This window comes from Cuculus canorus, chromosome 3, assembly GCF_017976375.1.
Source record: "Cuculus canorus isolate bCucCan1 chromosome 3, bCucCan1.pri, whole genome shotgun sequence".
NCBI classification, from domain to species: Eukaryota; Metazoa; Chordata; class Aves; order Cuculiformes; family Cuculidae; genus Cuculus; species Cuculus canorus.
In genome coordinates this window covers 37,127,850-37,272,028 of record NC_071403.1, presented here as the reverse complement: position 1 = coordinate 37,272,028, position 144,179 = coordinate 37,127,850, and the positions used below count along the sequence as shown (strand labels likewise).

The following is a 144,179-nucleotide window of genomic DNA, read 5'->3' as shown; positions in this document are numbered from 1 at the left end:
ATGGAACAAAATTAGTTCTTAATTTGTTGCTAGAATATTATCAAATTGTTTGCATGGACACATCCTAAAGCTCTTGCTCAGGTTTTTCCTTGGGAGGATTCAACTAAGTTCTGTGCTTCCACCATGAAACTCCCACCAATTTGATGTGCATTGAACCAGAGCTCTTCTGGGAGCTGGGTAAAAAGTTCTTCAAGGTGAGTTGACTGTGCAGCTTTGAAATATGTTTTTGTATTAGGAACCTGACAAGTATCACATTTCTACTTTGTGCATTCATTCTTTGAAATATAACTACAGTCAGCTTCTAATATGCCAAATACCTATGCCTCTTTTCCCTGTCATCTATGAAGAAGTATTTTCTTAATATGGAAATTTTTTGGGGGGAGGGAGGGGCTTCCCTGGAAAACAAAAACTATGGGTTCTAATTTGAATGATAACATCACTTCAAAATGATGAATTGTCACTTTAATTGGAAAAATACAAAATTCCTAAGAATAACAGACTTCAATAGAGATGTCACTTGGAGGAAAAACTATGACAGCAGTATTTTTCTTTGCTAGAGAGCACATTAAATAAGACACTGCTAAGGCTAAATTGATCCTCCCATAAGAAATCATAAGCTCTTGTATTTTATTTGAAACATAAATAAAAGGAATTGCTTGTCTTCATTTGTTTATGGCTCTGATCTCACACCACAATTCTTTTCCACACGAAGTGCCTTAAAGTTAGGGGGGATGAGTGTATTGGTGAAATGCAAATAGACTGAACTAACGTTATACTTAAATGACAGCTACAGTTTCATATGCAGGATGTAGAAGCCTAAACAGGAATTAAGCAGATGTCAAGGATGAAATTTAGTTGCATCAATTGCAGATAGTGAAACTGCCTATATTTACAGGTGAGCAGTGTCATTTTATTGGACTTAGGATAGCCAAGACATATCCATAGTACTGGGGGAAAATCATAGAAATGCATGTGATGCTCAGGTCGCTGGAAAGACGTGCTTTTAAGTTCACCTTAAGATAGGTCATCTTAAAGCCACCTGCAATTTAAGCTCACCTGAAAGAAACACAAAAGGCTTGACTCAGTGGAGTAAAATAGGCATCTAGTGCCATTTGAGATGTCCTAGGGCATGAGACATACGTATGTGTCTAGCAGATGTGACACAGGACAAACAGGATGCTTACACTGTTTTGGAGCAGCTAGATACCAAACACTGTGCCTGAGGACATCTCATATGACACCAAATGGCATTTTTAAACAATTGAATTTGCCACTTACTGCCCGACAAAACTTTCAAACCCATTAGCCACAATAATGTATTGCAATATAGCAAAACAAGGCCACACTTAACGGAAGAATTTTGATGTTAATTGCTCCAGAATAAAAACTGGATTTTGTTAACAGATGGATTATTTCCAGTTGTTAACTTAATGATGTTCCAAAGCATGTTCAGTACATCTGCAGGGTACTTCAATGCTTTCATTGCCAGTGACAACTTACAAATACCAAGCAAGATGGTTTTGCATTGCCCAGTTCTGCACAGCAGTGCATTTCATATAGCCAACAGATTAACACTTGCTCATACTCTGTCACTAAGAACCCAGGTAGGACTGGAAACAATTTTCTGAGATTCCTTTGAGTTCTTCAAACAGAATATTTTCATTAATTGTTAATTGCACTTTCATTCTCAGTCCTGATGATGTGGAAATAATGACCCACACGTAGACAGAGCTGAAGCAAAGGCTTGTGGTTGCTATAAAAGCCTTCGAGCATGCACTTGCACACTTCTGTCACAGACAATCTGTCAGGAAAAAGCGCTAAGCACTTACATACCAAAAGAAGTCTAGCAGAAAAGCTATTTAACATGAAGTCTAAGAATCCATATCTTAACATGGGTCACACCCTAGGTAATTCAAATTTTGTCCAAAGAAAAAAAAAAAAACCTGTCTTTTGTTTTGGCTCTTAGTTATGTGAATCATACTTCTGGAGATTTTGAAAGTTTATTTCAGTTGGAGTCTCCCAACAGTTAAAATACTATAAATGAAGGATGACTGCTAAGGAACTAATTTACCAGTGTAAAATAAACAAAAACAAGGAAAGAAAGAAATTAAATTTTGATTGCTTACATGCCTTCTACCCATTTAGCAGTATGCAACTAATCCCTTCTGAATATATTCTGTTTATTCTTGTTGTTGGCAGCTTCTCAATTAGGAAGTGTAATTTTGCCTTGTTTGTTATTCCGAGACCCACAGAATAATCTAAAGGAACTGACGTCGGTATTTTATAAACTAGCTGGTTTGTATTCCACTTCCAGTTAGCAGTTTTCATTAATAAATTTAATAAATTAAAATACTCTAAACAAATTAAAGGTTCTGCCTTTATCAGGTTTGAGATTTACAGTTCTAAATGCCTTCAGATTTACCCAGCAGGATACTTAACAGTAATACAAGAGGGATGCATTCAGCAAGTTTACAGAGTTAAAACAGATAATTTAAAGAACCTTGAAGGCTGAGAAGGTCATAGCAAAATATTAAACTAAAAAGCTCAACATTGGCAGTGTGACACTTTTGAAGAGAGGTGCTAAGTGTATGCAAACATTTAAAGGGTAAAATATTCACTGTGGAGAAAGCTGTTTTATAGCAGTGCCAAGCTGAAAAGCACAGGACAAAGCCTGTGAGAGTATGGGAACAAAGCATTCCTCACAGAAGTGATCCAGCTATGGTAAAAGAAAAAAAAATCAGAACAGATTTTTAATCTGAAGAAACAATCTGACTTTCTTTAGGAAACAGCAAAACCTTAAACAGAAAAGACTCTGCTCCATCTAAGACCCACCCTGCTTTGTATTGGGAAACATTAATTCTCCCTGTCCCCTAAGCTGAATTACAGGAATCTGAAAAAAAAAATAAAAAAATCAGTAGACCAAATTTTTATAATCTCAAAAGTAAAAAATCACACAGCCCAAGCAAAGACCTACATGGAAAAAGAAACATGCCAAAGAAGAGAAACTGCCAGAGACGCCCAGAATTCCTTTAGGAACTTCTTTGTTATTCTTTAGCATGAAAGATGATCAGATACTACGTTCATGAAGTACAAAACTATATTGGCAGTTTTTTTCAAGATAAGGAAAGTGAGACTGGCTAAACAAAATGTAATTATTACCTGGACTCTATCAAAGGAGGTTGTTTCTGCCACATCTAAAAGAAAACAAAATAAGACAAGTATGACTTGTAGGGGAAAAATCCTTGACAGGCACAAGGACAGAGGACATGACCTTAAGGGCAAACTTTTTGAAAGACTTTTTTTGAAAAGGCTTTCAGCTTTGGCTGTAAATTGAGTATGCTGGCTGCTGGCACAAACAGGATCTACGCTTACAGATAAGATCTTGCAATGCTCTCAGATCACTGCTGGGTCAGTCACTGAAGTGTGTGCACTATATCTGCAAGAGACTATTAAGGACTCTTGTAAAGCTGGCATGACAGGTCATTTCCTTCTGTAATTCAAGTGTTTCTGTGACAGCATACACTAATCTATGAAGTTTATGGCATGAATATATTCTGGAATGTTCCACACTCTACATCCAGCAAGACACAACTTCCATCAGCAAGTCCAGATGGTATGAAACAATGAATTTCCTCCATCAGCAGGCTCAGAACTTCGCATCACCAGGAAAATGGTGTCGTTAATAGTTATGCCATTATTGTGCATTATTTATATATAATGCCAACTTTAATTTCATTGTGGCCCTGTATTCAGCTTACCTCTTTATTTGTAGGTCCCTCAAACCTTTTCCTCTTTTTCTCCTCATCTTTCATGCTGGTCTTTCTCTCTCTCTGTTCTGCTACTCCAGTCAAAGGCATCTGTTGTGAGTCTGCAAGAGGCTGCAGGTTTTACTGTGCTTTCTGGCATCCCTAAACTGTGGCTTTACCTTAAAAAATAGTTAAACTGGAAGAATGCAAATTCTTTATACAGCTTCCTTAAAAGGAATTCTCAACTTTCAATTTCCTGCTGTTATGGACAAGCACCACAGGATATACTGGCACACTCACAGAACAGATGCCACTAATTGGAGAGGAAGGGTGTACAAACAGAAGTTGGAGTGATATATTCACAAAACATGCTTTTTCTTGTGATGCTGAAAAGGCTCTTTCAAAATTAGTTAGTTTTGGGAGACTTCTCTCATCACCCAGAGTTGATCCCAGTACACAGTGACAAACAGGACTGCAAATAGGTAGCCTGAGATTTCAGCAGTGGTTGGCAGTGATGTATGCAAGGGAGACACTCGGGGAGCTGCAGGGCATGGATACACAGTGCATCTTAAAAAGTAGGCCCCACTGAATTGTCTCAAAAAATGCACCTCAAAAATCGAACAACGTCTTGGAAAACTCTAGCTTTAGCATTTTATTGTCCTCATGCTGTGAGACTTTGAAGAATCACTTGGATGGAACTCTGAAGGAATGTTCCCCTTCTCCTACTAGTGGAACCTTCTCCCATACATGGCTTCAATGAAGTTAGTTGTCACTTACACTGTTATAAAAATGAACAGGAGAACCACAGTGTGGCTTGCTGCATTGAAGAAGCCACTGCTATGGCTTTACCTAACCAGTATCAGGTGGTGTTTTATTTCAAGCCTTTGGTTTCCTCCAGCAACTACTGCAAAATCCATGTGACAGAAAGGACCTCATCATTCGAGCACAAGCACAGCCTTCCTGACTTTTCTCTGTCCTCTGTGCAACCACCACCGTCCTGTTCTTCAGGCCATAAATTATGCTTTCTTCATATCCAGTCTTGCCATTAAAATGTATTGAGAAATCACTGTGTAGCCATAGCACAGTTTTTGTTCTTTTTGCCCTCCAAAGACATTGTCAGGGAGCAGTGAGGGCTGGCTGTTCCCTAAGGGTTACGATTGCACTGAACAATGCTGAAAACTCAGAGTGAAGAGGAAACCTTAGCTAGAAGCAACAGGTAAAAATAAAGTAAGAGAAGACCATCAAGAAGCGGTGTTGGAGAAGACCAACCTGTAAGTAAAGTATCTGCATAGCTTTTTTTAATTAGCAAGGAAAAAAGTACTTTCTCAAATTTCATTTTATTATACATATCTGTAACACACTAGTGGTTTTTAAAAGTGAACACAAGCCTCATCAATTTTTCATGTTTGTCATTTGTTTATATCATTACAATAGAAGTTGTACTACAGGGCAGAAAAGCAGTCTCAGAAGACAGAGATGAGGATACTATTACTTTTTACTAAGTCCACGACACAGACACAACACATATAGCAAGGTCTGCAGCCAGTGTTTAATACACGGCACTGTCCTGCTTGATGGGAAAAGCGGGAGCTTTAGGGCCAGCTTTCCTGCTCAGTCTCTCTTATCTGGCAGAGGTTCATGTAGCTCACTGCATCTTGCGCGGCTGCCTGCTTATTTTCTTCAATGAACCATCTTTTTCTATTCTTCATATCAGTCAGGAGCAAGCTGAATGTCTCATAGCAGGGAAGGTTATGCTATTATACATTAGCGGAGAAAGCATTATCTCTGATACATATAATGGAAAATGAAAATGTTTGCAGTATACTTACACAGTGTGTGCCTAAAAATATGGGACAGTATAGTGCCATGCTGAAGGAAAAGCCTAAAGCAATAGAAACACCTATTTCTCCCTAAGTATTTCTTCCACCATCACATCTTTATACCACTAGATACATCAGCTGCTGTTGCTCTCACTGGCAATCTCCTACTCAAGTACATGCACAGTTAGCGTGGGTCTCATGGCTAGTTTGTGCCCAGACCAGTGGCCACAGGCACTGGCATCAGTATTGATGACTGCATGACGTTGGCTGCACTGTTCATGTTTTTAGGCAGAGCTCATCATTACCAAAGGAGAAGCCCTCCTGCCCTGCTGGGTAGGCAGGGATCCTGCCCTGGTTTCCTGGGATCAATTTTCCATTGCAGGTACTTTGCATCTAGAGAACACGGTTTAGATTGTAAATGGCTTAATTTCTGTGAATAACCTTCCTTATCTTTTGCATAAATAATAAAGTTTAGCAGTTTAAGATAAACTCACATTGCTGGCTTTTTAGATTTTGACAAAATATCAAGGAAGGGAAGCAGCTGCACTCAGAGCTGTCAACTGCACTGAAATGCAGCTGGGCTACCACTGCAGCACCAGCTCCCCGGGCCCATTAGACTTGCTAAGTGCTATCTGCAGGTCTGCTCAGGAGCACCGAGTGGAAGCTTTTATTACCGTCTGGTCTCACTGAAAATAACTGAAAAATCTTTTGCAGCCTAGAAAGAATTGTAGGAATAGGAATGAAATTAACTCCTTCCTACCTAGTAATCATTTAGTAATTTTTTTAAGAATAGAATTCCTCTCGGGATTCTCTTCCAGTGTCACCCCAAAAATCTTAATCAAATATTCATTAACTAAGTAACTGGTTTAGATTTACTGTTTTGTCCTAAAGGTCTAGACAAATTTAGGCTTTGTTGGTTTTCATTTCTGCCCCCCCCCCGCTATTTTGTATACCCTCATTCAGTTCATATGGGGACAATAATACTGCCGACCCTATCTTCAAAATGTATTAAATAACATGTTAATTCACCACACAGTATGTTACATTTTTATATAAAATTAGTTTCCTTTTCCTTATTGTTGAAAAAGCCACTTAAAGCATCCTTCAGTAACATAGTAAAAACAGATCTATAGAATGATGCCTCCTGTAACCCAAGTTATCTACTCTCACACATGCATAGAAGAAAAAACGATGCAATGAAGCAAAATGCCTGTTCAGGAGGAGTACAGCTATGATTCACCAAGCAGGGTATCACTTTTATAAAACATGCCCATGCAGCATTCTTTAAACGACTGTAAAGAATTAATAAATGTTTTATTTCAATGCAGTTTCAGCTTTTTAAGAAAGAGTTACAGTCAGTGGGGCACCTTGCCACTACACTGCAATCCTCTTGCTGTTCAGTGCCTGCAGACACATCTGTCTGGCTGATTTCATGCTTCTGTTTTCTCCTTCACTTCAGCAGACCACCAGACCACAACCGCAGGCACAGTGGGGAAATGTTCCTGTGATGTGGTTTCTGAAATTTGGCTCAATTTTTCTTTGCTTGGCAAAGGCTTATTCATTTCCACGCTCTGTGCCAATCCTGTTCCCAGTCACTGATAGCTGTATGAATGCATTGGAGTGCTGAACTTGAATTTTTGTGTTCAGCTGGTTTCACAATGACTTTTTCTGACTCAGCGCTCATTCTGGCAAATAAATTCCATTTTTACTAGGTAGATTTGCCAATTAGCAGGGTTTTTTTTTAATCTGTAAATAGATCTATCCTTCACTTTAATTTTGCCATCTTTCTTTCTTAAACTAGAAGTCCACACTAAATTAAATTTTTCATATGTAAGTAGTTCAGCCTTAATAGATCTCAGTGATGCCTTGCACATCCTGTAAGTAGTTTAAAAGTTATTTACATGATAAGAACAAGCTCTGAAAAGCAAGAACCTAGTATCGTTTCTTAATATATCCTTTCCAGAATGCAGACATTGCCAGTTGTACAAAAGCTCTACCATAAAAATGCTCGGGAAGTCCCAGGTCCAGGACTGATCTGGTGATGTGAACGGGTCCTAAGGCAGATCCCTGTAATACTCCACTGTCACCAGACTACAGATAAGCACGGTCCATTAATCGCTGAACTATTAATTGCCTTCCTTTCAGCCAAACCACCGAAGTGCTTTTTAAACAAGCACTTGTCCACCCATCCACACTGTAATGTCCCAACTTAGCTACAAGAATATTATAAGACACAGCTCCACAGTTTTCAGGGATCAAAGTGTCCCAGAGACTACTCTGTTGGTAAGAAATTGTTCCAACTGCCATGCATTGCATTTCCTTCTATGTTACTAGATGAATTTAAAAATCTTCAGTGGATACATTTGGTTCATCACTCATTTTCATTTTAAGTTGATGTCTTCAGGAATCCCATTCATTAAATTCCACTTCTCTCTTGAGATCTTTTGTCCACTGCTTAACAGCAGAATGTAAGGCTTGGCCTATAAAAGCTGCTGAAATGAGTAAATAAAGCTGGGGGAAGCTTTTTTTCCCTAGAAGTCAAGCAGTGACCGTAATTCATTCATTTGAATTCATCAGCAAAACAACGCCTTTAGTTTTATTGTTAGAATAGTACATATACATTTATTTGCATATTTTTAACTGTGTTAAACCAACCTGAGCTATGGTTTGAAGTGTTACATGTGAAAAAGTTTTGCTGGAAAAGTTCACTCGGTGTTTCCAAACTTCAACTCAGAAAATACATATTTTTTTTAAGCATATGACTTCTTGCTTGCTCCTGTTATTTTTATGTCGTGATTGTAAACTGTGACAGGGACTGTCTTTCTGTTCTGTGTTTAGACAGCACCTGGGGCAATGCAGCCCTGGTGAATGACTGGGACTCCTAGCAATAGTGAAGGGGGAAGATAGGTAACAGATAAGCATAGCTGCTGAGTTTTGAGACATTTCTAGGTTATGTGTCACTGCCCAAACTGAGTTTTGCCATAACTTTATTTTCTTCATTATCTTCTGCATATCCATATAGCTTCATACAATGAAATGGGGACTGTAATTACCTAGTCTGCTCACACATAGGCCTGGCAGAGAGGTAAGAACTTGGATTTTCTGTCCTCCCCCCTCTCAATGTCATAGTACAGGGAAAACCATGCATTTTGTGTGTGGGGGTGGTGCTGCAGCAGCTTTGGAGACAGATCCTACTCCACTGTTTTAACAATATATATTTTTGTATCACATATGGGTTGCATTAGAAAGAAAACCGTTTTCTGCTTTGACTTCTGAATCAGCCCAGCCACAGAGCTTCATGGTTTGTGACTATTTCAGCTTGCTGTAATAATTTTCTCTTGAGGTGCATGGGTGAAAGAAGGGAAATGCCAATATCAAGCATTTACATCTCAGCAGAATTTTGCCAAAAATTAACAGAACAAAGAAATATTTCATTAACTGTAAGTGCTCCTTCTTCTCCTCAAAATCCTTCTGCAAATAATATGAAAAATGTCTTACAGAAAAAGTTGCAAGAACATTAATAATAGAATGTGTTAAAAGCCAAGTTATATCATCCCCATTTCCATGAGTCTCCTTCTAGTGATAAGGGCAGGCAGCAATATCTTCTCTTCTTATTCTATGATCCAAACTACATTAAGGTTTTTACCAACATGTGGATGTTTATTTTTGATTATGTTTACAGTCTTCTTGTTAACACACAGCATCCTCCACAGAGCATCACATTAGCAGTTTCTCCTCAAGAGAATGAGAAATTTAATTCCTCCCCAAGCTTAGACGGAAATGGTGGGCCAAGTATTCTTTTGTATTAGGCTCCATAGCGTGTCACTCTTTTACCCCAGTGTTAAGGCAAAAATGGCAAAGGATGTTTGATGTAATTACTCAACTCAGTAACATGAAAAGACTGACACTGAGAAGCAGATGGGGCAGTTCACCATTTGCTTGCCTGAATGAGATAACATAAGAGATCTCTCCAAAATGTTTGATTATCTCCTTTGTCTCATCCTCCTTACAATTCTCTTGGAATGTAAATCAGGTATGATAAATTGAGGATTTGGTTTTGACATGAATGATTGTGTCTTCTGTCCACGCTGAACAAACTGTTTATCTGCTGCACATCACTATTTTTTGACTTTGTGACTTCTGGCTGTCTAAAATAGCAAAATTTTTATTATTGTACATCTTTTCTCCTTGACAAAGGATCATGGGTTTTTTTTTCCTCAACTAAATTATTTTGAACATATAAGTCGGCAAAGATACAGAAGTCAAAAAAATCCACAGTTGATAAATCGTAATGAGAGGAGAGTATTATAAATATCAACCAACAAAACATAATTTTTGTGGGTCAACTTGCATAGATTTTTTGCTATCTCCAGTTGACATAACTTTAAAGCACAGATTCAGCACGACACAAGTATTTAAAACCATACAGTTACTAGAAAAACCACAGTTACCAGGAAAATATAAGACATTCCGTACTGATTTAGTCTTAAAGACTGTGAAAATTGCAAAATTACATCTTGAGGTCAGAAGTAACTGGCAAAAAACATTTACAGGGGAAAGATATTGTTGTGGAAGTTAAGCGCAGAACTCGTGAATACCCAGGTGTGCATAGTTAGGCGATATATGCCAATAAGAAGATTAGCGGCTCCAAGCTTTGCAAAGAAATTTCTTCAATAGTTCATTAAAAATGTTAATGTAAGCTGATCACCTTGTTGCACCAATTTAGCAGTCAAGCATTGAAATTTGAATAGAAGAACTTGGCTAATAGGCTGATATTTTAAGTTTAATTTCAATAAGCAGAATAAAACCACTAAATGAAGAAAAGGTTCAGTGAAGAGTAAAAGAAATGGTTAGAAGCCTGGGACTAATTATAAGCTACAATTCATAGCGCTAAATACATCAAACTTAAAAAAGTGTTGACCGAGCGGTAATGTAACCATAGTCACAGATGTTTTTTAGAAAATGTTAACCTCAATATGATATGATTAAAGTAACAATGGAAAAAATTGGTTAACTATCAGTAAAAAGTAAGAATGAGTTTTTTCTAGTTTTCTTCATGAAAAATAATGGAAATTGCATTGCCTAGGAATATTTGGTACACGAGGCATCATTGTAAAAGTGCAGATGGATTGTATGAATGGGTTTGCCACTGCCTTTATGAAAAAAAAAAAAAAAAACCAAAAAGCAAACTAAAAAAAGGGTGGGTTTTTTTTTGTGAAAAAGGAGAAAAATTCTTAATATTACCATCACTGAAAAGGTAATTACATTTTATGTAGCTCTAGACACATGTCAGGAAAGAGCTCCTTATGTTGCTGTAGTTATGACTAACTGCAACAGCAAGCAAATGCTCTGGCAAATTAGGCTGAGCCAGGGGCGTTCTTCTGGCTTGATGGATAGGATTGCTACAGGAAGAAATTCTGACAATGCAACCCACTTGTGGTCTCACGACCATTATTCAAACATCTCTGAAATCACTGTGAGTCTTTCCACCGACTTAAAGACTCTGACATTCTCACAGAGGTGGAGATACGAGCCGGTAAATGGTTCTGCCACTGAAAAATCATGCATGACATACCATAGGCCCTCAAACGTATCCTACTACTGAAGTCACACAGCAACCACAAGCTACAAGCATTTCCAGTTACTTTAGTAAAATTTATTCTTCCTCTTTGTTGGGATACAGAGGTTTAAGGCAAAACTCATTTCCACACATATATCTATCTACCTATTATACTAGATGAGAGATAAAGCTAAGCAGAGGGATAGTTTCCATTCCTAAACCAATCAAATAAAGTAAATGGAAAGTGAAAAGCAAAAACTAACCCGAGTTATTAATGAAGGCCAATTTTGTTTATTTGATGAAATCCGGCAATATTGTTATAGTTATGAATAGCTATTTTACACAGCCAAGGGTATACCTGTATATATTGATAAGTTAACACCGAAGAGTAAGTGTTTGCTCAGATAAAACTTTCTTGTTAAAGTGAAGAATCCATAATCAGAAAAGATGATTAAATATGGGTGTGAAAGAAATGGCCCTATTTTACCTGCATGGATGGAACAGAATGGTTAGCCTTAGAAAGGGATTACGAGAAGAGATGGGAAGAAACAAAACGTCGACATCAAAAGACTGGTGACATCCATAATAAAAATAAGCTTGCATTAACAATGTTTTAACCAAGGAATGCACAGAGAGAGCCTTAAATATGTCCTCCTGGAAGGTGGTGAGCCTTTGCAGTCACAGATCAAACTCTGTAAACTACTGCTGAGGCAATATTCCCTCACCCAGGCACGTGCATTGTTCCATGTGGCAGCTGCTGCTCAGGGCTTTCACCAGCAGTGACTTCAGTAGAACTGTTTTGCCTCCCTCCCCCTGCCAGCCAGTCCAAACACAAACATTTATTCAAACAGTATAAACAGCACTAACAATTTCTGGAAGAAACATAAATTCAGTTTATTAGGACTGTGGAAACACAGTGCCAGACATTTAAAAGTATAATCAAGCCACTCAAGTCCAGCCATAACATTTAGATTCTATTTAATCTTAATGTATTTTTGTAACTGATTTTTGATGAATCAGTCTTTTAAAAATCTTTACATAAACAGTTCTTTGGATTTACATGCAAATACTACCCTTTGTAACTTAGATGTTGGTATATATATTTCTACCACAGTTTACAAGCAGCCTGACTATTTACCTTTCAGATTATTCCTAGATCTTTTGAATAGTAAGTAGCATCCAAAGAAAGAAGAGTGCTACCCCTTGATGCATCACTAAAATAAACAGGCTTGGGGACCACAAAAGTCCCTCTGCTAACATGTTGGCAAGAAGGCTAATTTGAAGAAGATGGGTTAGCTCAATTTTGTTCAGATTATTTGCTTAGCATATGCAGTAAGAATAGTTTGGGACCTTATCTGCATTACAAATGAGCTACTTCAAAGACTGCTAGAGTACGTCAAAAGTCATTTCACATTTTGGTACTCCTAGTCAACCAAAATGGTATTCAAACAGAAGTGAGATACCTGAATAGCACTAAATTCAAAACAAGCAACAAACCATCTTGTCAAGACCAATTATGCTTCCCTACCAGGTCAAGTACATTCAGGAAGAGGCAAGACTGGGAAGGGGATTATTAAAGAAGGATTTCCTATTGCCTTCTGTTCTATGAAAAGGGAAAGAACCTTTCATATTCCTATTTGCCACATATTGCTTCTACAATAACGGATGCTTCTTAAACTCTGGTCATATTAGAGACTTGCTTCTACCTACTCTCATGGAAGTTTCCACACTTACATAACTTCTCTTGCAGTACAGGTATCTTCCTCCCTGTCCAGCAGCCTAAAGTCATCAAAAAATTCAGTAAGACTACAGAATACAAGTCATGGTCTGTGTTAACCGAGGGAGCAATGAGATAAAGGTTAGGCATAGCTATATCCTTACACACTGTGAAGGGCCCAGAGATGGCTAGTTAGAGCAAAAAGTTCCTAACCTCACCTTTTAAGAGGAACAGAGACTAGAACTTCATCTTGTGTAATCTCAGATTTCTAAGAGATTTTCCCACACCCTATATTGCAGGTGATAGTCAAAGCTATCACTTCACTTCACTGAAATGTCTGTAACATTCATACTATGTTTCGGTTCAGTCTATAATTAAGAGCTCCTATGGAGGCTCTTAGGCCTGCTCAACTTCATTTAAGTATTTCTCATTGTAAAGATTCACAGAACATTCTCTTCAAGTAGAGGCTTCTGTTTAACATATAGAAACATATAAGAGCCCTCCAACAATACACTGCTACACAATACACTGCACTGTAGCCATAACATCAACTCACACCATTTTCAGTTAGTACATCCTCTATAAACACTCCCAAAAAATGCATTTGAAATGCAAACATACAGCATAAGAAATAATGAAATAATATACATTTATCTAAATAGTATACTATAACACAAAGACAAAGCAGTATTTTTCTCATCAACAATTTGTCTTGTTTAAATAGGCACTGAAAATATTTAGCACGTAAGGAGTCAGACATTTTAAAGAGTTAAGATGAAGCTCTACACGATACTAAAAAAAAGCTAGCAAATGTAACAAGGTTTACCTGGGGAGACTTCTAGCCCATTCCCACATACGTTTTTTAAATCTACTTTGTCCCTTGGTGGTGCAGAAGCAAATTAGCAACACAGGAAAACTACTAGGGAAAACAGAAGGTGTACATTAATTTCACACCTAATTATTAATTAATTTGCTCAGGCTCTGCTGGAATAATGAGCATTTGAACAGCTTCATCTGTTCTCAATGAGCTGCTGCAGTGCTTCTGTTTAAAATTCCAGGGGGGTCACAGTTGCAGCAGGCTGAATAGTAATGATTGTAGGGAGCCATGTCCGTGTCCGTGTCCGTGTCCGTGTCCGTGTCCGTGTCCGTGTCCGTGTCCGTGTCCCGGTCCCATGGAACTGAAGCCACATACTTTTATAGTACCAAGCATGACTGGGTCACTAATACTAGGGTACACAGAGGTGATTTTTTTTCTGATAGTAGAGTTATACTAGCATAAAATTGAAGAGAATGAGGATTCAGGTGAGATAGCTCCACTGTTATGTTACTGTAAAATCGCAAGAGTGTTAAGACAAAGCCAGTGTTACCGGCTTTGGAAAAATTATCCAGGATAAATTAATTTGCATAATGTATTATGAACTAAGACTTTGGTGCTCTGATACAAAGCAACATGTAGTGCTGGGAAATAACAGGTTCTGCTATTTTAATAACACACAAATCTGACAGACAGATGACATGAAATACTAGCTGAAATTTTCCTACGTGCTGCCTCTTTCAGATAAAACTTCTAAAATACAGTATATATAAACAGTTTCTTGTACATTTGACCCTTATTGCCTTTTACTTCTTTCTGTACCCCAAGCAGGTTGTAATTTGTTATAACATCTGTCTGACAAACGGCCTTTCATTTTATATAAAATAAGTGACAATGTGGAAAAGAGAATTATGATAAAGATATGACACATTTTCTGTATACTATCCTTATTATGTTACCCTAAGTATCACTGACCTACAAAGAACTGAGTAGAGGAAGAAACACGTGTGAAAAATTGACCAGGTTCCATTTAGGAATTAATTCCATCCATTTAGGATCACAGTCCAAAGGAACTCTGGTATAGTACACAGGAGTTGACAAACTTTATACTCCAAACTGAAGAACAGGATGTAGCCTCTTTTTTGGCTCTGAAGATCCCAAATGCTTCCATACCTTTTTCCACTTCAGTCTCACAGTGCTCACTGACACTATCTAGCTCAGGCCTAGAAACTGGGAATTCAACACAAACCCACTCCTAGGAGAGTTTTATAGTTGGTAAGGAGTAGGCTAAGCTGAGCAAGACTTTCCATTCTCCAGCTGAAGAGCTGCAAAGGTCAGGATCTGCCAAAGAGGGAGGGAAAGTCATTGAGGGTGATCTTGGCTCTGCAGAGCCGCTAGGACACTTGGGTAGGTCTGAGATGATGGGACTGTCTCTACTGTCAGGACTGATCATGCATTTTTATACTAAACAGTTACTGGACTTCGGAGTGATAAAAGAAAAAGTACTAACACTCCTACATCGGTACTTAACCACAATGCTGCAGTCAGGCTCCATCCCTATGTGCTTTTCAGCTACAGGAACTAGCATTGCTTTGGGAAACTTCCTTATGTTCCCCTATGGTACTCACATTACGGACTGCTCATAGGGGCTTTGCTAACCGAGGAGGGTTTGGGGTCCCTCAGTTTGGAGGATGCCTAATATGCAGCTCTACTGCTGCTAATCTGCCTTCAGATGGAGCTAGGGCACAGTCTGAAAAGACACCAGGACCTTTGTCCACATAATTCAAGCAGTACTGATGGGAAGTCACCCTCAGGAGAGATTATGGACTCTTGACAGCAAAAGTAGAGAGGTACATACCTGCAGCCCTAAGGTATGTAGGTATGTATAAGGCACCTAAGCTCCAAAATAGGATTTGAGGGATAGTGCCTAATTTTGTATTTTCTACCTGATTTTCCTTCTCCAGTATGTTGGAGGAAGGCAAAAAAAAGTGAGTAAGAATGAGCTGAGGGCCTTGGGCCACTGAACCTTCCCACACACTGCCTAAAAAATGCTATTTCAATGGTCCCTTTTGGATATCAGGTCCCATTCTGGAATCGAGTCCACAAAATAGGAGCCAGGCAGTATATTTCTTTAAGTAAGTACAGTCATCTGCAGAGGACAGCTCATCTCACTAAGCTTAGCTAAGTATTTCAGTCTCTGATGGATAGGAATTGGAGGGTCCTGGTTAAAATACACAAATTTCTACGTAAGGGTAATAAGAGAAAGAATAAATGGTTCAGTTCTGCAAAGTGAGATTCTTGGCATCCTTTGCCTTCAAAACCAACTAAGAATATGCGATAACTGTCAGGATTGATCATCAAGTAACCTCCAGGGCAAAGTATTACAAACATAAGGTAATTTTAAAAATCGAGTGTAAAACCCATAAAATTCCAGCAGAGCTTATTTACTGGTTTATACCAAGAGCTATGTTTGCAAAAAATGTCTTGAAAATAGCACCTAATTTACCATGGATTATTTATTGAATAAAAAGTAAGAAGAAAGGGAATAATAATTTCCCTGTATATTTATATTATTTTCATCACAGTAGGTAACCTACCTGTAATAAAAAAAAATTAAGCAACTTTATTTTGTAATGCTATGTTTATTGTATTGAGTTATATGCAATATAATATGCATCAGTACCATATGGTGTGTAAGCAGTAAAATAAAGAGTAAGAAACACAATGGTATTACAACGATTTAGTGCTATAAACACGATAAAGCATCAGAGTAGCTAGCAAAATTATCCTGAAAACTAAGCAGGAATGTATTTTTAAAGTTTTTTGAGAACTTTGTAATAACTACTCAGCTATAGTACTCCTTAAAAATGGATTTGAAACCTCTACTGATGTAATTTAACATAGATCTATAAGAATACATCAAGTTAATCAACATACAGCAGCTTAGAGTCTACATCCACATGGATTCTTCCCTTCAGCTATCACATTATTCTCCAGTGCAAGCCCAGGAACCCAAGTTAAACACAAAGAGTGTGTTGAAAGGCAAACAAGACGTTAAAATAGTACTAATAATAGTGCTCGAAGGATTCCAAGCAGAATAATCAGTCTTCAGTCAAGTCATTACAAGTTCACAAAACCCATTTTACAGATGAGATATTCTTTATGTGCAAGGACTAAAGATTACACTTGGCTTCATCAAAACAGGATACGCTCGCATTTTCTTTGAAAAAGCCAGCTTATGAAGCTCTGACCCCCATCATTAGCCAACTTCTGTTCCAGAATCACAACTCTTTTCCCCCTCAGCAGCACTGAGTTGTACACTGCAGGTCTGGTGCAGTAAACAAGAACATTCACAAGTCTGGAAAAAAAGGTACCTACTGAATCAAAAGACTGAATCCCACCTTGTTTGTTCTCTTTTTTTTTTTTTCTTTTTTTTTTTTTTTGCAGGTTGTCTGATTTTTTGTCTGAGTTTATAGATAAGAGATCAAAAAATCATGACACATCATGCCAAACAGGCTGTTACATTCAAAGTCTTGAGCAGCGGGAAGCAAGACTTGTTCAAGTGAATGTAGATTTGCTCTTTTGCATCCTAAAGTATTCACAGAGAGACCTACTAACTTCTTTTATGCCTGGCCTGTGGATAGATCTCTTCATTTCACTGCAAGCCATATGGCTTTCATGGAAATTACGTTTTTTTCTCAGAATACTAAAATAAAGTAATATTTGGCTAATATTTTATTTAGTTGCCAGTATCACTTGGGGTGAATGATTTAGTATGGGTTAAAATATGCATTACAAATTTTGTAACAGTTACTGCGGAGGTGAATTAAGATATAGAAATATTTGTCTTATTACTCACTGAAATGAGTTGATAAAATTATGTCTCCATTGGAATTTTACTCACGCCATGAGAGCACTAAAATAAATGTCACTGAAAATATTAAGTATTCTGTTTGTTACTATAGAGATTATTATTCATGTCAGAGAAATGTATTTGCAGACTTACTGAATCAAATTAATCCTTAACACTAAAATTCACTGGAATTATACCAGGAGTGAGCGTGGCATACTGACTTCAGTAATACAAAACTATAACACATATTTTTTTTTTCCTTCTCCAAAGAAATGAGACTCATGATCTTAAGGAATGTCTGTGTGTTACCACTGAGATTCCACTGGACAACAGATTCTGTTACACAACAATCTTAAATTCAGTTTACATTAAATGACTAGGGGGTTTTGGTATTTTCCTTCATCCGTATTTCTTTATTCCAGTCCTGGTACTCGTTCAGAGAAGCTAAAAAAACTTTTCACAGATGTAAAATTATGTTAGGATCCCAGACATTATCTAATTGAAATAAAAGAAATAGTTAAAAAAATGCTTTCTGGAATTTAAATAAACAGTTTTGGTACCACTCAATGCTTTTACTATTTCTCTAAAATATCACTTTGAAGAAGTCACCGTTCACTAGGACACAAAATGTTTGAAAAACAAAGCACGCATCCCATGTTGCTGACTGTACAATGAGGAATAAAGCATGGTCAAAGTCTCTCCTCATAGGCAAGTCCTACAAAAGAGTATAGCTTCAATTGAGCTGCAAAGAGCACAATTTTCTTACTCTTCAAGCATTTTACAACATTCCAAAAATGAAGAGAACAAAGTTTTCTGTGCATCATACCTGGCTAAATTAATCTGTACTTAAGAAACCCCTTAAAAACAAGACTGTAACTTATAATAAAAAAAGAACATAAACCAACAGCTTGCATAGCAAATGTCTGAAGTATTTGACTCCCTGCAAATATTAAGTTTACAGAAAGCACTTGGTGTGATGGTGCAGGGAGGAAATTGTATTTTATTTGACAGTGGGATTCAGGACTACAACAGGATAAGACATTGAGTAAGGAGAGCTGTAGTTTATTTGGACAAATACAATTTTCAGAAGACAGATGGAAAATAGAGGATAGAGAAGGTAGAAAACCACTTATACATGCTTTATAGTACAGATAGTATAATAAAGGAAATGACAGAAATGAGATCTCAGGGAAACCCGAGACAAAAAGGAATAGCAGTTGATGTCTGTAACAGAATACTGTACCAGCAACTCAGAAGAGTTGAAATGTCAGTGTGATGGCTGCAGGAATTAATGTTAATCTTGGGAGGAAATATGAAGGACGTTACTTCAGTAATACTGTACAAAAGATGAGCATAATATAAAGCAGTTATAAAGGTATTCAACTTCTGTATAACAAAATACTGGTTTGCAAGGTAGCACCAACAGGAATTGGGGAAGACAAGAACAAAGAGACAATTCTAAGGCACAGCAGTCCTCATCTACAACTACAAAAAAGGCCACCAAGTTTGCTGAGCAGACTCTTTAGCATGTAAAATGTAATAAACTCTGTTAGCATAATTAAAAGTTGTAGCTTTTGTGTTCCACGCACATTTAGGTAGGAAGATTACATCTAAAACAAATGCACATTCAGCTCTGAAAATATAAAAGGATTTCAGAAGTCTGTTTCAACTTGTGAAGCCACACAGGGAAGCTTCTGCTTCCATTCTGCACCTTCTTTGGCAGCACAACCACTGGCAGCTATGCAATTCCTTTCCTCAAAAGGGGCTTTTCTGGGACAGCAGCGACAGAATGTGTGTGCCTGTCCTGAACGTGTTCTGAAAGAAGACCTTGAGCTGAGAGAAGACATGCAGGCATAAGAGTTGCCGAACATTATGCAGTCCTGGTGTGAAAGATGAAGAGGAGGAGAGCCCTACTGCAGAGACGCCTTTGCTGGCTTCTGTGATTCTCTACTCAGACAGACTGTAGCTGGGATCTGCAAGTCCCTAACCAGACAACTGATAGCAAAGTGAAAAACACGAATTCTCCAAGTTGGTCCCCATTCCTAATGTTGATGTAACTGCCTAGCCTCCACAGCAAAATAATTTCATAATTAATGCAAAGTGTCTAAGACAAAAGGAAAAGTGGGGAAGTAGTGTTTACAATTGGCTTGAATGATTCTAGCAGTGATTATAAATGATGAAGACCAAATGGAGGAATAGAACTGAAAAGAACCCTACAGACAGGCTGCAATCCTTCAGTGATCACAGACAATATTTGTAGTGTTTGAAGTGCTAATGTAGCACTCACAAATTAGCTAGTAGTTTACTTCAGAAAACCTATACGATCCAGACTTCACTTTAGAATTCACAAAAGAATAAGCAATAGCATCACCATATGTCAAAATATTTTCTTCATATTCTGTGGTGATACTGTATATCATATGTCCACAACTACAATATCTATGACACCAAAGTTTGATCTTAGCATACTATAAATAGCCATAAATACAAATACATTTACATTGAAATAAATACTGTATTCCAGGTCAATAGGTTCAAAAGCCAGATATCCACACAACTCTTGAATACTGCTGCCACCTTCAGGAAACGTGATAAAAAAACCCCCAAAATATTAATTAGAAAAAAAAATGGCAAATAAATCAGAGATTTATTATGCACTTGGTTATTCTATTGTGCTTCTGTGGCATTAATTTTCATACTAGCATATGAAAATAATTTTACTGTCCTTAATTTCCAATACAGAAGTAAGTTCAGTGTTAAGAGCCAGTGACACATATGTCCTTAGCTCCTTGAGTTTCACCAAGAAAGATTTGTGGATCAGAAAATAATTTTATTGCCATTGGGATTTTTATATTGTCATTGAAGCTTATTTTGCCTTGGATTCATTGAGGCAGTTACTTAGCAATGCAGTGCAGATTTCATTACCTGTCCTGAACTTGTTCCAGTAGTTAGTTTTACAACCACACACAGAGTACCTATTGAAAACTGCGTCATAAAATACAGACAGAAAAACCAGTCTATTTATTCACTGAGTTTTATTATTAATCAATAACATTCTGGATTGTTATCAGGCAGGATGGTTCTGAGTTAGTGCTTTAAAATGTTAGATGAGAGTCCTATTGACCTCCCAACAGATTCTCACTTCTTTTTCTCAGATGAAATAAATCATCAGCAGCAGCGTAAAAGCTTCAATCTTTATGAAATATCATAAGATTAATTACCAAATAAGTAAATGGACCTAATTCTATTTTTTTTTTTTTTTGAAGGTGCATACATGTGGTTTGTATTAGCTTAGCTCTCAGTAGCAAAGTAGAACTCATGCGATGTAGCTTTGGACTAAAGTCATGACAGTTTCTTTCTTTATTTGTAATGAAACCAATGTAACTTCTATATAGATATGTTTTAACACAGGCCTTCCAAGCAGAGCTGATAGTATGAGGTGGTCCAGCCTGTGACCCTCATGTCCATTTACCCACTGATTTTCTTAACTTTGTTAACAATGGATGGAAACATCTAGTAATGGGTTAGTATTTCCCCAGAGTGCACAGGGAGGAAAGGACAGATCGTCTCAAAAATAGAAAATTTCCTTTGGAGATTATTTAAAAAGACTTTCCCATCAGTAACATTTTAAGTAGTTTCCTTTTTGATGTTTATGATTAGAATATGATCTAGCAGATCCTCAAAACATGCTCACTGCTCCTCTAAATCTGGGAAACTCCCATGATTATGCTGTGAAAGGGCAACAAAAGCCACAAGGGTCATAAAAGGGTTGAAGAAGTGTCTTCATCTTTTTTTTTGTGAACTCAAGAACTGCTTAAGGCATGCCTAGAGTAGTCAGAAAGGTACAGTAGGCTTCTTATGTTATCATCAGAGCCAGATTTCACACTTCTTTCTCCTTTCCTGACATGCATCTTAATCCTAGTTTGGAAAACCATAATGTGCACTTACAAGATGTGGAGAGTGCACAGCCAAACTCACAGGACTGTGGTGAGTCTACTCAAGATCCATTGCAAGCAGCAAGCAACAGACAATTATTCCAGTTTTTGGTTTGTGGGTACCTGAAAGCACTGGCCACTTTGAAGCATTGAAGGGAACAGTGTGAAAGGTACCACATTGCTACAGATTGAAGTCTTGCTTCTGAGGAACTAGCAGTAAAACAAGTTTGTTTTGATCCCTGAATCATCTGTTTTCAATAGAAATTCTGCATTTTACATGCTTGGCCTCAACATATTAGTAGTTCTACTGTGAGAGAATGAATCCTCGCTTTTAGGTAGAGCTCTGTTAACTGAAAGGGCTTGTGCTTATTATAGCTCATTTCTGGCTTATTATAGGTAAGCTAATAGAAAAATGATTTCAAATCAAAATGCTTTCACTTTTTGCTGTTAAGCATTTATTTGTCCAATAGAAAAAAATCCTTTCTGTAGTATTTCCTCCATCCCAGCAGGGGATGGAAGGTTAAAGAACACCGGAAAATACCTTGCTAATACTATTTTTATTTATTGAGCTAATCTGTCATTGAAGAGTGAGGTGAGGATGCAGTTTCACATATTTGTCTATATTTGATTATTTTCAGTAATGTTGTTATTATTATTATTATTATATTAAAACTGCTTTAGTTTAAGTTTCCAACCTGCAAGTCTTTTCCTCTCATTTCCCTTTCTCTGATCCAACTGCTTAGCTATAGCTGCCAAAATTGACTGGGCTGGGGCTAAATCGTTAAGAGTGGAAGTAACAGTATGAGCCTATTCTTTTGGTTTCAATGGAAAACCTATGGAGCGCAGAATGCTGTGGGTCTCCTGAGGCCTGACACAGCAGCCTGAGGAGAGGCAGAGCTGAACTAGCTGCGGCTGAATGATCAGAGCGCCTCCCATATGAGGACAGGCTGAGAGAGTTGGGGTTGTTCGGCCTGGAGAAGACTCCAAAGAGATCTTCTAGTGACCTTCCAGTACCTGAAGAGGCTACAGGAAAGCTGGGAAGGGACTGTTTACAAGAGCATGGAGCGGTAGGACTAGGGGCAATGGGTATAAACTGGACAAGGGCAGATTTAGGCTAGACATAAGGAGGAATTTCTTCAGGATGGGTGGTGAAGCACTGGCACAGGTTGCCGAGGGAAGTTGTGGCTGCCCCATCCCTGGAGGTTTTCGAGGCCGCGTTGGATGAAGCTTTCAGCACTCTGATCTGCTGGGGCGTGTCCCTGCCCACGGCAGAGGGGCTGGAACTAGATGACCTTTAAGGTCTCTTCCAACCCAAACCACTATATGATTCTAGGAATGTTTCACCAGTTTTCCTGGGGTGGGCAACTCTTATTGGTAAACGCATCCCGCATTCCCAGCCCAAGGCTTTTTCCCTTGCCCGAGCGCAGGGTACTTCCACCAAAGAGCTGAAAGAGAGGGGAAAGCGCAGATCAGCCCTTTCCCAGGCCGGTGCCGTTTCTCAGCACCTTCCTTCGACAGAGTCAACGCACACGCCGCCACGAGGCGCAGCAGCCCCCGAGCCGCCCCTTCGCGCCTGGGGGCTTCCGAGGCGGGGACAGGGACAGCGCCTTCGGGAGAAGGGTGAATGACGGCGACAGTGGCTGCAGGGGGGGCCTAAGAACAGCGGCTTCGGGGCGGGGCACCGACAACAGCTGCGGGGGGGCTGGAACAGCGATAACAGCAGCCCCGGTGCGGGCAGGTCTGGGGCAGGAACACCGCCCTGCGGTCTGGCGGGACCGCGGCGGCCCCGGGTTGGGCAGCAGGCGGCGAGCCCCGCCTCCCCCCCCTCTCGCGATGCCGCTCGGTCCCAGCGAGACTCGGGCGGGGCGGGCACTGCCGGTCGCTGCGCGGCCGCCGCCGCCTCAAGGTGATTCGCGCTGTGCTGAGAGGGCGCGGCTCGGGTGGGGCGGGCGGGGCCGGGGGAACCGGGGCGGGGCCGGGGTGGCCTGGCCGGGAGCTGGGGGAGCTGGTCAGTTTCACCCTCCTCTGCTGCCGCTTTGGAAAAAGCGAAGGGCTTTCGTGTCTGTCGTCACTGATGAAACTGATCCGCGGTTGTTTACGGTGAGGCCCTGGCGCAGGTTGCCAGGGAAGCTGTGGGTGCCCCATCCCTGGAGGTGTGCGAGGCGAGGTGCGATGGGGCTCGGAGCAACCTGACCCAGTGGGAGGTGTCCCAGCCCGTGGCAGGGGGGTTGGGAACTGGATGGGTGATTTTTAGGGTCCCTTCCAAACCCAATCACTAAAATCTACGATTCTATGAAACGACTGACAATAGAAAGAGAAGGGTTGGGCATTCTTGCACTGCTTTCATTTCTAGTAACTGCTGTCATTGGTGTGTTGCCAAAACTACCATTTTATTACTAAATAGAATCACCAGGTAGAAAAAGATCTCTTGGATCATCGAGTCCAACCATTCCTATCTGCCATTAAACCATGTGCCTGAGCACCTCATCTACCCGTCTTTTAAATACCTCCAGGGATGGGGACTCCACCCCCTCCCTGGGCAGCTCTGCCGGTGCCCGGTGACCCCTTCTGTGAAAAATCTTTTCCTGATGTCCAGTCTGAACCTCCCCTGGCGGAGCTTGAGGCCATTCCCCCTTGTCCTGTCCCCAGCACCCGCCTCTCTACAACCTCCTTTCAGGTAGTTGTAGAGAGCAATAAGGTCTCCTCTCAGCCTCCTCTTCTCAAGGCTGAACAACCCCAGTTCCCTCAGCTGCTCCTTGTAAGATGTGTTCTCCAGCTCCCTCACCAGCTTCAAAACCCTGCTCAAGCAAATGCTGGTTGCGACAGGCTCCTTCCTGAATCATGTGGTGTGTCTGGGGCAGGACTTGCAGTTGCAGGACAGTGCTGGGAAAATGAATTTGAAATTGGAAAGACTGCATAAACTGGGCTTGGGATAAGGCTTCTTAGGGGGAAAGTGATTGAATTTTGCATGGAAACTGAGTGGGGAGTGTACTGGGTAGGCTGTGTGCCCTCCCATTTCTTCCCTGCCCCCCTCCCCGCCCAATACACCAAAAAACCGCAACAAACCGCAAACCTTTAAAAATTACTTTTAGCACAGATATATCTGTCAGTGACTGAATAGATCAAATAAGACTTTTCAAAGCAGGCTGGTGGTGAAACTGCAATATTCTCATAATTTGTCTTTTGTGAATTGTCTGAGTGGGGCTTTGCACTGATTGCTAGTCGGTATCCAGATACTTACACTATAAAAAAATGCCTAGTTGTACCAAAATACTAAGTGAAGCTTTTTGCACAACAGTAGGATATTACCATGTTAAGGTCAAAGTACAAGACTTACGAGAGCAGTTTATATAGATCTAAAAATGCGTTGACTTAGATTAAATGTCTTGAGACTATAGTTTATAAGAAGGAGGGCTGCAAACCAGGGAGTTAAAATTATTACAAGGGCTTTATTTTTAATTTATTGTATTTCTCATAGGATCATTGAGTTAGTGTCGAATTGTGTTTGATCAAAATAAAGTGTTCAGCACCTATGCTACTTGGAGAATTGCTGGCTCAAGGAACCAGCTAGTGTTATGCGGCTTTGGTATTTTTGTTAGTTGATACTGTTTAACTGTAAATAAGTGACTTATTATATTGTCTCTTCTGAGTGTAAATATTGTTTATTCATAGGTGCTTAGCGAGTCTTTGATGGACTTTAAAGAAAAAAGAAAAATCAGAGATCTCTAAATCATTCTTCCTAAAATAGACTAGAGGTGCATAAGCTACAACAGCCGTTGATGGTTGGAAGTATTCCTTGGCATATGAGAAAGTTTAAGCCATGAATTTAGGTTAATTAATTAGTCAAGGTTGAAATGAAGCTTATTGTGGGTTTTTTGCAGCCTTTGAAAATGAAACTGATAAGATACTTGTTTTCTGGACTTGACAGAAATTTACACTTTCTCACTGCTGCTGCTCCCAGTTTTTCCCAGTAGCTGTAGTGTTAAATTGGCAGGACTCTGTCAGGTCACTACAGTCGATTACCCCAGGAAAATGAAACAGTTCTGGCAATTGCACCTGGCCTCTGTTCCCTGCGAAAACTGCCAGGACTTTCGATCATGTGTGAGGGATCAAAAAATCAGAACTGGGAAGCTGAATCTTGTAGAGGTTTGTCATCAGGATACAGTTGTTCTATCTTTAATACCCCCACCCCCCCGCCTTTTTAAATCATGGTGTAGTCTTGTGACTTTGGCAGGCAAATTCTCAAGCAACAACAAACAGGAATATTCAGGATTTTCTTATGCAAAATGTCATTTAAGAGTACTGTACTGAGATAACAGGAGGTTTGTTGAAACATTTCATAATTTTGTTTCCAGTTTATCTGAAGATAAGTCTTATCAAATGTTTCCTGTCTGTGGTCATGTCTTTTGATAGCATAATCTCCTGTTGTTGATAAGAGGAAAAAGAGGCAACTTAAGGAGTTCATGCTTTTCTTAGCATCTGAAGGGAAAGAAAAAAACGCAAAACTAAGAAAGCATGTTACTTTTATATTTGCTTTATACAGATGTCTCACTTCACAAGCGAAGATGAAGCTCTGTTACAGTCTATGCTTAGACAATTGCTGCAGAGTGTGAGGGAAAAAATCACTGGAGCCCCATCAGTAGAATGTGCAGAAGAAATTCTGTTGCATTTGGAGGAAACAGATGAAAATTTTCACAAGTAAATGTATTTTTATTATTTTTAGTATTTTGAAGAAAGTGAAATGTGTTGAATTGTAGTATTCCTGTGAAATATTTACAATTTTTGTTACTGTGTGAATGCGTATGCATTTTTATATATATAATTATTACTATTACTAATGCTAATTTAGAGAATAAAATTATTTTTGTCTTTCTTATATTTTGGTTTTATTTTTGCCTTATTTTTAGTAATACATTATTTTTACTCTAATAGTAATTGATTAGCTGTTTGTGAGAGAATTTACAAAACTACCTAATTTAGCCAACTCTGATAAATGCATACGTGTAAAGTATTACATGCACATGTGAACAGAAGCTAGAAGAAATCCTCACTGAAGGCTGTCAGGCAGTCTTTTTGACACCTGCTAGGCAATGTAATTTTGTTTCTCAAAATAAGATGATTTTTCAGAAGGCTAATTGGCTTCTATGTTTGACTATTCTGTCTAGCTTATGTTACTGAGCCTTTGTGTATATTTTCAGGTGGTAGTTATTTTAATTTATATTTTGAATAAAGCAGAAGTGTATGCCTGTCACACTTCTGTTAAATGAGACTTGACAGTGTGACCACACTTACTATGATCTAGGTTTCTGTAGCCCACAGTCCTTTTTCCTTCCCGTGTTATTCTAACTTGTTTATTTTTTTGTTTCCTGTGTGGGAGATTTTTAATATGCATTTATGACAAGTCAAGAGAATATCAAGCTGAGATGACCTTGAGGACGTTTTAATGAGGATGAGAGTTCTGTGACCTGACTTCTTCTGAGAAGGCTTGTTCCCTGCCATTTTTTTTCAGAAGTGGTGCTAGCAGCATTCTCTAAGTTTGCTTAGTTTTTAGCATTGCTTCATCAGTGGTAGAAGCTAGGTAAAAGAGCAAAATACTAGGGTTTATCTAAAATTTCACTATAATTGAAAAAATTTTATGCTTTTCTGTCTTCTGAAGATGCTAAACGTTTCAAAATGTATTTTAGCTTGATTTTAGTTTGTATTACCTGTTGCATATGATAAAATTTCTGCTATCAGCCTTGTGAATTTCGAGCATCATGTTACCAGGTGACAAGCATGAGACAAAATGAGCTAGTTATATCAAAAATTAAAATTACATGTAATTTTGAAAGAAAAAAAAACATTTTTGTTGAAAGAATACATGTACAGAAAACAAACTCTCAAAAAAGCAAAACCCTATGAATTTCTTTCTGTCAATATTCCTTCTAAGGACTTAACTGGGAGAATACTCATGATGAGGGAGTAAAGTCTACAATGATGGAAACAATGCATACGTAGCTTCCCCCTTAAAAACCACTGAAACCATGACATCCATTAATCTTTCTGGTTTGTTAAAAAAATGGTGATCCTAAAGACACTTCCTTTTCATGAGAAAAGTTTTAACCTACATTTGACGGAAAATCAACTGTTGCTTTTAATGCAGAATATAAGCAGTACTCTCCAGCACTAGAATATTTCTGGAGGTATTCTAGTCTTGTACATGACCCGCAGGAGTACAGACTGGTTTTCATGGGAGGTCAGAGAGGTCATATGGTGATTTATTCATGAGACCATTAAGAAACTTCCTCCTGGAGCCTTACGCCATCCATCCAGACTGCAAGCTACTTTATTAGTAGTGTGTGCTTTTGGATTGTCCAATACACTAGTTCAGCTCAGCATTTTGATCAGCAGCCCTTCTGTCTCTTGGACATTTTGCCTCAGTAATTTTTTTAGATTTTGAGGCCTTACTTTATCCTTTGTTCCCACTTTGATGTAGAAAGGATAAAAACACAGGACACTCAGAAAATTAATAAAACCCAAAACTGATTCAAATTCAAAATTTATGTATGGTAGTATAAATCAAGATTTCATGTTTTCTGTTGTATTTTTTCCTTAAATTAAAGTCCTAGACTTTTTTAACGCTTTTTTTCCTTGATGCTTCCTTTTTAAGCCCATCAAGATCAGCCTGACTTGAGTCTGCATGTGAAGTAGTAGTTCTATCATTGCTGAAACACTTACTTGTTACAAAACATTTTTAAGGTTGAAGCTTGATGCAGAAGATCAAGACTAGGACATCAAGCAGACATAGTCATAATGGCATGAATAATGATGTGCTTGCTGTTTATTTCAGAGGAAAGCCACTGCAGGAATATAGACCCTGGAGAGCTTACTGTCATAAAGCAAATAGCAGAAAGTTTTATGAAAGCTTTCATTCAGTGGAGAGTTGTGTGCAATTTCATTATTGCAGAAAAGCCAGCCTTGAAGACAAATGAAAATGCAAATAAACATGCCTGTTTCTTTGTTGAGATTTATTTCTGTTGCTTTCAAGGAAAACAAAAAGTGATGTAGGAATGGCAAAAAGTGGGAAATGAAAAAAAAATCCTTTTAAACCTGCTGGAACTTAAGGGAGGCAATCAAGTGAATAAGTATGTCTCATGATACAAGATCCAATTTCGTGTGCTTTTTTTTTTTTATGTATCTTTAATGTAGTCTGATTTTTGGTGGATTTTTTTTAATATTCAGGAAGGGAAAAAGCTGCTACCTGTTGTAACGGTTGCTTTTATTTACATTTTATAGCTTTGAACTCTATTACATGATTGACTTTTTAATTTGATTTTTTCTCACTCTATTTATTCAAATTAAACCCAAATAGTTTTGCATCTGCATTTGATAGAATGAAAATATAATAATGCATCTGCTCTTTATGTATGGTTACTTTTTTTTTTTACATTTCTAGTTGCCTTGTCCTTTATACATATCAGAAGACTAACCAAAAAAAGTCTTTTTATATTTTGAGCACTACTTTTTAGCAATTTCTATAGCTACAGACTCCGAGGACCCATCAAGAGTCTTCCATTTGAAATCCCCCTATGATTATTCTTTTGTTTGAGCAAGTTTCTCTGAATATTTTAAGAGAATAAAGCGCCAATTTCCTTATGTTTAACAAATACATATAATCACAGAAAGCTAGTTTATCAGATTGACTGAGTGAGATCTGTATAATGTCATGTCACCCAGACATTCATAAGCCATGCTCATATGCTAGAATTTATAAATCGTGTTTTCTGTGCCTCTTCTCATTTTTTATGAATTACTGCATAAATAAATGGTAATGCCATATGGATATTGCATAAGATGGTGTTCAGGATGCTCCAAGAAATATTTCCATTGGAATTTTAAGTTTGAACTTGATATTCAGTGGTTTTTTGTCTGCAAAGCCTTACACTTTTGTCTGAGTGTTTTTTACATTTAGAAGAAGCATGAAAACAAATTGGAAACTATTTGGTATTGTTTCTTCCTGGAATATGCTGATAGTGACCACATTGAAGAAAATCAAAGTTTATCGTGTTTTTACATCATTGAAGTTTATTTCTCTGGAAGTCATGAACTCTTACTTTAAAGTAACAGGTCTGCTGGGAGAGAAGGTATTATGGTAATATAATGTTGAAAATATTTGAGAGCAAGCTCAAGGAAACCTGTTGCATTTTAATTTTGTATATTTGTTGCAGCTATGAGTTTGTGAAATACCTTAGACAATATATAAATAATTCCGTGGGATCTGTGATTGAAGAAGAAACAGAAAAATGTACTTCTGCCCAAAATCAGGGCGAAGTATCTGGCTATGACACACTTGTCCAACATGTTACTAAGCAGACCCATGAATCTAAAGAGTGAGTATATACATGCAATTCACACTTTTTTGTTTCTTCTTGGTCTTTGTTTGCATTTCTCCTTTCCAGAATTTGTTTTAAATTTAAAAAATAAATTCTGAATGAATGGGTAACAAAAGTGATTCTTTGCTTTCAAAAAATCAGTGCTCAGCAGTTCAGATATTCCCTCCCCCCAACCCCCATTGCAATTTGTTCTGCTTTGTCTCACTCTGTAATTAAGCTTGTGAACTACTGCATAAAGATCTGTAGCAAATCTATGACGTTTTTGAAGTATCAAGGACTGGAGTTGGACAACGGTAAGATCTGAGAGAAGAATCACTGCTTCATACTGTTTCACTAGTTGCCAATTAAATGCAGTTGTGATAGTGAAGTTAGCCTAAAGGAAAAATTGGTTTTATCAGGTACTAAAGTTTGATAATTTCCTTAGCTATAAATTGAGAGTCTGCATGATAATGTTATTTTCTTTAAAAAAAAAATACAGAGTTGAGGTGTATTTTTTAATTATTCCTTGGGATCTAGCTAGGTATTCTATGAGAGTAGTATGTTTAGTCAGATCTGCTTTCATTGACTAGCTTAAAAGTTGGAGTTTGAGGTATTTTGCATTGTATTTTACTGTACATGTAAAGATACTTCTTCAGTCCTGTCAATGTAGTATAGAATTGATATGTGGACTGTGTGTAATTACCCTAGATTTTTATTACTAAGACTCTGAGATTGACAGAAATCAGTAGGTGTGCAGAAGCATACATCAGCATATTACAGGGTCTATGGTCCAGATTTGAACACTGTCTTTGAACACTGTGTTTAGTAAAGAATCCTTAAATAGAAAAACCTCTCTAAGTACCCGTTAAATTCTCTTAGTCATGTCTTCCCTACTACCTTCTTCACCTTCCAGTGGATATTAAAGTTGCTTTTCCTTGGGATATAGAGGCTGGTAGCTCTCTTAAAGCAGTGTTGTAATTTATAGCTTTGGTGACTGTAAAATGAGTAATAGTAGCCTTAAAGTAAAAAAAAATATTGAAATAAAATATCAACATTTTACAATATATTTTTTTCTGAAGCAGCTTTTAGTTTGAATTACTTCCTTGTGGGTATTATTCAATTTATGTATCTAAGAAGAATCTGGTTTTGTTGCAAGAAAATTTTTCTGTGTGCATGATCTGTACTCAAGATCTTGAATCAAGATGATATATTCTATTCTATTGGTTCTGCTTGAGGCTTATTGCAGAAGTAATATAGGATGTTGAAGAGACATAAACAGTAATGAGGATGAGAACTGGCCTGTTTCCTCAGGGACAGATTCTCCCTCTTGATGGGTTCACATTGTTCTTTCTTAAGAACCGCCCAGAAAAGGATTATGTTAGTAGTAGTTCATTGAATGGTTTTAGCAGAGCAAAAATTAATTTTATTATAATTTTAAAATGTATACATGTTTTGTTACTAATTTTGGATTTGCATTTGGCTTTGATTCATTTCTGTAAATTAAGAATAAGTACCATGATGCTATATTCAGTTATTAATGATTTAGTGATCTTAATTTTTAATTGGTGATTTTCTATGTGCTTTAATATTTAAATCATCTTTACTTTGAAGATACAGGGAAATGATGCATGCCTTGAAGAATGTCATGATGGTTGTTGTAGAATCTTTGATTAACAAGTTTGAAGAAGATCGTATGTGTAATAAGGAGCTGGATAGTAAAACAAAGAAAGAATGTCAGAGTGGCTATTACACGGACAACTGTTCTGACAGTGACTCCTCCTTGAACCAAGTACAATGTGTTTTCTCTCTGTGTTATGAAATAAGCGCGGTACTGCAAAATTGTTACGTTTTTGTCAGTTGAGGTTGTGAAGCAGCCCTAGAAAAAGATTCATCCTTCCTATCTTTGAAGTATCCCCCAAAAAATTAATTACCTTTTGTTCACTCTGAAGTACTGAAGTTTATACGGTCTATCCCTTAGACAGCACATGCTAGATGAAATGAATATGATTCCCATATGCTCTAAAGTACCTATGCAAGTACTACATAGAAAAAGATAAAATAATGGTAAAAGCAATACATTATCTAACTTTTTGTGATTTTGCTTTAGAAGTTAGGTAATTTGCAGTTCATTTCCAGAATACTGCACTGTGCTATATTGCTTACTGAATGAATTATTGTAAGGGATTTTATGAAGATACAGAAAACATTTAAGTAAAGCAAAGCAAACTATGTAATGAGAATTTTGTTGCTATAAATTTAACTTTGGACAAACAGCAGAAAATGTTCAGAGTGTTGACTCTAATCTTAATATAAATATTGAGGTTCTAATTATTAAAAGTAATTAAAAGAAAGACTTATGATTTTAATCTTCTGCTGTTCAGTTTAATAAAATAGTCTAATGATCATTTGATAATGTGTATTACAGAGTTACACCTTCATGAGTCAAGAACAGTTGCAGCTGCTGGTAGAAAGGCTTGACCCTGTTCAGCCTAAGGAAGTAAGTAGCAAAGAAGGAATAACATGCTAGTACAAATAATGTTTATCTGATGTTGGAAAATGGACCATATGCGTGTAAGAGATCATATGTACCTAAGTGGCGTCTTCTATCTATCTTGGCTTCGGTGCATCAACTGCTCTGCAGAGCAGTGTTTTTTTGTTTGTAAACATTTGGTTCAAAAGCTGGTGTTGCAGCAAGTATTAGTGTTGCAGTAGTAAAGGTTTTTTTTTTTTTTCTGTTTTTTAGAAGTTTATATTGTATGGATGGGCATTAGTTTGGAAAAAGTGGTTCTGTGAGAAAAGTAGATGTTGAATCTTGTTTTCATGTGTACGTGCCCTTTGTCCTTCATGGTAACTTCTGTGTTGTTCTTCATGTTATCCCTATATGAGGAGAGATATGCCAGCTGATTTGCCATCAAGCTGCTGCCAAATGGAATATATAAAGTCCAAGTTTGGTTTACCTTCCTGTCAGTGGCAGTACTAATTTGGCTCTTTAACCACCAATCAGCACCAGCTGCTGATGTTTTTGAAGCATGGAGAAACATAATTTTGAGTAGGATTTATTTGGGATAGTTTGGCAGTTGAAAAAGGCGTGGTAGATGGGAACTGGTATAAACATCGTGATCAAGTTTTCTTAAAAAAAACAGGTGAAAAGTCTAATGCTATTAAATATTGTTAAAATTTCCTACAGTTTGTTTCAGTAAGATGAAATAAGTTACTAGAGATTACAGTTGTCCAGAAAAAGAAGAAAATAAAAGGGGTTTGAAATTACTTAGATTATAGCGCTGATGAAAATTGAGCAGTAAAACATAGTGCCTGGTAACTGTTTCCACTTTCCATTACTGAATTTTTGGAGAGCTCCTTGGCAAATCTGTAGTATTTGGTGATAGTTTTCTGTATTGCCTGCTAAACAAATTTTTGATTACAAGCAGAAAATAGAACATAATCCCCACATCCAGAATTGAAAACCTGTATTAAATGGTTTTCTTGCTTCTTCAAATATGTTTTGTTTTGTTTTGGTTTTTTCTTATTGATCTAGTATTTTGTCTAAATGCACTGTAAAAATGCAGCAGAAGATAAGTATTCTGGAATTCCTTATCAGTTCTACAGCCAGGTCTGGTTCCTTCCTTCCTCGAAAGTATATTGTAAATTACATATTTGAAGGGTTGCTGAGGACAGATTTGTGGTGTTTATCTTTTTGACCACTTCAGGTTCGCCAAGAAGCATTGCAGGCGCTGTGCTTTGCCCCTCCCTCTGATATACTGAACTCTGAGTGTTGGCCAAGTCTGCGTAAGCATCTAACATTGTCTCTGTCAGATCCTGATGCAACATTCAGTGTAAGCTAATATTCTGTCTTTGTTTATCAGATGTGTAGTCTTAGTAGAGTACCGGAGAGGAATAAGAATATTATGACTGGTCCCAAGACGTTTTATTATTTCTGCATGTATCAGATTAACTTATGAAGTAAAAGAACTATGATTCCAGTAGGACTTGATTTAAAAGTTTACAATAGGATTTCAATAAGATTTTTAGAGAGAGGGGTACTCATATATGTATCTTTTAACGGGATTGAATAGGTTTTAATGTCTTTTAGCAAAAAGACTTAAAAAATTGACAAAACTCTTCTGTAAAACACATCATGTTAATATTTCCTGTTTATGTCAGGAATCTCTGTGATGATGAGAAAATGATACATAATAATATTACGCAGGCACTGATGAGGAAAGAAGATGGCAGCTACATAAACTGCTTGTAGATTATTTATTATGTCAATTACGCTTGTTTTTCTTTTAATTTTAAAGTGATTATTGAATAAATATGAAAGTTGCCCCAGTGGTTATTCAGCTTAGAAGGTTTACAATTTTCTTTTAAACAGTTCTAGTTAGAAGTCATTGTTACATTTAAAAACATAAAAAAGATTAATGTTAAGGGAAGGTACAGTAATACTGCCTGATCTGCTTCTTTGTATCTCAGTGAGGATTTGCATTGGTGCTGTCAGCTGAAGTATTTGCTTAAAATTTCTTTCATGTTATGGTTTCCGTGGTTCCCAAACTGTGTATTTTTGTAAAATATGTAATATTAAGAATAGTGGCCGTATGTATTGATTAGTGTGCAATAATAGTACACAGTACGTGACTATTTCTTGCTTTCTCTCCTTTAGGAGAAAATTCTTAGGTTCTATGCAAAAAGCTTTTCTTCTTCTCCATTTAATATGACAAGAGAAGTCTATACAAGTTTAGGTATGTGCATTTAATTACATTTAAGACTTCATGAGATGTGCTTCCTGACAATCAGGAATCAATTTGATAATGAAGCTGTATAATACACTGTGTTTTGCCACTGTTGTCATGGATATGAGGGTTTTTTTTTTCCTTTTTTTCTAGCAAGACACTTGGAGTTGTACTTTCTTTCTGGAGAATATTCTCTTCGTATTTCTGCTGGTCTGGATGTTTCTAACAAAGATGTAAATAATTTACTTAAAAAGGTATAGATGAACTTTCCATGCCTTATTTGTCACTACTGAAACGTTACGCATTAATTTTTAAAAAATGTTAATAATTATGTTTTCAGATTCGACTTTTAAATGAGTACCAAAAGGAAGCTCCCTCTTCCTGGATTCGTTATCCAGAAAAGTATGTCACATTCTAAAACCCATCACTGTCTCTTAATTTAATAATTTTTCATGTGTAATTAGATGCATATAATTTTAGCAAAATGCTGATTACAGGATGCACAGAAGACCGGTCAGTGATAAGGGGTGGTTATAAATAGAGAGAGGGGAAAAATGGAATACAGAAGTTGTGTAGGAGTAGTCATGGGTCATATTAAGCTGTTAGCTTTTGAGGTGCTGTAAGTGCTTTTTAAAAAGGATAATTCAGGTGTTTTACAAAATAAGAAATATAATGAAATATAGAATCATGTAGGACAATACACATGTATGTTGATATTAGTTTCATTCGTGGTCATACAAAGAATTAATATCCTTACAAGATCAAGTTAAAGATAACTTTGTTCATATTTATGATTTATCTGAATGATGAAGTTTTAAAAAGAATTTGTTCCTGAATATTACTGGTGGAAAGATTTAGGTGATTTTAGTTTTCTGTTCATTTGTTCCTATTTGTGTCACAAGGTACATGGAAGAAGTAGTGGAGAGTACTTTGTCACTTTTGTCAATAAAACAGGAGCCTAATCATCCAGATTTTTTGAGTCCAGTCTACTTCTTGGCTCTGCTAGATATCAAAGCAGTATGGTTTAAAAAGTGGACGGTAAGCAAAAAAAACCCAAACCCAACCAAACAGCTCATAACTTGTTCATGTCTGACATATATTTTGGAAAGTGATTTATGACTATTATTATCACAGACCCATTGTGACCTGGTTACAACCTATAATGATCACTGTAACTAAGACAGTACTGGATTTTTTTTTTAGATATTTATGTCCTTTGCCCTTTAACGCTGCCCTCTCCCCTGCATTTCTATTCAGTTACTCTTTTTCTTTACATTTCTGGGAACTTGCTGCAGTTCAGGACTTCAGTGATTGATTGACAGCCATCAAAAGATGCAAGTATTTTTCTGGAAGAAGTGTTGAGCATGAAAGTACAGTTATATATGTGATTTGCTGCACACAACTTGCTAAACTCCACTGGACATTAGACCTTTTTGCAGCTTTCCATGTGTAAAATTATGATTTAGAATATACATGGCAATGTGAAAACATGTCGTCTTAACATTTCAGTGTAGTTATTGCTTTTCTGTTTATTGAATGTTCTTCTACATATTCTTCTGATGACATAATTTTTTTTTGTCATCTTAAATGTACTGCAAACAGAAGTCTCAGTTCAGTATAATACTAGTTTACACAAGCTGGAGTGCAATGCGTTGTATATGTACTGTGCACTGGATCCCTAATGGAACAGAAGCAGAAATAATTTCTACTTTTTAATTAAAAAAACCCACAACCCTTGCATGTTTGAAGCTGACATTATGTCTTTGTCATTTTAGCATGCACATTACAGCAGAACGGTGGTATTTAGGCTTTTGAAAAAGAAATATAAATCTTTGGTAAGTATTTCCGAGGGCTAATAAGCTTGCAACTTGTTCTTGCTTTGCATGTTGTAGATTTAGCATGTTTTTTCCTTTCTTCCCTTTTGTCAGAGCTGTTCCATGTTATTTAGCTAGGTGAGCATTTTTTATTTTTTTTTTTTTTAAATTCTCTGTACTTAAATGACTCTTTGTTAATTGCAAAGAAGGGTACGTGGCCAGCTCTGGGAAAATTTGGATGTTTTATAGCAGGTGTTTAATCAGAATTTTTATTTATTAATTTCTTATTTGTATTTGTATTTAGAACTATTTCTGGCAATGTATAAAAATAGCAAATGGTACGTGAAAAAATACTGTTTATGCTGAATTTGTTTTCTTATTGGAAAGAGACTAAAAAACCACCGTAGCATTCTTTTCAGATGTGATATGAAACCTTAAGGATGCAAAGTGTTAGCAAAATAAATCAAACTGGGAAAACATCTTTAGTAATGGGCGTTTTAATCCTATCACATCTTTTCTGTGGGAAGATCTCTTCGTTGGGGTGGAATTTCATTATTTGTGGTAAGACCAGTACAGATATGAGATCTATTCATATAGACGGGTCTTTGTAAAATCTTGTAATATAAATGAAGTGTAATGTAAAATTATGTGACTGATAAAACCTTACAATGGGAGACAAAGATACAGGCAACTATAAAAGTCGTTTGTCTAGTTTATCTGTATGCATAGAACAGAGCATAGAATAAAGCATGTTCCATACAACAGAAAGATGGTAATAGGAAGTCCTTGCAGGGTAGTGTAATCTAATTTATAAGCATAAACATCTGATTAAGTATTTTTTATTACGTATATTTGTATATTTTATTTTCATTTTTGAATAAAACTTAGCAGCTCCAAACTGTAATAAATTTAAATGTGCTTCTTTGTTCATGTGCTGTATTTGTGATTCATTTCTAAATCCATGCTGATAATCTTAAAACTTTTATATACGTTGATTAGATGATAATGCTATGATAATGGTACAACATTTCTGCAAATAACAGTAATAGCACTGATGGCATCCAACAAACTTACAGTTTAGTAAGTGTAATCAAGACAAAGTTTTTCACACGTGGAAGATGGAAATATTCCATATTAATGACAACATGGCAATCACAGATTGCCACTAACTTCATAAAATACTTCCATGTTCTCTGTACTCTCTTTCGTAGAGTGTCCTAATGCTTATAAAGCTGTTAATATAAGAATATAATAATGGCAGTGTGTTTTAATAGCACTTTAAAATTTTGCTTCCTTTTGTTTAACCCATTCAAAGCATTGAAACATAAGGTAATTGCAATGAAGTGGATATTTAGTTCTTTTATTAGAGGACAGTATCTAGATACTAGAGAGAATGACTTAATTGTAGAATATCAGGGGTTGTATTATTTTGTACTTTTTTACCGCAGATTAATGCAGCGGTCCAGCAGTGCCTTGATTATTTTGAATTTTGCAAGACAACAGTTAACACAAATTCCAGAGTCAATGACTACTCCCAGCAGCATTGTAGTGAGTATCCTTGCATGTTTTGTATTATATGCACATACATTCACATTCTCTAGGTCTTTGCGCATGCTACTTCAAGAGGAAGGCATTCCATCTATTCTTTTTCTTCTCAAACTATTGTATGTCTGTCTTTCAGGAGAGCAGTAATAGCAGTGGTTAGTTGCTTAACCTGTCTGTGATAGTATACAAAATGATCTACCTACATTGCAGGTAGTAGCTAGATACTATAGAGTAAACTAAAAGATTCAAGTTCTAATTTTTTGGTTTTATTGTTCAAGGTGATAAGCAGAGCTTTTCTTACACTGGACCAGAATTGCAGTACGCCTATTTTGTTCATTCACTGTGCCTTTTAGGAAGATTGCTGATCTATAAGCAAGGCCAAAATCTCTTTCCAGTACAGCTGAAAACCAAGAAAGGTAAGGAGAGGGCTGAGGAAAATGGAACTTGCTGTATGTTTACAGTGCAGTGCTGTGGACATCACAGGTCAATTCCCTGCTCAGCAATTAGGTGTCTGGAAACATTCTTTTTCCTTGGGAGGAACATCTACTCATTGAGTGCTTTTGTCATTTATGGATTATCTGTATAACACTATTCAAACAGTGATCCATTGGTGTTGGTTGCTTTTTTTCTTTCCCCTACGTGAGTAACAACTTCACCATCTGTCTTCTTAATAGTGTCCTTCTCAGCTTCATAAAGAGCAACCCTTTTCTCACAAATTGGCGGATTTGTTAACATAATTACATTAAGCTTGGAGCAATAGTTTCAACCTGTGTTTAGCTACGTGCTTGTTTTTGTTTCAGACCTAAGAAAAAGTTGTCTGACAGCTTGTCTCTTTTCCAGTTGTTTCACTTAATCTCATAGTGTGTCCAGAGAAGAGCAACGAAGCTGGTGAGGGGGCTGGAGAACAAGTCTTATGAGAAGTGACTGAGAGAGCTGGGGTTGTTTAGCCTGGAGAAGAGGAGGCTGAAGGGAGACCTTATTACTCTCTACAACTACCTGAAGGGAGGTTGTGAAGAGAGAGGAGGGAGCTGGCCTCTTCTCCCAAGTGACTGAGGACAGGACAAGAGGGAATGGCCTGAAGCTCCGCCAGGGGAGGTTCAGGCTGGACATCAGAAAAAAAATTCTTCACAGAAAGAGTCATTGGGCACTGGAACAGGCTGCCCAGGGAGGTGGTTGAGTCACCTTCCCTGGAGGTGTTTAAGGAACCGGTGGATAAAGTGCTTAGGGACATGGTTTAAGGGAGTGTTAGGAATGGTTAGACTCGATGATCAAGTGGGTCCTTTCCAACCTGGTGATTCTCTGATGATTCTATGATTCTATAGCCACGTAATGCTTTTCGCTACAGCTGTCTATATTCAGCATTCTCAAACTTTGGCTGCCATTGGTTTCAATGGAAAACATGATAAAATCGCAATTGGCTAAATTGGGAGCCAGATCAAGCCTTATAAGTTGATCATGAAATACACTGTTAGAGTCTCAGGCACATGCATGTCGTTTGCTTTTTCAGTTGTATGTGGATTGGTTTTCTCAATAAGTCAAATACATATTTAAAAAGTATTTCCCTTTTCTTTTTTTTTTTTAATAGATAGTGTATCCATAACTGATCTGTTGGTATTATTTATTCAGCTTACTTATTACTCTCCCAGTTACCCAAAGACAGCTTTGGCAGTGCATACAGGTAAATGTTTGTTTTTAGTATATGGTAATATATATATAATTATAACAAGGCATATGGTAACTTCTTTTGCAGTTTTTAATTTGGGTCTGTTATTTGTGCAGATTTTTCTCTTCCCTTCCTCCCTTGCCTTTCCTTCTTCCCTCACTAGCTGTTAAGTGTGTGCTTAAAAAGGTTTTAGTTCGGAAGCTTCTGCATAAGCCATATAAATATGTTTAAGTTAAAATATAAACTATATAAATATATAAACTATAAATATAAAATGTACTACTTTTTGTGTTCACCAGACAATTATTCTCCAGCAAGCCTTGTTATGGAGATTCTTCAAGTATTTTGTGATCAAACAGGATGTGCTGCTGAATGCTTATATAAGGATGCAGTGATAGATGCACTACTTGATCCTGTTCAAAGTTTACTGAATGGCACAGAGGTTTGTAGTAATTTTCCAAATAATTTTTAAATCTATAGGATATTATATTTTTTCTTTTTTTTCTATGTAGATTAATTTAGTCACTAGGTGACTTCTGTGTTATTTTCTGCATTAGCTCTTATACTATGCCTTAATAGCATAGGCTGACATGATTGGTCTGACAAGCTTCGTTTTCTTGAAATCTTGGTGGCAAAAATCGTTCTGTAGTGAGACTGTTTCTGTAGGAAAATAACATTGCTTAATTTTTTTTCTTACAAAGTTTTTGTGTGTCTTTTGGATATTTCTTGGATACTTACTTGCTCTACCTGCTATTTGAAAGGCAACCTACTTTTATTCCTTTTTAAATTCGGATGGCAACTTGAAGTTAAGTGTTCTCTATAATTAGTACAGGTAAAATATGTAATTCTTTATGGAAATTATTATTTTCCAGATTGAATTGGTAAAAGGAAAATTTTGGGTTTTTTGTCTTTTTCTTAAGCATACAAAATTTCTAAAAATCTTGGGAGACATTATCTACCATTAGACACTTGAAAGTCAAGTTACAGTTTAAGGCTGTCGTATTGTTTTTCTTTTGACTGAGATGATTTAATTGATATAGGTGACTATAAGTGTCAAAACAGAGAAGCTAAGGGTCTGAAATGCCCATGGAAGAGCCTGACCTGTCTTAGATAAAGAGTCTTTGGGAGAAATCAATGGCTGAGATGAAAAGTTTTGAATTTACTTCCCAAGACTCATGCCTGCAAAGACGGTGTGGGTGTGTAACTTAAATACCTCATCTAGGTTCTTAAAGTTGATTTGTTTTCAATGTGCTTCTGATTTTTTTTTTCAGTGCAATTTCTTTATTTTTCTAAAAGGTTCTTCATATTAATCCCTGCAAATGTGTTTACCTATTCAAAAACATTCCAGTGGTATTTGAAAAGATTAAACAATCAGTTTCCAAGTAAATATTTAAGGTATGGCTTTCTGTAGAGCTTAAAATCAGAGTTCTGCAAAAACTTGATCAATAATTTAGCTCTTCTCTGGGTATTTGTACTAAGTAAAGTAGCATTACTTATACATTTTATTGTTGGACCATCTGTGGATGCTTTTGCAAGATTAACACATGAAGTTGTCTTGGTTTGGCTACACTGCAAAAATTTAGTGCAAATTTTTTGAAGTGCAAAAATGACTGAGCTTGCATGTGCTTCGAACACTGATAGTCAAATTTAAAATCAATACTAAGGCAGTACATCATTGATTTGCTGTGATGCCTATGTAATCCCGCAGTTAATATGTAGAGTCTCTTGCTATTCTAAAGCATATACAGCAATCTCCTTTATTATACATTAATAGATAAAAAATAAATTATCTCAATGTTTAACAGTTCTTCCCTTTAATTCTGCCATGCTAATCTGTCTTTCATAGGTAGCTGAACTGTTAAATTGTAGGCCCTCTTGTGACCTTGTAACTGCTCTTTTTAAAAAAATAAAAGTCATGCTCAGGAATATTTAATGCGTAGTAGCTGTAGTAGATAGATTATGTGTTGTTAATCTGGAATATGTTATATTTGTTCTAATGAAAAAGCAAATTGTTTTGTATTGCATCTGGCAAACCGAAAGCTAGAAAAGGTAGACCAAGTCAGAGTGACCCTTGTCCTCTATTACAAGAATAGGAACTGGTTTTGTTTCCCAACCAAACCATTGGCACTTGTTAGACCCCCAGGAATCCTAATGCTAGACTTTAATACTGGGCCATCCCTGTCTCAAAAAGAAGGCTATGAGCATGCACACATCTTTCTTCAGTTGAGTTTGGGGAGTGGGGTAGCTCTCTCCTTGGTTGTATGGTGGGCCTAATGAGCATAACGAATGCTGTTATTTTACATTTAAACTCTGAATTCCTCAGATAAGTGCAAGTCTTACTTGCCTTTTAGGCTGTGTATCTGTAGTGGAGAGGGGAGGCGAAACTCAGTGCCTTTAAGCAGGGGTTGTCAGAAGGATCAGTTTACAGGCAGCAGTAATGGCCTTTTGAGCTCTGCAGCCTATGAATTGCTGCTGAAGCATAGCTGCTGCAGAACATTGCATTCACATGTTAAATAGACAAAGTACCACGTTTTTGAGTTTTTCTTGGTGTTGCACAGTGAATAATGTTCTTGAAGAAACAGTGACAGCACAGTATGTTCCTTTCTTAGAATCCTGAACAATGATACCCAGTAACATAAAATTAAAAACTGAGGCAGATTTTTAACCTTGTGTATCACTGAAAACTTTAATTAAAAAAAGAAAGTCAAAATGGTGTTTTTTTCACATGGGTTTTTGACCACTGTCTTTAGTAGTAAATGCCTTAAATTTTGAAGTGGAGTTCCTCAAGGCTCAGTACTGGGTCCAGCTCTGTTCAATGTCTTTATCAATGACCTGGATGAAGGCATCGAGTGCACCCTTAGCAAGTTTGCAGATGACACTAAGCTGGGAGGAAGTGTCGACCTGCTGGAGGGTAGGGAGGCTCTGCAAAGGGACCTGAACAGGCTGGACTGCTGGGCCGAGACCAATGGGATGAGGTTTAACAAGGCCAAATGCCGGGTCCTGCACTTGGGACACAACAACCCTATGCAGCGCTACAGACTGGGGGAAGAATGGCTGGAGAGCTGCACGGAAGAGAAGGACCTGGGGGTGCTGGTTGGCAGCCGACTGAACATGAGCCAGCAGTGTGCCCAGGTGGCCAAGAAGGCCAACGGCATCTTGGCTTGTATCAGAAATGGGGTCACCAGCAGGTCCAGGGAGGTTATTCTCCCTCTGTACTCAGCACTGGTGAGACCGCACCTCGAGTACTGTGTTCAGTTCTGGGCCCCTCACCACAAGAAGGACGTTGAGGCTCTGGAGCGTGTCCAGAGAAGAGCAACAAAGCTGGTGAGGGGGCTGGAGAACAAGTCTTATGAGGAGCGGCTGAGAGAGCTGGGGTTGTTTAACCTGGAGAAGAGGAGGCTGAGGGGAGACCTTATTACTCTCTACAACTACCTGAAAGGAGGTTGTGGAGAGGAGGGAGCTGGCCTCTTCTCCCAAGTGACAGGGGAAAGGACTAGAGGGAATGGCCTGAAGCTCCGTCAGGGGAGGTTTAGGTTGGATATCAGAAAAAAATTCTTCACAGTAAGAGTCATTGGGTACTGGAACAGGCTGCCCAGGGAGGTGGTCGAGTCGCCTTCCCTGGAGGTGTTTAAGGAACGGGTGGATGAAGTGCTTAGGGACATGGTTTAGGGAGTGTTAGGAATGGTTGGACTCGATGATCCAATGGGTCCTTTCCAACCTTGTGATTCTGTGATTCTGTGATTTATTTTTCCTCTGAACAGTATATAAAATATAGACCTACCTGCAAGGGAAGAAACCAGAGCTGAAGCATTTTAAAAATAATTTTATCTTCTGAGTTCAGCTGTCCTTGATGAATAACACAAGAGTAGAAAAGACTTAGGCAGTGGACTTCAACTTCAGGAGACTGGGGCTTTATTCCGCATTCTGACCTACTATATATTTAACAAGGGTTACTGAGAACAGTAATCCCCCTCTAGCACATCTCACTGTTGACTCCACTGTGTTTTCCCGGTGTGGGGTAGGGAGAAGCTTCCAAAGAGGACTGCTCACTTTGAAAACTGTCCTTTTTCTTTGTAAGTACATTTGTGTGCTGTGTGAGAATTACACTCTGATTATATCATGACCCAATTATTGAGGCATATGGACTGTAACAGAGTTTTGGTGAACAGCTTTAGGATACTGCCTAAGTCCTGCAGATTTACAGCTGCTGTCTAATGTCAGGCCCTCTGCACGTCCCCCCATTACTTCCCCTCCCCTGGGCTTGGCAACCTGGGCTCAGGGCCAGCATAGGTAGTAGTATGGGTGTTCAGCCTTGAAGAGAGATGTTTGTGAAAGCTCTGCTGGGAAGCTTCAGTAGAGATCCCTGGAGTGATGACTTACTAACAAGCCTCACTGTGAACTCACTCTGCCTTCCACTCAGGAGCGTTTTTTAAGCTGAGATTCTTGTCCTTATTCCTTCCCAAGTACTGTGTGGAGCAGCATGGAAGCCTAGTGTTCCGTTGATCTGAACCCTGACCCACAGACATGACTTCTTCACTTCCTTTGCCTCAGACCTGCTTTGTCACTATAGATCCAGTTGATCTATAGTGACATTGTGATCATCGTGCTGTGTTTTAGCCTGGTTACTGTGCCTGGAGCTTACATTGACTCACTGACTCGGCTTCTTGGCTTAACCTTGGACCTACCTCATCGCTGTGGAGGAGATGTGGACTGTAGGGTGAACCTAATTACTGTAATTGGATCTCATTTGCTTACCTTGCTTGGGAATGGTGGGACTGCCCACCTATCTGATAGCAAGCAATGTCCCTACCTGCCTTGTTATCACACTTAATTCTCAGCTTCTCATCCCTTGCAGAGCATCCTGCCACTGCTGCTCCCTGACAGGTTCTTCATGGAGTACCCATATTCTGCTTGTCTACTCTTGGAGTATTGACTTCACTTATTAATAAGCAGTTATCAGTTTAGCATTAATTCGGGTAATATGCTCATTAGTAATGGTACCAGACTGTTTGATAGCTGTCTGAATTCCAGTGTTCATTGTTCAAGTCTGCTTGATTATAGCCTAGTTGTGTCTATATAGTACTCTGATGTAAAGAAGAAATTGGCAGATTGCTTTGCTTCACCTTCATGATTCCAAAGCTGTTTGGGCTTACTGCAGCCTAGAAGTGAGGTGAACGTAGAAAAATCTTGGGAACTAGAACTCCATTTCTAGCCAAAGAGTTGCTAATACATATACAGCAATGAGGGAGTTAGCATGTTTCTCACCTTGATTCAGGTATTGCTCATATACCCCTAGATGGCATATCAAGAGCTTTTCCAGTTCGTGATGGGAAAGGACAAAAAGTAGTTTAGAGATGCCTGTTCTCTATATCTGGGCAGTCACTGAACTTCTGCCAAAGAAGTGAAAATTATTGCCATTTGTAATGGAGGTTTCTATGTGATGGCTTTTGAACATAAGCTGTTTACTTATTTTGTTTAAGCCCGTAAGCAATCATCAGAAAGGTGACCTTCAGGTTCTGCATAGATAAGCCAGATTTGAATAAACAGCTTTCACAAAAGCTTTGAATCAAAACCATTTTTTTTTTTGTTCTTCCAATTAGGTGCATGTAAATTGTCTTGAAACAACTTTAAGTGATGTAGCTGATATTTTGGCAAGAATTGCTGCTGTAGAAGATGGTCTTTCTCTTCTTCTTTATGGAGAAAATGAAAAATCTGCCAAAGAAGGCAGGTAAGACTGCATGAATGCATAGCATTAGTGAGTACTTTCAAGAATTACGTTAGCTTTATGAAACTAATTTTCTCTTTTCTTTTATCTATAGTGTGATGTGTTTTGTTTATGTTTGGAGTAAAATATCTGATTTTCAAGTAAAGTAGGAAGTAATGTATTAGGGAGACATGTATAACCATATGAAATGACAAGTAAATAAATACTTTTATTAGATTTCCATTATTTACTTGCTTTTCTTATTCATATGACTGCTTTCTTTGTCTGAATGTAGTTCCGTTATAGTCATAGTGCTGCTGTTCAGGCCAAAGGCCTCTTTTCTCTATTTTTTGTTTGGTTTTTTTTCGAGTAAATATTAAAAATCAATCTAAATTATTGAAAGAATAGATTTAATGTACCAGCCACTTTTCAATACATCTAGTAGGGATAGATCTTGTATCAGAAGCTGACATTTGTAATACCGTACCTCACTTATTATCTGTGTGATCCTGTGGGAAGTATGTTGTTAACTGATGCTAAAACTTAAAACAGGGCAGTAAAATTGAGACTAGCCTTTAAATATATCTAAGCTGTAGGTTATGGAAATGTATGGTATGTGGAGGAATCCCAGAAGTTGCATATTTTTTAAGGGGTGTTGAAAGTAAAAGGTAGTATGTTTTTGAGAAAGAGTTGTCCTTTGCATTGCAAGCCTTCAGAAGGAGATCTCGTATAGGAAAAAAGAAGAACAAGGACAAATTTTGCCTTGTAGCAATATCCTTAACACTGGTTAAGCAGAAGCTAAAACGATTGTCATGTTCCTCTTCCCACCTGGACTCCTATAAAACACACAGTCTCTGTAGGTCATGGCTGTGTGGACTGGATGAAAGACAATGTAGCTAAAGTAAAACCACTTGCTGTACATTTCTTTTCTTCCAGCTAGTGTTACAATTTATTATATAGGCGGCCTCTCCATAATGGGTCCTAGTTTCTTTTCATAGTTTCTTTTCCCCTAGAAAAATTTAAATAAGTTTAGTCAGGGCACTTGTTTCAAGGCTTATTAATGACTGAAAAACAGACATTTAAAAGTGTTATTTTATTTCTAGGCCTACAGCTGTTCATATAATTGCTCAGTTTACAAAGAAGCTTCTTCAAGATGACATTTCTCTTTTGTCTGGATCTGAGAGTTTGCCAGTTCTTAAAGGAGCTTTCATTTTTGTATGTCGTCAGATGTACAGAACTTGTGAAGGCTTGCAGGTGCTTATTCCTTATGGCTTGCATGAATCTCTTGGAGAGGCCTGGAAAAAGGTAAATATTGTTAAAGATTGAGAAGACTGGAAAAAAAATCTTACTATGAGGTTCAGCTTATGTAATAGCTCTTCTTTGCTTTAGGTTGCTTTTATTTAAGTTGTGAGATAATGCTTGGAATGTTCCAAAAATGAAGTTCTACTTTTCAAATTGTCCTTCTGTATGTGAATGTAGCAGAAGCTTAGTTTAAGACTTCTGTACCTTAAGATTAAACCAGGAACTCTCAAGATGCATCAATAGACCTATCATTCATACATAACTTCTTAGTAAATATTGTCCTTGATGCTAGAGGCCACCTGATGTCATGACAGCCAATGACGTCACAGATCTGGTTTTCACTCTTGGTTTGTAATATTTTGATAGGAAAACCTCCTGAGATATGGTCTTGGTAATTTTTAGATTAAACTATTTAATTTTGGTGGGACATACAGAGGAAAAAAAAGGAGATTCCAAATATTTTACTGAAGTAGTTAGATACCATAGCAATATTCTCAAGAGAACATAATGCGAAGTGCCAGGCAGGAGCTTTTGTCTTACCTGTGTACTTGGATATCTTCTGAAGTGTAGAGTCCATACTTCAACTTCAGTTTGATTGCTAGTCTAATGTTTTTTCTCTGTGAAAAAGCTTGGGTCCAACAGTACTGTATATTCTGCTTTCTGTTGTAAATATACTGAACAGAGTATATGGATCTCTGCTTGGTGCTAGACTTCTATTTTCGTTGTTCTGATAGCCATATGTCATGTAAAAATTCTTATCTAGTATGATAAAGAATTAGTTAGGATGGGAATATTACAGCAGATGCTGCAAGAGCAATTTTCAAAAATTTCACAGTGAAGTGAAATTCAAACAAACATTTGAATCATGAAAAGAGCACTGACAGCATTTAAGTAAGTGTAACATACAAGGCTTCAACTTTGGCGTCCAGCTAAACTGAAAGCATATTTAAATATAGGTGTTAGAACTGGTAGTGGAAACCCAAAATTTAGCTGTACTGTTTCACTCTATACTGAAGAATGGCACCATCTTTTTTTTTTTTTTTTCCAATGATTGTAAAATATTTTAGTAGAGAAGGATCAGACCAAACTGGAATTAAAACCCAGCTAAAACCCTAAAGATTCTTTTTGGAGGCAAGGAAGCAGGAGAGAGTTTGAATGCAAGGAAAAGAAAAAGGAGACTATTCTTCCTGTCAAATGCTGTATACTTTTATTATGATTAGAAATTTTAACAGTATAGTCACAATGTAAACTGAGGCAGAAAATATCAAAAGGACAGAACATGAATAGGAGAGACTTTAACCATCAGCCTGTGGGTATTTCTCAGTGCTCTCCTATATGGAGGATGGGGATGTGATTAGTGGTAGCCAGCATGGCTTCACCAGGGGCAAATCCTGTATGAGCAAACTAGTGGCTTTCTATGATGGGGTGTCCACATCAGTGGACACGGGAAAACCAACAGATGTGATCTATCTGGACTTCTGTAAAGCCTTTGACACTGTCCCCCACAACATCCTTCTCTCTAAATTGGAGAGATACAGATTTGAAGGGTGGACTGTTTGGTGGATAAGAAATGGGTTGTATGGTCATATTCAGAGAGTAGTGGTCAACTGCTTGATGGAGATCCATGACAAGTGATGTCCCTCAGGGGTCTGTACTGGGACCTCTACTGTTTAATATCTTCATCAATGATATAGACAGCAAGATTGAGTGCACCCTCGGCAAGTTTGCAGATGACACGAAGCTGAGTGGTGTAGTTGCCACACCGGAAGGACGGGATGTCATCCAGAGGGACCTGGACAAGCTGGAGAAGTGGGCCTATGTGAATCTCATGAGGATCAACAAAGCCAAGTGCACGGTCCTACTCTTGGGTCAGGGCAGTCCATGGTTTCAGTACAGGATGGGGGATGATGTGACTAAAAGAAGACCTGCGGAGAAGGGCTTGGAGGTGCTAGTTGATGAGACCTTCAACATGAGTTGGCAATGTGTGCTCGTGGCTCAGAAGGCCAACTGTATCTTGGGATGCATCAAAAGACGTGCAGCTAGCAGGTCGAGGGAGGTGATTCTGCCCCTCTACTTCTGTCTTGTGAGACTTCACCTGGAGTGTTGTGTCTAGTTATGGAATCCTCAATATAAGGATACGGAACTGTTGGTACGGGTCCAGAGGAGGGCTACAAAGGTGATCAGAGCGCTGGAGCACCACCCATACAAGGACAGGCTGAGAGAGTTGGCGTTGTTCAGGCTGGAGAGGAGAAGGCTTATAGTGACTTTCCCAGTACCTGAAGGGGGCCTACAAGAAAGCTGGGGAAGGACTATTTACAAAGGCATATAGCGATAGGACGAGAAGGAATGGCTGTAAATTGGAGAAGGGAAGATTTAGACTAGACATAAGGAAGAAATTCTTTACCATGAGGGTGGTGAGGCACTGGCACTGGTTGCCCAGGAAAGCTGCAAGTGTTCGAGGCCAGGTTGGATGGGGCTTTGAGCAGCCTGATCTAGTGGGAGGTGTCCCTGCCCATGGCAGGGGGGTTGGAACTAAATGATCTTTAAGGTCTCTTCCAACCCAAACTATTCTATGATTCTATGTCTACCACAGGCAGACTGTTAGATGCTTTTGATGGGCATTTCCAGTTAGTTGCTCTAAAGCACCACAGCATTTTCACGTGCACAAATGACTTCTCTGTGCATTAAAATTGTTTATTAAGGCATAGAACAACATTTAGACAAATTGTTTTGACACATACAGGATAAGTAGGCTGAATGTGTCAAATATAAAAAGAGTTATGGAACATTTAAATGAAAATTCAAATTCTTCGCGTAACTTTGGGTGTTAAACTGCGACTGAAGTGAAATCCACATATTCAGGACTTTAGGAATTGACGAGATAGTTCAGGGAAGTCACATTTTCAGCTCTGCCATCCTGATTACTTCTTAAATTCTTTTCTGTCATTTTTCAGTTTTTAAACTTCTGCAGTTTATAGAATATTCTACCATTTATAGTGTAGCAAAAGTTGTGGGCTTTGGTGGGCTCTATCCAAGCAGTTAGTGACAGTTTTGTAATGGATAGACTAGTAATTTTTTTTCCTCCTATTTTATACATCTTCTGGAGTTTTAAGACTGATAAAAACCCAACTCTTTTCTTGGCAGATTCTGCTGGAATTCTGGGACAGAATTTGTACAGATAGTAATGAAAGGGGAACTTGATAGATCCAACTACTTAAATAGAGAAATCTTTTATTAGATCACGTTTATAATAGTGGGCAGTCATAAATATACTTTTTTTTTGAATGGTGCAATATGCTTATTATCGCTAGAAATATTAACCAGCTTGAATAATTAATCTTAAATATACGGTGTTTTCACACCAGTTATTTTCAAATATCATTTAAATTAGAAACTTTGTCAAATATAAAATATATGTTTACTTATATCTGTTTCTATTGCTCTAGTTATATCCGTACCAATATAGATAAATTTATATAATTTACAAATAAATAGAATAGCCAGAATTACTTAATAGTTTTGATACTGAGTTGTTGACTTCAGAGGCTGTTATTTCTATTATTTGTGACAGAAGTGGAATAAACAGTTGCTTTCTGATTTTTATTTTATTTTATTTTATTCTATTTTTTAATTTTATTTTATCATATAACGCCAATTTTTTGCTTTGAGAGTCTCCATTTAAAGAAAAAAAAATATTTTGAAAATTTTTATTAAGAAAATGTAGTATCTTTAATATGGTTTATACCCAATGAAAAAAAATAAAAATAAGCTTTTCTGGACTAAAAATATAGTGTAATGGGGTATTCTGTGCCAACGGCTAGGCTACAACCTGCCCACTGCTATTTTTTTTATATATATATATATCAAGGGAAAAAGCAGAATCTGGAGTTTAAAAATGGGGTAAATAAACAGTAAGGAAGTATTTATTCATTTTCTTATTCCACAGACAAGTTTACTTTCAGAAAGAGTACCCACTCCTGTAGCTGGTGCGGACTCAACTTCATCAATAAGTCTAGAGTCAAAAAGCATGTAAGTTGATGCTTAATATATGCACATACACAAGTATGAACACGCACTACCACATTATCCATAACTGAGGTATCTTATAGTCCTGTCTTTTTTTTTGCCAGAAGTGCAGAGGTAGATAGAGGGAATGAAGTCATCCTTGCATAGGTCTCAGTAGAGTAACAAAATTGTTCTTGACCTTTCGGGACTTTCTTGGCTTACAGACTTGTGTCTAATCTATATAAAATTGACTTATAGTTGATTCTCTCTGACTACAGAAATTGGTTTGAGGAAAATGTGAGTTAGAAAGCATAAAACAAAATAGGTGTTTATCTTATGGCTTTGATGTGGCATTAATTTAAAACACTGTTCTGCTGAATGGTATCTACTCCTTCAAACACGTAGCACGATTGGCATCATTCTGACTGAAAGCCTAACACATATTAAGAGAAAGGCATAATTCCTTTTATACTAAAACTTTATGTCCCTTTATAGGTGTTTGCATGCATCAAGATGAGAAATATACAAATATTTGTGAGCCTGAAGATGTCGGATGATGATGATGATAGTGCAGAATCTAGTTAATTAAGTAGATTCTTTTTTATACTTTACCATAGATTTCATGTGTAATTTGCAAATACACCTCGACAGCTATTGCTCTTCTCTATAGTTGTGGCATGTGAATTGTTTACAGCAATTCAAATCTAGTAGTAAAAAGAAATCTAGGGATGCAGAGCTCTGACTGGGATTGCTGTCACAAATAAATACCATTGACATAAGCTACAGTTTCCACCTAGCATCTAGATTTTTCATTTAACTGTGGAGCAAGATATGCTGATTTATTTCTGGGTGAAGTTTTTGCTTCTGAACATGACAGGGATTCTGCAGGACAAGTGATGGGATGCTGGATGACTGCTATGAGAAAAGCAGCATGCTGTATGCTGCCTGCTTGTGATAGGCGTAAAAAATGGGAAATGAAAACTAGGGATGAGAATCCAGTAAGTAAATGCTTTAGAGAAGAAGAATCACAAGAATCTAGTGATACCTGCAGGGATTGTACCCTGTCAAAGGTGGTGTAATTGCTTCATTTTCCTTTTTAGGGTATAGAATATTTTGTAAGGCAGAAGGTATCGTCATACTTTATTCTTGCAATTGCTCTTCATCTTGCCGTGTCTGTAGGAAATATTTTCCATTTACAGCTGTTAGTACATGAAACTGTTGTGTATATATAGGACCTTATTTTCATAATTCTGTATTAGTTTCTGGCAGGAGCCTTATTAATTATTCGTAATGTTTTTACATTGGTGAGAAATTCTGTGCCCGCTCTTGCCAGTTTGTAACTGCCATATTAATAACTTAAAAGACTTTGTCTAGAGTCAGATAATAAGTACATTTAAGGATGGCATGGGTCTTTGGGTTTTTCTGTTATATCATCTTTTTTTTCTCTGTTTCTACTTAACCTTATTTTTGCCAAGATGAGTTTGAATGTTTGTACCAAATACAGTCTAATACATATTTTAACTCTCCCAACTGCTTTTTCTAAACTAACATAGAGTAAACATAGAGTCCATCAAATGGTGTTGTCAAAGTTAGAAATTGTAGGTTTTTTTTTTTCATGCTTTTTACATATCACTTTAAATTATTATTTTGCTACTCTTACAGTTTGTTACGGGAAGACACTTTGTTAGATGCCTTGCTAAATTTTTCTGCCACACCCAAAGGACTATTTCTGCTTCATAGTACAGGTACCGTGAATGACTGTGTGAACTTTATGTTCAGAAGTTTATCAAAAAAACTACAGGTAAGCATTACAGAATTTGTACAGTTTTTCTTTCTTTTAATGATTATAGTAAAGAGGAAAGAAAATAATATGTAAATAAATACAGAAACCAATCTGTCACTTATCTTTTGCAAAAATGAACTGAAAATGTAGCTTATCTTCAATGTTGTCGCCTCACTGATTTAAGTTTCTTGGAAGCTACTCATTTTCAGAATATCAGACGTATGCTTAGTTTTTCTGACTTTTTACTTTCAAGTTTAGAACATTATGAAAAATGCTTTTTCTTATTTTCTTCTAAGTGCAAATTTTTCTAGATCAAATTGGTAGGTGATGTTGAAATCTAAATATGCTAGACAGTACTTGGAATGTAAGCAAAAATCGGGTAAGATACATTTTAGGAGAAAAAAACATGATGTTACAAACAAGCTATTAAATGTGCAAAAGACGTAATACTAACATTTGTATTCTTTGCTGATGTTGCATGTCTCAACCGTAGCATTGTGCATTTGAATATTGATAAGATACTTCATAAAGTTTGGTTTGGAATCTGCCCCTGGTAGGTCTGTAGACGACATTACCTATGGACTGTTAGAGTCTAACCATACAGTGGAATAAATTCTGTAAAAAAAGTGTAGGAAAGATCAATATTTAAGAGGTCATTTCAGAGTTTCATGGCCTCTGAATAACTAACACTGTGCTTTTATATTTATTACTAACAGACAAATGAGTATGAAGAGTTTGGTAATAGAGTGATAGTTACACAAATAGCAGCAACACCAACAGGTGCAGTAGCTCTACAGAGTTCAGGTAAATGGAAGAATTAATTTATTATAAACAGTTGCATAGTGTCTTGCATATTAGAAAAACACTGTGAGAAAGATGTTAAAAAATATGAACTAAGTGGAGTAATTGCGTAGTATTAGCAAAGACTGCTTAAGCGTCTATTGATTTCTTCTTGATGGATTTTTTTTTTCCAAATTTAAGTCATTCCTTTATCTTGATGATGCAGGGTTGTTTTTTTTCTTCCCTACATTACGCAAAATCTTTCCTTCGTTGGTTTGAGTTTCCAGAAGTTTCCTGGATGAGCATGAAGACATATCTGTTAAAAAAATAGTTTGCTGAAAATTTGCAGATGTTTTTAATAGATCTACAGATCAGAATGTATAACTGTTGATTTCTTTAATCCATATTTACTTTTCCATGGTTAACAGCTGCTCAGTGAGTGAGGAACTGCAAAGGCCTGAATGTCATTGGTGCTTTCATACAATAGTGAGATGGAATTGAGATTGTTTGAATTGACATTTTTTCTCATATATCAACCTATATCACAAAATCCCTTCAGATTCATTCTTAGATAACTCAACTATCGCCATACCAACCAATGGTCTCGGTAGTTGTTATTTTAAAACTAGAATCTTATCAGTGAGGTAAAGCTGCCATCTTAAGTTACTTAGCAAGCCCCTCGGGTACAAAAGTTCCACATATTCTCTCTGAGTGTCTAGAAGTGGCTAGTGTATAATAAAAATGGCTTGACTGGAAGACTGTCAAAAAGCAGGCAAATTATGCCAGTCAAGGAAAATGAGTGTAAGTTACTTATTGTTTATGCCTTTGGGATCTTTCAGAAAGCAGGGAACAGATCTACTTGAGGAGTAACCCATCTGTCCTGCTTAAGGTTCTCAGCCAAGTTGCTTCTTGTGGCCTTGGGCATCAGAGACAAATGGTAGACCAAAAATAGTCAACATTGATTTTTCAGCCCTGAGGGGAGGTTGTGTAATGTATGTGAAGTTTGTGTTAAGCCTGTAAATTACGAGACTCTTTCCTCTTCTATTTTAATATTTAACATTTGAAATGCTTCTAATAGGGCTTTACTTAAAAATATTTTTTTCAGTCCTTAACTTCTCATAGTGATATGTTTTCATTTATTAATGAGTTATCATAAGTTGGTATTTTGAAAAGCATAGAGCCAATGCTAGCTAAGCCTTGAACTGTAGAAGATAACTTGTTCAGGAAAATCAGCAGCTCATTTGTGTGTAAGATACGTAAATATCATCCTACTCTAGTATAATAGTCTTTGCAAACTGTTGCAGTAGATTTTAGACCGAACATAAGCAGACAGCCTTAGAAAGGTAATTTGACTAAAGGATTGAGAATAGCAGGAGAATAACCCTCAGGCAGTCTGTCTTATGAAATTTGTAGAGAATTTTGAGAATCTGAGTTAGAATTGTGGTGTAAAATATTGCTTAAGATTAAGATTGTTTTTCTGTTATTCTTGCCATTCTCATGATTAGAACAAATATTTGTCTTAGGCTTTATAAAGGCACTTGTGACCGAATTATGGGCTCTTTTGGAGTGTGGAAATGATGATTTGAGGATGACCCAGCCCAAATCTACTCCAGTTGACCCTATTGACCGAAGCTGTCAGAAGGTGAGAAGCTACTTAGTCATCTATATTGACACAGAAAAATCAGTGCTGTGTTTCATACAGGACAATACATGCCCTTCTGTAAATTTTTGTGACTGTACCTGCTTCTTGGCACGCGGGGTAAAATTAGTATAACACACTAGTCGGGTAGTGACTGATTGAAAGGATTCTTGTGTTTCATCACAGGTCACAATGCCAAGGATCCATTAAAGTCAATCTGAAATAATAAATAACAATCATGACAAAAGTGAAAGTCTTTAAAATACTGGCCATCAATTCGTGTCCTGATCACTGTAGTAAGATTAGGGAAAGTGGTGTTTTACAGTATGTTGTGTCTCTAGATTTTAGAATCATTTGATAATGAAAATATTATAATTTTCAAAATTTCTTGTACAATTTAATAGATAATACATGCTCCACTGCCCATTTAAATGATATATTTACCTGCTAGGGTTTACAGTCTTGTTTTGGGCAGCTCTATGTCAAGTTCAGCCTACAAAGAAGGATAAGAGCAAACTTAAAGTAAATTGCAAGTAATTGTTAAGATTTATTTAACATTTATTTCATTAATTTAATATTAACATTATGTAACTGTTTATCATTCCCTTTTGTCCTTCTCCTTTTTTATTTCTCTAGTCTTTTCTGTTCCTGATAAACGTACTCAGTTACCCTGCAGTTTTTGAGCTTCTGAATAAACGAGATATACCAAATAAGACAATGTATTCACTCCGCGAAGTGCCAACAGATATTATTGTAAGTATAGTTTTCATTCGGAAAGAAAAATAAATTCTTCTGTGAAGACTTCTTACCTGTGAAAATGTTACTATAAAAATAGAACAAGTTTTCTTACTGAAGGATTTTGAAATTTTCTGCATTTTGTATTATTTACAGCATGAGGGCAGTATGTGCACATATCACTTCATGTTAACCTAAATTTTCATTTTGAAATCCTAAAGATAATATAAAATTTGATGCTTAATTTGAAGGTCATCTTTCCTGGCTTGTGTTAGAATTGTGGTATTCCATGGAAAAAGACATGACATATGTAAACACCTCTGTATATGCATGCAGTTACGTGCTGGAAAATGTCAGAAAATTATCTCTACTTGTATTTTATATAGTATTGCTTTATCACACTATCTTTGGATTTAAACAAAAATTAAACAAAATCCAAACAACCAGACAAAAACCTTCAGGCTTTCTTAATATTAGAAATAAAAAAAATCATTAATTGCAAAAGTTACTGATTAAGGCATATTTCAGTCCTAAGAAAAATAATATCACTATTTCTGTATTTAGTTCATCCAACTGCTATCCATTAATATTTTTTCCATCTTCAAAGCATGGAAAAATTTAATTTGTGATGTTGAGTAGCAGTTAAAATTACCATTTTTTGAGTTGCTCTTGTGTCAAAGTGTTTGTTTAGCATAAGCTCTGGATTGGTGATAAGTTATTTAGACACAGTAAATCATAATAGTGAATGTTATGTTTGGAAGGGATTTTTGTAGTTCTTTTTTGTAATATTGTTTTGATGATTTCAGGAGGAAGCGGGAAGATAAATTTCATTTTTCCCATCCATTCAGTGTTAGTGTGTCCACCAATAGATAGTTCTGTTCGCTCATTGAGTTTCCCGAGGCAGTGGGAGAAGGGGAGGCAGTTGTGTGTTGAAGTTAGTTCTGATTTGACAGTTTTCAGACTAGTATAGTTCTTAAGTAATGTTTTTTGTTACTTTTGAAAACCTACATTGTTTTGGCTTTTGAGGCACTTTGATACGTTGATGGAATTCTCTAGGTTTCCAGAAGCAGTAATACTAATACAATTCTTCAGAGGTCCCCGAACAGTTATCGGTGTTTTGGAAGGGATTCGTCTCCCTTAACTACTGCACAGCAGTGGGCTTTCTAAGCCTGAACTAGACATCCAAGATTATGTTGTTAGCAGAAAGGAAATATTCAGTTCATCTAATGTTAATTAATTTGTCTAAGTGTAAGTAGTCACAAAATTCCAGAGGTTAAGCAGGTGTGTAGATTATTATTCCCATGTTTTTGGCCAGTGATTACAGAAAGCTAAAGAGAAAAAATTTGACTGGATGTAACTATGTTCAGAAAGCAAAGTAAAAGCAGTTATTGGCACCATTAGAAGACCTAACTTCTTCTTGAGCTTACTTTTTTGTTTTGCTGAATCGTGTCACATTGCCACAGAATCTAACTTGTAATATTTAATATTTGATTACAGAACACAGAACATAATTGTCTTTGTATGCCTTTTTTTTTCTTTGTATTTTTGGCAACTAGTTCCATCACTGAGTGGACAGATTCAGTTGGGCTTTTACTAGTTCTAAGAGTTGACTAATCGGGTTTTTATTTTGTGCCCTTAGGAAAAGCTTTCTTAATATAGGCCAGAGAGTCTCTGAGACTATGCTTCTTAAATGTGGGGAAGGGTTTGGATTTCATCCAGATTAAATAAAGCCTGTAAGGACTTTGCAGTTTGTTTCTTCTGACGATTGCACAGTGATCTCTCTGAGGTGATAACATCAGTAAATGTTTTTATGCATTTCTTAGTCTTTAAATGAAATTATTTCTTCAGAAGCAGTTGGATATGCAGTGAGCCAGAGAGGAAGATAATTAGGTTGGATTTGTGGAAGAAGTGGGAAGCAGCCACAGGTTGTTGTATATTACATGAGTTGCTGTAGGATAAAAGATGTAAGCCTCAACATCCAAGCCAGAATAAACGACCGTGTTTTGAAGCATGTAGTACTAACCCTTTTTAGAAAGAGTATTATACTAAAGGATTTGCTGTTCTTTTTGTTAAATAGATATATACACATTTCAAACATATAAAAAACTGTTAAACATTTTTGTTTTGGTTTAACACTAAATAAAAAGTAGGATACTTGTTGTGCTAGCATCTTTTTATATGCTTAGTGATTTTCTATTAACTGACTTTTTTTTTTTAACCTTCTGTAAGGTTTCTTTTTACCATTGACTTTTATGGTGGAAAGCATCTTCTTACAGAAATAATTTCAATGTGCATTTTTATAATTGCTTTCATTTTGTAGTAAACATCTCTATGAAACTATTATGTGCATAAACTATAAAATCATACGTGAGTTTTTTACATTTGTCTTCCTTTGGCAGGATATCATTGACAGGCTTATAATTTTGAATTCAGAAGCTAAAATTCATTCCCTATTCAGTTATGAACAATCACATATCTTTGGTCTGAGGTAAGATGCTTGTTTTTTTTTCTCTGGTCACATTAACTAAATAGGATATAACATGCTTGGATGTGCTGCTTCTGATAAGATCACATTGTTTGGTTTTATTATTCATGAAGGTGAAATTCCCCCTTTTTTTTAACATAAGAAGATTAAAGGAAAAATGGCCTACAAAATGAGAATAGCAATGAGTCTAATCTTATTACTTGTAAATGGATATATTGTAATATGATAAGCAGTAACAGAAATTGCGTGTTGTTATTTTGCCTAGTTGATTGAAAAGAACATGTGGTACATCCACTCTAGTGCATAAAACAAAAATCACACCAAAATACTAAAGTAAAAAGAAGTGGATTTTTACTATTTTTCTATTTTTATATCAGTTTTGTTTATCCATCTACTCAAATTTTTTTTTATATTGTATTGGTTTAATTGTCACCAACTTCACCAAAACTTATTTTTAGGAGAGTGCTGTTTGATTCCAGATATTTCTAGAACCTGAAGAAACACTTACAATATGCTCATGCTGACATGCTCGTGTTTTTAAATAATAACAACTGTTTTGTAATATTTTTACATAGAAATTACTTTCTCCATTTTTTTCTGTTTTCCAGATTTGAATATATTAACCCTTTACTTGACATTTTTTTATGAACATATTTTGTGCAGTTGAAATAAAGGATCTACTGCATTGGACTTCATAACACGGAAAACTTTGATAACCTTGCTTGGGGAAGATATAGCCCAATTGATTACTTTCTGCCATGTTAGCTTTCTGCAGCTGTATTCGTACTTTGATGTCACAGTAAAATTATTTCATACTATGTATGAATAACCATAAGATAGAGTATAATTTGCTGATAAGGATGAGCATGGAAGAGGTGAACAGTGGCAGAATTTGGAGTTGGGAGATACATGATTTTGTCTTATAAATGAGAAGTTATAAATGCTGTTTTGGGGAAAATCACTAGTTGGACAGGAATGAGAAGTCCTAAGATGAAATTTGAAAAATAAGATAGTATTCTTCATTTAGGTTTATTGTGACTCCAAAAAGAAGGTTGACGGAGCTGCCATTGATTTAATTAGGGATAATGGAAAGAGAGAAGTTTCACAGTTTAAAATAATAGTTTGCTTTTACATTGTGTTCTACCTTTGTAAGGCAAAAGAAAAATTTCTCCTTCAATGATGCTAGGAACTCTTCTAAGGCAAAAAATTAATTATTCAATCTGATTGTGTAAATGGTTGCCTCCCATGCTATAAGAGAGTGGTACACAAATACATGGATCATGTGTTGAAATTAATTGAATTATTACAGTATTTTTAACAAGGCCTATACTCTGTGAAGCAACAGAACTACCTTTAACTACACATACAAGCAATGTAAGAAGGTCATCTGTAATCACGGAAAAGAAGCTGTATCATTACACAGATAAAGTGAGCTTCAGAGTTCACTGTGATAACGACATTTTCTGCTAGACACTGACAAAGTCAAAACCCAAGTGAAAATCCAGTCAAACTGCCAGATTTCAAGAAAACATTAAATAGTATTTTCAGTTTGGAAACCTTCTCATAGAAATAGTGGCTATCTTATTAAGTAGTAATCAGATAAAGGAGAAATTTTTAGAACATTTAAATGTAATTTTAATAGATGTTCCACGATCTGCAGAGACTTTTGGAGTTTCAGTGATACCTAGGACCTCAGATTTAACTTTTTTTTTAACACATTCAGACTTCTATTTTTTTATTGTTCAAAATCCTTGTTACCTTCCCCTCTGCCTTTCATTTCCTTCCCCATTAAAAGAAAGGAAGATAGAATTTGAGGGATTTTAATATGGGCCTGTGTTTACCACAGATAATGTAATAGTGTTTGCTTATTGATTAAATGGCTTTTCGTGAGCTTGTGGGTCTTGCTGTACAAATGCTTTTTGCAAATATTGTAGAATTGGCACATAAAAGCCTTTTATTATGACTATTATATTTATTCAACTGGCTACATAAAGAGGATTTTTATTATTGTACAGATATTCAGTGTTCCCTGTTAAAATGATACCAGAGTTCTGGATGATTCTGGACTTCATCATGATTTCTCTATTATTTACATAGTATTAAGGCTTGCAAGAAACCCTAAGCTATGTTGTCTGAACGAGAGGAGTACAGTTCATTTAAGTACCTTTTGAAACCAAGTTCCATGAGCTTTTCTATGAGAGCTGCTTACAGCAGACATCTGTGTTCTGTAAAGTAAACCTTGCCCTATATAGTTGGCTTTCTCCTTGACCAAATTCCATCAAGAATATCAAATTCAGGAGCAGTTATATCAAATAATATCAGATGCTAAACAGATCTTAAAATTTAGAATCAAAATTAGGTAGCGTGAAAGATGGGCATTTAGCGTGAAAGATATGCATTTTATTTTGCTGTTATGTAGACATAAAATATTTAAATACTTATGATAACTTTGAAAAAAAAGAACAGTTGTATGACCAAATGATTTTGGTGAAACATTTTCTAGAAATATATATTTCTGCTAGATTTAATACCAATAGTACGGCCAAACACATGTTCTTTAATCATTCAGAGATCTATACAACCATATACTTGTTTTTTGGTCAAGTATCATTGTGTATGTGAATTTCTCAGAGCTGAATGCTGAACTTAGATCAGTTTAACTTATAGATTATACTCTCAGGACCTGTAACCTGCTTTTATTATTCAAAAAATTTATAGATTTGCTTACTTGAATGTTAAGCAACTTCTGCAGTTTAGAACTACATTTTTTTCATGCATATATTGTACTTCAGTGACTTAAAATGCTTTGGATTACTGCTGCATAACTACATACAATACTATTTCCACAGTCTGTTAATGTTTCATTTTCTCCTGGGTGATTATTTTCATTTTGAATGTGTATGAATTCAGAACTATTATTTTGAAGAACAGTCTTGCAGAGTCTGTACTGTCAATTGCCCTTTTAAAGCTTGCCTGCACTAAAAGGGGTGTGCATACAATAGAGATCAAAGGGAAAGCATATGGAAAGTAGCTATGGTTGTGTATAGTCAGTATCTCTTAGCCTATAAAGAGACTCCCTAGAGTGCATTCATACAGTCTAGGTCCTCTGTGATCAATGTAAAGTACTTAGTTCCACAGCGACATATAACCTAGCGCAAATCTTGGGTTTTTGTAATTCTTAGCCTGAAAGTATCTTGGCCTAGGATTCTTCTTCACTAGTTTCACAGGCAGTGGCATGGTATTTTAATTGCAGCACATATGTGCTCCTAGGATGAGATTTATTCGCTTGAAGGTCCTTCCCAATTATTTTTTTGAAATCGTTATTACTGTTATCGTATTTATTATTATTATTAGCTCTGTTATTAAATATTAAGGGGAAAGTTCAGGCAAGAAGTTGGCGATAGTAGAAAAGAGGATGTATATAAACAGCTCCTTACTTATGTATAGAAAGACTTTCAAACTGTCATTTCCACTTCAAAGCAGATTTGTACGTATTTAGAAGCAGAAAGTTGCTCAGTCAGCCAATACTGGTTGATAAAAGAACACTGAAGGCTGTCTCAGCCACTTTTTGTACAGCCTGACAACCTGAGTGCACAGAAACTGATGCAAAAGTTTTCAATAGTCTTCCTATTTTAGAAGATTTTGAATTTAAATTGGCATTAGAGCACAAATCATAGAAAAGGGAATTCACAGCAGTAATCAAAGTAATGAATTTTTAACATACTAAACACAGAGAATTTTCTTAATTTAATGATCAGCTTTATTTCTCTGATACAAGTGTTCCCATTGATCTTATTTATAACTCATTGAATGTGAGAAAGACCGGTTTTCAGAATAATCTGATACTGGAGGTCTTAACCACTTCCCCTTCAAGGCCATGCTCTTTGAATCTCTCTAAGTTGTATTAACAAAAAAATTAAATAAACGTGATAACATACATTTTCTTTCAACCTGATGAATTATATGGCATCAAGGTAACTTCATAGTATTTCAGTAGAATGGATACATCCACAAGCTGTGACTTTTTATAGCTTGCCAAGAAAATGTATGCATTATATATATTTTTAAAGCCTCTGCCTAAAGCCTCATTCAGGCATTTACATATCACTATTCTCTTTATTCAGAAACTGAGTTTTCTGAGAATGTTAGTGATACTGTGTTGGTAGCTAGATTAGTGTGGTAAAATACTGATTTTTTACCTTCACTAACGAACCCCTCATCCCTAAAGAGTATCAGTACTCCAAAGTAGACTCAAAGATAGTCAGTCAGTGTTGGCTTGCATGAAACACTGAAGGACAAACAGTAATATGGGGAATAGGCATAGACTCTATATGGGTAATGGGAGGGTATCAGAGTTGGTCTACAGGCAGCTTTACAAAAATTCACCTTATTTAACAGAGTACATTTATAACATTTATTCTTCCTAGAATTTTTGTTTTTTTATTTTTTTCGTGGATATGTCATAATATGGCAGTAATAGGCATCTCTATACTTTAAAGAGGGGGGGGGAAAAGCCCCTTTCTTTGGATGTCTTATATACATATGCCACCATTGATTGTTTAGTTTGTTTTTTTTTTTCTTTTTTTTCCCCCAGTAGACTTATTTTGATCATAAGTCAATAAAACTTACAAGTATTGTTAGGTCAAAAGACCTTTTGTATGTACATTCCAAATCAGAAGAATCTTCATTAGCCCCACACTTTTTCACTGAAATGCCTCATGCCAGTGGGTGTCAAGCAACAAGGACAGCAGTCTGTTCAAGAGTTTGGCTTTCTGCAGGAAAACTCTAAGAGTAAAATAGTTTTCCTTCATATATGCAAATTGGGACCATTTAATTTTAAATACAGAATGAGCTTGCTTAGCATTAGAGGATAACTGATTTTGTAGAATTATAATTTGAGCCACAGGAAAAAAAAAGATTTATTTTAGGCTTGTGTAAGGTAAGGCTGAAAAAGAAGTATTTATTATATTGCTCTGTGTGAGTCTTCTAATTACATTTGCGTTTCTGTGGAACTAAACAAAATTGTAAATACTAGTATAAGTCACCAGTATCAGTGTTCATCAATATCAGTCTCAGCTTTGTAGAGATACAGAGCCTGCTACATATAGAAAAAGAATATTAACTTACTATTTTTAGATTGGTATAATAAATATTTTGACATTGTTAAGACTTTTTTTTGTCATATAAAACATCTTGGTGACTTCTTATAGTACTGATTTTCTTACTCCTGAATGGGTGCAGAAGATGATAAAAATGCATTGTATCTACTTCTGTTGGCCTACAAAACCAGTAAGAGAAAGACTTAGGAAAGAGAATTTAAATGTCTTTTACTATGTTGGTATCAAAATCAGTCAACATCTTGAAATTTGCCTCAAAGCAGTGTGTATAGGTCAAAATTTCATCTAGTGAACTCCAGGTGAAAGTACTCCGGGTGGACGAGGTGCTGAGGGGTATGGTTTTAGGGAGTGTTAGGAATGGCTGGACTCGATGACCCAGTGGGTCCCTTCCAACCTACTCATTCTATGATTCTATGAATTAAATCCTGTAGGAGCTGGGAGATGAGCAAATGTGACAAGCAAGAGAGAACTTTGTGGGTTTAGGAAATACAGATAATAAACATCTGTACATTATTTTCCATTGTGTTTTCATGTGCATTGTAAACACACTCTCTTATAGATAATTGTATTTTAACAATGAGGTAGCTTCAGCATGTGAAATAATTTAATTGTACTTACATTATGTGTATTGTTAACTAAGAGGATGTGTGATTTTAATGATCACAGCACAGTGAAAGAAGCATTAGTTATCATGGTTTATAAAGTTGAAGGTATGAATCCTGATCATTTTTTTCCCTCAGGTCAACATGCTATTTAGATTTATGCCCTCTTTCTCTTTATTAGAAAGTATTATAAATAGTAAATTTAAATGTTCATGTAGAATTCTCTAAAACCTCATTCATTATAAATTGAAGTGAGACTTTTTTAATTTAAAAAGTGTTTTTAAACAAGTTGTCTCACCTTTAGAAAACATGGCATTTCTTCACTAGTTTTATGTTTTGTTTTCCATTTTCCTTGCACAGACACAAACAAGGTTGTACCTCATGTTTTCAGCATACCTTTGTTTTAAATATACTGTCATAGACCGTGAATGCTGTTTTCTAATGTCACTGATGAATCTTTTTGATCACTAATATCTGAATGTCTGACTGGTAAATTTAGTCATAGAGTTCCTCCCCTGGAGGCGAGGGATGAGTATGGTGAGAGAGGGGAGGTATTGAGCTTGACAGATTTTATTTCCTCCTCTAAAGCTACCAGATTTGAATTCTTATGATGGAAGCATGAAAGACTACGTAGCCCTCCAGTTATTTGCTACCAACCCTTTTTTAATTAAATACGAAGAATTGATTGAGTTAATAATTAATTAAGGACACATTTTCTATTACTGTAAGTGTGTTTTCTGTTTAGCGAGTGGTATACAGTTATTTGGAAATTAATCTTTTCCTTCCAAGTGTTGATGCTGGATGTGTGTGAAGGAAAAGACTTCTGCAGCAGTGATCACGGGCTAGTGCTCATGTCCTGTAAATCTTCGGCCTTGGTTTGATAATCCAGAAGTGAAAGAGGACAGAGTCTACATTAGTAGTGATGGGGACTTATAACAGGGTTATGTGGTCACGCTTCCACATCATGTAGTTACACAGCTAATTCAATTTTCTGTTATTTTTAGAAGGTTTATAAATTTTAAACAATTCTTAATAAAATAGGAACAGCAGATTCTGTGACAGGATTATGTCACTTGCTTGTTTGTGAGTTGTTTGGTTTTTGGGGTTTTTTTGCCTCACTGAGGGAAATTCAAATGCTTCACTTCTGCAATTTAAAATCTACTTCACTTCCAAGTCCTCTAGGCTGGCAAGCCATGCTCATGAAAAGCATTTCTGTTTAGCTAGGGAAACTCTTTTACCATTAGCAGTCACATTACATGTGATTTTCAAGTGCGTTGGATAGCTAAAGTGCTGTAGGTGCTCTTTTGAAAATCTTTTCATGTGGAAAACATAAAGAATACATCAGTCCCTGAGTCTTACTGGGAGAATCATGACTGTCCTGAGGTAGTAGCTTTTGTGCCCCAGGCATCCAGGGTGTAACTCATGGCATCTTCTGTATCCAGAAGATCTCATTTTTCAAAACCACTATGACCATTCCCTTCAGTGGGACAGTTAAAAGCCTTGTTTCTTTAGAAAGACCACATGCAAGGGGGTGTTCTCTCTGCTGATTAGTATGCCCTTTGTTCAATCTGCAAAGGCAGAGTGCAAAGCTTTGCATGGGTAGAGCTTCCAAGTGCCTCTTGTGTTCTAACACTGACTGGGTAACTTTGGGTTTGGTATTTTGTTTGTTTTAGCTAGCCATTTGCTTTTCTCTACTGGTCTGGCACACTTGACAGCAATTGCCACTTGCTGCTTGGATCGACTGTTCTCATTAGAGCTCAGGCCATTATTCAAATCATAATAAAGAATAAATCAAATTGATAATGTAGGCTCTGATGTTAAATGTTTTGAGGCTGTCTCTCATCATGATGACACTGGAATAATTTGATGAAAACTTTGCTTTGGACTTCTTCGTTGATTTACCTATTCATTTAGTAAGAAGGAGGTTCTGCTACCGTAAAGAGGTGCCAGTCCTTGTTTTTTCCACTTACATTTTTAGTATTTATTCCTGGGTGAGAAAGAAAGACCTTACCTTGTCCCACAGCTGAGCTCTCTACAAATGTTGTGCTGTATATTTTGCACATGCCTTTATCTGTTGAAGACAGTAACTACAAGCCTAAAGAAAACCCTTTACAGAAGACCAGTTTAGTCCACCATTTTGTGGTTACATCACTGAAACTCCTTATATATAGACAGCACAGGTGGACTAATTTCAGGTGTGGTTAACCATTGCACCCTGCCTGAACAAATACGTTACTGAGATTAAGTATAGTTTACTTGGATGTGCCAGTTTCTTTTTTCCCTATGGTAGATGGACTTGAGCTTATACATGAAATTATATCTTCTGTTGCTAGGGCTATGTACTTGCTGTGATGGAGTTAATTTTCTTTGTAGCAGCCCAGACGGCACTATGTTTTGGATTTGTGACAGTATTGATAATGCACCCAATATTTTGGCTGACACTGTAATCACTGCTCAGCAACAGGGCATTCTTTTTTTTCCCCACCTCCTTGCAAGTAGGCTAGGGGTGTGCAAGAGGCTGAGAATGAACACAACAGGGACAGCTGACATGAATTGACCAGAGGGGTGTTCTGTACAGTATCACTTCATGCTCAGCAACAAAAACTGTGAGGGTGGAGGGTTAATTTTGCAGGTAGTCATTGCTAGGGGGCTGGAGTCGGTGAGCAACTGAGGAGTGTTTAGTTGCTGGCTGGTGTCAACTCACTGCAGACTATTACAACGTGTATCCAAGAACAGCATCTCGTGTCTTTCACTGCCAGCAGATCATTTGCAGGTATCCCTTAAGTGAGGACAAAGCATCAGATTGGCTTTAGAAAGAATATATGTAATGAAAGTAAGGAAGAATAGTCTGCATGAGTGTAGTGGGAACCGAGGAAAACTGGAATTGTGTTTACCATAATAAAGGTGATGTTTAAGAGAGGTATGATGTGAAGTTGGGGAAAAATAATAAAAGACAGCTGAGAATATGGAAGTACAGGGAACATACTATTTTATGTTCTTAAAAGTAACTCATAGAAAATGCATTGAGAAATATGATAATAAACTATCCTCATAATACCTTTTTTTAGCATTTCAGAAAAATTCATAAGTTTGATTCTACTATTTTCAGGTGACAGAATTTGGAGAGGCAACATAAAAGTTAAGTTTTTTACCAGACAGAATTATTTACTAGCTGGTTTATATCACATGATGGGCCTTTGTTCTGCCTTAATGAAAGAAGTCATCATGATACCAAAACCAAGGACATAGGCAGTTTACATAGGTAGAAAAGTACTAGTTGGCATGCCTTCTTTCAGGATTGAGATTTCTACAGTGAAGTATTAGTTGTGAAATTAGAGTTGAAGGGCAGGATCCAGGGAACACCCCTCAAGGAAGACAGGGATGACATAGGAAAGGAAATGCAGAATTCGGAAACCAAATTACTTATTACTACTATATTTTTACAACTATGATATGCATTTTGATTTTTCTGAATTTCTTTAACATTGCTATTCCGTAAAAAACTGGGAACAGATAACCTTTGATTTTATCTGTTTTGTAGTTTGTTCCTGGGAATATGGTATCTCTTATTACTAGTTTTCACAGAATTATAGATTTGAGATTGAAAGGGAGATTAGAGATTATGTAGTTGGGTTTCAAAAGAGAGCATTATTCAGGGCTGTGTCCCATCTGGTTTAAAATATCTCCAAGGCTGGCAATCCTGCAACATCTCTGGGCAACTGGTTCCACTGTTTCACCACTGTCACAATATGTTAAAATGGAATTTCCTCTGTTCCAATTCATGCCCATTACCTCTTTCAGTGGGTACCACTGGGAAGAGTCTGGTTCCATTTTCTTCAAATCCTCCTGTCACATATCTATACATGTTGACAAGATTTCTCCCAATCTTTCTCCTCTCCAGGCCGAGCAATCCCAGCTCCCTCATCCTCTTCCCCTATGTCAGATGGTCTTGTGCTGGACCTGTTCCAGTACGTCCATGGCATTGTTTTGCTGGGTAGTTCAGAACTGGACCCAGCACTCTAGATACGGTCTCGCTAGTAGCGAGGTAGGGGAAGGGTCACCTCCTTAACCTGACCTTCTGGCAGTGTTTTTCCTTACACAGCCTGGGGTGCTGCTGGCCTTTAAGGACATGTTGCTGTCTCATGTTCAACCTCTTGCCCCCTAGGACCTCCAGGTCCCTGTCTGCAAAGCTGCATCCTGACTGGTCAGTCCCCAGCCTATAATGTTGCATGGGGTTAATCCTTTCTGCATTCAAGACCTTGTGTCAAAGCTATCTTCCAGTTTTCAGGAACATTTAGGTTGGGCATTCTATTTTCTGCTTTAAAAACAAAATTTTAAAATGTATCTTAAAAGAATATGCTTTATTTTTATTGTATTATATCTGTCAAGGTTTTATACTTTTCATGAGTATGCACTCCTTATAGACAGGATATTGAGCTGACTGGTCTAATCTAGTTTTTATGTTTCAAACACAATTAAAAACAAAAAAAAGGAAAATTCTACAGCCATATTTAAGCATTGTCATTAATATACACACTATAATGTGATTTTTTTTCCTTTTTTTTTAATTTCAAGCTTTAGTTTATACATTTATGACTTTGGAAGGTAAAGCAATGGAATATTACCTTTAACTGAATCTCTGTACTTCATTGACAGCGTTTTAAAATGGAGTTTCCCATAGATGAAAATTTCATTTGAATGCTCCAGCAGAGGCTACTCATCTTAGATCTTGTAAATTTTGTCATTTATCCTAGCGCTATCCCTTCTATCTAATTTTATTGTTTTTGATAGTCTTTATTTTTTTGCTTTGTGTATCTGAGGAGATCATATAAGCTTCCTTAGCCATTAGTCTTCTCCCAAGTGTTTTTTAACTGCTGGAAACAGGTTCTTTTGCCATTTAAAGTAATCATACTAAACAGAATAAACGATCCATCTTCATGATGGTTCCAGTGCTCTATTTTATGGATTTTTTTTCTATATAATAATAAAAAAATACAGTTGAACTGTCATTTCTTCTTCTGTGATTTAGAATATTACTGAGACACATCAATGTCAGGAAATAAATATAAAACTTGAAATAGAACCGATCAAATTATATTAAAAAAGCAGTAGGAAGAAAACGACATATTATCATCTTGACTATTTAATTCTTGGCCCCAATTGTGTGAATTTGCTGGTGTTTAATTATCCAGATAATGGCTTGCAATTTTTTTCTGTTGTCAGTAGAAGTATATTGGGAATTACAATGAAGAAAATAAGCATTGACTATTGGACTACAAATTTCAAACAATATTTATTCTCTAGTTTATATTGAGTCTTATGTGAATGCAAAATATAATGCTGATCGGACTTAATTTATGTTGTGTTTTATGACTGTGATAAAACAGAAAATAAATATAGCAACAAGAAATGTTTAGTCATAGTGTTTTCCATGAGCAGGAAAACTTCAATGAAATCCGTTTGTTGCCGTGTTAGAGTGAATAGATTAGTTTAAATTGGATTGCTCAGTTTTCAGATTTACATGAAAGGTATTGGACTACTTTCACTGTTAATTTGCTGTGAGATTATAAAAGAAAACTGTACATAATATCCTTTTTGGATTATTAACATAATTTACCATTTTTCTGTGTTTCTCTGAAATAAAAAATAAAACAACAGCAGATTTGTTAATTTATATGTTAAATCTTTCATTGCTTTTGAACTGTGTTACATTTGATTGTATGGAAGTGCTTAAAAACCTATTTTCTAATGGAAATATGTATTTTTATCTACTTCTGCCCACCCTCACACCCCTCTGGCGACGAACTGCTTCTGAGTTGCGCTACCAGCCTATTATTGTATAATTTCTTCACATTTCACATAGAATGTCTTATTAAGTCTGTGCCACCTGTGTTATTCTGTGATATAAACTCCAAAGCAGCCTGAGCTGTCCAGTGAATATTTTCTCTGATTGTTCAGTGCATGTGAAAAGTCTGTTGGAAACCATTCCCTGTTCAGTCAAGGCTGTGCTACTTGAGTGGCTAAAAAGGATATATAAATGAGTGTTCCTGACCTGCTTCTGTCTGAGTATTTTTCAGACACTTCAAGTTTTTTGGTTTTGGTTTGTTGTTTTTTTCTTTTTTTCCATTTTGAGATCTCATAAATATGTTCGCCTTTGTCTTACTGTGCATTACTGGATTCCTGACTGATGTGCTATCATTTCAATGTGCCCTTCTGCAGGTTGTTAAATGTGCTGTGCTGTGAGCTCAATACCCTTTTACTCTTGGAGACACAGTATAAGGTGTCACAAGTTTTACTAACTGCTCAGGAGGAAAATGTCACAGAAACTTCAGAAGGACCAGGGTGAGAAGTGATTGATATAAACGTTATTTTAACTGTCAAACTTTTCTCCGGGGAACAAATAAATGAATACTTTAGTAACTTTAAATATACAAATGCTCTCACTTAAGCTGCCTTCTGATATGCTTAAGTTTATTCAGATATAGGTTTGTCATTGATCTTAAACTATGGAGACACAACAGTCTTGTTCTTTCTCCCATGTCCACTTCAAAAGTGACTGAAATAAAAAAAAAAAAAACCAACTAATTTTCATTTATGTTAAACTTAAGTTACTTCATAAAATAAAAAAGAGTACTGGAGTAGTGCAAAATTTTTGGAGGTGAATACGCCTTTTTATTTTATATTATTCTCTTATTTTATGTATATGATATAAAATTAGTGTATTACTTTAATGTTTATGATTTAAATACATCATCAGTACTTTGGATTTGGTTTTTTTTAAAAAAATTATGTGTAACTTACTTGACTGTCCAACTTCTGTGACTTTGCATTCCTGACCTGTAGATAAAATTGTACAGTGCATCCTTCAGAAGAAAACGTTTAGTTTTGGGACAGAAGTAAGCAGTCATCTAGTCATAGACATTTCTGTCAGCATATTGAATGTTCAGAATTTTTACTGTTTGCTATATGAGACCCGTATAGAGTTTAGATCAAACAGTATGGGTGAAATTACAGCAGGCATAGATGATTGTTATGTACTATTTGAGGATGAAACCTACTGTTCCCTTACTAAAGAAAAAGTTCTAATAAATTTAGTGTATAATAACTGACCATTATTGCTTTTAAAATTTTTATATCTTGGGTGACACAGTGACTTCAGAGGGCTTGTTGACTGTGTGTTTTTATGAATAACTCTAATTTTGTAACAGCAGAAATTTGCTGGTAGGCCTAAGAAGGAGCAAATTTTGATGGTCCGTTAACTGTCTCTGCCCTAATTACTCCGCTTGTGGGCATAACAAAGCTTGTGAAATTTCCTATTGTTTTACGTCCAGTAATTGCTCAGATGTTTCCAGTCAGCAATAGGTAGGGAAGTACAAAGTTAAGATAATGCTTGCAGACATCTCAAAATATGTTTCTATTTGTTTGTTTCTTTATGCATATGTGTTTTCCAGGTTGTGTTTTAACTCTGGTATATCTCTCCAGGTATCCTTGCTCATTAAAGTTTTCTGAATTAAAAATTTGTAAATTAAAGTTGTTCTGATTTTTTTTAGTTTTTTATGGGTTTTTTTCTTTTTTTTCCCCCAGAAATTTTATAATTGATGGTCTATCAGTGGAGAGAAACCATGTTCTTGTAAGGATAAATCTGATTGGAGGACCACAGGAAAGGATTTTGCCTTTAAGAGTATTAGATAAGGTTAGAAACTAAAGTTTAACACCTTCTCTTTCCCCAACTCCTGTATTCATTAATTGAATATTTTTACTGATAATTCAGCGTGTGGAAAATTATTTAACATTAAGAAGTACCAGTCCACCTTTAGTCTTATAAAGGGCTAAAATTTTTAAGAAGCCATACGCTTAAGAAATACATTGTTCCTGCTATCTGGAAATTGGCGTGTGCCCAGGATAGATCACCTTCAGGTGAAATGTTTATATTGCTCCATTTTAATGCTACTTTTCCTACTATAAAAGTGAATGTAGTTTGTATGGCTTTTACTTACTTATGGCTTACTTTTACTTACTTATGGCTTTTTTCTGTATTTTCTTTATTAGCTTTCCATTTGCTATATCTTCCCTTTATTTGAGGCTTTTTCCATGCTTTGATTTTCATCTGCAGTATCTAATACCTGGAGCTTTCATCAATGTTGCAACAATAGAGTATGTGTTAAGCAGCTCCTTTAAATGTTCTGCTTCTCACTGGCTGTCAGTCTCAGCGAGACGAACTGTAAATTACTGTCACCACAGCAAAGACAGCTAGATCAGTGTATAAAATTGGAAATACAGTTTTGTGGTTTTTTGTTTTTATAAAAACTGCAATTTTGTTTTTGGTTAAAAAAAACCTGTAAAGTCAAAACTTTCAGTAGTACATACAGGAAAAAACTCTGGCTCAAAAGCTTTTTGGATTTTGTATCTAACTTTTTGTTTAAATTACAGAGTATCTCATTGCAAATTGGAATATCAAAAATAGTTTAGGTGCATTGTCAAGAATTCTGGGAACTTTACCTTTGTGTTAATTTGTGTTAAATGGTATTAATTCTTCCCCTAAATTAATTTCTTTCTGGTCCTTGTTTCCAGGGCAGTGATCCATATCCTTGGCCAATGTTTTCATCATTCCCTTTGCCAAAGTGCTATCTTGCAGAAATTCCTAGGAAAGCTGAGTTCAGACATGGTACGTACAAAACATGCAAGCAGTGTAGTGTAGTGTCTCTGTTGATTTTTATTTTTTTTTCCTTCCTTGCCACCCTCTACCCCCCCATCCTCCAGATTATAATCTCATAAGGATTTGAGGATTTTTTATTGTTGGCTGCATTTGTATCTAAGTAAGTTCATTTTGTTTTGCTTTACTGGCTTTGTGCAACTGTCAATCTGCAAAGCTCTGTTTAGTAATCTAATTCGTATGTAAACTTCCAGATTAACCTTTTGGCTCATCTCAGGTGGGTGACTCTTGAGACGTATTTATATCATCTCTCTAGTAACTGAAGCAAGACACTATGGTTAAGCAACAAATTTTTTGTACACTATTTTCGTGATTCAGATCACTGTGTTTACAAAGCTTGGTGGTGTGTGAAATAGACAGTGTTTAGGATAGTTGGTTTCTATATTGAACATCAATTTGGAATGTGGGCAGACTGAAGAATCCTTTGAAGAACTCTCTAGGGAAAGCAGTGTAATTCATACAATGAAACCATTTGAAGGTTTTCATTTGCGTAAACAATGCAAAAGAATCTTATGAATAGTTTATAGTAAGTAAATTGTTCCTTGTATTTGTTCATGTTTAATGTATCCTTGACATGTACTTAGAAATTATTTGTGAATTACCCAAGCGGATGTAGATTCTGAAAAGTGATAGAAATTCTGCATTAACTGTAGACTGCAAAGTCGTCTGTTCATAAATATCAAGAAAAATCCTAAAAAAAAGGTGGTTCTCTTCTGACAAGGGGAAAGGCCATCTAGTTGTAAAAAAAGTCAGTATTTTGCATCTTAACTTTGGTAATACTGTTCCAGGGTTCCCTGGGCAATTTTCATAACACAACAATCAGATTTCTGCTAAATGGGTGCCCAGTACTTTTTAAATATGTCTCCAGAGAGGCACATGGTATTACTCTTAGCATGTATATTTTATTGTATCCCCACAGAACCTCTCTGTTCTCATGACCAATTATGTTTCTCATTATCAGCAAGTGGGATAAGGGAGTGGAAACTGTAGTTGTTACTTTTGTGAATGACACCCAGCTAGGAAAGCTTGGGTAAAACTTTTTGAATAACAGTAAATTTGCTGAAGTGAAGTTTCAAAGGTTTGCAAATGTATTTGGTGAAGTATTGGAATATTTTTATTTGAAATGGCATTTTCAATATTAAAGGTAACTGAAGTAAAATACTATAAAACTGACAGATGAACAGAACATTTAGTTTCATAGTCAAACGAAAAATTTTGTTTGTTGTTTGAAAAACAAGGAAAACAAACCACTGAAACTGTTCAATTTTATTTCTCATTTAAAAAAAAGATTCTTCCACCAAACTGTGACTGTCTTGCCATACTGAAGCTTTTGAGATGTGCAAGTTATTTTGAAAGAAAGTATCAGAATAAATAGATCAAAAATTAAAATAATGAAATTAATAAATTTCTTTTTCCAGTGCTTGGCAAAAAAAAAATGAAATCAATAGCATGATTAGAAGATAGAGAATAGCTGAACTGTATTCTTCAGCACTATAATATGACAGTGATAGGAATGCTTTTTCAGAAGAGAGGTTAAAGATGAGATTATGAGAAAGATCTGAGTTACATTTATAAAAGGCAGAAGATGATCTTTGTCAGTTGAAGGTGGTGAGTCCTTGAGTTGAGTACCTCTAGCACAGGTACTGCTGTCTTAGGATAATATATATGTTTGAGAGATCATAGAGCACAGCTACAGATCATGAGTTTGAAATGTGACGTGCAAGTATAGATTGAATTGGAACTGGCTGGTGCTGAAAAGACAAGAGACTATGACAGTCTCTTAGTATGTCAAAAGCAGTTATAAGGAGGGCAGATTGATTTTTCTATGTCCCTGTGCAGAAAAAGGAATAAGTTGGCTTCCTTACCAATAAAGATTTGTTACAAATTAATAAAAAAAAAATGTGTAGTAGGATATATCTGGGCAATGTAAATTCATCACTTAAGGTTTTTAAGAATATTTTCTCTGAAGTTATTTGCACATCTTGCTCAGAGGTTCTAAAAACAGTTTAGACAAATACTTTTTACGTTTTAATTCTGTTTCAGTGAAAGGAGATGGACAAGTTTCACAAACTTCATCTGAATGGCAAGAGTTCTACAGCAGTGGAAACACTTGTGCATCATATGAGTGGGAATGCATTACTGCTTTGTTACACCTGTCACCAGGGACTGAGGGCCAGCACAGCATTTCTGTGATTGCCTGAAGCAGTTGCATCCAGATTTCATGATGCAGTGTTTCATTGTGTAACACGTGCAGGATCATTTCTATCCTGTTTTAGGAGTGTTTCTATTACATGAATAATCAAGACTACTAGATTCTTAGCACATGTTAAAGAATGTACAGTTTTCTTTGGCTGAAAAGGCTGTAACTGTAGGTTTATTCTGTCTATCCTGACCTCTTATTCATCTTTTCTGTTATTACCCAGGTGAAATGGACACCTGAAGAGAAGCTCATTTTCTCTTTCTCCTTTGAAAATTGGTCCTCTGTCTATTACATAATTCTGATGACAGTTGTAAAACCATAATCTGAGTTGATTTTCTTTTTAATAAAGCTGTAGATTGGATATTGGAGATGGCTAGGAGTGGTGGTGAAAAGGTTACAGATGTGTACTCAGATATGATATTACTGTCTCTGAACATGTTTTTTCTTCTGACCCTCCCTTTAGATATAGTTGAAGGACAGATGTGATAACAGAACAGCAATAACATGCAGGGGTGTCTCTTAACTACGCGAAGATGCCTTTCTGAGTGCAAGCCGAAATTACTCATTGAATATTTTGGAAATAGTGTGGCTGTTGCTCGCTGAAAGGATTATGTACTACTGAGGTCAGGGAACAGGAAGCTTCATTTCCACAGCCTTAGACTTCATGTAGCCTGTGAATGTATCTAGTGAAATGGCACCAAGGCCTGAAGATTGCATTTTAAAGAACTTTTTTAACAGTCTTGCTATTATTCTGTGCTGATGTAGTGCTCGCAGTGGCAACTGCATATTTTGCCTCACTGTTACAAAAATAAGACTATCATAATTTATGCTAGTAAAATTAGTAACTGCATTGGAGTAGCGGAGTAATACCTCCATATCATGATGGCACTTTGAATGGTAGACTCATCCAAAAAGTATACTTGTATTTCATAGAACCGTAGAATACCAGGTTGGAAGGAACCTCAAGGTTCATCTGGTCCAACCATTGTTGGCAAAAGTATGATCTAGACAAGATAGCCCAGCATCCTGTCCAGCTGAATCTTAAATGTCCAATATTGGGGAATCCACTTCCCTGTGGAGATTATTCCAATGGCTGATTGTTGTCATTATGAAAAATTTTCCACTTGTATCCAGTCGAAATCTCCTCAGGAGTAACTTGTACCCATTCACCCTCTTATTTTCCACATGACTCCTTGTAGAAAGAGAGTCTCCATCTTCTTCATACCTGTGCTTTAAATACTGGAACATGGTAATAAGATCTTCCCTAAACCTTCTTTTTCTTAAGGCTCAACAAACCCAGTCCTCTCAACCTTTCAGGCTTTCCAGTACTTCGATCATTTCTGTGTCCCTTCTGTGGACCCCCCAGCCTGTTCACATCTTTTTGTGTGTAGCAGAAACCAAAATTGTGCTCAGTATTCCAGGTGTGTCCTGACAAACACTGAGTAGAGTGGGATAATGTCTGCTTTATCTCTGCTGGTGATAACCTTGTTGATGCAACCCAGCATCCCGTTGGCTTTCTTTGCTGCAGCAGTAGTACACTGTTTGCTCATGTTGAGCTTGCTGTCCAGCAGGGCCCCCAGGTCCCTTTCCTCAGAACTGCTTGCCAGCTGGGTAGATCCTAGCTTGTGATGCACTCCTGTTTTCACACGTGTAAGACCATACACTTGTCTTTGTTTCATAAGGTTCTTGCTAGCCCTCAGCCTATCCCGGTCTTCCTGTAGGGTGGCTCTCCTTTCCAAAGTGTCCACTTCCCTACTCAGTTCAGTATCTTCAGCAAACTTCTTTTGGGCACGCTTGATCCTATCATCCAGATCACTTATGAAGATATTAAACAGCACTGGGCCCACTGTTGATTCCTGGGGGGCTCTACTTGTGACAGGCTGCCAGACTGCAAAGGAGCTGGACTGTAATGCATCAGTTTCTCTAGGAGGCAGCTGTGGGAAACCATATTGAAAGCCTTGGAGAAAACCACGTGGAAATCCAGATTTGAGGAAAATCTCTACTCTTTACAAATATCTGTCCGGGTTTTGCAGATGTTACGCACTTGCCTGTATAGTATATGTGTCTGTAGGAAAGGATAAAGAGAAAAATAAACTTGCTGGGTTGTGTATTAATATGCATTAATTATTTCAGTAGTATTTAGAGTTGGAAAAAATATTGGATAGCAGTATATTAATGGTTCACTTCTGTCAAAGATAATTTATAGTGAAGCTTCAAATGATTTATGTGGACCATTATTTATATGTGGAAATTAATTATGCCATTTCCAGCTGTTTACACTGCAGTGAGATACCCTGTTGCTTTTCTTTTGTCTTAATTGTTCAATTATTATTTCAGTAAGATAATTTGAGGAAGAATTAGTAAATGGTTTTCAGAAGTGATATAGTCCTTTGTTATTCAGGATACAACCATTAAAAAGAATTATTTTTTACTTGTAATATTAACTACACTGTAGGTTATTAAAAGTTAAACGTTTTAGAACAGTACTAAGCTGTAATATTCACTCTTCTCTTTGCACAGATGATCTGTTTTCCTTTTTCCCTCCTAGCTCTGCAGTTGTGACAGCTGGTTATGAGTGTTGCTGAAGAATAGTGTCCATAATTGTCCTGCAATGACACATTCACTGCTTACGATTTCCATATACACAAGCACCTCATAATTCATTAATCTTACTCTCTTCCTGACTCCTGCAGTCCGGAATCGCTACCAAAAATCTTCTGTGATAATGTTCTTAAGTATTTTGATGTTTTATCTCAGCCACTGTTCTCTGAATTTTTTGCTTTATACGCTGACTTGAATGGGAATGTACTACCGTGTTTCTCATTTATATTTGGGTTATTTTAATCAGATTTCTTTTCAACCATGATTTTTTGGTATCCTCGTGAAACTAGTGGTGTCTCTTATTTTTTTTCTTTAGTCTTTCTCTATTAACAAACCAGCTATATTAGCCTTCCTGTTATCCCTTATAATTTCACATAAACGTCTTCCTTGCCTGCACTTCTTTGATCTGCCCTACTTTTTTATTTTTGGCTCATTACTCATGTATGAGCCTGTTGTCTTCAACTGTTTAAGAAGTCCACTCAATTAATGAAAGATGAAAGAGAAATAAGTGGACAGGTTTATCAGAAGCATACATGGACTTTCCTAAAATATATAAATCCTTATATGTATTTGTTTTCATGTAGTAATGAATTATGATATAGTCAGGTTATTCATTATATCTAGATTTAGATTTTGAATAAGACACATATGGATTTACAGATCATAGTTTCTTAGTCACAGAAAAGCACTTATCACAGAACACAATGATGATAAAGGGCTTGTGGCATTTCTGACATTTTTCTAAAACATTAATGAAATTTCCTAGGTCTTACCCGCTTTAGACACAAAAACTAGCTGAAGAATTATTTGAAGAATTATAAAACAGCATCTTTGAGGGAATTAGATCAGTTTAAACTTGCAGAAAGTTATGGTGTAGTGATTAAGATTTCATGTGTGCAGGTAAATGTTGGTTATTTATAGTGGAGTGCCATGACTTCATAAACTTATAAACTTCATTACTCTTTTTTAACAAGACTACACAAAGCAACCAGTGGTAGCACAGTAGAAGGTATGGGATGACAAAATATAACCACATATGAGGAAGAAGGTAGGATTGCACCAGTTTAAATTGACATAAGCTTCTTCTCAATTACACTGCTAGAATATAATTTCTTGTTATGCTTGAGTTTTAAAAGCTCACTATCATCAGATGAGAAAGGTCTTACTCCCATTTTCTTACTCCCATTTCCTTCCTCACTTTTTCCTTCCGTTGCTGTTCCCATACCCTCCCCCCCCCCCCGTTCCTCACCTTCTGCCCTTCACCTCCTTCAGTAGTTCTGGCATTTCTTCCAGAAAAAGAAATCATTCAGGACATGGATCTAGAATAACTAGTGAACTGGTTTAATGACATACCAGAAATGAGAAGAAAGAAAAGCAAGACTTCTCTATTTGGGCATTGGAATGTGTTTAGGATACCTCTAGAGACAGTGTAAAAGCCCATCCTCAGTAACAAGCAATACGGATAGTCCAGGACTGTGTGGTAGTTGCAGTTCCAGCTACATGGTACTACGTAAGGGAAAATTACAGCTACCTACCAATTTGTGGAAGTGAGCTAGCATTTATTTGATATCAAAGTTCTCAATTTTTATATTGTAATGGCCTAGTAGAGGAAGTGGTAGTTCTCGTTTAATGGCAGGATGTTAAGAGAAGTGAATGGTTTAACTGGAAGGAGTTATCACAGTATGATACCACTTACAGTATGTAATAGATATGTTAAATATCTGGTTATGCTATATTATCTTGGTTGCATGGGTCTTAAGCTTGTTTCTCTTGTCATTTGAGTCCGAACATTTCTGAGAGCTCTCTGAGGTTCCTAAATCTTGTCTCCTCATTGACTGAGGGAAAAAAATCCATTGATCATTTAAAAATAAGTTCTTATTTTCAGTAGATTGTCTGTCTCTATTCTGATGACAGAAATGGAAATTAAATGTGGACTTGGCAATTGTGGTAAGTAGGTAGTTCATAAATTACTGAGAGTATTTACTCCTGGATTTTCTCTCTTTGGATTTTTTGTGCAGATTTGCATACACATATCTGCATATTTGAATTTCCCTAAGTTCTTTTTTTGAGAGAGCCTACCTTCCCAGAGGAACTTTAAGGCAAATAAATTGGTCAGTGGCCTTTAGAAGAATTTCAGAAAAGACTGTAATACCATAATCTTTATTTCCTTATCCTACTGTTGAAACATAGATTAACATTTTAAAACGTTGCATGTTTAAACAGTAAGATTTTGGATGGATTGATGATGCTAGTTACTAGCATGCGTGCATTTCAGCAATCACAAAATAAAGATTTTATTCTATAAAACCTGCAGCAGAGGAAGAATATTTGAGGGATAAACTGTGCAAAGAAAAGTATGTGTCAAATCAGGAAGCCAGGAGGAGGCAGCAGAGATGGATGGGCAATGGTCCTGAAGTCCTACTTTCTTGAAATTACTGAAGGGTATTTTTTTTAGTAGTTTTATTTCCCTCAGAGGAATCAAAATTTCACCCTGTTTTCTGTTTGGTAAGCTGACTGATTAAATCTTGGCTTATAGTCTCTGATCCTCATCTGCCAAACTGAATTATTACAATCCTTTACAAAGTAAAATAACTATTTGACTTCTAGAGAAGTGTTGCTACGATTTCCTTCAACCTTCACCTATTATAGAAGTAGCAGAAAAAGGGCTGAGAAAGAACTAGAAATCCTATTGATAATACTATAAGAGTAAATCCTCCTTCACATTAAATTTTCATACTAACGTAAGCTGTTCTGAGCATTAGTGCATGTTATTTGGGAAGATAATAACTGAGGATTTAGTTCTTTGAGGATGACAAAGAAATTCCATGTTAATTAATTTGGAATAATTATTAATTATAATAATTATGTTGCTATAATCAGCTTTTTTGAAATAGTATGTATCTTATAATAAATTCAAGTGGCAGGTATACAATTCACTCATTATAAATCATTAAGGTCTTTAGATCAGCTCAAAATAAATTATATGTGTATCGTAATTCTATTGAAAATATTCTAATTATCTTAAATGAACAAGGTTATTTGCAAATGGTATCTTTTTGTGGAAACAATTCATTTTTATTGGATAACTGAATTCTGAAATATTCTAAAGAAGTAACAGTAAGTATTCTAAATAATTGTGGACTGGCTCAAACAGTTCTTGAATCTTTATTCAGAAATCTCTTTTCATGACAGAATTAGTTTCTGTAGTGTCTTTTTCCAAAGTGTAGAAACAGAATAAAAGAGAGATTGCAAGGTATGAAGAAACTTCATTACCTCAGTGAATAGTTAATAGTAATAGTATAAGCTGTAGTGATGGGAACTGCATGGTCTCATAGCAAAGGGATTGTGCACATCTGGAGAGAGTGCACATGCATTTACCTTGTTGCAGATACCACCTTCATTTTTTTCTCTGAAATTGACCACAAAATATTTTGTAGCTGCATTAAGTATTCTGGGAACCAAGTTGCCTGAGGACAGGCAGTCTAATTGATTGTTTCCATTTTGAAGAGCAGGATTTTCTTGTAGTAAATTTGAGTTAGATTGTTTTTACCTTACATAAAATTACTTGGCATTATAACTTGAAATTTGTTCTGCCTTCAAAGAAATAGAATTTGAACAGTCTTCCCTCTCCAATATGTTATTTTTTTTTTTAACAAATCTTGCATATGGGAAGAAATTATTTTCTTTTTTATTTGCCAAAGCATATGTATGTATTCTTTTAATTGCTACCTTGCATATATTATTCAGTGCACTGTCGTGTCATGTGTCATGGGAGCTTGCTAATGTTCATTGTTCATTGTGAATTCTAAGATAGAGAATTTTGGTTGCAGATGTTTGATTTAAAGAAAAAAAATCGCAAGTCTTTAAATGCTCATATCATGTTGTTGAAAGCCAACTTACCATTTCCATGGATGATTATGGGTGCTTGTTCTAGATTTGTCACTATAGTTCTGCTTTCAAACCTCTGTGAGACTCAGCTAGTTGTGCAATTTACTGCCTCAACCTGTGGTATTTTATTGTACAAAATTGTTAAAGTATGTGTAATTTCCTCTAGCTTAGTAGAAAATAGAGGAAAAAAATCACTTCAGCCAAGTGAGAAGACAAAGAACTTACTGTCCTTTTGTCATTGCATCAATGGCAATTTTAATTTAGAAGGCATGTCTTCTTATTGTAAAGAGTGTGTCTTTAATAAGAAGGTAAAAGGAACAGTAAGGAGTTCTGAATCTCTGATATTCGTTCTTTGCATTTAAAAGGAATCTTTGATAAAGATCTTTTTGTAAACTGGTGTGCAAATTTTGTTTCTAAACAAGCTGAACATATAATGAAAAATGCTATCTGATACGTTTGTGCCTCGTATATAACAACTGTACCAAAGGCTGTGTTGTAATAGTGTTCAGGTAAAAAGTCAAGCATTCAGAAGTTGGAAAATACCTGAATTATTATCTTGTTGCAGCCCCTGAGAGAACCAACAAAGAGCCTGCAGCCCTGAGCTGAAGAATATTGGGTGCATTCCAGAAAACTCAATCTAAAATTTTAACTTTCTTGAAATATTGACACAAAAATTGCAAGGTGACATTTCAGTGACAGCAAAAGTATACTTTTAGTATACCTTTAGTCCCAATTTTAAGTCTTTCTGCTAAAGTTAGGAAACAGTGGAGATTATCAGCAAAGCTAGTATAAGAATTCTCGTAGCATGGGCAGCCCAATGTATTTTCACAAAATTTACTTGATAGGTATGCCTAGCAATCTGAAAGCGTACACATATATGCCATAATATCTGTCCACAGTAGTAGCATCTGAAGGAAACCTGCTTACAGAAAGCAGCAGAGATTTTCTATGGAACACTTGCTTTGCTGTCTTATCAATGCTTCATTTAATGTTCTAAAGAGTACTGCTGCCATCTCATGTTTTTATTATTAAAGCAGTGATGTTTGGTGGAGGATCTTTCCCTATCTTTTCTATTTTAGATTCTAAGAGTGGCAAAGTTGCGTGGAAATACCAAATTGTTTTCTTTAAAATGTCTTTCCAATTATTGTTTCAGAACAGGGGAGTAGTAACTTTAGGGGAGTTATAAAATGTGCCTCGGTAATGTCTTATATGTTCAAAACCCAGCAGAAAAAGGAATGATTTTATCTGTTCTGTGGAAAGCAGAATATCTTCAGCTTTAGGACTGCTTCTTCAGTTTAATTGTCACAGGATAAGGGATATTTAGACCGCACCTTGGATACTGTGTTCAGTTCTGGGCTCCTCACCGCAAGAAGGATGTTGAGGCTCTGGAATGTGTCCAGAGAAGAGCAATGAAGCTGGTGAGGGGGCTGGAGAACAAGTCTTACCAGGAGCGGCTGAGAGAGCTGGGGTTGTTTAACCTGGAGAAGAGGAGGCTGAGGGGAGACCTTATTGCTCTCTACAACTACCTGAAAGGAGTTTGTAGAGAGGAGGGAGCTGGCCTCTTCTCCCAAGTGACTGAGGGCAGAACAAGGGGGAATGGCCTGAAGCTCCACCTTGGGAGGTTCAGGCTGGATATCAGAAAAAAATTTTCATGGAAAGAGTCATCGGGCACTGGAACAGGCTGCCCAGGGAGGTGGTTGAGTCACCTTCCCTGGAGGTGTTTAAGGAACGAGTGGATGAAGTGCTTAGGGACATGGTTTAGGGAGTGTTAGGAATGGTTGGACTCGATGATCCAGTGGGTCCTTTCCAACCTGGCGATTCTACAATTCTATGATCTGTCAAAAGTACCAGGCAATGACGGGACTCTCAACTGTTCTTCACTGAAATGGTTTCTAGTTTCTGGATGCATCTACCTGTCTGTGTGGTTCTTTGTAACTAATAGCTTCTTAGTATGTAGTAAGTTCAGAAAAAAAAAAAAGGAACCAAGATTATCATTGCAGAATTACACTAATTTTTAATTTCTTCTAGATAAAGATCTTGACAAGCTCTTATCACTCTTAAAAAGTCCAGAGAAGCAAACTGGGTGGACAGAAATTTGTAGAAAACAGTTCTGTAAAGTCATGAAAGCCAGACCGGATATCATCAGTGGAACAAGTAAGTATGCGTTACTGAGTTAAACAAAGCAAGCAAACAGTTGTTCTTTAAAGAGGATTAGATTATTTGTACAAGTAGTCAATAATTTTGTGTTGATTATGAAAACTATTTCAATGGTTTTTTGAAATAGTTTTGAAATTTCAATTTTCGTGCGAAAACAAGACTAATACCTAAAGTCCTATTTTTCTGTCTTTATGGTCGTCATCCCTGTATGTTATGTGTTTTCAGTGAAATTTGACACAGAAAGAGGGCTCAAATATAGGTCGTTGCTTCAGATCTCTACAGGGTATGTTACTGAGGTGCTGAGAAAATGGAAAAGAGAGCCTGAGAGAAAACAGGCATTTCCCAGAGATCAGTGAATTACTTTAAGGCGGGTTGGGAAGTTCCATTAATAGCCTTTTTCAGTAAAAATTTTCAAAATTAAGCCATATAAATAATTATTCAGATTTTTCTTCATTTTCATATGAATTTGCTCGTGAAGAGTGTGCTTATGTGGGTGCATTGATATAGATCAGTTAAAACAACAAACCAGCAAAAAGAGAAACAGCAGTCACCTATATGACATAAATAATCACAAACTGGATGTAATAATTCGCTTGTAGTATCATCTAAACTTGTGTAGCAATAAATAAGCTAGATGTTTTCAGAAATTGCTGACTTTCATTTCTGTATGAATTCTGATTATGGTCGGATGGTCAGTAAGTAGTCTGACTTTTTGTTTAAAGATACCAAAAGTTTTCCTTCACTGTCAGTTGTATTAGTTGCCTAACTAAAAAATGTGAAGACATAGTCTATATGAGATCAATATAGCGTATATGGGATCAAGGTAACCCAGCATCCATATTTACATAAGAGATCTGAATTTTATGATAAATCATTTAGCAATATAAAAGTTATATGATGGTTTCAGAAGCCTTAAGGAAGTCATTTATGCAGGAGCTGACTTAATATTAGAATAATTAATAAGTAATATGTCATTTGTGTAATGTGATTAAGGTAAATTATTGAATGTTTCTAAATTCTCAGAGCTTTCGGTTGTTATTTCTTGTTTGAAACAAGCTTGAATCTGTTAGTCTTAGGTGATTGAAAATTAGTCATAGCTTTCACCTTCTATTTGGAAGAATGTGTGTGTAGACAGAATAAGTATGTATTTGTATGTAATGCATATATGGATGTACAGTGTACTTTATATTGTACACATCCAAAAATGCATGTATTCAGACAGCGTCGTGAAATAGGTGAATGAATAAAGATTCATCACCGTTCAGAAACAGCTGAATGTATTTTATATGAGCTTCTGCTAGTATAAGAAAAATAAATTGAAGAGTAGCAATTGAAATAACCTTAGATTGTTCTAGCAAAATGGAATCTTTTCTGGCATGACTCTGATCTAGTAGTTCAGTGAGGGGTTTTTTTGTTGTTACATATTGTGAAACACAAATAAATTAGTGTTTGTAAAATCAGTTTTATTTGAATGCAGCATATTTTCTAGACTGATCTATTCTTGGATTTTGTGATTTTTTTATTGAAAATTGTTAGTGTCTTCCTACATCTGAAAGGAATTATTTGTTGAAAAAAACAGTTTTTACAAAAAAAAAAAAGTACGTTCAAACATTTAAAGTAGGTGGTTTACAAAGAAAAAGGAAAATGTTTCCTATTGTGTTTTGTAGTTACCCATACACAGCCTCAAAACCCGTGTAGGTTGTTTTCTATGACTTTGTTGGAGATATCAGAAGCTAGAATGAGGAATTATAGAGAATCATGAAGATTTGTTAACCCCAACCAAAATATATACTTGCTTCTGAATAACTGTTTCCAGCTGAGACAGAACTGGGAGTAAAAGTCAGCAAGAAAGTATCCAAGGAATTGTTGCTAAGCCTCACTAGGACTTCTGCAAGTGCTTCCATAAACCACAAAAAAAAAAAAAAAAAAAAAGTATGAAAATAGAACCAGAATAGCATAATGAAGCACTAAATAAAAAAAAAACAAAAAAACAAACACCCTACAAAGGAATAGTAATATTATAAACCAGGTGTTAAGTACTGGTAATTTAAAGTGGATGCATGATTGTTTGAATTATGCCTATCTGCTTGGAGATACAGCAGGAGCAGCAAAATATCTGCTAGCTGTGCGGTTTGAGACAACATTATCTTCATTGAAAGTATTTTATGTGAGACAGCTGTGTTGCTATGTATCTTTTGCAGCATGTGAAGCTCTCCCAAATTTCAGAGGACTAAGAGGCTTGCTTCAGTCCAGATCCCCCAAATCAAAACTTTCTGTTTAGTGGTTTAGTGACAGATGGAGGAAACTCCAAGGATTATAGAACAAAAATCCGTATTTAACGCTTCCTGTACTGGGCCCTTTCTAAGACAGAGTAACATCAACAGCAGTCCAACCAGAATATAATCAGCAAAGATGGCATTGGATGCAATGACTGTTTAGTGTAGTGTGTATTGATTTTTAAAATATTTTGTGATCTGTGTCAGGATTACCAGATGCTGAATCTATAGAATGTGCTTGAACTATCAGGAGATTCTTGAGCAAACTTGCATAGTATCAGTATCTGTAATTCACTCTTGTGCCAATTACCATCACATTGACTTGGTCAGTGTTTTTGTGCTAAATACTGTGGTATCACATTATTTTTGGGAATGTCCACCTGTATCTTTAGATTGGTATTTTCTCTACTAAAGCAATATCTCTGACTGTAGCTTTTAAGCAATTTCTGTGGTCAAACATGAAGATCCAGTTTTGAGTGGCTTTATTGAACCATTAAAAGGAGAGAGAAACCTTCCTCAGGCATGCATGTCTTTTAATGTGACAGGACTGACGATATGGGATTTTTCTTGGTCATCTAAAACCAAATCACACTGTAGACAACCAGCTGCTACATTCTATTGTTCTACAGACAATGAGGTAAGATAAAGGCATTCTTCTAGTCATTCCTTCTATAACGGTGCCACAGAATTGTGGATGCTAGGGATAGAGCTGGTTGTTGTTGAGTGTCTTTGCATATGTCTTTGGGTCAGTTAGGTCAGCTAGAGAACCACAAATAGAGCCTGTGGTCAGGTTAAGTCTTTTCCGCTTTTGGACTACTCTTAGCTATGCTTGTGGCCTCCCTGAAGCATCTTTAGTACATCTAGATAGGAGCTTTCTGTATATTGCTGTCTAGGTTTTGGCAGGAAGAGAAACTGACAAATCAGCTCCTCTGAGAAACAGCTTAGATATAAGTAGAAAATCATTGGGCTTTGTGAATCTTGTCTTAGTATATTGCATGTTCAAATCATGCACATGATTGGGAGATGTCTTTTCTTGAACCAGTGATCTTGGACAGACTGTTCACTGTGCCTTTTTCAGTTGTCTCCCCCTTCTCATCCTTCAGTTTTGTCAGAAGCCATTTGTGTTGTTTCTAGCCCTAGCAACTCCTTTATTATCTGTTCCTAGTTAGTGTTGTGTCAGCAGCTGGTCTCTTATCTGGGCAGATTCAACACCTTTAATCCTCTCCTCTCTTAGGAAAATTTAAACTTTAAGTAACAGAAATTGAGAGTGTTGCAGAGATAATATAATTATATGCTAACATTCTTCCCTTTGTAACTGAGGGGTAACTGGTCCCCAAGTCCTAATCGTTCACTTCAAGCTTTATATCCTGTTGCAGATGGAGTGACAGATTTCCATTTGTATAACAAGATTGGATTGCAAGGTACGCTTGATTATTTAGTTCATAGAAGACAGGGTCAGACAAAACTGTCAAAGAGACCCTCTTGTTGAGTCATGAGTTTCAGAAAGGACCCCTTTGCTTTCTAAACTGCTTCTCAGAAAGGAGTCTAGGTGCAGCTTGATCCAGTCCTAGTCGCAGGCTTGGTCAGTAGTTCATGTCTAAAGAATTATATATGCATAATCAGTGCTTTATATCATTTAGCCAAGATAGAGTTTCAGTGTGCTTATTCCCAATTCGCTTACTGAGTATCTGAAACGATAAGGATTCTCTCAACATCAAGAAGAAACCTTGAGAGATGTCCGTACTTAAGGGGAGATCCCAATGTGCAGCCTTCTGCCATGTAGGAGAGCTCAAAGGGCTCTTGGGCTGCACACTACTTTTGGATTAAGATGATTGGCTTATAATCATACTTGCATACTGACTGCAGATGCCATTTTCGTCTGAATTTGGCTTAAGTCAGATGCCCACTGTGGCCAGGTGGGCACATTAGCATAGATTAGCCCTCGGCTACTGTGTTATTATCTGTCTCCCCTGAATCCATCTTGATTCATCATGTCCACCACTGGTGGTTATCGCTTGATCAGAATTATGGGAAAAGGTCAGGTTGGAGGTGGGGGGAGGAGCAGGGAAGCACACTGTCATGTATCCATAAGTGGATATGGATAGGGACAGTAAACTTAGCTAAAGTGACTTGATTCATGGAGTCATTCAGAGTTTCCACAGCGTATCTTCCTCGGGAATCTGGACTTAGGTTAGCAATATTCTTTAGGGTCTATTAATTTACCTCCAAAATGTTATCTTTTAAACAAACAAACAAGTAAACACACCTGGGAGGCAGATTTCTTTTTTAAGGTAATGTTCATCTTCAGGCAGTTATTCTTTTAGTTTTAGCAACTGTCGATGACTTCAAAGATACAAAGAAACTGGCAACTCTTGAAATTGCATATGAGATCTTACTGGAAAACCCAGGATTCTTCTTCATTTTTTACAAGCAGAATGGTTGATGAAAGGAGAGTGGTTATGATCAACACAGTGTTCTGCAGTCCATTAATGCTTTATGAGCTCTGCATCATCTGAAGTAGCTCTGTCAAAAAACCTAACGAAAAATACTATGATCCTTTAAGGCAATGTCATTGTTTGTGATGTTTGAGTGCTACAGCCTTTAGCAACTGCTGCAAAAAGTTGAAAGTAACTGCAGAACTTTTCCCATGGGATGAAGAACCAAAGATGGATATTTTCAGTAAGTGTGACTGTTGTGCGTGCTTGTGTTTTTTTTATTTTTTTTTTTTTTCAGGCTATGCCTGTATATAGAAATGAAGATAATAGGGGCTTGAGGTTTTGTTTTAAAGGATCTTCTGGATTCAAAGGCAATTAAATACTACATTTTTGGAGCTGTTACTACTTTAAATTGTTGTTTAAGTCTTCATGAGGTCCAGCAAAAGAAGATTTGACTAACTTTAGTCTTGCATAGTAGTCTTCCATAGACTCTCTTGTTAAACGTGTGAGAGAAAATTCTCTAGGCTGTGATTTCAGAAAGACCAATCAGGGTAAATGTTAGACTTCATTCTTAATGGAAGAGAAGCCTGTTATTCTCTGCAAGAAGAACATAGATTCTCTAAGATCAATTTGATGTTTTTGAATACAGACCAAATGTTCTGCCTCAAAGATCATTGAATTAGATCTAGGTTCTGCATATGGTATACTCTCATTTTTAGTATAACCAAATTAAAAATGTTGCATTCACAAATGAAATTTTTAGAATAATGCAAAAAAGAGCTGTTTATCTTTGTATGTCCTTACTTTATTTTTCAAGGAGGTTTATTTCAGAATTAGAGTGAAACAATGGGTTGAGTCTTTCATGTCATGAAGGACAATTGCAGATCAAAACTTCATTCATCTGTCTCCCAAACTAGTTTGGAGCAACTTACAAAGGATTATTCTGTAAACAGTGTGAGTGCATGAGAACGTGTATGCATGTGTGTAAGGATTATGACGTTTGATTAGGATTTGAAAGGCATGAAGAAAGAAGATACGTGTATATCGGTATAAGACATGCAGCTTCATCTCTAATGGAAGTACTGTCAGAATTTTTATTGTTTTCTTCTTTACGAAGAAAATGCAGGTTGTTCCTTTGCCATTTCAATGTACAATAATTGAAAGTCTCTCTCGTTATCTTAGGAATTCAAAAAAGTTGTTGTTACTATTAAGAAGGGAATTGTCAACTGTATTTTTCATAGATTTATTAAAATGAAGCATGGTTGATGGTACGGAAAGTTTCTGGCACAACACTTACAAGGAAGTCAGCTGTCCAAGGTTTTCATTCTTCAATTTTTAGCTTTTAACACAAGTCAAGCAGGACTACTAGGAACTCTTAAGAAAGTTCTTTTTCTTTTAAACTCCTCTGATTTCTTGACCTTTTTTGGCTTAAACTTTCAGAGTAGGAATTAGATAACCTCTCCTGGTGGTTACCTATTAAAACAGTTTTAATCACATGGCTTTTTTTAATCCGTGTTCTGCAGTTTAGAATCCATTTACCTTCCTTTTGTACATTAGTTCTTCAAGGGAAAAAAAACCCCAAAAGTCCTGCAGGAATTCAGCTATTTTATGAGCATATTGCAATCGTTCAGGGAATTTTAAACTCTTTCATTTATTTTGCATATGATTACATACTCCTAAATTAAAATTCTCTTTATTTTGGATGTTTGGATTAAATTTGCATGAGATAATTGCCAGCCTCTTAAAAACTTCCATGTTAATATAGTCAAGCTACCATAATATAAGAATATCAACATTTTCACTGAGTTGGCAAGCCACAATACTAATCTGAACATAACCTCTGCATGAGAGTATGGTTTTTTACAATACCAGCTGTACTGTACAATGATCTTGCCTATGTTTATTTTGTCTGCATTTCCAGTAAAATGAAAAATCACTGATCCAATTTTCACGTTTCGGGAGTGTCCACATGGCAGATTGTTATGATTTGAGCTAAATTAGAGTCAGGATTTCCACTAACTCAGTTACTGCAAGTAACTTCATTTTCTGAAAACTAACTACATGTTTTTTGAGACAGTGCTCTTCTCTAAACATGATAACACAGGGCATTGGCATGCAAAAAGGTCAATGCTTATACTTAACCAGGCCATCCTCAAGCTGGCAGAAGGGAGCTGCACCTGCGAGGAGGGGCGAATAGGCCAGGTGACCCTAAACTAACCAACAGAGCATTCTTCCCGTATATGTCATACTCGGTACAAATTTGAGACATCACGAGGGTCTTGCTTTCTTCTGCGATGGCCAATGTCCAGTGAGGACCTCATCTGTCTGGTTGTTCCTGATCCCAGATCTGTGTGTTGCTGAATCCATTTCCTATGTCCAGCTCCCTCTTAGCCGTGAACCCATACCCTTGTGTCTGCTCTGCAGCATTTCTGGTGATGTATAGTCATCGGTGGGGAGGAGGAGGGGTGTGATCTCATATATTTATATATATTTTATTACTTTCTAATTACTATTCATTATTATGATTTCATTAAAGCAGTAGTTCTAGTTTTCAACCTGCAAGTCTTTTCCCTCTCCCCTTCCCCTGTGGGGTGGGGGATGGGCGGAATTTTGGAAGCTCAACTGCATAGTTTTAGGTCCCAAAATTTAGCCGGGTGGAGCTAAACCGTGACACAGACAAATGATTTGTTATTAAAAGACAAAAATTAAAATAGCTACTTGTCAGGCTACAAGGACATTCTTTTGGAAGAGACAACGTCCTGTGAAACCCCATTATTTGTGAATTAATCAAATCTGTTTTGATAAACTCTTATGTGTGTCATCCTCTATCAAACTTGGTTAAATCCTTTTCAAAGATCCTGATAGGGATTTAGATAAATACTTTCAAATGGTGGAAATCAATTTAGTGCTTGAGTTTCAAAAAATTACCTAGCAGTTGAGCTGTCACCTCTTCCATTAACTCAGGCACTGAATTGGAATATTCTACTGCTAGGTCAAGCATGTGGATGCCCTCTAACAAAAGAGGAAGAATTGTGCAATATTTGGTTTGAATTTTCTGAATTATGTGCTATTTTAATCTTTTTAACATAGTTCCTGTTCGTTATGTCATATAGCATGGCATATTTCAGTAATCACAATTCTAATAGACAGTAAACATCTAGCTAATTACAAATTTTAAGTTTAATTTCTTCTTTTAGTTATCTGCAGCTCCAACTGTAGAAGCCTTTTCTGATTTTACACAAATATTTGTTACTTTATTTGTGGACCAAATTCCACTAATATTAGTGAAGATTAGTGAGATTTTTTTTTTGTGCTATTCATTCTCACAAAATGAATAAACTGTTATACTTCTATAAAATAAATTGCTGTTTTTACTAGCCCCATGTGGTTTATTACCATGATTCAAAATAGCTATGCTATGTTTAATTGGCAGCTTCTTCTCTCTATAAAAATGCATAAGAATATAAATTACACACTTAGGGTTTTTGTTTTGATTTAGTAGTCCTTTGTAATGCAAAATCAAGTAACTGTAAATCTTTGTTTATCTGTTGTAGTAAAACTTCTTTTCCCCTTTGCCCTACCCATCAGCATGGTATTACTAAAACTCAGCCTTTTAAAAGTTTTTCTGGATTCATTTATTGTAAATTAGTTTCTGTAAATGCTTCGGACAACTACTAAAGAAAAAAAATCATAATTTATTGTTAGTATGCTGGCTTAAAATAGTTGGAAGAAGTGTTCATTGTCTGCATGATATCTTTTTCTTCATTATTTTTTCTGGTATAACAAGCATCAAATTGTGGGTAGAGGTTTTGTCTTCCTCCTCTTTCTCATCCTACACATTCTCCATTGCCACCTCCACCACAGACTGTTACTCCTCACTTGTGCTGCTACATTTGTTGGTACAGCTAACCACTAAAATGTTGTAGTGGAATTATTCAGTCTAAAACCAGAAAAAACACCTGTGAGTGCATGGAATTATGTGCAGAAATGGGAGACCAGGGCCTGAAGCTTCAGCTCTGTTAACTTGAGGTGCTGCTAAGGAAAGGGTAACTTGCAGTCTTAAAACAGGAAATCCCATGGGTAGCAGCTCATTACTCTCTAAATACACTTCCTTGTTTTGCATCATTGTGAAAAGGTTATGTTGTTATTCCATAAATGCTCTTTATCATGACAACAGCAACCCTTTTACAATAGCATTTACTTAGATTAAATGTTCATTGTTGCTATCTTAAATTCTTAATATGGCTTATCTCAATATGGGCTTCCTCCATCCAGTATACATAAAGGCTTCCTTGTATCTTTGGTTTAAATGTGTGAGGTGGCAGTGTGCTCACTTGCAGTAGCCTCAGACTTGCAGAACTAAGGCATCTGGAACAGTTTTTGCTCATGATTTGTGACTGAGAGTTCTCATTAATTTCCTGGCTAACATCCTGTTAAGGTGAGAGATGCGATTTCCTATGCAGGGACCAGATGTCAGCATCAGACTTGTCTATGCAGTATCTGTGGGCTCAAAATTCCATGGCAAGAACTGAATTAAGAACATTATGGTCATCATACGATATATAATTTCCCATAGGAAATACTCCAATTGTTTAATTATAAGTGAATAATTTTTCTTTTGTGATGGTATAGGTGAGTTTATATTGATTTTTTTTTAAAAACAGCCCTTAAAACTTAATTTGCTTTTGTTGCATCATTTTCAGGTGGTGCAGATTTTTTGTTGTGTAAGGATGGTTGGGATTTATTTTCGATGTTTTTTTAAGTTTTCTTTAATTTTCATTCCTGCCTACACACAGAGACAACCTGATATTTTAGTTTAATTGTAAATAATTTTAAATTCATATTGAAACTAACAAATTCTGAAGTAATCCTTGGAGGATATGAAGATAATACGGGATTTTCTTCCTGTTTACACTGAATATATGGTCAGTAAAGCTATTAAAATTTAAGAATTTAAGGTAGTCTTAAGAATGCAAAAGCAGAATTCATGCTTTGAATTGTTCCCCTCAAAAAAACCCATGAAAAACATGAACAAACATGTAGGAATCCAAATAGCTTTATTTTCTCACATATTGTCATTTTGTTAATTAACGTGCTTCCACATTTTATTCATTGCTTGTTTTAATGGGTTTTTATTTTTTTGCAGTTTTGGCAGAATTAATTGAAAACTTCGTGTCACATCTTTCTGAAAGCCGATTGGATTGCTTTTTCAGTACAGGAAACTATAAAGGTCAGTTTCCTAACAATTTATTGCCATGCAGCCTTTTCATACTTAAATTACTTTCCTTTAAAGCCTGTCTGTATCATTTTGGGGATTGTTTGAAATATTCTTTAACGGCTCAGAATTTCATTACTTAACTGATGAGAAATTCTTCACTTTGGAGCAAAAAATGATGTGCTTGAGTAAACAGTACGGATAATTATTAGCCACGGGCTTTCACATTTCTATATGTTCATGGAAAGATGGAGATGCAGAACTGGTGAGGGTATGATTCAAAGTATTTGTTGACACCTATTACAGAGCATTTTGCAAAGCTGGTGGCATAAACATTTAAGGCCATGTAAGCAATCTGACTCATCGTTTGAAAGCCCCATAATATATAATCAAATCAAAGGTATGCAATTTATATTGCATTAAAGGATATGTATTAAAGAACTGCTGTTGTTGGCAGAGTAATCCGAGTGTTAGTTTTGTACAGATGTTGTGCTTACAGCGAAGAATAAAGGATGGATGATAAAGTTAATTTACTCTTGAGTGTAATGTAATACATCTTAATATTTTGAAGCACTTGAAAAATTAGAAGATTTAGAAGCATTGCTAGTACCTGCCAGCAAATGCACCTAATTGATTCTTTACTATCTCTCCAGGACTTTTCTCTTAGGTTGTAGTTCAGTCACTTAGAGTACCGATTCTGCCACTCTGGAGAACAAAGTCAGCTTTGGGAAAAGTCTGTTATTTATACTGGTATTTTATCCTTACATCCATAGGATGCAAATATAGTGTCCTTGGAGACTTCAGAATTGCCTTTGAAGTTTCAAAGCATAAATGCCTGTTAGTAATTTAGAGGATCATGTTCTTTTATGTAGTGGCCTTTACCTCCTGAAAGCTTGCTAACAGAATACTCTTGATCTTATTTGAGAATATCTCTCTTTGTTTAATGAAGAGAGTTGCTGAAGTGACAGTTCTTTCTTTCACTATTTTAGTTTTCCCTAAAAGAGCCTTAAAGGGTTTTCGTTGTCCTGCATTAGTTTGTCATTTACTTTTCAACTTCCCAGGAGGCATAATGTGCAATAAAATCTTTTCAGGGACTCATAAGGCTTGCTATTTATATATTTCTGACATTTTGCAATTCAAATTATGATTTTGATAGTGCCTTTAAAAGCTCACATAATGTCCTCATGATATAAATAGTTTGACACTTAGATTATATTCCTTGTTCCTTTCTTTACATCTTTCTTTTTAGGTTGCAGTTTTAAGTATCACACATTCTCCAATAGCATGGAAGGCCCAGATACAGCTTTCTTTTCTGTCGTGGGGAATGCCTATATTGCATTTCTTTGGAGCACAATATAGCTCACAGAGCTAGGTTTTAGAGGTTATCATCTTAGTTTTCTTAGAAAAACAGGAAATCTGGCTTAGTTTGAAGAAGGCAAAAACTGACTCGAGGAGGAACAGATGTCTAACTGTGTAGCCTCCAAGTGGATGCCTTGCCCAGCAAAGACAGCATTCTGCTATTTCTTAATCATAACAGCTAAGTGCTTTCATTCAGTATGGAGGAACTCTAATAGGGGAAGCAGTAGTCCAGAATCTGTTCACTTACATGTCAAGTACCTTAGTTTCAGTGCACTGTTCTCAAATTTATTGTTCAAAACTAGGATTTAAAACATGTTCCGGAAATTTGAACCTGGCTTGTCTACTTTGATTACACCATGAAACATTGATTAGGTGGAGGTGGCAACAACAATACGTTATTTATCTAAAGTTTAGTGTCAACTTTGAAGAAACACCAGGTCTGAAAATCCTGTGACAATTGCATAAATTAAATTAACTATTTAGAATGGAAAATCCCAAAGAATCAGTACAGAAAAAAACCCAAATATAGTAAACACCTCAATTCTTGATTTTCTTGAGCTTAACTATTTTTTTTCGATGATAAATCAACTCAGTCTGTATAACATTTCTTTTTGAAATTTTTGAATATTTTTTTTTCACTCATTCTTATAGAGGCATTATTGGACTTCAGTTCTGGATAAGTTTACCTTGTCAGTTCTCATATAAAAGCTCCAAAATTTCAAGGTTTGGCTGATGTACAATTTTCATTTGCAAATGCTTTTCATATTCCTTTCATGTGCTTTAATGAAGATAAACTTGGAAATAGGAGAGTGAGAAGTCTTCTCAAGAATAGTCAGTGGTCTACTTGTAAGAAATTGATGGGAAAAGTAGGCAGAGGACTGGTGTTACCCTAATGCTTTCTTTCCCTGTAAGTGACATCATTATCACCGTCTTTTTTTGAAGAGTTCTCAAGTCCAGGAAAGAGTGTTGCTCAGGAAAGCAGTGTATGTTTTATCAAGGTTTTCTTTTAAGTTTTATAGGATAATAGGTACTAAATTTCATATCACTTTTATCAGACAAGTGTAGCAATGAGTGTTGTCCAGGGAAACTAGTCTCAACCAATAATTTCATGCTGAATGACATGAAAGTGAAACAAAAATCTTACTCTAATATTGAATATTTTTATCATAGTTCACTGTGGAACAGTAAAAGGACTTGATTGTAAGAATAAGTTGTATGGCTAAATTTACACTCATTTTGGGTTCTTTTTTACATCATGAAACATACGGTGTTGCATTTCTATGAAGACAGGGAATGCACTTTGAGAACTCAAGTCTATAATATGCTTCCTATGTTTGTACAAGAGGGACAAACAGAATACAATCAAGTCTTTATCATACCTTATTTAAAAAAATAGGTTTCTCACTGACTGAATAATAATGGAGCAGATTTGTAGATATCTCCCAAAGTTTTCTGCTAATGTGTATGAATGGTTAGAATTTCTCCAAGGAGAACAATTAATTATTGAATGCCATGCTATTTCACAGTATCTTTTCCATCTACATATAAGTGCTGCTAAGCTAAACCCTAAAACTACTGTTACAGTAGAGACATTTTTCTGAATTAGGTGAAGCTAATGAATTGTTAGAAGGTAAACTATATTTCAGATACATCTTTCTTGTTGCACGTCTAAGTAAGCCAAACATGCGCTTGGCGATTGTGTGTGTCCATCGTACTCCTGAATTAATTTGAGTCTGAGGAATTTGAAAAAAAATGTTTCTAACAGTTGTTTAATTTTAATGAAGAGAAGCCACAAATTTCATGAAAGTGGAATCCAGTACAATGCATAGATATTCAGTGGTTATCATGTTTCTTGAAATGAGAAATTGATTATCTTAAAGAATGACAGCTTTCTAAACCCGTAGGTAGTTGTAATTTGAATAACACAGTCATCCATCTGTTGTGGAATCCTTCAGGATTTTAGTCTATTACAAATTCTGCAAATATGCAAAAATCAAATTAGTTTGGGTTGCTATTTTGAAGATAAGGGAGAAGGAAAAATATCTGAAAAACCACTCAGTAGTTGCAGTATTTAGTTATAATCAGTAATACAAATCTTATATTGAAGTTTACTTTCTGCTAGCAGCAATGAAACTGCTGTCAGTTGAGTAAAATAACATAATATGAACATTGAATGTTAATGAACTATGTCTGTCCTCTTTCCCAGAATTAATACTTTCTAGTCTGCTTCTTAAAAAAACCCAAAACCATTGAAAAACTAAATTGTTGCTACCTAGCTGTAAAAGGCAATATGATGGCAAGAAACTGAAATTTGCTATGGTAGTAAAATAGGCATTACATATTAGGGATATGATATTTCTGAAATAGCCTTCCTGTTAGCAAATTCCAATTCATTGCAGCATAAATGCTTTGTGGAAATGTATTCATTTTCTCAAGGTTTGGTTCCAACAAACCCATTTCTCAAAGGATTCCACTTGCAGAGTCGTCTAATATATTGGTGTCTGGACTTCCTACTTGATTTCCACTACGTGTTGGGTACTGCCCAAACTTGGGAATGCTATGAGCTTTCAACTGTTATTTTCAGTAGCTCTGGTTGTGCAGATGATCTTGCAGTTGAGTTCTGTATTTCTACTGAACCTTGTCTCTGAAACAGCTCTGCCAGGTACTGTCAAAGATCCTGAACCTCAGGGTTTTCAGGTCTTGACCATGAAGTGTTACAGTGTGTTTCTTCTCTAGATGAGGCTTAGTTCTCTGGCTGAACAGAATCTCATAGGAACTTTCTATCATTACTGAGCTCTTAATCTTCTAAGGGTCAGCTGGATTGGGTGATGAACTGAGAAATTTTAAAAATATCATTGGGAAGCTATCAGTATAGAGCTGATCAGAAGGAGCAGCAAATGAGAGATACAGGGCTACAATCCTAAATTGGGCTGAAACGGAAGGAGAAGAAAGGGCTTTCTTCCTTTCTTCCTGTATCATTTGTTGAATGCACTTCTTTGAAAGGTGGGTTCCGATTTTAAAGATGCTCTTAGCAAAAAACGTTTTACCCTTTGGCAATTTGTATATAATAAGACTGAAAGTGTGGTTCATTCTTAATGCTACTGACAAAAATAACTTTTGATCTTGTATTGTTATGACAAGCGTGTTGACGACATAACAGATACTTTCAACAGTTAAGGTGGAATTGCATATGAGATTACATACCTCTGATGAGAAGCCAGCAACATTCCCCAGCAGTTATTCTTGGATCTTGTTTACATTGTCTCAATTCACAGTTCAAATTCAATGAAAATAATACTTTTCTTTGAAATGGGATTTTTTTGTAGACAATTCTAATAATGAATATGAGATTTGTATTGTGAGAAGTGCTCTAGAGAGCTAGCCTGGTGGAGGAGATGAAGCCATCAAAAAATGGTAGCAAAATGGCAGAAGAAAATGTAATGAGAAATGTATGACTTCTGCTCTGCCCCCCCTCAAAATAGTGTTTTAAAATAGACAACATTTATTAAGACATCAGAAGGAGAGAGGATAGTTATTGACAAAACAAAGTTCTATACTGACTCTTTGGGCACCTACGCATTGACTATGTCGATGTTTTAGGTACCTGTTGAAAGGTAAGTAAAAAACACGACTCTTTTGTTTAAATAAATAAATAAATAAATAGTCAGTTCCACAATTTCAGCTTATACGGGCAAAGCCTAGTGAACATAGCTACATACTTTAAACCTTTTTGAAGGATCTGCAGGAATTATGCAAGTGACTCTGGCCATCATGGGATTTTCCACTCTTTGCAGTATTGTTACTTACATGGTACTTTTGAATCAAAAGTATTTTACATCAATACAAAGAAAACTAATCTTCTGAAGCTAAAAGCACTGAACTAATCACTGAAGTTAAAATTTAACATCGATTAACATTTTGCAAAGATTATTTATATAGCCATAAAAAGAATTTAGCCTAGGTACTAGGAAGTGGAAAAACTAAGTCAGTAATGTAAGCAAAAGCTTTAGTAATTTTCTTCACTTAACACAAAAGGGAAGCCAGTTGTTTCTTTAGAGTGACAGCAGTTAAACAGATAAATAAATTAATTAGTACCTAAAGACCATAAGAGTTGTATGAAATACAAATGCCATAAAGCTGTTTGGCGTCCTGTTATCTCAGTATAGATGTAATGTAGCCTTTATTCTGACTCTAACACATAAGAGCTTCTACATGGTAAGAGGGGAAATGAATAAGAAAGTGATCTTTTATGAACTGTAAAGTTGATTAAAGTCTAGTCTGATCAGGAAGAATAACTGTGCATTCCAGTTGACTTACTGTGGAGTGTTTATAGCTATAGATTGAGTTTAATAATACTATGTAATTGCCTTTGCAAATCATGCCCTATGGGATGTTCATTTTTGTGCTCCTGAAAGCTATAAAAGATTTTGAAAAGTACTGCCCATTGAAGTGCTTGAAATAGGCATGATCAGAGTTAGTACAAATGATCAGTCATTACCTCAAAGCAAGGGAGCACTAAGATTACTCAAAGAATTGCTCCCTGTCTTCCCTTCATCCAGTTCTTACCATTCCCCGTAATCCCTTTTGACGTTCACAATTGCTCGAAGTTTTGCAGGAAGACCTGAAATATAAAAACTACAGAAGACAATTATCCGATCTTTTCCTATTGACACAAGGTTAAAACCTCCAAATTCCTTTCCATTTCTAGGTTTTGTTCTGCAATAAACAAATAAATGAATGGCTTGGAAGCAGAAGTTATTACCCATCTCTTTCCCCAGAATCACCTGATTTGATCCAGGACGCACAGAATTGCTTCTCTTTAAACATAAGACTAGATAGGCAATGGCAGTGAACCATACCTTCCCTATGAATCTCAGATTTAGGCTAACTAAGCCATGTGGGACAATGAGCCCTCTTTGCCTTTTTTTGCCCTGCTCCCTACCCTCACTAATGCGCCAACTCAAACAGCAGAGGTTCTAATTCTCTCATTTTCATTCTCTGTGGGACTCTAAATTTGATTTAGAGATAGAAAGGTTGGAAACAAGAGGAAGATTACTAAGGCATATAAAGAAATACTTTATTGTAGACAAATATAATATTCTACAACTCGTCATGTGTAATGTTATTTTTTCTTGTTTACATTTATTGCTGGCAATTAATAGTTTACTGTCCTTGATGTTTAAAGAAAGGTTTTTTCTATCTGAAAGGACAAGATTGTGTTAAATAGTGGATTTAAAAAAAAGATTTGAGAGCAGACATATGAGTATTTCTTATTATTAAGTTATCTGAAGTGTGTACAGTAGGTAATAGTAAGCATTTGTATGGCTAAAAAAAAAGCTAAAAATAATATGTATCATTTACACTTGAAAATGGTCCATGCATACTGCTGTGGGCTTTTTTAGAGCATTTTAGAATGGCAGATAAATTTAACTTTCTATTGTAATCAGTTTTTTAAAAATTTTAAATCAGCTCCTAAAGAATTCTGATACCCTTCAAGTCACTTTATAGTTGCTTACATTTTTAAAGAATGAAATTTAAAGTACTTATTCAGCATGGTTTTCTTTCTTGTATTAGTTAAATAAAAAGTAAGGTGCCAGATCATGTTGTTAATTTCATTTAATAATAGCCACAGTGCTGTATCATGTTGTTGTCCAATTCACAGTTCAGAGAGGTGTTCTATCCTTTGAGGATAAATGGCATTCTTACTTAGGAAAGTGATCTGCTGATGCCTTTTGTTGTGAAACCTGTTGTGTTTCAAGACAGTTAGTTATATCGGTGTATTCATAAATGTATGTCAAATGAGTTTTGTAGAAAATTAATTTCAGTGTATGAGCATCATTACAATGATATAGTCAAAATGGATTCCTGCAAGCTTTCTAGTCAATTTTTGTCCATGGATTGCAATATGTAATATTTCAGTATTCCACTTATGTAATATTTCAGTATTCTACTTATTGTTACTAACAATTCTCTCAGCTTAGTGAAGCACGTAAAGTTTCTAGATCCAGTTTTTACTTAGTAGGTAGTTGTTCTTTGTGTATTCTGAATTATTTCATAGTTTTGTAAAGCCTAGTCTTCCCAGTCTATTAATTGGTAGACAACATAGAAACTGAAAACTTTTGACCCAGGATGAAGAACCATGATTTTGTGTTTCAGTTGTTAGCTGTGGGCTGGCAGCAACAGTGTACAGAGATATATCAAATACACTGATGTACAAAAGGAAGAATTTTTACTTTACTGAGGCTCTATTACTGTGTAATACAGAATTATCGTTCAGTCCAAACTCTTAATTTTATCTTCTTTCACAATAGAGATGAAAATACCAAAAGGAGAAAACCCTTCCTAGCAAGTAAGAAATTCTTATAACAGAGAATAAGAGGCAATGAGGATCAATGAAATCAGTTATGGTATCTTCACATCAGTGGGAAATAAGCATTCAGTACTTGTTAAAGAGTGGACACTGGGCTCAGATTGTGAGTTGTGATACAGCTGTTCCTTGTTGCAGCCTTGCTGGACTGGTATACGAGTTCCTGCATTGCCACTTACAAGAGGATCCGCTTCAAAATTGCGACAGGGCTTCCTTGTGGTTTCAAAGTTGTTATACTGCTTGCCTCTCCCCTGCCATTAAATATGTCAGGACTGCATTAGCCACAAGTCATAGCCAAGTCATGCAAGCTCCCCTTGGCTTCTAGGTTATAGGTACACATCTTGCCTTCACAGTTGCACACAGGAACCTGAAAATGAATTGACTTAGTATGGTAGTTGCAGCTTGAGTAAACACTTAACTTGGAACCAGAGCTGTAGAAAGATATGAACTCTTTTCACTCATCTTTGTAGGATTTTAACTGAAATGCCCTGTGATTTTATGTGTTCTTCTAAATATTGTGGTGCTGGTATGCTATGCAAAAGATATTTGAACTTCTATTCTATGGGTGAAAAAACCTCTCTTATGTGGGTTTGTTATTTCAGTCTCATCAGATTATTGAATAAATTAGTTTTACTCAAAACCCAGTATATGTATAAATGTATTTGTCACAATACAAGGTTAATTTCTCATGTTCCTGACATTTAGATCATTGTCCTCTATTAAATTATAATACAGTGCGGGGTTTTCTTCCTGCCATAGTTCCTCTGCTGAATTTTATTTTTTCACTGTTGAGTGTAATTTTGCTGTATTATTTTCTTCATTAAAGTTTCAGTCAGCTTCATCTCCGTTGAGCAGAGTGCTTCTGATTTCTTTGTTTCCTTTTAATGTTTCTTCAAACCAGAAGGATTTCCTCTCTTTATCTATAACTATTTCAGTTTTAGTACCTTAGTCCCATTTTGTTTATGAGGTACATAGAGTGTTTACTTGAATGCATTGCCAGGGAATCCTTCAGTTTGATTTCTCTGTCTGGTTGAGAAGGATATAGAGAAAATGCTTATCAAGTTACTGTGTGATCCGCTTAATCAGATTTTTTACATTTATCACTTACATTAGTATTTTTTAACTTCTGTTGCCATATCTCTTATTCACATTTTTAACAATTTATGTGAATTTTTAGGGTTTTTTTTAAATTTATTTGTTTCATTTGTTGCTTTTTAAGTAGGGCTTTGAAAGAAGTACATTAAAGGTTTAAGCCCTCTGCTTTGTAACTCATGATATAATTTAATTGGACTGTTATTGTTTTCTGAAGTATAGTTATCTTAGATGATATATATACATGAGAGAAACAATGTCCCATTAATTGCATTTAGAATTTAAAATTTTGAGGAAAAAAAAACCCAGAGGTTGCTTTAATTCATGACATACTAATTTGACTTAACTTGGATTTTTAATTTAAACAAATGCAAAAAATAGGGTATATATTACTATGTGAAAGAACAATGGATAGAATTACAGGATGTTTTAAATCCATCACCTCTAAAATTTTCAGTGATTTGTACCTAAATAGGATTTTTGTTAATAAAATTGGTTCTACAGCTAGGAGACTTTAAGGCCACTGTAATCGAAGAAAGTAGATTAGAAGATGCCAGTTTGTCTGATTTCTTTTCCAGAAGAGATAAAGCTCTACTAAGAAATGAGTGAAAATGATACTGTGTACATCATGTTGTAAAGCTAATGATAGCCATACTAACAATGAATTCCTTATAAAAAAGGTGATTTTAATCAAAAAAATAAACATATATGAAGAATGCAGGTTATTGATGTATCATTTGCATCACTAAACTAATTTCAAATAAGGGGCAATTCTCTAGGTATTCATTCATAAAAGCTTGACATTGGTATTCTGTTAAAATCATATTTATTGTAATACTTTACTATATTGTCTTCTTTTGTTTTAGCCATGGATGCAGATGTGAAGAATGAAAGCCTTTCATCTGTGCAGCAGCTTGGTGTTGAAATGACAGTCAGGTACATGGTATTAAAATATTTCCCTAGTGTGTTTCTAGGATTCGTTTGATTTTCGTGGAATGACTTTAATGATATTTAATCCTTTGTACTGTTTATATGTAGAGATCATCTGTAAGAAAAACAATTCTAACTTTGAAAATGAAAAACGTATTAGTACATAATTAAATTATATTTACAGATTATATAGGTTATTATCCTTTATTGTTGTGAAGGCTAATCGTAACTTGCTAGTAAGATTTACCATAAAATTATATTATCCTGAGTTATGTGTCTTTTTTTCCTCAAATTACTTCTCTAAAGGGTTCTGTTTAGCTAAGCCTAGTTATATGCCATTTAAACACTTTATTTGGCTGGTAATTTGCAGAGCCATAGTGAAGGAAAAGCTAGTATGTCTGTACTTACCTAGATTGTTATCTTTAGCATTAATATTTGAACTCTGATTCTAGTAATGACACATACAGTATACATGGATGGAATTCCAAAAAGTGTATGTGAGGAAAATGTGTTGTGTGTCAACAAATTGTGTGTCAAATGTGTTGTGTGTACTTGCTTCTCCCCACCACAGCCGAATTGTTAGCACTGAGTAGTGGAAGTTTGCTGTGTATCCCTCCTTGATAAAGCGTTATAGGTTTTATTAAACCATTTATATGTATATCTACAGTATAGTCTTTGTGATAAACAGTGCTATGGCAGCTTAATTTTCACAGACCTATTAAATGAGTTATTGCTTTTTTTAAGAATTAAAAAATGTATTTAACCATTAAACAGCTTTGGGTTTTAACTTTTTGTGCTAGATATGGAAAATATCTAAACCTGCTGAAAGGACATGCTGAAACTGGGCTGTGCTTCGTGTTAAAGAATTGTGAGAAATTTCTGAAACAACAGCAAAGAACTGTAGTATCCTCTCTTTGTATCCTTTCTTAATGGCATAAATTATATTGCCTAAAAATATGAGTAAATTTTTAACTCTCAATTTGGGCTTTTGGTGGTGTTGTAGATGTGTAATACGCACTGAAAGAAAAAAATTAAAAAGCAGCACTTCTACTTTAAAATTTTGCTAAGTTAAAATGCACGCCTAATGCATTTAAGAAAATCTTTACTATTTTGTTCCCCTACTTTGTTAAAATTGCAAGTAGGATCACATTTTTCTGTATGTAATAAAGAGGTTGAAGCAATGCAACTTTGAGCATTAATGAGTATTTATGGTACTCCCGCAGTACCAACATGTTAATAGTATTGCCCATGAAGTCGACATCTAGCTGTAACCTTACCCATGGGAGTGTTTGGATTTCTGACTTTTCTAGACCTGCTGTGGAACTTTTTTAAAAAAAATTAAACATACCTCTTTCCAACAAGCTTTCCTATGTTCTTCAGGTATTAGACTTACATATCACTATTAAAATACACTTCACTTATTAATCAGAATATGCTTAATATCTTTTTAAAAACTTTTCTTTGAGTTTGATTTTTTTTTCTATACTCTTCACCACTCCTGTTTTCCTCCTCCATCATTCTCCATTCTTGTACTATAATCACCCTTGGTTTGGTGTGGGTTTATTGCATTTACTTGTTTTCTGTTAACTTTTGCTGATTTGGCTCAACTGCTTATGGACTGGAAAAAGAAGTAGTATATAGGAAAAAGAGCTTTAATCATTTCTCTGAGTTCAGTTTGAGAGGCAGCCATGCCTCAAGAAGCTGCCTTCTGTTGCCGCTATATTGCCTCTTTCCCATTTGGAACAAATCCACTCTTGCCCTCTGTGTGCGTGGGCCTGGGAGGAGGAGAGCTGCAGTTCCTGCAGGGCAGTGAGGAGCAGATGTCTGCCTATGTTCCTTAACCTTCTCATGCAGGCTGCTTGCAGGAATGCTATGCTGGCTATGATTGGTTTGCGTCTTCCGTCTTCCTCATAATGTCAGGGGATGCGGAGAAGACACTGACATTTCTTCAGCGATTTTCACGTCTTCTTGCTTCAGCATTTCTCTGGCTGCCAAGACTGCATAGATCTGTAAGAATTTAAAAGCTGTGTCTTTCTGAAAGGCAACTTTATCAACTTCCTTGGTTTGGGATTTTGTCTTAAAGCCCTCTAACTGAATATGTGACCCTGGAAAATTCTCTCAGAAAAATATAGATTTGACATCTGCTTAAATGGTTGCTTGAAAGTAGTGAAATAACAGGTGGACTGATAGCAAAGGCAATGTTATTGAATTTTAAAGGTGGCAGTGAAATAAGCATTGTTAGTGTCATTAAATTCTGTATGAAGGCTGCAATACTATTGAATGATCTTTTTATTTATTATTAAAGTGTGGAAGTCCATCCTTTTAACTTTCTTTAGTAAAACTGTCAGTTTTAAAATACACTAAATACACTAGAGTGGCTAATTTTAAAAATTATTACAGCCCATATATTGAATACTTAATTTTAAAGTATTAGTATTTTGGATGTTTGTAGAAAACATAATTTTCATCTTTCATTAGAGGTGATTCCATCTATTTAAAATAAAACCCTTCTAGATTGACTTTTTACATTGTAATGTTTTCCTGAATGTTTTGAACATAAACATCAAACTGTGTACTAGAGAACTGTGGGGTATAAGAAGCATAGATTAGATTCCATTCCTTTTTTATATGCAGGCTTCTGTACTAAGATTAATTGGTCTGTCTTGTCAGCAGAAATGATTGTATTTGTCCACCCAGCACTGAATCCAGCCCTGAGGTCATTCCAGCACAATGAAATTTTGCTCCATTGTGTGAATGTAATTATTCTGAACACCATCAGCGCTGAGAACTTCAGTGTTGTCCTTCATACAAGATCTAGTATGCATTGCAGGCAGGCTGCTGCTCTGCTAACATTCATTCTCAGTACCTAAGTTATCTTTTTTTCATAGTATATCTAGAAAACATAAAGAAAAAAATCAGTAATTTACCTATTTGCCTAACTACTGCAATGTAAACGAAAATAAAATGTCAAAATATGAATTATCCAGCCTTTGGACTGTGATGCTGCCTATCTCAGGAAGGAGGAAAATTCCAAAGGAGGTACTTTGACTTGCTTGGACAAAGTCAAGTATTCATTTCCTTGAAACCAGCACTGATATCCAGAGATTTCCATACTGATAAAAATATCCGTTCCTGTTGCCACAAAAAGAATTTCACTCATAGCAGCCACACATACTGCAAAGAACTATGCACACAGAAAACAACTTCAAATACCACAGAAGTTCCTCTCTACCAGTAAATGGGAAAAAAAATCCAACAGAGATTAGTAATTTCTTTCCATCTGTGCTTTTGTTTAAAATATAACAACAGTTTTCCCATCCCTACTTTGATGATTAAACTTACATGCAATGAAGAATTAGATTGCTAATGCAAAGGGATAGTCAAGATATATTTAACAACAGTTTCTAACTTTTAATTTTCTTTATTTAGTTGTACCAGATTTCATGTTTATTCTGTCTCTATTTCATGTTTCCTGTCTCTAAAATAACCGGGATGATTTATCTTACAAATAAGCATATATATTTTTATATATTGTTCCCAGTAAGATATTTTAAAATAATGCCTTTTTGTAGTCTGTAATCCATTTTTTCTCAATTTTGTTGATGTTGTTGTTAATCAGATGCATCTGCCTATTACCACAGTGGAATTGGGCATCCATCCAGTCTACTTTTGCAGTGCTCACCACATTGAAACATTGCTGAAAGCTGAGTTGCCTCTTGTCTTTTCGGCCTTCCAAATTTCTGGTTTTGCTCCATCCCAGGTAACTGATGAAAGCTTATCAAAATATTCTCAACTTTTTCATTTAAATGCACAAAATCAGGGATGTCCAGGAACTATTGTGATTTTTCTGTACAACACTTGTATGGTGGTTATGAGCTATGAGATGACGTGTGGTGAGAAGAGATTTGTATTGAATACATAGTGACTTAGAGCACCTGAAAACAGAAAGCAGCTGACTTTCGTAGAATAATGACAGTGTAGTGTAGCTGATGACCATCCATTACATGTTCATGGAGAAAACTTGATAAAAATAATATATAATAAAACTTCAGCTTTATCATTAAAAATAAATATAATATCTTATTCCTTGGAGGGAAGCATGTAATTAGGGATAGGTGTATAATAGGAAGCAGTTCAGGTGTTATTAGGGCAATAACTATAACAATTACAATCAGGTAACACACTATTCTTCTATATTAAAGAGACCTTACTGAAGAAGAATATTTATCCGTAATGTTAGCATTCCTTTTACCTATTTACTGCCACTCTTTGGTAATACGAAATTTTGTGTATGGAGCATTACTTATAAAGACTACAGTTATGATGAAATGCAAACGGCTTCATACAATAATGAGTTAGATTGTCAATGCAAAGGACCTCTCAATAAGTAAGAAAGCTTATTGCTGTACCAAGGCAAGAAAAGTATTTTTCATCTTATGCCTTCAAAATTCCTTTTTGCCACAAGATTTGCAGCTTAAGAGAGTTCTTAATGGGGGCATATGCTAGTGTGGTACAGGTATTGCTCAAAATAGTCAGTTGGGGATTTGATCTTTGAGGAGAGGGGACTGGCAGGTTTGGGACTTCATCTCGGCAAAGGAATTAGGTGCTTATAATAAGGTTACTGTTTTGGGATGAGAAGACACACAGGGAAAGTCGGTCTTTCCTCAACTGTTGCGTGAGTTATCCTGTATGCTTCTTCAATTGTTTGCACTGAATTAATAACAGACAAGTTACTGTTCTAAACTGCTGACAAGGTTTTTTGTTTGTGGCTTTTTTTTTTTACTTTTTTAATTTAATGTGTTGCTGAAATGCCACTGGTGGATGCCAGTGTATCTTCTGTGTGATTTTGCAACTCTGCTGAGGATTAAAAAAAATTGAAACAGTCCTGAACTGTGAAAAGAGCTCTGGTGTATTTTAAGTGCTTGTGTACATCAGTAAATACATGGAAACAGATTTAATGCCAGGGGTTGGCTGCTGTCATCTAATTAGAATCTGGGTACTTCTGCTACTGCATATTTTTAAATGCTTGAAGGACTGATTAGCAGAAGATTTCTGGTCGAGAACTAAGTGAAATTTGCTGTACACATCTTAATACATTGTGATTTAGAACTGGAGAAAGGAGTTGCTAAGTGTGTTCCATACCCAACTCATTTGAAAAACATCTTAGGGAAGGGCCTAAGATTTGTTCATTCTAAGACCTACTGTAATTTAAAGGAAAAGTCACATTAAACACACCTTCATCATCCTCATTGCCTTTTAGGCTACATTTTAAAAAATCTTGAAAAAAAAATCACCTTTGCTTTCATTGGACTTCGAGTTGGACCTCGGACTGGAGCATCTTCCTTATAAGGAAAGACAAAGAAACCCGGGTCTGTTTAACCTGGAGAAGGCTGAGAAGGGATCTTATCAATGCTTATAAACATCTAAAGGAAGTTGTCAAGAGGATGAGGCCAGGCTCTGTTCAATGGTGCCCTGCGACAGGACAAGGGGCAATGGGCATAAACTAGAACACAGGAAGTCCCATCTGAAATAAGGAAAATCTTCTTTATTGTGAGGGTGATATGCAGGAATGAAGGACGAGACGGACTCCATAGAGAGTCTCTGTAGGGATGGAAATCAGGGACCTTTATTGCTCTTAGCCAGCTCCTTTATATACACAATGTTATGTTACATCTAAAACTTGGCATCATTTGATTGGTTACAAACAACTGTTCACGCGTATAAGTTTATACTACTATTGGTTAGTTGCTACTGTCCATGCGCCTAGATCAAATGCTTACTTGGTTAATTAGCTTTGCATATTTTACATGCTTTTCCCTTAAGTTGTCATGATTTCTACTTTTCTAACTTAAACCTCCCTCTCAGGTTCTGGGCATACAGCCATAGCTTACTGTTGCTATCCATTGTTTCCTCTTACCACACTGTTCATGGTCCTTCAAAGGCATTGTGGCCTTTGTTAATATAAAATGTTTCTACAGTGATAGAGCTCTGGAACAGGCTGCCCAGGGAGGCTGTGCAGTCTCCTTCTCTGGAGATACTCAAAATGCCTGGACGAGTTCCTGTGCAGCCTGCTCTAGGTAAACCTGCTTTATCCAGGGAATTGGACTAGGTTATCTCTGAAGGTCCCTTCCAATCCCTACCATTCTGTGATTTTGAGTTGCCAGAATATAGTCAGGTAAGTGGTATGCTTGGATACGGGGTTTTAAGTTTAGTAGAACTAGCTGGAAATCTATTCAGAGGCTGTTATTTAAAAAGCTGTGATTCTTCTCTTCTTTTACTTTATTCCTTTTATTTTCATAAGTAGGGTGATGTTATAGGAAAAATGATCTGTAGTATGGAAAAGTTAAGAGATAAAACTGATCGATCAAAACTCCAGCAAATTAATGATATATAATTTCGTTCTCACCTAGATTTGTCTACAATGGATATCTCAGTGTTTCTGGAATTATATGGACTGGAGTGAGATCTGTCACTACATTGCTCTATGTATATTTCTTGGTCCTGATTATCAAATATATATGTGTATTTCTGTGTTCAAACAACTACAGCAAGACATCCTGAAGCACACCGAAGCCCAAGATCTCCAGGTTTTTCTTAAAGTAAGGGTTTATTTTTTAATTTATCAATTTCTGAAGGGAATCAAAGCACTCAGTGCTGAAAATATATATGTTATTTCATCTGAATTTCTTATTGAATTTCACTTATTGATTTTAAGTGAGTGAAATAATACTTTTATTTACCTCCTGGTAGGAAATTGTGGTATACTGTTTTCCAGAGAATATCTTTTCTGCATTTTGTCCTAATCTTTCTTAGCAAAGTAAATAGCCACATTAAGTCATGAGGACATTTGGTTCTGTTCTCTCTCTTTGGCCCCAATCTCATTAAACTAGAGGTTCTCCAGAAAGGTAGGTTTACTCATCTAAAGAAAAAATATTCTGTCATTTTATGTATTCAATGTCATCTATATTATGGGCTTCATGTGAGGTCGCTTTGATTTAATACCTTCAAATGCATTAGTCATCTGCCTTTTTATTGAAATAACCAAATTTGGTTTCAAGTTTTAGCCTATTTCCCAACAGAACATTCACAAATTTGGATTACTGCAGTAGGGTAATTCTCTTAAAAGTGGAAGTATAAACTATTCTGAGAACATAATCCATGTTATGAAAAAATCCCAACAGACCTACAAGTTTGAATATTCATGTTATATATTTTTAATGCAATGTCACATCTTAAACTTTATAATAACAATGGTTATTTGCTATATGAACCAGTCCTGCTGCCTATTTGCCTTCTAAAAAGTGGTAGTACTTTCTGATTGTAAGCTTCTAACATGCTTCATATTTGTAGTGAGAAGGTAATGATTTGAAATAAATACATGTTTGTTGGTATTATCTAATAGGTAGTTCCAGATAGCTATTAAAATTAAAAAGAAATATTTTCTTCTTAAAATATAAATATAGTTTCATTTGCACAGAAAAAAAGAATCTGGAGACACCTTTGCTGCCAATTCAAATGACATTGTGCCTAGCACTATACCAAGAGGATAGTAGAAGCAATGAACTGTCCATGAACATTTTTTCCCTTTTTTCCTTTTTCTGATTCTCTCTGTTGGCTGAGATGGGTTACTAACAGTGGTGTTCCCTTCGAGATATCTTGAAGTTTCAGCATTAACTTAAATTTGTGGCTTGGCCTTTTATTAATCCTTTCATTGAAGGATGGAGGTGCATAGCTTCGTAATTTTCACACGTGAACCAGGAATACTGTAACCAGCCACTTCAATAAACCAATCTTGACTCTCTGGGTTTCGTTGGCTTCAGCGGAATAAAATAAAGAAACTGGGGGCTTGTGACTTGTTGCAACAGCACATGCAGTATGTCAGTCTCTCCAAGAAGTAATTTAGCTACTCTTCACTTAATTTTCTGTGAGCATGGGCAATATTATTGACTATAAAGTTGCTGACCAGTGCTTTAATACATGCACACATTTAATCAATATACGATTTGACTGCTTAAAAAAAAAATGAAGAGTTAAATACCTGCTAAAGTTCTCTGTTGGAGTCAGTTTTCTTTTCCACTGCAGTCAACCTTCTCACAGTTCATGAAGAGCAACAACAACAAAGTGAACTTTGATTTCACTTGTGAGTAGATGTTTATAAAGATCATCTCAAATTCCTCTTCAGATGCCAAAGTGCAGCCTTCCAAGCCTGAGTAGAGTTTCTCAAGAGAATACTACTTAGCAGAGATGCAGTCACTACACCAGATACATGTGTCCACAAGGTCTGCCTGACTCCAGAGTGCTTTTTGCAGCACATGCTGCCAGCAGTGGTAATACTGCTTAGTGGATGGTGGGCCCTCAGGTTGTTGCAGTTCAAAGCAGCAACAAAGTCACTCCTTTACCTAGCCTGTTCTTCAGGATCCTGGTTTCTGTAGTGCCTTCTCCCTCCAAAATAGTAGCTACAAGAAGGATCATGGCCTGTTTGTTTCTTTTTCCTCAAGGTACCTTCTTTTAATCTGTGTTTTTTATAATTAGTAAGAATTAATTGTTGTGATGCAGAAGTGTTTATTCTGTTTTTTAAGCACTTCATGAAGATTTTTATCATAGATTTTAAAAATAAGTATCGATTGTTACTCTCTTAATAAAATTAAGAATCTAGTTGGATCTAAAAGCCATGTTAACAAGCTTTTAGCAAGCCAAGTGCTAAATCTTTTAAAAGAATATTTTAGTATTTGGCTTTACCTTCTTAAAGTTTACTTTGTTTCCCTGAAAAAAATCTTCATATGGCATGTTCTCCAAAAATGAGATGAACAACAGCTGTATCCTGGGCTGCATCAAAAGTATGACCAGCAAGTCAAGAGAGGTGATTCTCCCCCTCTATTCCACTCTTGTGAGACCTCACCTGCAGTCCCGCTTTCATTTCTGGAGTCCTCAGCACAGGAAGGATATGGACCTGTTAGACCGAATCCAGAGGAGACCAACAAAGATGATGAGAGGGCTGGAGCACCTCTGATAGGAGGACAGGCTGAGAGAGTTGGGCTTTTTTAGCCTAGAGAAGAGAAGACTCCAGGAAGACCTTATAGCAACCCTCCAGTACTTAAAGGAGGCTTGAGTAAAGCTGAAGCCGGTCTCTCTTATCAGGGAGTGCCATGATAGGAAAAGGGGTACTGGTTTTAAACTGAAAGAGTGGAGATCTAGATTAGATATTAGGAAAAAAATTTTTACTGTGGGGGTGGTGAGGCACTAGCACAGGTTGCCCAGAGAAGTTGTGGATGCCCCACCTTTGGAGGCATTCCAGACCAGGTTGCATGAGGCTTTGAGCAATCTGATCTAGTGGAAGGCAGGGAGGTTGGATCTTTAATGTCCCTTCCAACCCAAACCATTCTGTGATTTTGTGATTCTGTGAACATCCACCTGAAAAAAACTTACCAAGACCATAATTAGACATAACTGTCTAGAAGATTTTTTTATCTCTAAATGAAATGTAATAAATTGTGTTTATTTTAAACACCTAGCTTATGACAAGCAGAACAAAGTGAACTATCTTTAGAATCTTGGAATTAATGAAATTCGAGTTCTGTATCTTTTTTCTTATCTAATACATGCTTTCTGTGTGTATTTATGCAGGAAGAAGCACTCCATGGATTTCGAGTGAGTGATTATTTAGAATACATGGAAAGCTTGGAGGTGATCTACAGACCTGTGCTGCTGAAAGACATGAGGAGCATAAGAGTGCAGAATACATAGATGAACAACCACCCACCTTATTTTCTAGTTTTAGTTACATCCTTTAAAAGGATGCTGATTGATTGATATATCAATCTCACCTAAAATAAGTCAGACTGTGTTTATGTACATACTGTAATATAAATAAGGAGGAGTTTCAGAATATTCAGATTTTTGCAAAAGGACTTAATCTAACTTTGATGACCTGAAATACCACATTTTACCAGACAGGCTGTATGCTCAGCCTCATTTTCAGTTAGCAGAAGGGAGCTTCAGAACTCGCCTGTAGATGCTGTTTCTTCCTTAGAACACATCTTTGTTCTATAGCCTTGAACTTGTTCCCAACTCATTGCATTATTGTCGCCTCCTTGTAGTCCTAAAACCTACATATTTTGGTAGGATCTGACAAAGTGATCTTTCCTAGAAACACCTGCTAGCTTGTGTTCATATGCATGAAAAGTTATCAAATGGAAAACAAATTCTCTGTACACACCTGTTCTGACTTGGTGGATAATGTTGCAAAAATGGTGTTCAAATACGTGCAGTAAAATAAGACTGATATTCCTGTCTTTTCAAAAAATAAATCATTTTATGTCATAAAACATGTATTTGTAGCACACTCTGTCTGCACAAGTGAATGAGTAGTCCTTGAGCATCTTGCTTTTCATATCTCTGGAAAATAACAGTTTTTAAAGAATCTGATTTCATTCAGACAGGAAAACTAATAATAAGTTTCACCTGTGCTTGCTTTTCATCATCAATAAAAAAGCAAGAATTAAGGCTGCTGTGTATTTTTCTAACACTAATGCAGCCTAGGTAAAAATTCAACATTGTTGAAGTTGACTGACATTCTCAGTTTCAAAAGAAACCTGATATCATGGTTTAATCTCTGCTGGCAACTAAGCACCACCCAGCTGCTTTCTCTCTCTCTGCCCAGTGAGATGCGGGGGAAGAGAACTGAAAGGGTGAGAGCGATAAAAATCATAGGTTGAGATAAGAACCATTTAATAATTAAAATAGTAAGAACAACAGTAAGAAGAAATTGAAAAGGAGGATAACAAAGAGAGAAATAAAACCCAAGAAAGACAAGTGGTGGTGAATAATTGTTTTCATTTGCATCAACTGACTAATGCCTGTCAGTCCCCAAGCAGTAATCCCTGCCACTCAGCCTTCCCCCTGGTTTTACTGCTGCGCACGAAGTCAGATGGTGTAGAATATCACTTTGGTCAGTTGGGGTCAGTTGTCCTTTTTGTGTCTTCAAACTCCTTGTGTTCCCTCCAGCCTCCTCGCTTCTGGGGCAGTGTGAGGGGAAGAAAGGTCCTTGACACTGTGTAACAGCACTGTTCAACAATAGCTAAAACATCCCTGTGTTATCAACACTGTTTTCAGCACAAATCCAAATCATAGCCTCATACCAGCTACTATGAAGAAAATTAACTCTCTCCCAGCCAAAACCAGCATACGTCATTTTCTATATTGTATCATTGTTAAATATTATTTAATAAATACGTATTTATGTACCAATTAACAGTTGGTTTTTTTAATCCAAATTTCAATGCACTGGGCATGATGTTGAGTCAATAAGTAATACTCAATTAGATGGCAACATATTCTTGAAATGTATATTATAGTAAGTGTTTTGGCATTTGATTGAAATTATGACCAATAACATAATTGTTATTGGCAAGCAGGAGTGCTTCCTTCAGTATATCCAAGTAATCAAAGAAGACAAATGGAAAATGACAAGGTTTTACCCTGCGGTTGTTTGGTATTTTTTGTACAGTCGATCAGATCTGCATCAAAATTTGAAAAGAAAATATTATGTAGAAATGTAACCTTTACAATGCCCACATGAGGTTAGATGCAAAGTAGACATTTAAGATGATAGCTTACTCACCGCAGAAATTCGTAGCCACCTGGAAAGAAAAACTAGAATTCAAACAGTCATTGAAATTCATTCACAAATTTGTTATACTAAGTCTTGAAATAGAAGAGGAGAAAAAATGTGTTCTCTTTGGTACGTGCTGCCCGTCACCAACCAAGCTTCCTCTCCTGTCTTCCTCATGCATTGCCCATAGTATTTGTAGGTTACTTGTTCCTTTCATTTTGCAGGAGTTTTTTCTTCCTCACTTCTGTATTTCATTGGTCTCTTCTGTTTTAGGCTTTTCGTCTATGCATAAAGGTGTTCTCTCAGTAGACGCTTTAATTCCCATTTCTTACTGTCTCTATTTTATCTTATTTCTTTCATTCTCCACCACAACAGGGATTATAGTGTCAGGGACTTTGATCCGTGTCTTACATACTATCTCACCAGTAAAACTTTATGGTTTAAAGCGCTCTCTCATGAGTTGCCCAAGTTCACTGTCTGAGTATTGGGAAGGTTGAAAGAGTTCAGACAGTGGTATTAGCTCAGCCTCCAAGGTTCAGAGACTGGTTAGGGGCAAAACTTTTGGGAGCATTTCGGAGCAGTAGCATCCTTCCATGAGCTGAGACACAGTTGCCTGCTTTTGCTCCTGTGCTACACTAGATACAGGACTGGCGTTTGTTGTGTGCCCTCAGGGTAACAGTGCTCACGTTTTGTAATATTCATTCACCCATGCAGGTAGTTTTGACTGATGATCTCTGACTTTGGTCTGAAGGCTGGGTTTCCCTTTTTGCAATTATTTCACAGATGTTGTCTTTTTCTAGATTACTAAGAATTTTACAGCGCATGATAAGGTTTACATTAAAAGGCACAAGGGACCCCTGCATAGTTTCTAAAGCTGGTGCTGTGAAGAAACTTTCCAAGGGATCCTGCTTATGCATAGTGAGTTTGCTGACTAGCGGCTGCATAGGCCGTGACTGTCATTTTCTCTCGCTGTCTTAGAGGTGGGAAGCAGCCTTTGTTCAGAAGTACTGCAGTCAGTGAGCAAAGCTTACGTGAAAGTTGACTTAATGGAAGAAAGGAGGTAATGGCTTCAGTGGGGATTTTGCTTAGAAGGCTTAATGCCTAGACTTCCTGCCCCCCTTTTCTCCTGTACGCATGCCCTTTGTTAATGCATTTTTTTCAAACTATGTTATTTGAAAAGAAATCTTTCAGAAACTCAGATTTAGCACAACCAGATCTGTCCTTTCTTAGGATTTTGGTTTCGTTTCAGCCAAAGAAATACTTGTACTACTTAAATTTAGAGTGAAATGCCCTGTTCCTGTAGTTACCTTTAAAGAGAATTTTGGATTTGGTTACTATTTTGCATAGAAAGTTGGTAAATTCTGCTGTACCTTGTAATACCAGACCTTTAGCACCTTGGTGTTTCCAGTGACATTACTTCCTCATCAAATGAAACGATTCAGATTCCCTAGCAAAAATTTACTTATTGTATTCTTATTGGAAGAAGTCTTTATACTCTGAAGTATAAATAGCCACCGTAATTGCTCAAGTCTCTGCTGTAGCTTGCTTAGTAATTAAGCAGTGTAAATTCCCCAAATGCATCCTAGTTATGTAGGCAACATTACCGGATATTACATAGTGAAAGTTAAGCATTAACTTTAGTTCTTTATTTGGTTAAAGAAGTAGGGAGCATGTTACATTTTATCAACACCTACAATAATATTTTCTTTACAGAATGTCTGGAATCTCAAAATATTTTGATTAGAATTTGTGGTGTAATACATGTTTTAGAAGTCCAACAGAAACCACAAATGTTGAACTTAGACCTATCCAATATCATTGCCAATTTACACCAAGACAAACTAGACATTACTACAAAGTTATTGGGAAAAATACTTCATTAGGTAAAATGAATGTGTGAGCACACAGACAAATTCAAGTTATAAAACACATTAGAACCTGCAGTGAAATTTCTGTAATTATATGCAGCCTAGGGGTGAACACTGACAAAGGTTTTGCCACTAATCTCTATTTTCCTGACTGTGCATTTCATAAGTTCATGAGTTTAGATTTATTTCTTGTCTAGAAAAAAATGTTTAAAATATTTTTGGACTTCTGTGAACTGTGTTGGCTCACCTACATTAATAAAAGAAGCTGGCAAGTATGAGGAAAGAATTATGATGATGACTGATGGAGCCAAGTATTTGCCTGACACCAGAGTCAAAGAGTGCTACGACTTCCATAAAATCTGTTCTTTTAATGTTAATAGCAGGTTCCATTTTTAACATGACTTTATTTTTGGGACATATCCAAAATAACTAAATGATATAACATCCGGAGGGTGAATTACACTTGAACACTAATATGTATGTTTCTAGAAATCCTATACATTTTAAAAGAGACCGTGATTGATAAAGCTACCAATTATGAAGTCATCAGTTCCTTTATCAGCATCAGATACTTGTCAGGAAAATTAGCTCTTGCGCCAGGCATTTGTGTAACCCAGGGACTCTTGCCATCTAAATAGCTGCCACTTTCTATTCGTCATCCCCCAACAGAAGAGAGAGGCACTGCAGAGCTGACCCTTAATATCAATGACTTTCATCAATATTGCATCAAATCAATGCCAAGAGGTACAGTACACAATAATCAGGATGAATTGAATACAAATATAAAGCAAACAGCCTGAGTAACAAGAGCTGCTACTGACAAAAGCATTTTTTGCATAGCCTCCAGCACTGCAATCAGCTGCGATTTCCCCATCTGCAGAACAGCTACAATTTCATGCAGTCCATTTGCTGACATGATTAATTAGAAAGTATTTGTAAAACATTTGGTGCATGAAAATTCTATGTATTTGTTAAATCTTATTACCCGATAACAATAAAAAAATTCATTGTTCCCTATGACAGAACACATTGACACATGTTAAAAGTACACTGGAGCAGAGCTCAAGGTGGTGGTAGTCAGGGAAACCAAAGGCATCTTTGGACAAACTAGAGTCTAAAGACAAATGACAATTTTAGCAATGGATATCAGAAGATAGGTCTACATGCTGCATTACCTCCAGTTTGAAAACACCCTCACCCAGCTTTGCTGGCTTATATGTACGTAAATTTCTGCCTTCACTCAACTCTCCATTTTCTTTCAGGGACTGCAGTCTACTGAGGTGTAGACATTTTCTATCTCTAAATCTACCTGTAATTTTCTGGTTGCCTCTTCCAGCTCCCTTTTACTCTGCTTTCCGTCTTGATTGCATTTACCTCTCTCAGGCTGCAATTCCCAGTGATAGTGCAAGCACTAAAGGATAAGAAGGGTTTCCTTGCTTATGCCTAAAACATGCAACTAAACATGATTTAAAGCAGATATAAGGAGAAGGGGGATGAAACACTAAATAAAATCCCAACTTGGAAAAATTGAGAAGCCAGTTGTAGGACAATGTAACACCCCAAATAAGCTGTCGGCACTCCTGATCCAGTCTCCTGCTGGAGGGAGCTAAGCACCGCTGCCTCCGTTTGTCTGTCACGTCCCCATTACCATCAGCTGGGATGCCTTGCTGAATAGAAATATCCGTATTACCCCTAAACACCGTACAGTTCCCAGGCCACCTCCTCTAGCAGCCTTTGCAGCACGACTCAGCCTGTATTCTTCACCTGTTCATGTCTGCCATATTGCCTTTTGCTAAGTTATTTTACTTCTGAAAACTTTTAAGCACCTATGTAAAAAAATATGCAAGTAACGGTTACTTGCTTTTGCAAAAATGACAGTTCTGTGGGTGGAAACAATTTCCCGATTACCATACAGTGTTCATGCAACAGAAGAAATACTGGCAGTGAAAAGCAACTAGAAACTTAACGAAAAAATCTTGTAGATATGGTAGGAAAAAATAGAACAAAGGTAAATAGTTAAACTCTAAACTCTGTTTTCCACTGCTTTAAGATTTCCAACTCGAACATTCACAGGTCAACAGATAAACAGTCTCAGCTTCTCTAAACCATTTTGTGTTGTCCTAAAGTAATTTCTAGCTAATCCATAGCAGTGTTCCATAGATTTCAAAAGGAGAAAAGTCTGAATAACATTACAAGATCCCGGTAAAATTTCAGTACAACATGTTATCATTAATAAGAAGATTTCACAATATGGAAAAAAGCAGAAGCAGTGCTAAGTCATCATTCAGAAGGAAGTTACAAAATGCCAGACAGGTGAAAATGTGTCATAAAACACACAAGCATGAGAATCATCCCTTATTGCTTGTCCTGGTAGTAGGAATGAACATTTACCCAGTTCAGTCATTTGCATTTTTGGTACAGGGGCAATGTTTCAAAGATGACAAGAAGAATGGAGTTGGCACCAGCAGCGTTTCAGGATACCCTTCTTCTCTCTGTCCCTACTAAGAGCGATGCTCAGCTTACAGCAGGCAGGTCCCTCCCTCACTAGTGAGTTACAGCAGCAGCTTCCCAGGGAAGGAAACTGGGAGTCTGTCAAGAGCTGAGAAAAAAAAGTTGCCTTATTGGCCATCATTACGAAAAACCAACCACTGAAAGCAAATAATTCAGCTGCCTTTCCCAAGGAATCAGGCAGATTCATCAGGCTTATCTATACACCACGACAAGGACATACTAACAGGAATCGCACCAGTAGAAACTGCAACAAAACCAACGGTATGGGAGAAATTATCCTCTGTCAGAACATTACCAGATGACCAGAAAACTGATGAAGAGGTAAATAAAAACTGAGACAAGTAAGTGATGGAGATTGATTTGGGTCAGTTGGTGAAGTGGGCTGATTAGAATGCATGCATTTTCATACAGCCAACTGCCAGGTAAATAGGGGCCAAACATCATGTTTACAATATGAAGGACTTTGCTATGAAAGGACAGTGACAAAGCCAAGTAAGCTTGCTATCCAGAAGAATCCCGTACTATCCCAACAGAGAAATCTAGGAGTTGTGGCTAAGAAAGAAATCTTAATTTGTAAATAAGATACTGTTGCCTTTATTTATAACATCAAGGACTATTAAAGAAATACTATACTATTCCAACTCCCCAATGGGATATGATCCCTTCCAGTGTTCTTTGATGTATTGTAGGCAAATCATAACATAAAACCCCAAACAAAACCTACACAAGGTGATAGAGATGGACAAATTTGAGGCAGATAACAAAAGAAAAAAAAATAAAAAATAAATCATAATGGCAGCACACATTTTTCCTTTCAAACTATACCTATATAACACATTGGACTAGAACTGAACATACATTTTTATATAGTTTGAGTAGATAAAAACCCAAAACTTTTCTGAAACATAATATTGTATTTGTGTCAGAAGAAGCAACTAGCATTTATTTCCTGTAAGGAAGTCATTTGGAGAGCTGCAATGTTTGTACCATTTCTGGAAATCAGCAGAGTATATTAATGATGTGTTTTCTGGCATTTTGTTTATTAAATGATCACGTAAGTAGAAAGAGGTATGACTTTTACTTCAAAGGCAAGTTATTCAACCCAGTTTCCAATTGTTTAAAATGCTATTTCCGGATACACAAACCATCCTTTCAGATTTCACTTTTGTTCAAAATCTAAGCTAAAGGAAAACAAATCTTTTCATTTCAGACCGTGAATGAGGTACAAGTTTTATTATTTCACCTAACAAGAACTAGTTCAAAAAGTTTTGTGCATGCAACAGAGTATCAGGGGAAAAAAAGCAAATCTTCCCTCTTCCTCTGATACCAAGCCACCAGCAAATTAAAAAAGCCCCACAGCTCCAGACAATAATGCTGTTTGATTCTGTTTCATCCCCCCCAAAAAAGAGGTCTTAAAGCTTGCCATACAAATGCAGTAGTGCACGGGGAAGTATCAACATGGTTTGAAAAAAATTAGTTTAGATGGGGTTAAATTGGGAACTGACACTTGACTAATATTTCATCAGGTCAATTTCCTTCTCAGAAATACAAGGAGACAAGGTGAATACATGAAAAATCCTTAGAATGATGAATGGGGAAAGCAGGCCTTTTTGTGGTAGGTTTTTAAGAAACAAACACAACAGAAATGAAAACTATAAGGGAAATTAACCATTTGAAAGAAATCAATGTTTGCTCTCAAAATATTTCATCTGCTCTTGGTATTTCCTGTGCTTAAATTCAAAGTCTATCATGTTATCAGATTCATCTGTAATGTGGCAATTAACTACTTTTTGTATGGACTCAACTTTTAAAATGTTGTTTTAAATTAATACAGTTAACACAACAATCCGTTTGCACTGCAGCACTCCTTTGCACCATGGCTGCAGGTAAAGTCACTGCTGAAAGAAAGCAATATTCCTAATGCAGTCAGGAGGATGAGAGCCTCACCGTGCTGATGAATGAACATTAATTGAAAGGAGAAGAAGCTTTATAACAAAATCCAATTTTCAGCTGTTCTCTAGAGTAGATGATGAAATTTCAAGCAAAGCAGCAGGCGAATTACAAATATTTTTTTCAGATCAATCTTTTCGTGGTTTGTAAAACCCACTGTTGTAAACAGTGCCATGTACTGTCATGATTTGTGTCACCAACCCTCTAGGTAAAGCTTTCAGGTCCAAAAGACCTTATTCCCTATTTTGATTCAGGATGGTGTTTAGCTATAATATTATTTTTCTTCAACTCTAAATCAACAAAGAAAAGCCTCCTACTCGAAAATAGGAAACCAATGTTTGGAACAAATACAATTTTGGCAAGGAATTCCTTCTGGGGGAAATTAGAGACCCATGAAGACAGTTAGATCATCTGTGTAAATCACTTTGCATTTATTCAGAGGCTCGTACAATATTCATTTGGTACAGATCCTGGAGGTGAGACGAAACCATGTCCTCTACATACCCCAACCCTTTGACATCCCCATGACAATTAAATGTAATGAGTTTTCAGCTAAATAACTTGACATCACACAAATTTCCCCCTTAGAAAAACTACCTTCTATCCTGAATAATTGCCTTCACCTTCAACATGCAGTAGATTTGAAGTTTCCTAAACTTCCTGAACTACAGGACTGGGAGAACCCCAGTGTAGCACTTGACAACTACCATTCTAGATTTGTTCTGTGGGCCTCCACTACGGCTATTCTTAGTGTCAGCTGCTTTTCAGCCATGTGAGTTTCAAGCAGCTGTTAATAATATCATGCAATACTAACACATCCCTGATGAGGGAAACGGTATCATCTTGCACCTGCAAGCTGCTACCTCATTCCCTGTTGTGAATAATCATGGAATGGTTTGCCACAACAAAACTTTGACATCATAGTTCATCAAATATTTTATCAAAGCACAGTAATTCTTTTTAAAGAAGGAAAGCCTCTTAAATGTTTCCCACAAAATTAGCCCAAATCTCCATTAGCACTGCCCCCAAAATAACAAGGAATTATTTAAAATATAATATTCCTTGGAGAAAGAGAGTAATAAAGAACACCCAGGACATGCTCTTATACACAGCTAAAAATCTCTAACAACCTGCTGCCTTCTATAATCCCTGCTCCTGTGTTAAATACTTGCACCACTTGCACCGCTTTGACTCTTAGAAGATCATTCCACCAGATGGTTTACATCATTAAAACAGCAGAAAGATACCTTCTTATTTTGTGGGACTTGTTTTCTAGATGCTCAGGTGGGAATGGGAACCACATGAGGGTTGCAAGCTGCACCTGTAACATGAGTAATAGTGCTCACTTGGAAAAATCTTTTCTCCACTTGTGTCATACACAGTTAAACTGTCATTTTTTTACAGTACAGAAGATGAAACTGTCAAAACTCCAATGTAAGAATAGTTTGTTTTCCCTCAGCATGGACATATTTCTACTATAAATTGTGGGTATTGAAGAAGAAGTTTGAAAGATTTAAAAAGATTTAAAGAAATAAGTTAGTGCACTTTATGATATGGCATGGTCTGATTGTAAGCAGCCGGTTTGACCTGACTTTAAAGAGCAGAGGAGACAAAAGTCAGAACGTCATCTTCCAAATGAGCCTTTCAGAAAATATGAATGGGCAATAAAGTAGAAAAAGCCAAATGTTCCCTCCTATTTTCTCCAAGAGAACAAGCTCAGCCCCTACGACAGAACAAATGTTTTAATTTGGGAAAATACTGACTGAGACACACAGTAATTTTTCTTTGGCACATAGCTTTTGCTTCAGCTTGCTGACTGAACTGTCCTTTTCCTCCACTATCTACGATAGTTACCAGTGTCTATCCCTAAGGTCCTTGTACACCCACCACTTACACTTTTTAAAAAATCAATAGCAAAGTTATAAAATGGCTGCAATAGTGTAAGATGAGGAATTCATTTTAAAGCATTTGTGATCTTCATACGGAAGGCTGCATTCAAAACAGTAACTTTAAAAGCGGTATTTGAACAATTACTTGAAAGTTCCGGGTTGAAGACAATACCCATGAAGGTTTTGGGGTCTCACAATGTTTGTTGTGGATTGGTCAGGTTTAGCTTTTCTCCAGCTTCCCTGACTGCAGCCACAGGCTCCTTGCATGAGGCTTTGCTCAGCCTACTACTGCTTAAAAATTGTCACGGTTCATAACAGAATTCGGTCTGGTAGCTTGTCCTGAAGTGAATGTTCTAAATATAGTCTCTGACAGACTGCCAGTTACTTAAAAGTATGAACCATACAGGAAACTCCACATATATGTCTAAGGTTTTTTGCAGCAGAGAGAGCTGCTGCGTTTAGTTCCTGACTTCACATCCCCCCTCATGGGCAACAGTATGCAAATCACAAGTTCTCCCCGCAGGAGATCCACAAACAACATGAAGAACAATACTTGGTCCCTCTCCATCTTAGCTCCTGAAAGATCTTCAGGAAAGAGCCTTCTCCTTAGTATTTGTACCAGCAGATTTGATTGCAATTTCACAACGCTTTAGGAAAAAGAACAGGAAGTTATGAAGAATTCCTTGAATTACAATAATAGTGTTATGGTTTATGTTTGTGAAAAAGTCAAAGTCACAAAAAGAATGTGCTGCTCACAAAGGCCAAGGAACCTAGCTGCACTTTATCACTTTAGAAAAACATGCCACTCTGCCACGTAGTAAACACCGAAGCTGACATATCTTTTACTTATTTAATCCCAGTGTAATTTCACTGAGATTAGATTAGGCTATTTGTACATTTTTTTACGTATTTGTACAAAGTTTCTTCTGTGAATCCAGAAAGCCATGCTAAGACTTGCTAAACCTTTTCTACAGAAAGGTAGGTAGAAGAATTTAGGCTAGATGTGATGCATAAATTAATATGTAAATTTAGAGTTATTTAATCTGGCCAAAGAAATTAAAGTTTTAGGTGTTCTGCTTGCAAAGAAAATCTTGAAATTATAAGCTCAGTGAACAAGAAAACAGGGCAATAACTTTAAAACAGTAGCTTGGTATTGCGACCCTATCTGGACAGTCCATGTGTTGCCCGGGCAAGTCCCTGGATCTCCCCATAAATTTCATGGGTTTAGGATCCACTGGGCTAATTGAAGGCAAAACAGTGCTAAACAATTGATTGAAAAGGAATCTATTTGTATAAGCATTCTTAGGAGTAAGGTTGGCATTGGCTTGATAAATCCGTGTTAATGGAAAAGAAACAAAGGGAGAAAAGGGAGGAAAGAGAGAGAAAATGCACGGACATCACCTAGGCTCCAGTGCTCCTCTTCTCCTCCCAGGCTGGCAGGCTGCTCTCTGAGCAGCAAACACAGCTGGGCTGCTTGTGAGAGTGAAATCAGGTGTTGAAGGACACTGCCTCTGCTATGGTCGAAAACAAGCGGTTTAAGGCAGACAAAAATCAGTCTCTTACACTTGGAAAAGTACATACTTTTCTTTGTTCTACAAACTAACATTGTATTAAGATATATCATTGCCTTTAACAAAGAACACGGTTTTCTTTTTTCACAAAACTCTTGTTTTTATTAATTCCAGAACAATTGACCTGGTAAGATCTCAGGTTTTCTTCTGATGGAGCTGAAAGTTAAGTGAAGTTTCCAGTCAGGTGTCAATACGGAGAGTGAGAACTCATAAAATTCAGCAGAAGTTTTAATAAACATACTGTGATCGCTTATGAGGTGACTGTGCAGTTTGATAGATTGCAATTATTATCAGTTAAATGTTCAATTCTTTCCACAAAGTAATCAGCCAACAAAGATTAGCTCATTATGCAAATGCAGACAGTGAACACTGTGTGCACAGTGGTGTAGCAAAGATGCTGCACTGGCAGCAAGCTACTTAAGGTACAGAGAGAAATCAGAATTTAAAACAGTAAATGTAATAACAAAAAACAATTAGAGGGAGTGTAAACATTAGGTCTGAGACTAAGAAATTAGAACGGAAATAACTATCAAATTAGTATGCCAGCATGGAGCTGGAAAGCAAGGCCCTTCATAAAATAATTAGAGCACAACAGAGACCATCTGAATTTAAAATTGCAGTTCCAATGGATATTAAAGCATCATCCGCTGGCAACAAAAATCAGCCCCAAGGGGTATAGGAAGTCAACAGAGCTCTCACCCTCCTATAGAATGGTGTCTTCTATGCAATATTGTCCTGTGTTTACATAGCTGACAATTTCTTGACAGAACAATTTTGTTAAAATTGCCAGCATGTTGGCCTCAGGCAGCTCTTTTGAAACATCTTACAGTGAAGAGTTTTCCATTAACCCATTGGAGGCATTTTAAACACCTTGCTCGGCTTACCTGAGATCAAGCTCTTCCCACCTTACCATCCTGGCTGCCCTGGAAGTGCTGGCCACCTCATCAGAAGCAAACAAGAAAGGTCCCATCATTCTAACACCAGACAAATTGCCAAGGCTGTAAGCTAATGAGGCACAGCCCAATCCAGGTTGGGCAGCATTTTAGAGACACAAATGCACATGTGCCCATGACATGTCCATACAACTTCCAGGCAAGAATGATCAGTTTTGAATTAGCACATAATTGCACATCACCATGTCGGCCTAGACAGTTCCAATCCCACTGAGAAACTACTAGCTCTAAACTCCGTCTTGTTATGTGAAAGTACTTAAATGGTTCCAGAACTCCTGAATGAAAAAAAAAAGAACAATTAAAAAAATAACAACTGGAAGTCCCAGCTCTACACAATTGTTTAGGTGAAGGTATTCCAACAGCACTACAGCAGAAAACAGATCCTGGAAACTAATTTAAAGAAGCATACCTCTTTAAAAGTCCAGACACTTAATCCTTGGCATCCGATTCTTTGTGTAGGTGTTTGCCATAGATACTTACATCCTTCTACAGCTTTAGAAGGATCTAGGGCTTAAAAACAAATGAACGAGTGTTTCTCTGCCAGCTATGGGTGTGTCCCCTAAGAATGTGCTTAATTTCTTTCAAATGTTTTGATCATTTAAAGTCAGTCAAAGATATGTGAGATACATAGAGACTGTATATCGTGATAAATTACCACCCAATACCTATCTGCAAGTTGTTCTTTGCTTTTCAACATGATCTGCTTCAGGCTTTATCCAGAAGCCACCAATCTGTCTCAACTGCTTTTTGCAAAGCAGAAAGCTGTAATGGAGGTTAATTAGCCACATACAGTAGAAAAGCATTAATTCAAGAGAGTGTTTTCTTTTTATTTTCAAATTGTGACTAACCCCGTCTCCGCTTTCTGCTTTGCTGTAACTCTGCAAGATCCATCTATTTCCTTGTGAATAGGGAACACTGTTTTAGAAAATCTGCTCTGAAATGCAACAATGCAGCACTCCACCTGGTCTAGAGATGAAAGGTACAAAAGCTCTTAAGCACTATAGGCCATTCATCAAAGAGAAAGATTTCAGAAAGGAAAAAAATCAGCCCCCTTCACCCACAAAACAATAGGGATGAAGCCCGCAACCAATTTGAAATGGAACATTTTCCTTGCTGTAAGTTAAACTGAAAATGAATCACCAATCTTAGAACCTGATGTAGATGAGACGTTTGCAGAAGAGGAATTACTGAGGAATTAATTAATAATTATCTTCGTCTCTCAAACTTCTAATAAATACCAAAAATTAATTGGAGAGGGAAGAAGTGAAAGAAAACAAACACACATCCTCAAACCACCACAAACAAATAAAAATGGGGATAGATAGCAATTTTTTTTTCTCAGTCTTTTCTGATACTACTTTAGGTTTCTGTTCCTCGCTTTAGTCTGATGGCAATAGGAGAAAAGTATTTATTGTTTGTGATGACATTATAATGCAGGACACTTTCTATAATACAAACAGAAATAAGACCCAACTACCTGTGGATCTTCTTGGGTAATCAGCCTTTGTTATCGCAAAAATCACTGCTGATCCCTGGTCTAACCCTGTAGATGCTTCAGCCTTTGAAATTTCAGGTAGGGAAATCTCCAGACAGAATCTAATATTTTTAGATTTACTAAAATGAAAAAATTTACACTTAGTTTCTCCATAATTCTTAAATCTGTACCACATAATACCTAATTCTTATGTATAATCCTGCCTGCCTGTGCACAAGACAGTACAGTAAGAGAAATTTATAGCAGCTACTTCCACTACATATATAACATTTCTAAAGAAACTCTAAGGACCTGTTTTTTCCCAAGGCCACAAATAACACTTTTCCTTTGTTTACTATCATTTTATTCATCTTTACCTCTTTTGCACACTACTTGTGCCCATGGCACTGATCCTCGTTTGTATGACTTCAGTTTCCCTAAAGCTCAGTTTGCCCATAACACCAGGGCTGCAGTAGGCACATGAATACCTGTAGTTTAAAGCAGCAGAGATTAATTCGTTACAGGCAACAGTTCTCTGACTTAAGATCTATAACTAATGTCCAACTTAAAATTATATTAGCAATTAGATAAATATATATTTGAGTAACATTTTTATAACTTCTTTTTCTGCTTAATCTGCAGGAGCTAGACAGGAGCGTGCAGAGCTGCAGGCTGTATGAAGCTCCAAAGCGTTAGGAACTCCATTATGGCATATGCCATTTTCAACGTGGGTTCAACCTTGCTGAGTTTCCAGCAGATCATTTGAAAGATAAAAGTCCTTAGGTTATTTTTTTATATAAAATGACTTTCTAAACCTTTGCCCAAACTGAACTTGGGATTTTGCATTAAACCCTAATATTTTAAAAATTGGAAGACAGCAAGGAAGCCACTCCAGGAGCCTGCTGTGGAAACCACAACAAGAACAAGGCAGTGAGAATATTTTGGTCATCCCTTCCAGATATCCGTACAAATGGATACTACAGTTTCTCTCTCCTGCTTTTTCCACCTCTCTTCTACAGCGTATCATTTTACTTTATTTTTGTTCCTTTCAACATTCCTTTCATGTGTGTACTGGCTGCAGGTGTCCAGGTGCTGGTGAGGGGCTGCAGGGTGGCTTCTTTGGGGAGACACCAGGGCTGCCCTGTAATGGACACACCTGATTCCAGCCAGTTGCAATTCACCCACCTCAACCATGGCAGAGGTACCTTAGGGAAAACGTGTAAGGAAGGCCCAGCAGTGAGGGGTGAGAGAAAACTCATCGCTCACAATGCAAGGAGGTAGAGGAGTCAGGAGTGAAGGAGTGAAGTTTTGCTCTGAGAGAAAGGGGCTGGAGGGAAGTGTTTTAGTTTTGTCTTTTTTTACTTACTATCCTGATAATAAATTATTTTTCCTCAAGTCGAGTCTGTTTTGCCCATGACAGTACATAGTGAGTGATCCCCGTGACTTTACATCCCCGATGAGCTTTTTTTATTGTATTTTCTACCCTTGTCCTGTTGAGGATGGGGATAGAGAAAGTGGCTGCATGTGGAGGGGGAAAATAGAGGGGTCTGGCAACTGTCCAAGGTCAAAACACCACAGTCCGTTTCTTCCTGATGTTGCTAATTACCATACTTTAGGAGGTAATCAAATACTATTTTTTCTTTAATTGTTACAGCCTCTTTGCTTTTCTTCAAACCAGGAAAAAAAATTTCTGGGATTTCTGCTGTTTTGGTAACACTGGAGTAACTAATGTAAATTATATATTTTTAAAAAACAAATAACATTTACCTCATTCCTACCCTTTCACATCACTTTCCTGGTATATTGATGAAGTGATGCAACTTTCACCATTTTTGCAACATCATCAGTGGACAAACGATAACCATTTACAACAATTTAAGAATTTAGTGCTGGAAGAATCTCATTTATTCTATTCCACTTGAAAGCATAAAGCAAATTGTAATATGTGATCAGCTGAACAGATAACTATCAGAATTTGCCACGGTGGCTGAGGGAATTATTCACAAACTGTGAGGGAAGAAATGTCTATAACAGTGTATACAGACTGAAAATTTAAACCCTGAAGCCCTTCCAAAAGTCCTGTTGGGTTCAGGTTTAATACCCAGTCCTCAAAGGCATATAACTGAAGTAAATGATCAAAACATAATCAATCAAACCTTAACTACATGCTCAGACAGAATTCTCTTTAGTGATGATACTTGTGTATATATCAGTACAGTAAACGATATCAGACTGATAAATTCTACATGTTCATTTCTGAAGTAGGGTAACAACAAGCCCATTGATTTGTCTTCCAGACTTGCAAAACCAATCTGAAGACATTTCTGCCTATATAATGAGTCATTGTCAGTTTTCACAGGCTGATACACAATTCTATTCACAATTAACTACCTGAACCCTGTATGCAGTGCCTGAAAAAATATTTAACAGAAGTTCACTGTTCTGCTTTACCACCTTTCACAATGCACAGTTTCTTCCAGCAGGAGATTCCTGGTTTTGTCACTCTTCAGGATATACACCTCAGTTTCATTAGTGCCTTCAATCAGCAGGGGGAAGCCAGACAATATGGTTTTTGTTATGCTTTAAACCCAGTTTCTCCTCAGGTTGCATCCAGACTGATCAATAAGTAGTCATCTGTGTTTATAGTCTGAGACCCTCTCTGTGATCCTGCGCCTATACTTTCAAGGCTTTTTTTATTATCTCAGGATTGTCAGTTGATACCCTTAATGATTCTAAATTACGTGTCTTCTGAGATGGTTTCTGACACCTTCAGCACACTATATTGATGACTGGTACACAAAATAGTTACAGCACAGCTGAAAATGTATTCTATATAACAGTGATACTTTAAAAGAATCTATATGAATAATATTTCCTCAACAACTCATTAGAATATAAGTAAACTTTAATAGTATATATTTGAATTTGGTTCTTTTAAGGTTATAACAGCCTTCTCTTCCAGAAATGCCTTATCCATACATGTGTACTATATCGTTTGGACAAGTAAAACTAGGTTTGGGGCTTTCAGGTTAGCAATGTTTGTCGCTACATCAGCAGAATACAATTAAGCATACTGCCTCCAGCCCAAGCCCATGCACAGTTGTAAACAGATTCTTACAGGGTTTCTTCACTCTGGAGTTTGCTTTCCTTTATGCATTTTCAAAAACAGGCTAATTGTTCACTTTAACATTTATCAGTGCTAAGCATGTATTTATTATAATTTATTTTTTTCATGGAAGAATGTAGATCCCTGAAGCTAAAAAGTTTTGCAGCCCATGAGCAGTTAATGAAAATCAGCAACATTTGATTCCTCTGATCAAAGAGTACCTGGAAAGTGGATGTGCCATTGGTATTCCTGTTTCACAGAACAATTAGTAAGCAACAAAATTTAATCTTAACCAAACAGAAGTAGGCGTAACCTGTCACTGAGGTTGGTTGGCACCAACATCTGGTCTGGAAAAAAAAGAATTATCTTACAAGTACTATCTTATAGGATATCCGTTCTTCTTTTTTTAAAAGTATCTTATTGATAGAAACTTTTCTGTCTTAAGCAAAGCAACACTGGGTACACTACAGCAGACCTTAAAGTTGTAGACAAACGAGAGCCTCAGGGCAGTCCTTACCACCATCCATTGCCATAGCCCGCTGATTACAGGTCAGGAAGATTTTTTTCCCCTCCTGATGCATCATGTCAGGCATTGAAATAATGCCGAGTAGCAGCAAACTGCGTTATATTACAGCATGAGGGGGGACGAGGGGAAATTTAATAACAAAAGTTTCTTCACATTAGCAATATTCCTAGCAGTTTTTTCTCTTTTCCCACAGCAGTGGATAAAATTCCCCCAGTTATATTCTTGAATGGAAGCAGATAGGCTGTTTCTGTTCTGCTAGACCCCATGAGTAATCTACCGTCACCCATTAAGCGCTTCATACCTTCTTCCTCCTTAGAAAAATAAAATTCAGAAGAAGGTTTCAGTTCTTCCCTTTTATATTCTGCTTTCTGTTCCCCACTGTCCCCCCACAAATACCAAACGAGGGGGATATACTTTCTCTGGTGCAGATCCTATCTAAGCTCTTTACCCTACCACTATTGTTGTCTAAGCCCTGACTGCAAGTTACAGGGAGGTGAATAGGCACTAGTGAGATGCTGAGGTATATCAGCCAGCCAGCTGTGCTGGCACAGTATCTACTGGCAGAACAGAATTTCCAGCCATTTAGAGTTCATTCTAAGTTCACACTGGCTTCTGATAAAGTCAGAGTGGCTTTCCCATCAACAGCATCAATAATTCACTTTTTGTTTTTCAACCTTTATTTGTATGTAAGAGGTAAGAGTTAGTGGCATATCGTTCACATGCTCGGCAATAAAGCGGAAAGAATAAAAAATTTTCTTTTTAATACTACTGGCAGTACTTGCTGTAGGGAAAGCATTAAGAAAATTAACAGAGAGGAATAATCATCCTACTGTTATCACTATCCTATTTTAGCATCCTGCTAAGAGTTACACATGTAAAAAGATTACAGAAAACATTTCAAAGCTCTAACATTACATTTTGCTTCAAACCATCCAAGCAATCTTCACTAATTGCATTGATTGTTACAAAACTGCAACCCCTAATTTAGCAATGGATCGTTATCACCATTTTTTCACTTTTCCAAGAAAAGCAAAGCACTTGTTCTAATAAATTTAATTAAAGGTGCATTAAGCCTGAATTACCAGAAAAAAATTCTTACGTTATTAACACTTAAGTTCCACTTTAATGCTGCTGGCCATCTGTATCCTGGGCTGCATCAAAAGAAGTGTGGCCAGCAGCCTGAGGGTGGTAATTCTCCCCCTCTACTCTGCTCTTGTGAGACCCCACCTTGAGTATTGTGTCCAGTTCTGGAATCCCAAACATAAGAAGGATATGGAACTGTTGGAATGGATGCACAGCAGGGCCATGAAAATGACCAGAGGGCTGGACCACCTCCCGTAAAAGGACAGTCTGAGAGAGTTGGGGTTGTTCAGCCTGGAGAACTGAAGGCTCCTGGGAGTCCCTCCAGTAGCTGAAGGGGGCCTACAAGAAAGCTGTGGAGGGACTTTTTACAAGGGCATGTAGTGATAGGATGAGTGGGAATGGCTTTAAATTGGAAGAGGGAAGATTTAGTTAGGAAGAAATTCTTCACAATGAGGGCAGTGAGCCACTTGAACAGGTTGCCCAGGGAAGTGGTGGATGCCCACTCCCCCTAGAGATGTCAAGGCCAGCTTGGACCGGGCCTTGAGCAGCCTGGTCTGTGAGAGGTGTCCCTGCTTATGGCATTGGGGCTGGAACTAGATGATCTTTAAGGTCTTTTTCAACCCAAACCATTCTGTGATTCCCAGCTTTTGGCCTAATGCTTCAGCAAGTCTGGCTATTCATGCTAAGAAAGCTTAGGCAAAGCAATGCTAACAGCATACTAAATCACAGAATATTATAACACTAAAAGATTTATTATACTTAAAATATTATTTATTTAAGCAAAACAACTATTCCCTCTTGAAAAGGAGAATTGTCTGGCTTGTAGTCCAGCTACTATCCAGGGAGGATTCACATGGAGCTCACCAGTGATCTGTCGCTGGTGAAAGTTCCCTTTGCTTGAAGGAGCACCAAAGGGAGATCATCACCATGCAGCCACGCTGCTGAGCAGAGAGAGCTCAGAGAAGGCTCCCTTAGGCTGTCATATTTATGGGCTAAAAGTGGTTGACTAGTAGTCAAATTGCATATAATAAAGCTATGAACAAGGCTCCTTACCCGTGATTATTGTGTTGCTCTGCTCCTTTCTGGTTTTCTGTAGGAGTTCTCATGCTGGCTGCAGGCAGGTCTTTACCTCCCCTGGAGCTTGAATCTTACCGCTGCTGGTTTGGTTAAGGGGTGGAGGAGAGCGGAAATGCATCCACCACATGATGCCAAGGAGATTTCATTCACAAATTGTCTACTATTTGCTGTAAACATAACTGACTTTCATTAGATCAACTTTCCTTATCCTCACTCCAAATCAAACTAGTCCTTATCAAATATATAGAAATTTCATATCTAAGACCTTTCCTGACTTTTTCTGTGAGCAATGCTCACCCCAGTCTGCATCATCTATGCAAAAGTGATATTCCACAGCAGCACAGAATTATGAGGTGACTGTGGGTTTCAAATGTTAGACTGTTGTACTCCTAAGAACCAGCCAGACGTTAAAACAGACTTAATGAAATAGACTCTAAGAGTCTATTGCCTTCCAAGAGTTTGAAAGATTTCTAAATGCCTCACATAATTCCATACCTTTCATGATTCTCAAATAAACTTCAGAAAACTGTTTCTCTTTCACATTTTGTTATTTATTTCTGCATGCATCACGACTGACAGTGCTGATCCCCTCGCTATTCATTCAGCAGAGACTGGAGAGTAGGACATTTTTAAGGTCAACTCAGAAAGACCTTTGCTGGGAAAATATTTCCTTTCATTCTTTTCTTTCTTCAACTTCAGTAAAATCAAGAGCAATCCTCAAAGAGAGCCTATTGGGTATCCTGGAGCCCACTTAAAAGCCTTCCCTGAGGCTGTTTAAGTTGCTGCTTCCTGCTCTAGGCGTTACAGTGTGCTGACACCTTCAACAACTCCTGTTAGCAAATATCACTACTCTAAAACTTCTCCCACTTCCTCAGATAGGTATGAGAAAAAAAAAAAATGAAACAAAAAGAAACTTTTGGTTCAGCAATCTTCAAGTATCACAACTTTTTACAAAGCACAGACATGAAGTTCTATAGCAATGCAGCCTTTTGAGACAATGTAATTTCTATTCTACAGCAGCAGACAAGGAATGATTAGCTTGTGCTGTCTCCTGGCAGCAGTGGTTATACTACAGCTTTTAAACCTGTTATCAGCTCTTACTGAATACTGATGCCTTTCTGTTCAAGCTAACGCACTTTGATGAAGAAATCACCTTTTCCTGACTTTAATTCAGCTCATTGGCATCTTCTAGTCATTGAGCTCCCACTGTCCTCACAGGGCTGAATTTGTGAGCAGAATACAGGCAGGGGGTAGGGCTAAGTGCAATTGCTTCCCATAGTTTCCTCACCCACTGCAGTATGTACAGGCTGGATACATTACAAACTCATATAGATGCCACCTTTGTATGAGAAACATCTTTCTCAAAAGAAGGAATATGTGATACTGCACTGCACTGCAATGAATTCCTATTTCATCTGCCTATTGTGGCCAGATATCTCAGCTCTTATTAACCGTTATACCTTTGTCTCATCTCCTCCTCCCTCCAAAATCAATCCTACAGTGATTTACAGTTGCAGAGTATATTGTCTCTTTCCTATAACTCCATTTTTTCCTTCAAAAAGAGATGAAAAAAAACTCCTGGCAAGATGGATGGAAGGTTAAATCTGAGCAGAGACAATGCTCTGGTGACATAAAGAGGTCAGTACTTCATCAAAATTTCTGGCAACTACAAAAAATAAACCATATGAGGATCTGCTCCTAAGACTGTAACGAGGATTAAGCTTGAATCCTGGTTTTAGAAATAAGCAATGTTAACATATATAAGCAAGTAAACGCCTTGGTATGCTAGTAAAAGCTGTGAAAGAAAAAAAAAGAAAATAAAAAAAAAAAGAGGAAAGCAAAACAAAATCTACCTTCCCCTGAAGCAACAGATATATAATGGAGACAGCCTCTGGCCAGCACAATGAGAGTCAATGTAGAGTGAAGGTAGAAGTGCTAGATAAAAGCTGAAATAGGCTACAATTTGAAAAACACTCAGAGCAGGATTTTTAAAAGCCCATTGAGAAGAACAGGCTATTCAAGAAAACCTAAAGTGCTGTTCTGCACCTTTGTGAAACTTCATACTTCACGTTGCAGTCCCCGAGTGTCAAAAAGAGCAACAGACTCATCCTTTTTATTCTTAGCCTCATTACAAACTTCATTAGTAAAAGCCTAATCGCCACTCTAGAATCACAAATTGAATTCAGCTGAAAAGAGGGAGTGCATTTGGCCTCTAGTTTCCTTACACAACGAATACAGGAGATTTTAACTGCTATGAAAATTGTTTCAGGCCACATCTAGACAGGACAGCCATGTGGCAGAAGATGTTTCATTATAAAACCAAGTGATTTCCTGTTGTTTTTAGCGGAAGAGATGCCATAACTTTAGATTTATGTGGCATTTCTAATTTAACTAACAAGGGCAATAGAAACCGAAATGATGATAGTGTTGTAAAGAAGTGAAGTTCACTTACTCATTGCTTCTGGTTCCTTTTGGAACTGATACTCAGCCTCTGGATGTGTGATGCATAGATCTGTAGGAAATTAATCTTATTACCACTTCAAAAATTACTCTTCCCTGCTAGGTTTTCTGTCAGAAAAAAAGTGAGTACCTTTCTTCTATTTGAAGTGCAGTTACGAGGTATTCATCTTGTAATGAAAGGAAACTGGCCAAATGTCAATAAGGAGCTAAATTAAATTAAATTAAGACATGATGGAAACCATGTCTTTTAGCTGTCACTTAATCTGTGAACTGCTAAGCCCCCACTGATTCCATTGATGGGCAGACACACACTGGCTGTGTATAGAAATGTGGCAATGTCCTTGGTAAGATGAAAACCTAGATACTGGGTACGACCAACAGTAGTCACCTAGTCTGCATTTTTATTGTATTTGAGTAATAAATACATCAATCAAAGGATATGGTCTAATCATGTTTATTCATTGACAAACAGACACGTATCCATATCTGTATCTATATCTGTATGGACAAAACGTGGAATAAGAACAACAGCTCCTGCGTTAGCGTTGCTTCTCAATCCATATGCTCTGCACAGTGATTACACAGTCCCATCACTCAGAGCACTCCCATTACATTTCATGGTGATAGTAAAGAACTGCGCTATGATATGTGTACTTCATGTCTGGCCATCAGAAGTTAATATACATAGTACAAAAATATCTGCTTACTGCTACTCAAGATCAAAGTAGTAGATGTGACATCAAATACCCTGACTGCAAACATCTGGTCAGGGAAAATACACTGGTTCTGAACATTCAAGGCAACAGATTAGTTGACTCTTAACTGCTCTGTGGGAGGCCTTTCCTCATTTCTGCTCCGAATATCAAATTTCTGCATAGGCAAAGAGCCATGCGGTTTGATCCCAAACCCATCCCAAATTCATCTAGGGATACAGAGAATACCCTCCTAATGAGATGGATGGATGATTTTGATGGAATTAGGATTTAAGCGCTCAGTTGGGAGCATTCCAAAAAGACAACATAAATGCCATGAACAAATCTAGATGTAGGTAAATACAGGATTAAAGGGTAAAGCTGTTTTCCTTGGAAATACGGATTAAAGGACTAATAAGGAAAACTACATCTACAGAAAAGTCACAGATCCTTAGGAAAAACAATTTATGATCAAATGCTGACTTCATAATGTATGCCCCACACCTCACCTAGCCAATAACTTCTAGTTGATCATAAGACTTAAGTGTTAAAGAACTGTCATGCTGCTTGATGGCCATGTTTAATTGCCATCTTTAAGAAAAGTGAGAAGTAGCAGTGTATTCTTTGCTGTCAAGGCATATCAGATTGAATTCAGCCTTTATTTAGTGGGTTGTATTTTTCTGCTACAATAGGCTCCTCACTTCCAGAAATTCCAGTAGCTAGATACTTCTGTCCTGTAATCAGTTCTTCTTTTTATTTGCTTTAAATAAAAACATTAAGTTGATTTGACAGCTTAGATCTCTCACTAAAGTGAAATCTAGTGGGTTTTTTGCCATTGCTGTAGTTTTTTTCTTTTCTTTTTTTTTGTTTCTTTTTTCCCTTGATTTCTTCATTAATCCCTTTCCAGGCTTTCAGTGTGCTCAGTTGTGGACATATCACTGTCTTCACTGATAGATTCCTGCTCTTGTATCCACAGACCATTCCTGTTCTAGCAGAGGAGGGCACCACTAGTTCGCAATGAAATGATAAACTACCATCACTCATTCTCATCCCAGAGGCATTTTGCAGGTTTAACCTGCTTTTTTAAATTTATATGTAGATATATGAACTTGCAAGAGGAGAGCTTCAACATGCCACTGTTAGTAGTAATAGCATATGGAAATTGTTGCCCAAACTGGAACCTTCTTTTAAACAAACACTAACAGAAATTCTCCACGAGGTGAGCACTGATTTTGCACATATACTATTCTTATTGCTATCAGAAAAGCAGGACTACACCTCAAAGTTCGTTCTTTCTTCTTTTATTGTTTTCTTTCTTCCATGAAAAGAATACTATCTTATATGAATAACCACCATTTATAATTATTCATGGGATTCCTGCTATGCCAATCGCTTTGTTTGATTGCTCCAGAGAGCAGAAATATCACCTTCCTCCTTTCATTCTTCACAGTGAAGCAAAATACCCCATTTAATACGTATTTTTCAAATCTTTATCTACCACTTATTAGAAGATAAAGCTTCCCACTGATACATCTGCCTTCATGCTCCTGGGGGTAGTTGATATGGTCTGTATTTGAGATTAAGCACAATAGATGAAAAGAATAAGTTCAGCAATGCTGCATCAAAGTAACTCTGCAGTGAATCTGTATATCACCTGATAGAAGTTACTTAAAACACGTTGTACCCCACTTCTATCCATGACAGAAAACTAATACTTTTGTTTTGTAAGAGAGTTATAAGACTAAAATGATGTAAATTCCTTTCAGATAAGTGCAAAGGTATTCTTTCCAGAAAAAAAAGGAGGTAATAGAAAGCTTTCAGGAAAAAAAAACAAACCAACCCTCAGTACTCCAGAACTTTAGTATGTATGAATCATTTATACAGCTCTTGCTTTGTTTTATAGGCTGGATCATGTAATTTAGATGAACATTTGTGTACTAAAAGAATAATCAATAGTTTGCATTTACTACCCAAGAAAGCCATGATATTTCTATTCAGCCAGTCTCTCTGAGTAGTTTTAAAATTCTTCTACACTATTTTCACTTCTTTAATTAAAATATGTAGAGGACCTAAATGAAGAAAACGTTTTTTCAGAAAAAAACCCCACAAAACAGGTCATAAGTATTTCACCTAGAATTTTAGTAACTTCTGAACAGCAAGTTTCTCATCCATACCTAAACTTTAAAACGTGAGATATTTAAGAGGCTAGATTTTTTTTTCTTAGAAGATCTATTCTCTGTAATCTATTGAAATGTGTGGTTTCTCAGCACCTATTTAATTTTCTTCCATATCATTCCATACCCTCAGACTTTGCTGGTTAGAGTGTAAATCTTCAGGGATGAGGACGGAATAATTACATTTATCAGTTCAAAACAGCGTAGGTTCTTAAGCCTATACTGAAACTTTATGTTCTGAACGGACCTGTAGAAATACAGTTCACTACAGCATACATGCATTTTTTCACAGTCCCTGAATTTATAGATCATCAGCTGCATAAACAGTGTTTAATCTTTAATCCACTTTGCAGAAGAATGGCTGCATGATGTTTTATTTTAGCAGGGTCTGGATTGGGGATTTCCTTAGTGAATAGTGCTGAACATTAAACCTTGCCCATGACTAGTTCAGAATGTTCCTGCCCTGCATTGGCCCAGCAGCCAATGAGCTCTGGCTTCCTCATTGTCAAGCTCTACTCTCCTGTTTTTCTACCTCTGTTTTTCTTGAGCCAGCTTCTAGGACAAAGTTTCCATCTTGAAACCCCAGGTGTCAAGGAATGGCTTTAAAAATACAGTCTAAATGATGTTTCATCCCTGATTTTCTCTTGACATTCTGTGGGAAGACAATGCGCACATAAAACAGCTGATCTGGTGTGCACTTCAAGGGAAAACTCCTTAACAGATATAAATTCTATTACCTCAGTCGATATTCTTCATGGTGGGAAGAGAAGGGGGCCATTGCAGAAGTCTAAAGATAGAAAGCAATGAATGCTCTTTTAAAACATTGCTGTGCTTCTTCAAAGCCACAAATGTGTCCACTTTAAGACTGAATTACTATAATCGTTCTGAAACATCACATACTGGAAAACCTAACCAGATTGTCTCTCCTGTTCAAATGAGGTAGGGAAGAGAGATACGCTACTGTCATTGTGCTGTTGTCTGCCTGGCCTTTTCACAAGTGATGTATCAAGAGGGCTTTATGTGTCCCAGGGTAAGGGCCAAGCACTATGAATGTTAGGATAAACTGACAAGGTAGATAATGCAATACCTTTTACTGGGTCAACAAATAAAAAATTATGCACTAGCTCTCAAGCCAAAAAGGCTCTCTCTTTTGGATGTTGTCAGAATTTCCGGAGTATGGCATTTAAATGAGGCAGCTGATTTAAAGCATTTCAGCTGTTGAACTTAAATCACATCGTAGGGCTAAATGAAAAAAAAAAAAAAGCCTTCTGGTAGAAAAAGACAGGCTATATGTCCATAAGCCCCATTTTCTCTGTTTTAGAGGACCTGTCCTGATATGTCTAATTGTAAAATTATTCTATGTTTTTTTTTTTCCTAAGGCATTTGAAGAACAATATAGATTCTGTAAAAACTTGTCAAAATAAGAATCAGGTGTTGACATACACAAGGAAAAATCACACTGCCTAATCAATTTGCAAGTAGCTCAGGAAACCTTAAAAATACTCAAAAAGTTTCTTAGAACAACTTCTGATGAAACTATTGAACATGTTGATTATCAACAGATGATGAACAGATGATGAACAGAAACAAAGAAGAGAAAGGAGCATTAGAGGCCTCTTTAATTTAATAGAAACTAAGTTATTCCAGGGAAAAAACCCAGAAAATTCTAGCAGAAAATAAAGACAGCTCAAAATTCTTGCAGTTCAACAACCTTGATCTAAAGAATCAGTTATCTGAGTAACATGATGACTTCCTGTATGCTTGACTAGCTTTTTTGATAAAGGCAGGTGAAAGATGAAATCACGTTGCCAGTAAACATTTAAGGTTGGGAAATGCAAGAGTAAAATTTTAAAATTTCTGAAATTGTTCTAAAGGCATCTCACCTGTTGCCTGCAATTTAAGCTTTGAAAGCTATAATCATCACAAGAGTAGATGAAATTTTTACTTCCCTTACTCAGAAGAGTAATCTCACACATTAAACTACTTCCTGAAATGGTATGTAAGAAGTGCAGAAACTGAGAATAGAGACCCTCTCAGCTCTAAGCCTCTGGCAAGGAGCAGAGCCAAGGAAAGAAATCTAGACAAAAAGTTGATTATGTCTACTCTGTAACCTCTCAGCAAAGAAACGGTAGCTGGCCAGGGAAACTTGTTTGAGGGCTCCTTTGTCTGAAATTATTCGGCTCGCGAAAAAAATATTTTCTTAGAAAAGGATTGCTTTTAGACCTTCAGCTAGCAAGATGTCTCAGTCTTCTTTTCCAGCTATTTACTTTTACTTGATGCAACTTTGAGGGGTTAATAACTCCTCATGCTACATGTGAAAATAACAGATTATTCTCATCCTCCCAGTAAGAGTTACAGTTCCCAGTAAGACTCATATACACCTCCCACTGATGATTGCTTTATGACCCATTAATACTTTCAGACTTCTTCCAGAAGCGTGCCTAAATCCTTTCTGTTCTCACAAGAGTTAATTTCAATGCAGATGATGAAGAATCACTGTACTTTTCAATCTTTTTACAATGGCAAGTTAGTACTCTCTGTGCTAAAAGATAGCAGTAAGCATTCTTTAAACAAATTTACTTAATATTTAATTTCCAGTGTAATGGAAACTACAGCTAGCAATAAGCAGTCCCTTTAAACACTTGTGTGAGGACACCACCTCATCAGAACCTTGGCTTATAAGATTTATGGAAGCCTCAAAGCCATGAAACTGCTTAACCTACAGTATATAAAGGGCAATTTCATAGCTTGAATGGATGAGAAGAAGTTATAATGGTCCCTTTGCTATTACCTAAACGTTTTCTAATACATTACTTCTGTTGTCAAAGTGCTGATAATAATTAACAAAATAGCATAGTAAGAAACAACAGATGTTTCTCTAGATTAAGAATCAAGTGACATCTGTGAATTCACATAGAATTTGGCATTTTCAGAACTTTATGTACGCTCTGGATAAATATTTCTCCAAGTAACAAAAGAAAGCGAATGTTCTAAGCATGGATGCAGTGACAGAGAGGTAAAATTATTAGCCTATGGTTACACAAAACAAGGTGGGTAGAAGCACTATTCCTAATAAGTACCTGCTGCCCACTTCAATACCTAGTTTTCTTCGTGGTTGCATCCATTAGGAATTACATGGGTTTACTTGTCAGTCAGTATTTAATTGTTTATTTGCAGAACATTGTAGTCTATAATATAAGCCTAGGAATTGCAGTTAGGCAGGGAATACCCTACTTTTTGAGGCGTAGGTGTAAATCACTTCCCTCATTTGCGTACACCTCATAGGTAGCAATTATCTGTTGTTCATTTTTATGTGGGGCTGTTAAAAACGAAAGCAGAGTTCTTGGTCTTTGCCACAACTATATCTGAGCTCAACTTTAAGGACAGCTGCCCTATCTCCTGAACCCACTGAAAGCTCAACAACACTTTTCATTTTTTGTGAGAAAGGAAGTCTTTATAACAGCACATTTCATGCATTCGTCTAACACTCAATCACAAGACTCACTCCAGTCTTGTTTCAAAGACCACTCCGCTCATCTTGGTGGAAACAAGCACTTGGATTTTTAGGTTGGTGAGGCATATTTCCTCCTTAAAGCTGGCTTCAGAAATGTAAATGCCATACCAGTGTTAACACAATGGATTAACTCTCGCTTGCTTGCCTGGTCCCTGTGGAAATCTGAAGTAGTGTTGTGGGAATACAAGAGTGATACCACAAGAACTTCCAGAATATACAGTTCAGATGGGAAACAAACAGCAGCAGAACTGCAGACTTGGTTTATTAGTATTGGCTTGAGTACATGGGCCTCAGGCAGGTTAAGGTTTTGTGTAGGGGAACAGACCAAGCCCAAAAAGAATCCTGCCTGCAACTAGTCCTCAATTCAAACACTACGTGTAAAACAAATAAGGATATACAGATGCATATACACACTCACAGGCAAATGCAACAAAATATAAATAGATAATAATCTTTCCTTCTAACAGAGGCCAAAACGTTATTACTTGTGATAATTTTTAACTTATGTTTTCTTTTATTTTACTTTTTTTAAAATTATATCAGGTATAATGATGACTTATACAACTTCTATGAACTTTTCTGGATCATAGTCTCCTAGGAAAAAAGAGAGGCTTTACATGAAGACCATTTGCAAATATTCCTCCAAAATGGCTGCATGCTCAGGTTCTTAAGAATTGAGATAGGATATTTTTGAAAGGTTGCCTGATTCATCACATTTTTTAAAGAGTCCTTTAGGACCATTCAAAAATGACCTGGAAGCACACATATTCAACTTTGTATTAGTGAAAAAAAAATACTTAGTTATGAAGAGCTAATTCTGGATTAATCTTTTGGCTTGTGATTTCACAAAAGAATTTCAATGTACTATTTGCTAGCCTAAATAAGACAAGGGACCTTTCCAACATTATTGTAAATACATATTTTTGAATTTTTAACTCTTTATATTTTCCTAGTTACACTACTAATTGCCTAACTAGATTTTTTCCAAGTATTAGCTCATTATCAATTGTCATACATATTTTTTGACAAATCCAACACAACATTAGAGCAAAAATGTGTATGAATAAAATCACAGAGCCCCAAATGAAACTTTTTTCCAAGCTATATTGTGTATTTAACATACACAAATATGCCCATGTTTATATAGAGGAAGTAGAAAATCTAGAATAGGAAGCACGTACCCTAAAAATTAAACAACATAATTTTTTTCTTGACCAAGACCTCTGTATTAACAAAATCATGTGTGTATATGGAATAAATACTAGTTCTATAACTAAATCACCTTGTAGTATTTCATATCTGACTGTTCATCAAGTAAAACAATAAGCTTTAAATTTGTTTTGAAGGGTGATCTCACATCTCTAATGGATTACAAATGTATTATTTGTCAATCCTCTAAAATATTAAGTACTGGTAAGAGGTTTCTGACAAGAGCAAAGCACATGCTAAGTACATGCTGGAAAAAATGATGACAGCAGCTTCATACTTCCAAATATTGTTTCACTCTAGTAAAGTTCATTTCATCTGCTGATTCATATTACAGTTCAGCCTTCTCCTGTCTAACTTCCTCAATATCAGTAAAAGCAAAAGACCTTTTCAATTCAGAACTTTTAATGAAGCTCCAACACACATTAACTACAGTTCATTTTTTTACTGGTTGAGACTTGTGCCTCCCTTTCTAAGAGCACTATGTCATACAGGTATGTTCAACCAAATTAAATCGGTTGTCCTCTCCCCCACATAGTGTCGTCATGCTGAGAAGAAAAGGACAGTAAGTCACTCTGCAAAATCAATTTGAACAAAAAAAAATATTTTCAAATAAGCAGTGCTGTGTTTTTTATTACAGAGGTTCTGCATCAGTTAGAAGACAAGACAGGACAGAAAACATAATCTAATCAACATGGAAGTCTCAAAGGAAGAGGAAGAAACAACCCATCATGTTAAACTCTCGGAGATCGGGTTGGAGCTCAGACAATTCCAATAATTTTGGTAAGGTTGCCTTTGATCTAACTGAAAATCTGGCCCACTTTTTTTAACAGTGCATAAAACATTAGGACATGTAATATTCTATTAGAAACAGAGACAAAAATATTTTGTAGTCCAAATAAAAAAAGGTGTATCTATATTAAAAGAAAGACGATTTCCAAAGTGATATCTCCCAAACATTGCAGAAGAATGTTTCTAAACTCCTTCAGGTAACAACATGATTAGCTACTTGCTCAAGGTTACGGTGTGAGAATTTAGATTCAAGTTTTGATGCCCTGTTCTGCCGCGAAGATATGCTACAGCCATGCAGACCCAGCTCTCATAACTTACCATTTCCATCCAAATGTCCTACTGACTCTTTTTTCTAGTGATGGCTTTGAGAAAGATCATCCTTTACTTCCTCTGTGCTCTAGTCATTCAGTGTTGTTATAATATGGAAGACAATACCAAGTATTCCAGTTGAAAAGTAAAGTTTTAAATCAGAAGATGGATAGTCCTTGAAACAAGCTAAGCAAAACAGTAGTAAATGTGGATTTCTTGACATCTTCACACCAATAATTTATGTCTTCTTGATCAGACATGCCTATCAAATACTGGTTACTGACCCTAGTGATTTTCTGTTAGTCAGTGACCTGTCATACACGAATGAACAAGCAAGATCCTATTGTCTGATGTTGCACATCATGAATCTCATTATCACTTACGTTCAACTTCGGACATAGAAAAAAAAAGAGTTTAAGGCTTACCTTCAGGGTTCAGGTTTCAATCTTTTTCTGCGTACATGAAACTATTGGCTATATTCAG

At 36.6% G+C, this 144,179-nt stretch overlaps 1 protein-coding gene across 10 annotated transcripts; it reads left to right on the top strand.

Annotated features, from left to right (window-relative positions):
- Positions 1–23,295: 23,295 nt before the first annotated feature.
- On the top strand, positions 23,296–114,279 carry TBC1D32 (TBC1 domain family member 32). Of its 10 annotated transcripts, none has more exons than XM_054062262.1 (34): positions 23,296–23,351; positions 25,989–26,143; positions 29,653–29,814; positions 31,408–31,585; positions 32,222–32,293; positions 33,504–33,629; positions 34,454–34,532; positions 34,677–34,777; positions 34,864–34,925; positions 35,426–35,561; positions 36,299–36,358; positions 37,786–37,885; positions 38,161–38,298; positions 39,468–39,560; positions 39,845–39,987; positions 45,146–45,273; positions 46,353–46,554; positions 50,498–50,580; positions 52,219–52,357; positions 53,056–53,143; positions 54,643–54,761; positions 55,395–55,511; positions 57,893–57,981; positions 69,917–70,039; positions 71,282–71,390; positions 72,269–72,362; positions 83,128–83,253; positions 93,114–93,197; positions 102,867–102,936; positions 103,731–103,846; positions 104,785–104,939; positions 106,550–106,690; positions 109,341–109,529; positions 112,555–114,274. In XM_054062262.1, the coding sequence occupies exons 2-34, from the start codon at positions 25,989–25,991 to the stop codon at positions 112,672–112,674; spliced, it is 3,897 nt and encodes a 1,298-aa protein (XP_053918237.1). In that variant the 5' UTR covers positions 23,296–23,351; the 3' UTR covers positions 112,675–114,274. The 10 variants fall into 10 exon arrangements, 8 of the variants coding, with proteins under 8 accessions (XP_053918237.1, XP_053918238.1, XP_053918236.1 ...); XM_054062263.1 differs by lacking the exon at positions 23,296–23,351 and adding an exon at positions 23,410–23,545 and having other exon boundaries at positions 52,297–52,357; positions 112,555–114,278; XM_054062261.1 differs by lacking the exon at positions 23,296–23,351 and adding an exon at positions 23,410–23,545.
- The last annotated feature ends 29,900 nt before the right edge of the window (positions 114,280–144,179 follow it).

Bases quoted from the DNA above. Each gene is read 5' to 3' on its own strand.
- TBC1D32 (XM_054062262.1), top strand. From the start codon at position 25,989: ATGTCTCACTTCACAAGCGAAGATGAAGCTCTGTTACAGTCTATGCTT. The intron at 45,274-46,352 runs GTAAGACTGCAT...TTTTATTTCTAG, and splicing joins AAATCTGCCAAAGAAGGCAG to GCCTACAGCTGTTCATATAA. The intron at 71,391-72,268 runs GTTAGAAACTAA...CCTTGTTTCCAG, and splicing joins CTTTAAGAGTATTAGATAAG to GGCAGTGATCCATATCCTTG.